Below are 123173 nucleotides of genomic sequence, written 5' to 3'. Positions count from 1 at the left end.
AGCCACTCTTTATAGACCTCATAGATCTCACGAAGGCCTTCGACCTGGTCAGCAGGGATGGCCTCGTCAAGATTCTCCCCAAGATCGGATGTCCACCCAGGCTCCTCAGCATCATCAGATCCTTCCACAAGGACATGAAGGGCACTATTGTCTTCGATGGCTCCACATCAGACCCCTTTGACATCTGAAGCGGCGTGAAGCAGGACTGTGTTCTTGCACCAACCTTGTTTGGGATTTTCTTCGCTGTTCTGCTGAAGCATGTCTTTGGAACTGCAACAAAAGGCATCTATCTCCGGACCAGATCAGACGGAAAGCTCTTCAACCTTTCCAGACTGAGAGCAAAGTCCAAAGTCCAGCTGAAATGTCTTTGCGACTTCCTCTTTGCCAACGATGCAGCTGTCACTACCCACTCTGCCAAAGATCTCCAGCAGCTCATGGATTGTTTTAGCAAGGCCTGCCAAGATTTTGAACTGAGAATCAGCCTGAAAAAAACACAGGTCATGGTTCAGGATGTGGACTCACCTCCCTGCATTACAATCTCTGCACATGAACTGGAGGTTGTCCATGACTTTGTGTACCTTGGCTCAACGATCTCCGACACTCTTTCTCTCGATACCGAGCTAAACAAGCGCATCGGTAAAGCAGCTACCACGTTTTCCAGACTCACAAAGAGAGTCTGGTCCAACAAGAAGCTGACGGAACATACCTAGATCCAGGTCTACAGAGTACACTTCTGAGGACACTCTTGCGTCCTGAGTACACTTCTGTACTGCAGCGAGTCATGGACTCTTTGCTCACAACAGGAGAGGAAACTGAACGCTTTCCACATGCACTGCCTCCGACGCATTCTTGGCATCACCTGGCAGGACAAAGTTCCAAACAACACAGTCCTGGAACATGCTGGAATCCCTAGCATGTATGCACTGCTGAAACAGAGACGCCTGCGTTGGCTTGGTCATGTTGTGAGAATGGATGATGGCCGGATCCCAAAGGATCTCCTCTATGGAGAACTCGTGCAAGGAAAGTGCCCTACAGGTAGACCACAGCTGCAATATAAGGACATCTGCAAGAGGAATCTGAAGGCCTTAGGAGTGGACCGCAACAAGTGGGAAATCCTGGCCTCTGAGCGGCCCGCTTGGAGGCAGGCTGTGCAGCATGGCCTTTCCCAGTTTGAAGAGACACTTGGCCAACAGTCTGAGGCAAAGAAGGAAGGCCCATAGCCAGGGAGACAGACCAGGGACAGACTGCACTTGCTCCCGGTGTGGAAGGGATTGTCACTCCCGAATTGGCCTTTTCAGCCACACTAGACGATGTTCCAGAACCACCTTTCAGAGCGCGATACCAGAGTCTTTCGAGACTGAAGGTTGCCAACGATGTAGCTGAGTTAGGGTGCAGTCCTAACCCCTTATGTCAGTACTTTCCAGCACTGGCATAGTGGTGCCAATGGGACATGTGCTGCATCCTGCAGTTGGGTGTCATTCACAGAGGCCTCCTCAAAGTAAGGGAATGTTTGTTCCCTTCCCTCAGAGCTGCATTGCCCTTATGTCAGTGCTGGAAAGTCCTGGAAAGCACTGACATAAGGGGTTAGGATTGCACCCTTAGTGAATGCTGATTGAAAACAACTTCAGATATTTGCTCCCAGTTGATTGCATCTTTGATATAGGATATAGTGGAAATGGAAAAGGTGCAAAAGAGAGCAACTAAGATGATTACTGGGCTGGGGCACTTTCTTTATGAGGAAAGGCTATGGCGTTTGGGCCTCTTCAGCCTAGAAAAGAGACGCCTGAGGGGGACATGATTGAGATGTACAAAATTATGCATGGGAAGGATAAAGTAGATAGAGAGACGCTCTTTACACTCACACATAACACCAGAACCAGGGGACATCCACTAAAATTGAGTGTTGGGAGAGTTAGGACAGACAAAAGAAAATATTTCTTTACTTAGCGTGTGGTTGGTCTGTGGAACTCCTTGCCGCAAGATGTGGTGATGGCATCTGGCCTGGATGCCTTTAAAAGGGGATTGGACAAGTTTCTGGAGGAAAAATCCATTATGGGTTACAAGCCATGATGTGTATGTGCAACCTCCAGATTTTAGAAATGGGCTATGTCAGAATGCCAGACGCAAGGGAGGGCACCAGGATGTAGGTCTCTTGTTATCTGGTGTGCTCCCTGGGGCATTTGGTGGGCCGCTGTGAGATACAGGAAGCTGGACTAGATGGGCCTATGGCCTGATCCAGTGGGGCTGTTCTTATGATGTTACAGCCTTTTCTAAACCTTTGGATATTTGTGAGGGACCAGCAATAAATAAGCAGAGAGAGGAGTGAGTAAAGCAACAGGTGAGCTACTACACATATTTGCCTTTGATCTCCTACTACCATGACTGCTGAGTGTTTGTGAGAGGTGTAAATGGAAAGAGGAAGAATTAAATGATATTAAGTATGTTTTGGACATCACATGGGACATTTCTTGCTATGTGCAAATGTCACATTCTATTCAACATGATGCCTGGATGCATTTTGGGAGATAACAAAGAAGTAGAATAGCATCATCTTGCCCGGGGGGATGGGATGGGGGGAACATACATACAACAACATTCCTTATTATCAACATTTGGAAATAAAGGACAAGAGCAGAAATTCCAGAAGAGAAACTTTGAACCATGTATATGTGTGCATAAGTGTGTGAGCACATGCTGACATTAGCGTGTGAGCTGCAGTTTAAAGTTTCCTTAAGGCTGAGAAAACCCCTGCAGATATTTTAGGAAGTTTGAAAGGCTGACCCGGGGATTGCAAAATTCTTTCCATGAAACTTGCCAAATTAACTCTTTGCAGATTGATATCAGGAAGCAGTAATGACCTTATAGGGGTGCTTCTTGCTTAAAACTGCCAGCAATGCTCAAAGAACAAGTAAAAACTAACAAGGACTTAAGACACCATAAAACAAAGCAAGTTGGAAACCAAAGATAGAAAGAGAAACTTGGAGATGTTATTGCATAGTAGATATAATCTGACATCCACCCACTCTCAGGGTCCAGTATATGCAGCAGAAAACTCCGTGGGAGCATCAAGCTTTCCTTTCTGCCAGCAGCAAATGATGCCCTTGTTTTACTCTTTTAATAATATTCACACAGTATATAATTTTCCTTGTCAAGCTTAACAAATCAGAGCAGAACTGCTGCTATCACTATCATTTCAGATGATCCTATTTCTTTAAGTAGCCACTCATTTCACATGCACTCATTTCCTTGCCTTGGGTCCTTTATTGCTGGCAACACAAATTGACAGGGCAGTCAGAAAGTTCATTTTCTGCTTGGTTTTAAAGTACTGCCTGTGCACCTCTCACATGTACTGTATATTACCATGGCTATTACGCAGTATTTCTCTTCCTAACTTTCCCAGGCATTTCTGAACCATGTGTAGATAAGCAAATGTTCTTCCTATAAATGTTTCAGACTCCAATTAAGCCTTATCTTCCTTATGCACATTACCAAACATAGCATTATTTAAATTAAGCAGATATAAACAGAAGGGGAGAATCTAACAGCCCAGTTCTACCCCTAATGGCTCTGCCGGGTACAGTGGTGCCAAAATGGCTACCGCTGCATCCAGTGGCACTGCCAAGGTCTCCTTTTGTCCCCTTCCCCTGGGGAAAGCCCCAAACCCCACAATGGGGCTTCTTCCCCACTCTGCCTTCCCCCTGCCCTTATTACCCAGTGCTAGTAATAAGGAATGTTCCACCCACTCCCCACCTTCCCCCCCCCCCCTGAAAATACTCACAGGCCCTCCACACAGTGCCGGCCCAGTGCTCTCCAAGTGCTGTGCACACGCCTTATGGCATGTTTGTGACACCCAGCACTGGGACTGAGGTTATATAGGATTGGGCCCTAAAATAGCTCCAGAGCTATATGCTTGTGTGTTTAATAGATCTCTGAGGTCACCTCTAAAAATACCTATGAACACCTTGGGTTATATCCTGCATGACTTAGTCATGATTAATGAAACTTAGGAACCCACACATGTTACCAAAAAGGGCTGTTATGTTTTAAGGGGAATTATTACAGTGCCCTCATTGGAAACTGTAAGATCGCAGGCTAGATAACAAAACAGCGTAATGCAAAGAAATTCCTTTTTAGCTTGAAAAGAGACTGGGAGAAAGATAACTTTCAATAGGATTATATTTTTATTGCAAAGCACACAGGTAAACATAATGCACATGGAAAATTGATAAGTATAAGTTTCTAGTGCTTGTGTCTAGTGTACCTAGCTTATGGTGGTTGCATGTGAGCAGTAATTGGTGCATCCGAGGAGATCAGGAAATGGGAAATTTGTAGGGGAGGATTTTAGGGGTCCCTGATCTGCCAACCCAGTTGGTGACTAAAGATGGGTAGAGAAGGGGAGAAAAAAAGGGGGGGAAGAAGGGAAAAGGTTCCAGACACAAGATATAGTTACCTGTCCTGAGGAGAAGATGGATGGGGGGGGGGAGTCCTGGAAGGAGGACCTCTGCCTTGGAGAGACAGTCAGAGAGAGCTAGCATGTGCCAGCCTTCTCTTAAAAGGGTTTTTGCTGACCCGAATGACCGGGATGTGGCCTAGAGCTGTCCTGGATGTGCATGCTCACTACACACAGTGGGACACGTGGAGCATGCAAGAAAAACAGGATGTTAGGTATCAGCCATGACTGCCTCCTGGGGAGGGGGGGTAGCTTGCTTTCTGTCGCCCCTGCGGGGAATTTGGGAGACATGATGTCTATTATCAGCAGAATTCAAATGGGTCAAATGGCTGGCTTCCCTGGCTAGGGAAACTTGCACAATAAGCAGTGATTTAGTTAAACAATACAACAATAGAAGACATTTAAAGTGATTGAGTTAAACAATAAAGACTCTTCCAGTGTTGTTAACGTATAATCACAGGGAAGTGGAGGTTGTGCAGCCATGATCTTGTGGCTTGACCTGATTGTGAGAAGTTTAAATGTGTTGAGGTTTTGCCTGCATGATATTTTAGTCCATAATACACAACCAGATATAAAAATCACAAAAGAAAAAAGGCAAAAGGGGATTTTCATGTAACACACATTCCAACAGTATATTTCTGCATTTTGAGGCAATAGGATGGAGACATCTAGAGATAATGCACACATTTTCAACACCAGATAGATAGTTCTAGAAAGAAACTCCATTTGATGAAATCCCTATTATGTAAAATGGAGCAGCAAGCATTATGCCATTTTAGAGGCTGGAGTGAAGGATGTCTATGGTAGCAATGCAGAAGATTTCCCTCAAAGCAATAGTGTGTGGTGTCAGCAGTGGCTCCTTGTGTTGACAGATCTGGGAGGTATGGAGTACCAGAGCTTTGAATTGCAGTAGGTGTGGTTCACACCCATTACCAGAGCTTTGAATTGCAATGGGTGTGGTTCATAGCAGCAACCAGTAGAGGTAATGAACACCTTGGACATAAAAGTGGTGTCTGAAAGACAGCAAAGGTGTAAGGTTGGAGACTGACTGGCCCAGGAGCTGCTGAGAGGCAAGATGTTTCTGCTGTGACTGGAGCAGGGAGGACCTCTGCAGTTTGAACAGGCAAGCTACTCTGGTGGTGGGGTTCAGTGGTGCTTTCTGCAGAACTAGGGCTATATGGGGGAAGTGAAGGGAGGCCAATTAGTCTAAAGTGGGCATAGGACAATGTCCATGCTAGCCTTACTGGTACTGGGAGGCAGGCACCCCTAGCATGAGAACTCTCCTGGCTCCCCAATGATGTGATGGTGTTTTAGAGCTTGCCTAGGTGTTACATACACTATAGGAATGGATATCTGCTGGGGCATGCATGCACATACACTAAGCATGTCTAGTGCAATTCACTGCATGAGTCAGCGCCAACAGATAGCAAATTTCTCTGCTCCAAATGGTGAATGCCATTGATATGGATTACAGGTGTCCAAAGTTTTTGGTAGGAAGGCCACATCAACTCTCTGACACTGTGTTGGGGGCCAGGGGAAAAAAAGAATTAATTTACATTTAAAATTTGAATAAATTTACATAAGTGTACATAAATGAATATATTAAAGATGAACTTATATGAATGAAGGTCTTGCAATAGCTCAAGGCCTATAAAAGGCCTTGCACAAAGCAAGGCTGGCCTTTCCTTTGCTGCCACTGCTGCATCATATACATGGAATAGCAAGCAGTGGAGGGAGCCCTCATCCCACAGCTCATGCAAGAGGTCAAACAGTCACCCTCACGCTGAGAGCAGTTGCGTCAGGCCAGTGTGGGCTCCAACAAATCTCTGGAGGGCCAGAGGCCCATTAGAGACTGGGGGTTCCCTGAGGGCCACAAGTGACCCCTGAGCCGGGGTTTGGGCACCCCTGATGTGTATGATGGGTAAGGAAATTCATGATAAGGCCCATTTTGTACATTGTGCTGTGTTTTCATCACAAAGGTCCCCTGAGCCAATCAGGGCTAGGCTCTTTGTGATGTCAGAGGTTTTTTTCAAGGAGAGTCTAGGTCTGGTCCAGAAACTGCCAAAACAGCTCTTGGTTTTTGGTTGCAAGGCAGCATCATGTTTGTGCTCATAATTGTTGCAGGACTGGAGCAGCTCCTGTTTTTGTTTCTCTTCACCGTCTGGGGTTTCAGGTTGGTTTACCACTCTTGGGTCAGAGAAAAGCCTCAGTGTGGAAGGAAGATGAATCCTGGTCTGACGTGGGGTTCTCCCTGAAGGGTCTGTCAATATCTAACCTCAGGAGGAGGAACTGAACATGTTCACTAGTGTTCTCTTCTGAAGGTAAGAACTAGCTTTTGGGCCTAAACCTGAAGATCTCAAAAGACTCCTCACTGTTCACTCATGTCAGTGAATGGAGAAGGGCCTGCAGGTGGAGCATCTAGCAGTCAATGACTAATACCTCTCTCCCTGCTTCACCCTTTTAACTGGGAGTGAAGAGGGAAAAGGTAGCTCACACTGCCACCACCCAACCTTAGAGAGCCTACATGGAAGGAAGCCTCCTTGAGATAACCTCCCCCAAATGAAAAATAGACCCCATATCTGGGGAATCCCCTAAGAATCAAGCAGCAGCGGAATGTGTGTGGCAGTCTGTAACTGGAAAATAACATATGAATTCAAAAGAAACGAAGACAAGATATCTACCTCCCCACACAGCCTCAATGCTTTATTCTTTTTTGATTTGTGCAACAGGCTCATGGCCCCACAACCAGGCACACAACAAAGAAAGAACTATAAACTGGGAAACAGTTAGTCTGATACCTCACAGGAAGGGGAAGGTCCTCTGGTTTCTTCACTTTCTCACATCAGTTCACATGATCCTTCATCTCATCTTTGCAGCATTATTGATCTCCTCCATCATAAACTACAGCAACAAGTTCTGCAAGAGCTACTGCAGGAAGAAGAAGTAGCCTGCAAGAAAGAAGGAAGTGGCAGCCACTGCCCCTTTTGTTGCACTCGCAGAGAGCCACTACCCCATAGCATCAACCTTAGACCCACAGCTGCCCTTGTAGATGTGAGGGATATGACATCATAGAAGCTATGCTTGCCGTATGCTGGTCTCTTCTGTGGCTACATCGGCCCTGACATCATTTCCTGTATCTGGAGGGATAAGCTCTATTTCACACAGCATGGCACATAGATTGTGGGTTCTTTGGGAGTGTGTATGCACCTGGAAGAAGCCTCTCTGCAATATTCAGCTCTCCTTCATTTCTGCTCATCAGTGAGTTGAAGTTCTAATGCCTGGTATATCTTTGTGTCCCCTAGGTGCCAATCTTGTTTGTCAAAAACATCGTTGGACTCACTCTGTTCTTTGAGCAGCACTTTGTCTTTGGCAGGCTGTCAGGAAAGCCCACCACCTGACGCCCTAATGAAAGATGCAGCTGGATGTTTGAGGTGCCTTCCCAGACCAGACCTTCTCAGAATAAAGAAGCCACTGCAGCAGGCATCCAAGGAGAATCCGGAAGTGACCACCACACAAGACAAGAAGGTGTTGGTGGCTTTGTGCCCCTGTTCCTTGAAGGGGAGCCTCCACAAGAGGGGTTGAGAAGCAGCCACAGAGAGTGCCCCAATTCTAGGGAGAACCCAGATGTGACTGCCAGTTGTGGACCTGACCCCCATGCTGCCCCAGGGCACAGGACCATAACTTGCCACCCCGCCACCCCCAAAGGAGACATACCCAGCCTCATAGGGATGTTCCTGAGCACTCTGAAAGCCTTCTGAGACTTCTGGAGTGCCATTAACAGTACTTCCAGTTTTCTGGAAAAAAAAGTAAGTACTGTTTAAGGGCACTCCAGAGGCCTCAAAAGGCTTTTGAGCACTTGGGAATGAAGCACAAGGCCTTGCCAGCCCACCCCCAACAGCTTTGGCAGAGGTGGCAGCGGCAGTGCTGCCCCCACAGGGTCCACAGATATGGTGTCTGGGGCTTTTGTCCCCCCTGACTCGCCCCCAGGATTGCCACTGGTGATTGCCTTGCACCACAAGCAATGCAAGGTCACTTCTGGGTTCTCACTGGAGGAGGAGGTGCTGGTGACTTTGTGCCCCCTGTCCCCTCTCCTATGGAAGCCCACCTTCAAGGGCAGTTTTCACAGGAGAAGCAACAGGGTACAAAACCACTGCAGTGAATGCCTCCTCCTCAGGGGAGAACGCAGAAGTGATGTCGTGTGAAACAATGTCAGTGCATTAGGCCTCTGAGGGAGACTAATTCAATGTTAACAAGAAGCGCTTCCTGTTAATGTTCAGTTAGGCTCCATCTAGCATGCAGGCTGGTTCAGTTACTCTTCATTTCAGCAACGATTTCACTTTGTTTGAGGAAGAAACAGTAGCGCTTCCACTGCTGGTACTAAGGTAATAGCATCCGTGCAGGGGATTCAGCCCCCCCCCCCATCCACGGATAATTGAATCCATGGAGTCCTAATCCATAGACACTGAGGCCAGTGTGTGTGTGTTTTTAAGCAATCAGTCACATCCAACTCTTGGCAACATCATAGGTGAGAGCTCTCCATGCTACCCTGTCAAACGCAACTTCATTCAATTGTTGGACACTCATCTTAGTATCTGTTTTGGTGGCATCAAGATAGCATATTCTTTGCCTGCCCCTTCTTGTTCCACTAACCATTCCTAATATCATTGACTTCTCTAGTGAAGTCACACACTTGACATGTTTTATGTATGTTGTAGTATTGATCTTAAAATTAAAAGAAAAAAATGTATTGCATTTTTTCCATGGGTTAAAAAACTAATCAGAATAAAACTGTGCCCCTCAAAGTTCAATACTGTGTCCTAGGCACTGCCTAATTGTCCTAATGATAGCACTAACCCTGGTCACAGCTGTGCACATCTTTCCTCAGTTGTGGCAGGCACAGCACATTTTCAGCTAGAGAGCCTCTGACAAGGGACAAGGAAACAAACAAGAGAAAAACACACTTTGCAATCCAGGACTTTCACCATAGTGGAAGCCATGCTAGTCTCTTTTCCTGCACTGCCAGTCAACCTACGGCAGACTTCCTGACTCTGTAGGAATCCCAGCTACTCTTGAAGCGAACAGTTTGGCAGCTTTCCTCTGAGGGCAGGAAACCAACTGGTGTGTCCGTATCATATGATTCCTCACTCCAACTTTCACAGGGGATTTCTTCCGCATGTGCTGCACCTCTGGTTTCCAATGGAAGCAGGGTTCCCTTAATAGGAAACACTATTTCATAGGATGTGCTTCCTAACCCTGGTTTCTTGCAAGGGTGTTTCCCAAGAATTAAGTGAAGTTGGGGTCTCACTACTGCAGCCCACTGACCACATCAATCACTGTACACAATCTGTCAGCCAGCACTGACTGCATACCTTTGCTTCCCTTATCAGGGCCTCCAAGAGGAATTTTATCAGGGAGTACAAAGCTGCTTTTGGACCCCTTCCCAAAGTGGGAGGGGATGAAACAGAGCAGGGGAAGGTGGTAACAAGGGTGGGTAGAACAGGGGTGGGGAGGGGGCAAACAAGGCAGGGGGAGGGTGGTGACAGCCAGAAAAGGGTTTGGAGCCCAGGTCTACTGGGTATCCCAATGCGGAGCCTGGGTCTATCTGCCGATGCAACATTGGTAGCTAGATATAGTAATACGGAAAACTAAACACACTCCTATGTCTCTCTAAAAGCTTTTAAATATAGAAAATCAGCATCATTGTTTTTAGGCTCAAACTAGAATGGAAAGTGTCCTGTTTGCACCAAAACACACTTCTGCACCAGTTGTAGCTGTGTCCCTGAGCTTCTGTAGACTCCTTCATGGCAGGTGGATCTACACACCAAAGAGGTACTGTAGCAGGTCAGTTTCATCCAGCTTTGACACTGTGTTAAGGAGTGTCATGTCTTTCTGTAGCAGCAGCACCAGCCACTGCACACTCAGCATCCAACATGGGCATCAAGTCCAGGTGAGATAGGACATTTCTGGGCTCTCTTCTTTGGCTCCTTGGTCCCCTTTTTGACCCTGGTTCTGGGTACAAATGACTCCCTTTACCGGCGCCCCTCATGGGCCCTGCCCTCAGACCTCTCATAATCCACTGCTAAGTCAATCCACTTCACCTCACCTCATGGTTGGACCTGCAGCACACTTACCCCAAAGGTTTATATCCTGCTATTCTTGCAACTTCAAGCCAAAGACAGCTAACAAGACAATGCAATTGTAAAGCATCAACTTTAAAGCAAGCACACTTGAACATATGGATACTAAAACAGCAGCATGAAATCAACAGAATTTGAAGAACGGAGCTTTAAAAGTCAAATGGGATAGTAATGATCTGGGTGGTGAGCGTGGTAATGTAACATTGCCCCATCCCGCTGGTTTTTTGGCTATAACTTTTGATAGAACGCAGATATTTCAAAGTGGTTCTCTTCATTGCATTCTGCTGTAAATTACACATTGAATGGTATATAACCAGATGGCATTATTCCGATAAATCATGATTTTGGCTATTTTGATCACTAGTGGTGACACACACACACACAGCCAAGTGTCACCTTACTAACACCTTATTGGTTCCATGCTGTGTCATAATAACATCTCATTTGCTCTTTGAACAATCAGTCTCATTGGTCTGTTTTGAATTAAGGAAATGTACTTTTTTGTTACCTAGGACACTTGCATTTTTGTTTACTGGTATTTTTAGTCATAACTTTTGATAGAATTGAGACTTTTTATTGCATTCTGCTGTAAATTACACATCAAATGGTATATAACATGATGGTATTTTTCCTACAAACCGCAATTTTAGCAATTTTGGTCACTAGTTGTGTCACACACACACACACACACACACACACACACACACCCCATGCGTGACACCCGGTGCAGCCCAAACACCCCGCACTCCCGTAGCAATGTCACTGGCTGCACGAGCAGGGAACCAATGACCCCCACAGCCCCTGCTGATGGGCCTGACTGGATCAGGACTGGCCCTAACAAGCTAGAAGCTGGGTTGAGTTACCCAAGCTGCATCAGGCATCACAGATAATAAGGCCTAAAACTATTAATGTGCTGAGGGAAACTACATTGTAGAAGAATAAAGGGGGGCGCCATATCTACAGACCCTGTATCTGCATATTCAGCTCTGCTCCCCTCACCTCCGGAGGGTCCCCTGAGCCCAGGAGAGGCTGTGGACATTCATCTGCAGCCTCTGCAGGACTCAAACTGAGCCCTAGAGCTAAAAAAAAAGTACTTCCGGTTTCTCCATGAAACTGGAAGTAATGTTTTTAATGCCTTATAAGGCACTGCAGGGCCTGAGGGGGCAGGCTTCACCCATACCTGCTGATTCATGTAGCCATGTGGGGTTCCAGAACGAAACCCCTTTGGATACCCGGGCATGCCTGTATGTACAAACAGTTCCAAAATCCTCAACTCAGTTTTTCAAAGCAAGTATCCCAGTGTCAGTTTTAGGATGCAAAGTAGTTATAAGCAAACAAGATTATAATAATTAAAAGGAAACTATTCTGAAAGCAAAATAAGGTATTTGTTTTTTTGTTTTTTTGTTTTTTGTAGCACAAAGTAAAGAGATGATCGTGTTTGGTTACAATTTTCATCTATCTTTCAGCATTGGCTCTGAATTTGTGCTCTCCTTCTGCTATTCGTCTGTTCAAAAATTCCAAGCATGTGCATGGAATAAAAGTAATTCCTTCCATCATGATTTATCCTTATCGTATGAATCAGACACGTTCATCATCAACTCAGCTACATCCCTGCTTCGGAAAATACTTAAAAAAGAAAAAAGAAAAAAAAAGATTGAGACTTAAAATGTGCTGGAGCCAAACACACTGAATCTCATTTACATGCCATGTATGATGTGTAATGAACAAAAAGTTTCAATCCTGAGAGATACAGAAATCAAGGAGAAACAAAAGCAATCAACATCTTTCATAAAGTACATCTAATCTCTCAGGAATGAATCTAATTTTCTTTTTTTTTTCTTAGCATTTACTGCTCCTCCCTAGTGAAAATCTAGATCCACATATTTATTCTTGCAAGAAATGATTGTCCCTATACAGAGCCCCACCTAAACTGCAACGTGTACACAAAGCTATTGCAGAGAGAGGATCCCCAGTTCACTTTGTGGTGGGGGGGAGGGTAAGGAGAGTTTTGTGTGCATCTGTCTCCATGCATGGAGGGCTTTCTTCCACTAAGGTGAATAGCAAAAGCACACTTGAACCCTTGCAGAAGCAAGGGAAGACTGGGTCAGGACCCAATGAACTGCACATAAGAAGAGTCCCACTGGATCAAACCAAAAGCCTATCTAGTCCTGCTTCCTGTATCTCACAGTGGCCCACCAAATGCTTCAAGGAGCACACAATGAGACACAACCTGCGTCCTGATACCCTCCTCTGCATCCGTCATTCTGAGGTAGCCTACTACTAAAATCAGGAGCTTGCAAGTACTTTTCATGACTTGTAACTTGTGATGAACATTTCCTCCAGAAATTTGTCCAATCCCCTCTTAAAGGCATCTAGGCAAGATGCCATCACCACTCCCTGTGGCAAGGAGTTCCACAGAACAGTTACATACTGGGTAAATAAATATTTTCTTTTGCCTGTCCTAACTCTCCCAACACTCAATTTTAGTGGATGTCCCCTGGTTCTGGTGTTATGTGAGAGGGAAAAGAGCATTTCTCTATCCACTCCATCCATCCTCTGCATAATTTTGTATGTTTCAATCACGTCCCCCCTCAAGCACCTCTTTTCTAGACTGAAGAGCCCCAAATTCTGTAGCCTTTCCTCATAGGAAAGGTGCCCCAGACCAGTAATCATTTTGGTTGCTCTCTTTTGCACCTTTTCCATTTCCACTATATCCTTTTTGAGATGTGGCAACCAGAACTGGACACAATTCTCCAGGTCTGGCTGTACCATCGATTTATACAACAGCATTATAATATTAGCCATCTTATTCTCAAAACCTTTTCTAATGATCCCAAGCATGGAATTAGCCTTCTTCACCTTCACCATACACTGGGTCAACACTTTCATTGAGCAGTCCACCTGCACCCCAAGATCTCTCTCCTGATCTGTCACAGACAGCTCAGAACCTAGTCTATATGTAAAGTTTTGATTCTTTGCCCCAATGTGCATAACTTTACATTTATTTACACTGAAATAAATAAATCTGCCATTTTGCTGCCTATTCTCTAGGTTTGGAGAGATCCTTTCAATAATTAATAATAATAACTAGGTATTTATATACCGCCTTTCTGGTCATCGGATTACTCCTCTGACTTTATTCAAGGCGGTTTACATAGGCAGGCATTTCTAAATCCCTCAAGGGGATTTTTACAATCATAGAGGTTCTCTCTTTCAAGAACCAACAATGGATCTTCCTGGTTTGGTCTCACTTCTGGCCTCCAGTTCTCCCATGCAGGCTGACAAGCAGCTCCATCTCTCACATGGAGGGCAGCCAAGACGCTTCTTGCTCACACCAAGAGCAGGTGGAATCACTCAGCTCGGCTTGTCAGCTGCTTCTGTGTCCTCGAACTGGTGACCTTCTGATGTTATCTTCAGGCTAACGGAGGCTCTACCCTCTAGACCAGACCACCTGCCCTTTTAGAGCTCTTCACAATCTCTTCTGGTCTTTTGGAGCTCTTCATAATCTTCTTCTGATCTTTGGAAAACTGTAATTATCTCAAGTATGTTATTTTTATATCCATAGATCAATCTACACATCATGATAACTATGAATTTTGGCCATGTGCTTAAAAAACAACAACAACAGAATTTGGACCACTGAGTAAGGAATGGGAATTTCTCCCAACATACTGCAATCCCAACAAAAATTGTATCCCCCAAAGTTATTATTAGTTCTGAGAGTGAAAGTTTCCATTGGTACCAATGTAAACTTGCCTCACAGCTGTGGGGGCAGATGTGGACAAGGTGATTAGAGCATGTGACATCTCTTTTAGCCCATTTGCAATGACTGCCAATATGCAATTCAAGATACCAGTTGTATCAGTTGTGGCCCAATTCTATTCAATAAAGTGTGATGAAATGTGCGATATTGCTGGCACAAATCCAAGCTCCCCCATAGTGGTTGCTGGGGCTTACATTGGGAAAGGGGACAGGTGTCCCCTTACCCTGAAAAGACCTTCAGCAGACAAAAATCCCCCATGGGATTGGGAGATAGGTTGGATTGCGTTGCCCAAGCACTAAACTGTCAGGGACCGGGTCATCTTAAGAACGGTATTTTCTCATATGAACCTGCCTGAGCCCTAAGATCAGCTTTGAAGGTTGTGTTCTCTGTCCTGCCATTGACATTCAATGCGCACATACCAGAGACATGGCCTTGTCAGTGATGGCAACTCATTTGTGGAATTCCCTCCTGAAAGAGATCTACTTGGTCCCCTCCTCAACTTGAAAATGAAGACATTCTCAAAGATAGTTCTGGGGAAGCCAAGAACATCTGCTGTTCTGTCCTCTATAATATATCAACCATATTGCCATTTACATTGATCAGATCAGTCACTCTAGTTCCTATGGTAGCTCCTTATTTTGCAGTGTTCCCTATTCATTACCAAAACCATATCAGAATTTGCAGCTGCTCAATCAGATGGTGGCAGAATTTAATTTATGTCTGTAGCTAATGTAGATGTTAGAAGGGTCGCAGAGCAGAGGGAAGTTGGGGATCTAGTCTTTAGGCAAATTGCTCAATGATCCCAGAGTCTGAAATGACAGTATTATGAAATTAGGTAATGGGTTTCAGAATATAATTATGCTTGTAAGGATGCTTTGCTTCCATCCAATACTCAATGTGTACATTCATAAATCAAGAAAATCACAGAGGTACCATAAGTCCCCAGTGCTCACTCCTCCAAAGGAAGCTGGAACCCAGGCAATGCTGTGCCCGTGGAACTTCTCACTGCTTGGAGAAGTGGGGCAAACATGTAATACTATGTATGACTATAAGAAGAGTCACCTTTGGATCAGACCAAAGGTCCATCAAGCCCATCAATATGCTTCCCACAGTGGCTTTCTCCTGCTGCTGTTCCCTTCTATTCCCAGCAAGTGGTCTTGAGAAGTACAGTTGGCACCTCTTTATCCACGAATTTGGCATCTGTGGATTAGCCCCACTGTGGATGCTGTACCCCTGGATTGCCCCCCTGCGGGCCTCCCAAATGCAACCACAACCTTGTTCTGGGAGGTTTTCTGAGCCTCAGAGAGGCTGAGAGCCACCGTGCACACCTTCTCCGAGGCTCAGAATGATGCCTGGAGAGGCAGTTTAACCAGTAGTTGTTGAAAAATGCACTGGGCATCATTTGAGCCTCAGAGAGGCTCACGACACATCATGACATGCGGCCTCTCCAAGGCTCAGAACAGCTCTGGAAGCAACCGGAGCAAGGCTTTGGTCATGTTTGGAGCTCAGGTGGGCTTCAAAAACCATAGATTTCATTATCTGTGGGTTTCCATATCCAGGGGGGGGGGGTCTGGGAACAGATCCCTTGCAGGTACAGAGGCACCTAAGAACATAAGAACATAAGAACAGCCCCACTGGATCAGGCCATAGGCCCATCTAGTCCAGCTTCCTGTATCTCACAGCGGCCCACCAAATGCCCCAGGGAGCACACCAGATAACAAGAGACCTCATCCTGGTGCCCTCCCCTACATCTGGCATTCTGACTTAACCCATTCCTATAATCAGGAGGTTGCGCATACACATCATGGCTTGTACCCCATAATGGATTTTTCCTCCAGAAACTCGTCCAATCCCCTTTTAAAGGCGTCTAGGCTAGACGCCAGCACCACATCCTGTGGCAAGGAGTTCCACAGACCAACCACACGCTGAGTAAAGAAATATTTTCTTTTGTCTGTCCTAACCCGCCCAACACTCAATTTTAGTGGATGTCCCCTGGTTCTGGTATTATGTGAGAGTGTAAAGAGCATCTCCCTATCCACTCTGTCCATCCCCTGCATAATTTTGTATGTCTCAATCATGTCCCCCCTCAAGCGTCTCTTTTCTAGGCTGAAGAGGCCCAAACGCCGTAGCCTTTCCTCATAAGGAAGGTGCCCCAGCCCCGTAATCATCTTAGTCGCTCTCTTTTGCACCTTTTCCATTTCCACTATGTCTTTTTTGAGATGCGGCGACCAGAACTGGACACAATACTCCAGGTGTGGCCTTACCATCGATTTGTACAACGGCATTATAATACTAACCGTTTTGTTCTCAATACCCTTCCTAATGATCCCAAGCATAGAATTGGCCTTCTTCACTGCCGCCGCACATTGGGTCGACACTTTCATCGACCTGTCCACCACCACCCCAAGATCTCTCTCCTGATCTGTCACAGACAGCTCAGAACCCATCAGCCTATATCTAAAGTTTTGATTTTTTGCCCCAATGTGCATGACTTTACACTTACTGACATTGAAGCGCATCTGCCATTTTGCTGCCCATTCTGCCAGTCTGGAGAGATCCTTCTGGAGCTCCTCACAATCACTTCTGGTCTTTACCACTCGGAAAAGTTTGGTGTCGTCTGCAAACTTAGCCACTTCACTGCTCAACCCTGTCTCCAGGTCATTTATGAAGAGGTTGAAAAGCACCGGTCCCAGGACAGATCCTTGGGGCACACCGCTTTTCACCTCTCTCCATTGTGAAAATTGCCCATTGACACCCACTCTCTGTTTCCTGGCCTCCAACCAGTTCCCAGTCCATGAGAGGACCTGCCCTCTAATTCCCTGACTGTGGAGTTTTTTCAGTAGCCTTTGGTGAGGGACCGTGTCAAACGCCTTCTGAAAGTCCAGATATATAATGTCCACGGGTTCTCCCGCATCCACATGCCTGTTGACCTTTTCAAAGAATTCTATAAGGTTCGTGAGGCAAGACTTACCCTTACAGAAGCCATGCTGACTCTCCCTCAGCAAGGCCTGTTCGTCTATGTGTTTTGAGATCCTATCTTTGATGAGGCATTCCACCATCTTACCCGGTATAGATGTTAGGCTGACCCGCCTATAGTTTCCCGGGTCCCCCCTCTTTCCCTTTTTAAAAATAGGCGTGACATTTGCTATCCTCCAATCTTCTGGCACCATGGCTGTTTTGAGGGACAAGTTGCATACCTTAGTCAAGAGATCTGCAACTTCATTCTTCAATTCCTTAATAACCCTTGGGTGTATGCCATCAGGGCCCGGTGACTTATTGATCTTTAATTTATCAATGAGGTCTGAAACATCTTCTCTTTTAACCTCTATCTGACTTAACTCCTCGGTCAGGAGGGGCCGTTCGGGCAGCGGTATCTGCCCGAGGTCTTCTGCCGTGAAGACAGATGCAAAGAACTCATTTAATTTCTCTGCCATCTCTAAGTCTCCTTTTATCTCCCCTTTCCCTCCCTCACCATCCAGAGGGCCAACCGCTTCTCTGGCGGGTTTCCTGCTTCTAACATATTTGAAGAAGCTTTTATTATTCCCCTTAATGTTGCTGGCCATGCGTTCCTCATAGTCTCGCTTGGCCTCCCCTATCTCCTTCTTACATTTCTTTTGCCACAGTTTATGTTCCTTTTTATTCTCTTCATTAGGGCAAGACTTCCATTTACGGAAGGAAGCTTCCTTGCCCTTCACAGCCTCTCTAACTTGGCTGGTTAGCCATGCGGGCACTCTCCTGGATTTAGTAGAACCCTTCTTTCTTTGCGGTATACAACTCTGCTGGGCCTCTATTACTGTTGTTTTAAGCAGCCTCCATGCACTCTGGAGAGATTGGACTCTTTTTACCCTCCCTTTCAACCTCCTTCTAACCAGCCTCCTCATTTGAGGGAAGTCTGCCCGTCGGAAGTCAAGGGTTTTTGTTAGAGATTTGCCTGGTATTCTTCCCCCAACATGCACGTCAAAACGGATCGCAGCATGATCACTGTTCCCCAATGGCTCAGTAACGTTTACATCCCTAACCAGGTCCTGCGTACCGCACAAAATTAAATCCAGAGTCACCTGTCCTCTGGTGGGCTCCGTGACTAGCTGATCTAAGCCACAGTCATTTAGCACGTCAAGAAATCCGGTTTCCTTATCGTGACCAGAACACAAATTGACCCAGTCAATATGAGGATAATTGAAGTCCCCCATGATTACAACCCTGTCCTTCCTTGTCACCTCCCTGATCTGTTTCCTCATTTCAAGGTCCCCATCAGATTTCTGGTCTGGAGGACAATAGCACACCCCCAGTATTACATCGCTGCTCAAGCCTGGTAATTTAACCCACAGAGATTCTACGGTGGAGTCGGACCCACCTTCAATCTCTACTTTGCTGGATTCTATCCCTTCCTTAACATAAAGGGCCACCCCACCTCCAACACGCCCCTGCCTGTCCCTCCTGTAGAGTTTATAGCCCGGGATTGCGGTATCCCACTGATTCTCCGCATTCCACCAGGTTTCCGTTATGCCCACTATGTCAATATTTTCCCTTGTCACCAGACATTCCAGTTCTCCCACCTTAGCTCGTAGACTTCGGGCATTCGCATAAAAGCATTTATACACGGAATGCCCCAGGATGGGCTGCTTATTTGCTCCTTTGTCCCCGCATCCTCTCATTGTGCCAAACCGTCTATCACATCCCATCTCCCTACCTTTCCCAATTTCTTCTCCTACCCTGCCTTTGTCTAGTTGTTCTCTAACCTCCCCATCCTCATCCCATAGGGATGAGGAGTCCCGAACCGGATGCCCCTCGGCTCCTGTCGGCCTTCCCCCAGGGATCAGTTTAAAAGCTGCTCTGCCACCTTTTTAATGTTATGCGCCAGCAGTCTGGTTCCATTCTGGTTCAAATGGAGCCCGTCCCTCTTGTACAGGCCCCGCTTGTCCCAAAACGTTCCCCAGTGCCTAACGAATCTAAACCCCTCCTCCCTACACCACCGTCTCATCCACGCATTGAGACCCCTGATCTCCGCCTGCCTAGCTGGCCCTGCGCGTGGAACAGGTAGCACTTCAGAGAACGCTACCTTTGAGGTCCTGGCTTTCAGCTTCCTGCCTAAAAGCCTAAATTTGGCCTCCAGGACCTCCCAGCTACACTTGCCCACGTCGTTGGTGCCGACATGCACCACAGCCGCTACCTCTCCCCCAGCACTGTCTACTAGCCTGTCTAGACGAGAAGTGATGTCCGCAACCTTCGCACCAGGCAGGCAAGTCACCATGCGGTCCTCACATCCGTCGCAAACCCCCCTCTCTATGTTTCTAATAATCGAATCCCCCACTACAAGAAGCCCCCGACCCCCCTCCCGCCGAGGAGTATCCCGAGTGCGCTCGGATACGGGCCCATCCCCTAGAGAAGGGATCCCCCCTAGGGGATTGTTTCCCTCCTCTCCAGGATGACGTCCTCCAGTCCCGAGACTTCCCACCCGGGCAGCCGAGGAGCTGCACGCCTGAGGTTGGAACGAAGCCTGATCGTCCCCAGAAGTCTCCCCACGGTCCTCCTCTGCCTGCCTGCGCTTCTCCAGGTCGGCCACCAAGGCTTCAAGGGAGCGGACGCGTTCCCTGAGAGCCTGGAGCTCCTTGCACCGAGGACACACGCATGACTTATGCCCCAGAGGCATATAATCATACATGTGGCACTCGATGCAGAACACTGGATAGCCCCCCCTCTGCTGCTGGCTGTCTGACTGCATAGCTTTTTTGTTGTTGTTGTTGTTGTTTTATTTAGGGGTCCTTTTATAAACCCTACACTGGATAGCAGCCCTTTTCTCTAGGGAAGAGGAAGGGCAGTGTATGGGGCCCTGGCCTCCTCGCCCTGCTGCTGAACTCGCCCAGATGCTAAACTCTTGTGCCTTACCTGGCACTTAGTTCCCAGAGGCACTGGGTTCCCAGAGGCCACACGCGTCTGCAGAGAGCCTCACGCGATGGCCTGCCTAGCTTTATACTCCTGGCTGGCTCCTCCCCCCTCCTTCCTTCCTTCCTGATTGAAAGGGGGCTGGCCTTCCCAGGTGAGTTTACAAAAGCTCAGGAAGGCAAATGGCTGCTGATGGGCGTGACCTACTCTGCAGGCTCCTGAATGGACTGCTTGGATTAGCCTACTGGGGCTCTTAATGGGTTGGGAATTGGCCCTTCCTAGGTCCTTTCCCTCCTAGTTCTGTTCTCTTAGGCTGGACTGTTTTTGTAACCTCAAGCTAGTTTTTATTTGGGTTTGTTTAATTATTTATTGCTCTCTAGATCCTGTGTCCCAATTTACTGACCTGTTTAGGTTATGTTCTAACTTAGATTAGGTTTAACCTGGGTTAAGTATAGGTTTAATTTAAACAAGTAGAAAAACCTGCTTTCCACTTTATCCTCCTCCCTTCCTTCGATTAAGTGCTACCTTAGGTGCAGCTAACTTTCAATTTTGATTTAAATGCCTGACCCTTGGGCACTTACTCACGAGTAGGACGCTGCTCTTACTCACGAGTAGGACTCTGCTCCTGCTCAGAGTAGCCCTATGTACCTCCCTTAGGTGCTAACTTTCAATTTTGATTTAAGGTTGCTTTAAAGGTAAGGTTAAGGTTAGAAGACAGGGAGTTAGAAAGACAAAGCGTTAGAATGAGTACACTTACCTCCTCCTCCTGCTCCTCCTCCTCTCCTTCTCCAAAACTCAGAGGCCTCCTTGCCTTCTCCTCGCCCAGATGCTAAACTCTTGTGCCTTACCTGGCACTTAGTTCCCAGAGGCACTTGGTTCCCAGAGGCCACACGCGTCTGCAGAGTGTGTGTATACCTCCTGTATACTGCCTCTGAACATTCTATACAAGAATTCAGGTCAGAAGGGTCCATCATCAAGTTGCACTCCAACCAGTTATATGCAGTATTTCTTGCTTGAAAAATCTGAGTTTCAATTCTCACCCAAGTGTTTTCACTGTGGCACAATAATTGGAATATTGTTATAGCTCAGGGCGACTGCTGGAAATCTTGTCATTATGCCTGCAAATGCTGAGCCATTTTCCTTCCATACTTAATAAGATTATACAGATAAATTCTGTAAATATGAAAAATGAACCTTTTGCAAGCGTGTTCAGTTTATTCCGTTTACTAATGTAAAAATCATATCACAAATTAAGGGGCCCAGATTTTTTTGGGGGGGAAACAAATATAATTTTTTAACTATCAGCAGGGTTCAATGATGACCACCCTGTTTGTTTCAAAATGCATGCAAACATTTAACATACACCAGTTAAAATGCAAAAAGAATAAAAGTCAGTTATGAGATTCAAACACCTTAGGCTTTAAGATATTTTATTCTCAAAAGGTAATTGGTGCAAAAAACACACAACCAACCAACATAAAATGAATAATTATATTGTGTGTATGCATACAGTAAGCACTTAAACTAGTAACAAAGCACAAAGCAAAGATGCTTAATCAGGTTTTATACAAATACCTATATCTAGGCAGGTTAATCAAAGAAATTAAGTTGTTACTTAAAAAGGAAAAAAAAATACATTCCACATAAACTGCATAGGACTTGTATTTTAGTACTTCTGATGTCAACAATCAAGTTTCTCTTCTGGGGTCAAAAGACTACTGGATAACAACTAGAATAAACACAAACTTATATAAAACTGGACGCAGAATCTTCATTTTCTTTTGGCTTTCTTGGCTACACCCATCCAAAAATGGCTTCATCCTAATGAAAATAGAAGATAAAACCCAAGCTTAATTATGAAACACTCCCCCCCCCCCAATAAATACATGTGTTGAGCAGTTACTTTCATTTCTAAATCATGCCAAAGGCTGAAGATTTTATTTCAACCATTAATTTACAGGTGTAAACATAAGGAAGCTCATCAGTTCTATAGGTATATGTCACCCTGGTGGCAAAATAAATCTTCATTCTTCTATAACTGCTTTTTCTTGGTGGAACTGGTGATTGCTTAACAATTATTATATTGCACGGTCATACCCTTTTAACAGCAGGTTGATGTACAGAAATTTAAGAGGTGAAACTTTTTCTGGCATTCACCTTAACTCCAGGAAAACCTCCTCCCAACCTGCATGGTGTAGCCTGCAAATATGTAACAAACTGCCCAATCCTATCCCTGGCACCAAAATGGCAACTGCTGCATCCAACAGCCCTGCCGGGTCCACCAGAGGTCTCTTCAGGGGAATCCCAGGCCCCCACAATGGGGCTTCTCAAGTCATTGCCAGCTGTTTTGCCAGTGCAGATGAGAGAACCTCAATGTTACATTTCGCAGCCCAACATGAAGGATAGGCTCTGCCCAACATGGAGGATAGGCTCTGATAGGAGCTGGGCTCTGCCAGTCCCACCCCTTCCCAGGCTGGTTACTTGTCTGCCCCACCCTTCCCCTGCTCCAAAGGCCCTTACTGCCACCCAGAGCTCTTACATTGCTCCAGGCAGCATCTGTCTGGCACTGGGCCTGGGCCAACTCTCCTTCCTCACAGGGTGTCACTGACATGCCTTACTGCACATTTGGAACACCCAGCACCAGTGTTGGAGCTCAGTGCTGGCCCCTGAGGCCCATAGAATTGGGCCCTAAATCTCTGCGCAGTGATACAGCAGTGACAGCACACCTTCCACTGTATCCTACAGGAGTTTTCTGGCTACTAGAAGTCTCCTTGGGGTAAGCCCAAGCAGTCAGTATGCATCAATTCAGACCTGCAGCAGCTCAGTTGCTGATGAAATTCCATGTTGATTCAGGAAGGTAGATCAGACCCAGAAAGGGGGTCAGGATTCAGCTGCTGCTGCTGAACCCACACCCTCCTGGGGCCAATCCACTCTCTTTCCCTGTCCCCAGCACCTCCCTGTTTTGCCCACCTACCCACCCTCCACCGCATTCGATCCCCAAGTTCCAGCAGACTCAGTGGAAATTATTTCTGATGTGCATAGGACAGATGTGTTAAAATATAATATGTGCAAGTATCAAGGAATACCAAAGCCCAGGAATAATCAGCCATGTCACCAGCCGGGTCACCTAGCTACCACACTAACTTCCTATAGTGCCACTGCTATAAGCAATATATAGCAAGAGGCCCTGATAAGGGTGTCTTACTGCTCTGATAATGATGTCTTACGGCTCAGAGGTGATGCATCTTCCTTCTGCCAGCACTGGCCTGGCACCTGACAGGCGCAGGCCCAGCACTGGCATGCCCTACTCCGAAGGTGCCATAAATGTGCTTTATGGCATGTTATAGCACCCAGCACCAGCACTGGGCTGGTTTAGAGTTGGGCCCTAAATTTTCTGGTTATTCAGAATTTTCAACCTATTCCAATACTATAGGGAGCCATGAGTTAGAAATTGTGGGTTTCTCATATCAATAGATAGACTGAAAAAATGACAACTTCTGTATACATTTGGTTTCCATAGCTAAAAGCTCTTATTACCTTGCATAGATAAGCTATGCTGAATAGAAAACCTAATAATTATTTTTAATCCCTAGCTTCATCTACAATAATGGAACTTTCAGTACCTCTTTTACAGAAGTATCTCCAACAGAATTGTATTCATCTTTTCTTTACTTAGTCCCTTTCATAAATGTTGCATCCTTTGCCCCTGGTACTTTAAACCTAGTAAGGAAGTACTAGCAACTGACACTGGGCAGTACTGCCTTGTTGAAAAATCCTCTTTCCAGTAATCCAACCAGGAGTAAGCATGAATCACTTCTTGGATCAAATGATGCATAGGATCAAGCATTAAGGCCCCAATTCTATCCCCTACCACCAGCACTGGTGCAGATGTGCCCCAAAAAGTCCCATGCTGCATCTGATGGGAGGGACAACCTGAGGGCAAACAGGAGCTGCATAAACTGTGGGGCCACCTATGGGTGGCACATGTGTAGGGAAAGTGGAGAGGGGTTTTAAAAAGATCCCTATAAGATTTAGTGGATAAGAGGAGATAAGACAAATAAAAAGGGCTTTCCACTTTCAGGCCACACCATAATGCCAGACAACAATTCTTTTCTTGAACCACTGTTTAAATGTGATTCTTTTCTAAAATGATTTGAACCCAAAATTAAATCCCAGACGTGGGATTCTACAGACCTTCCCACTAAAACTGAAAATATAGATGATGGGTAAGATAAAAATATTCTGGTAACCCCTGACGTACAGTCACTTCACTTATGTATTCCTCAACAAGAAGATTTGACAATTTTTTAATGCATTTTAAACATGTCCACAATAAACCTTACATTCTGAGCACCTCATAGTTCATGCTAGTACATTTAAAACCAAGAATGAAGTTCCAAACAGATTATTAAGAACTTGAAGTTTGGTTAGCTGGGTTTATACTGTAAGTGGATAGTAAAGAGAAATGCAAAATCTAAGTGACAGAAGGGAACAACAATGATTTAGTATGTTATTGGTATATATTCCATTCACTCATTGTTAGCAGTCCTCTATTGACATTAATGTGACCTAGGTAGACATACTGAAGGGGAGTACATGTCACTTTAAATTTAGCAGATAATACTTAGTGAACTGATAAATCCATTTCCTACAACTAATTAAACTGTAAAGCCAGAAATTCCAATTATGTTTGTAAGCACAATATTGCGTTACTTTGAATTGTGCTGCAGCTACAAAGCTCTAATGGAAACTGCATCAAGTAGGATGTCAGTTTTAATTCATTTTCATAAAATGAAACCGCTGCATCTAGACCGCAACTGGAGGACAAGCATTCTAAAATTGTATTACAGTAATGTAAGTCAGTCAGTATATAGTGGAGATTGCTTATTTATGTATTACACATGTACAGTAGGAATTCATCTCCTCTAATTTTACAGATGAAGAAGGTTTCCTGTTACATTTTGTATCAAACATTGTCTATTTTGTACAGATAGAACAATGGGCATGTCATCTCCTTTGTGCATCTCTTCTTCATATTGTGAAGCCAACCCAACATTTTCCATAACATGCACAGGATCAATTCATACACCCTGACTGTCAGTATTTGTCCTGGTAACCAGATACAAAGTAGAAAATGACCCCTTCAATAGCTGTGCAGAAAAGTAAATTTAAACAAGTGCAGTTTGTTATGCGGTGTAAAAAAACCAGCACCTGCTGACATTTTCCATTCTACCCAGTTATTCTAGGGTATATATTAAGAGGCATTAATAAGTTATTAAGCAGTATATAAATATTGATGATGATGATGATGATAATAATAGGGGCAAAATCCCAATCCTTTCTGCCACTCTCATTCCTTCCAGCATGTCCACCATAATGTCCTTTGTAGTATCAGGCTCAGGACTGTTGGCAGTGACACAAAACTGAGCACGAATCTTGCAAGAGACGTACTTACTACCTACCTTCACTTCACCAGAAAGTTGGCTGCAGGACATCAATCTCTTTCTAAAGTGCTCATTTTCTTCTACCATTTTAGAAATTACTTTTGACACACCATTCCAGACTGCAAACTAGAAAAGAAAGATATGTGAGATATCTTGACAGAATTCAATTGCCTTGTCCATGTTTGAGAATTTTCTAGAGTCCGGTTAACTGAGTTTAAAATATTATTGGGTATTTACTTTAAAGTCTAAGGTCATTTAGAATGATTTCTTCTTGCTTCTTAACCACACAGACATACACACATTTTCCTCTTGTGAACCTGTTCCTTCTGCAAGTGAGATCAGAGCTAGATACTGATTCCAACAGGATAGGAATATATCTTATATAGCAGTGTTTCTCAGACTGTGGGTTGGGACCCACTAGATGGGTCGCGAGCTTATTTCAGGTGGGTCCCCATTCATTTCAATATTTTATTTTTAATATATTAGGCTTGATGCTACCATGGTATGTGACTACATTTGGACAAATGTCACAGATCTATACTTTTAACAGGCCACTATGTATATTCTTTTAACAATGATGAGCTTACTCCTGGGTAACTGTGGGTAGGATTACAGCCCAGGATTGTTAAAAATTTTCCTGATTGATAACGTTACTTCCGGTCGTGACATCACTTCTAGTGGGTCTTGACAGATTCTCATTCTAAACCACACCTGCTCTGTGGAACTCCCTCCCCTTTGGTTTAAGAATTGATCCTTCCTTAGAAGCCTTCCAGCAAGGCCTAAAAACATTTTGGCTTCAACGAGTAGGATTTTAGTATGGTGGGTTTAATGCCTGATACCTGCTGGTTGTATGGCTGCTTTTATTGTTTATTGATAGTGTTTCTCAAACAGTGGGTTGGAATCCACTGGGTGGGTCACAAGCCAATTTCAGGTGGGTCCCCATTTATTTCAATGTGTATTTTATTTTTAATATATTAGACTTGATGCTACCATGACATGTGACTGCATTTGGGGAAATGTTACAGATCTGTACTTTTAACAGGCTGCTATGTATATTCTTTTAACCATGCTAGTCAATGGAGCTTACTCTTGGGAAAGTGTGGATAGGATTGCAACCTTTGAGACGTTTGGGAAATTTTTTAAAAACAGATCAGCAACTGCTTGGGAGGGTCAGGAGGGTTCTTCTTTATTTTTAAACTTATTGTAAACTTAATTAATTTAAATTAATTCAAATTAATTTACTTAATTTGATCTGATTTTGTTGTATGGGGAGTATTAAAAATTTTCCTAATTGATTATGTCACTTCCAGCCATGGCATCACTTCCACCTGGGTCCCAACAGATTGTCATTCTAAAAGTGGGTCCCAGTGCTAAAAAGTTTGAGAACCACTAGAATATCATATTTATGCACTCTGGTTCAGATATGTCGTGATTGCTGCTAGATATTCTTAATATGTGGATGTAAATGATATTAATGATCTGCAGCTCTTGCATAAAAGAAGCAAATGGAGTGCAAACAGAGAGATCATAAGTAGTAGTGTGTATAGCTCCTGTTCACCCAAATCAGCAGCAGATTGTTCAAAAATCAGTTATAGGGACACTTAGGGACAGGTCACACATCATGGCAGACACATTCAGTTTTTTATATATCTGTATCTTTGGCACAGAGCCTTGCCAGACCGCCAGCTTTCAGGCACACGCACATTTCTATCACAAGACTTGCATATCATAACACCTACAGTGGCCTTTAGTCCCAAAGCATAATATTCCCCGTAAGCTATTAGAAATGAAAACTGGCACTGCCATCAGATAGGAATCAAAAGCCCAGTTCAGATACCCTCAAAAACCGAATGTTAGCACTATCAAAATTGCTGCTCTGTAATAGACTTGATGGTATTATTTGAATTACCAACAGAGAAAGCAGCTGAAGCCGAATGATAATGAGAGAGTACAGCTTTGGAATGCTGTTGATTTTAAATTATAAGGCATAGTTCTTGTTCTTGCATTTTTTAAAATAGATTCCAAGTGATACCATATGACATGATGTTAAAATATTCCACAGAAGACAGTCATTCTTCTCGTTTTCAATTATACATCTGTGACATTTGGGTGTATCAAACTTGAGCTGCTTAACACATAATAAACCTAATAATGAGTTGTCAATTTAATAAGCATAATCTCGTTTACCCCAAAGCACTAGGTGAACTTTTCAGCAAAAACAAAAATGCATTTTATGATACCGAATAAAACACGTCTTCATGCAAATCTAGTCATTTTCTTTCCCTTATGATCTGTAATCAGATTCACTCAGTGTTGTTCAAATGTTTTGACCAGAAGTTTCCATTCTAAACTTATTTGATGTTCTGGAATCTGGGTCCTTCTTCCCATCAGGCCTCCACCAACCTGTGTATGTGAATGAATGGAGCCAGCTTGCTTAAGCAGGTAAGCATATGGACCACGAAGTGATTGTCATGCACAGTTCCAGCCATTCCTCTGCTGCATGTGAGAATTTGTAGGTCTGGATGGGCTTTAAATATCATTTTAGTACGAGTGTGTTGCCAAGTCATCCTCAGCACCCCCATTCTCTTACCTAGCAACAGGGCTTGCTTGGCTGCTCTATGCATTGACCGGAAGGAGAGAATTGAACAGTTCTATCCTCCCAACTTCTGCTCACACAATATCTCTAAGCATCTAAGAGCCACATGATAGATAATGCCTTTACCATAGAGAAATAATATCTGGGTAGGAAGCAAAAATGTGTACGCAAGCAATCTGTGAGTCAGGAAACTGCTTGATTCCCGGCCAAGTACTCATGGCAAATTATACCATGCTTTACTAGCGACAGTGTAGACCATTTCCTCTATGCAGAGATTATCTACATGTACAGTGCCGGTCCAAGATCTCCTTAGGCAACATGCCAAATGCTGCCCCCCTTTTGCCCAATGAAGTGCCAGTCTCTGCTCATCCCCTCCACTCTCCAATGTTCTAGCTCAGCACACTTGTCCCCTCCACATTTTCTGTTTCTCTCTGTCCTCCTCCTCCTTTTCCAATCCAGGGATTGAAAGGAGAAGGAGGAGAAATGAAAGGAAGTAGGTAGACAGAGATGGGCGCCCCCTTGTCACCAATCTGCTGCCTGAGACGACTGCTTCAGTTGGCCTCATGGATGGGCAAGCCCTGTACATTTAAATGTCATATGTGAGGTAGCCTCAGAAATGTCTTCAAATGAGCAGCTAACTGTTCAGCTATTAGGGGAAAACTTTCCACTACAGGTGATAGGAGGATGCCACCAAAACTAGCATCCCCATGTTGCCTTCTTTCCACTTCCATAAGTTGTAGGAACATTTTGCCTGTGCTGTGATATCATCATGCTATGTGTTTCCCTGCCTCCATCACTAGTACTCAACAATGTGCAGAGCAGATGAGAAAACGTACAGCATGGCAATGTCATGGCATGGGATAAGCATTCTGACACATTCCAGAAAAAAGAGGGTCCTGGGAGCTACATACTTGTACAAGCTACAAGCTACATACTTGTAGTGCGTAACACTGCCTTCAGTGCCTCCTAAACTGTGACTTTGCTCATCACGCACACACTTCTTTGCCTGAACTTACATTGGTACACAGAGGGATTCATGCAGCCACACATGAATATAGGCATTATTCTTCAGTTCCACATGACCACATTTCAAACATTTGCTACAATATGAAGATGATAAAAGATGTGGCCTTAATCTGAGCCAAAGCTATTCACCAGAAGTTGTTTGGAATGTCCAGACTTATCTCTGGAACATGAGAAATTGAGATGAAAATGCCTCTGATCATGTGCAGAGTGCTAACTATCCCCTACACCTCTGAAATTAGGGGAAGGAGCTTCTAGATCACTGAATAAAGCTTCCCAATAAGCTTGAACTGCAGCAACCCATCTTAAAAACTATTCTGTTCCTTACACTAAGCAGGATTTTAAATTCCCCATAGCTAGGAACGCCAACTACTTTCATGTCATATGATGATGCTTGAAAGCAACCCATAAAACAGACTACGCTTCACAGTTCTCACCATGCACTCTCATCATTATACCTGAGTAAGCCCACATTTAGTGACAGACAATTTTATAAAATGACAGAATGATTAATCAGCTCTGGAGCAGTTATCTAAACACCCTCATATTATTTTCCTAGTGCTGTTAGGCTGATGTTCTACCTTTTTCTTTTGTTGCAGGATCACATTACCAGCATTTTCCAAGGGAGAAGGAAATTCAAATATATCTGCTTGAGTCGCTTGGTAGCCACCTATTAAAACAATTAGATTGCATTTACTTTGTGTTCCTGCATAAGCTACTGATATCAAACCAGTGCCTGTGGCTGTGAGAGATCACAGAGTTATATTGATTAACTTCTTATTTTTTGCCTCCATTGCAATCATGGCAAAAGTTTAGAGCTGATCTCTCTCACAAATTACTTTAAAAGATCAATACTTCATATCACTTGAAAGCATGAAGGTCAGCCTCCCAGAAGGTACAGTCTCATATGGCTCATCTTCTTCTTGAGATAACAACTGGAACTAACGGGAAGATGGCAATCAGAATTCGGTGATTTTGTAGGATCCAATATCTTGCCTGCTGAAGGTGTGATAAAGCCTTTTGACTCTGCAGTATAAATCAAGGTATTTTTTTTAAATGGTTCTCGTGTATCTTTAGATGACTAAGGCCCAATGCTATCCAACTTTCCAGCACCAGTACAGTCACAAAGCAGCCCCGACGTAAGGGAACAAATGTTCCCTTACCTTGAGGAGGCTTCTGTGACTGCCTCCCCACCACAGGATGCAGTGCACACCCCATTGATACGGCTGCACAGGCATTGGAAAATTGGATAGGATTGGGCCCTTTCTTCTTGTTTTTCTTTAAAAACTTACGTTTCTTCTTTCTTTAATCCACACCTTGCATACAGTTGCATATCCCTTTTGGGACATTATAACTAAGGCAAACTCTTGGACATCAGTGCATTAAAAATTACTTTTGAATTAATATTGGATTATCATAACTAGTGATTTGTGTGGGGGAAAAATGTGCCCCATTTTAGACTACCCATTCATTTAACATATTAGAATTTAGTTTGGAAACTAACAGCTTATTAACTGTTAGCCGCCTTGGGTGCCCTTTGGGGAGAAAGGCGTAATATAAATCTAATAAATAATAATAATAATAAATAATAATGATTAACTGTTCATAAGATTAGCAATTCTCCAGCATTCATGAACTATCCAAACAATGCATTAAGTTCAGGAGAGAGAAAAAATATATTCACACACACACACACACACACACACACACACACACACACACACACACAGAGAGAGAGAGAGAGAGAGAGAGAGAGAGGATCTCACTTCACCCCATTATTTGAGGTACAAGATCAAAATATCTCCCTTTCTGAATTTAGTAATGCTTACGATAGAAGGTTTCTTTTTTTTATTGTGGTTTCTGGTCTTTGTAGACACATGTCAATGTGTTTTTGTAGAGTTCTCTAGGGAATAGAATTTTTTAAGCTGAGATTTGATAATTTCACGATTCCAAGAGGGAAAGCTTTGAAACTCTACCCTTTTTTGTTTTCCCAGATTCTTTTGTGCCAGAGAACTGACCGGACAGCAGGCCTGACAGGTAGAAACACAGTAGGTATAAGAATTGTTAATTAACAACCATCACCACCATAATAACAGCCTCTATGCAGCACACGTACCAATTGATTTCTGACTGCTACAGGCTGTGGGGTACACAGCTACATTCTTGCCTCTCCAGCCGTTATTTGATGAGGAGGGTGGCTCAGTCACAGCCTTGCTGCCTTTGTCACCCTTCTTGACCCTGGCCTCGCCTCCCTCTCTCAGTGACTGACTCCTGGGTCCTCTGTCTCCCTTAGCACTCGTCCTGGAAGTACGCAAGGGGCCTGGATTCCTCCCTCCCCTGGGAGAAGAATGCCTTGCTTCTCCTGAGCTCATTCTGTCAGCAGTGGGGGAGGCAGCCTTGTCCATCAGGCAGGTGTGGCCCTCAACCAGTACCACTTTCTCGTGGTGCTGGAGGTGGCCACGGCCTCCGTAGCGAATCACAGAGCCACTGCGGTGGCTACCAAAGCTATGCACATAAACCATCTGGGGCCTCTCTTGGCCCAAGCGATGATGGGAGCCTGAGCTGGGCTTCATGATCACAGTGGCCTAGCAAGCCCCACAGGTGGCCCTTCACTGGTCAGGCTGTGACTGAGGCATTCTTTCCCCTCAGGAACACAGCAGGGAAGGAGCTGGGCCGAGCCAAGGAACCAGAGGGGGGCGTTGTGGGTGAAGCCACAGCTTGAGAGGGAGCGGGGGAGGGGAGAGTGCTGGCTGCATGAAGAAAGGAGCACACTCTTGACACAATGCCTGTGTGTGAATGACTCATCCTGCAGCAACAGTGACTAAGCAACTCCTTTCCTGGGGGAGTTGAATTAAATTCAACTAAATTGAATTCTAAACTAAATTCAATTCTAAATTCGATAGATAGATAGATAGATAGATAGATAGATAGATAGATAGATAGATAGATAGATAGATAGATAGATAGATAGATTTCTTGAGAGAGAGAGAGAGAGAGAGAGAGAGAGAGAGAGAGAGAGAGAGAGAGAAGTCTTTTAGCAAGGAAGAGGCCCAGCACTAAACCTACTCAGCAAGAGTAGAAGCAGCTATATGAAGAGGGCCCCCCACCCCAATAAATCAAAGAACTTGTATCTGCAAAATATACCTGTGTTTTTTGAACATACTACAGAACATTGCAGTAGTCTAATCTAGATCTCACAAGAGCATGGGTCACTGGCCACTTCTGCGCTGCAGGTATGGTTGCAGCTGATAGATCAACTGAAGCTGAGCAAAGGCTCCTCTTGTCTGCAGACCTGCTCCTTCAAGAGGAAATGCAACCCCATTCAGAGCAGGGCAGCAGTCCAACACCCGCATTGTGAATTTGCAGACCAGCAGAATCTCTGTCTTATCAGGATTTAATTTCAGCTTGTTTGTCTACATTCAATTCCCAGCTGCCTCCAGTCAACAATCGAGGACCTCAGCTGAGGAAAGAAAGAATTGGGAGTCATCAACATATCATCCTAATATCAACATAATCTCTGGATAAACTCTCCCAGAAGCTTCAAATAGATGTTACAGCATGGAGTATAGGGTTGAACCTTGTGACACCTCACATCTTAAGGGCAGGACACCAAGGAGAACTCCCCCAGCACCACCTTCCAGGACCTGTCAGGAAGGAAGGACTGGAATCACTCCAAAATCGTGCCTCTAAGCCAGCTTCCTCCAAGACCCTCCAGTGCGCATTAAGAGTGCTCAGATTATGGAGGGGGGCAGCTTCCTGACCTTTTGTGAAGGCCCCTTAGCTACTCCCTCTAGAAGGCTATAATGGAATTATTTGGTTAGATTGAGTGTGATACGTGAAGGCCTTCTGACCTTTCATAAGTTCAGTACTGTTGATGTCTCCTAACAACAACATACAACATTACCTAGTAATAGTAGTATGTAGTGTGTTTATTCATTAAACACTTCACAAAATTACGATCATGTATTTGTTTTCTCAGTTGAAAGAGTTCTTTTTCATGTAATGTTTTCATGAAAGGATACGAATTGTTGTTCCAAGACAAACCAGCTGATGGCAGCCTTAGCTGTTCAAACAATACCAACAAACCGCCTCCCCCCCAACCCTCTGCGGTTTAAATAAAACATCACAATAAGAATCTGGGAAAGAAATCATGATAACAAACCCATCCCTAAGGTATTTTAGGATCATAATGTATTTTTATGTTGCAGGTAAAATGCTTTGCTGGCATGAGAGTAACTTGCCAAAAACAAAGCTGGATGCTTTGCAATAGGTATTTTCTTTCCTACAGACTAAGGAGAACCTACGGGAACCTCAAGATACTCATTAATAAAAATGAGATCATATAAAAGTACTAGTATCACTGCCAATGAACAAATGAAAATAAAATTACTTCCCAGCATTTTCAAACCAGTTCAGAATACAACCCCTTCCCTTCCAGGAAAGGCTGAGGAAAACACACACACACACACACACACACACACACACACACACACACTCTGGTGGGGCTAGATTGCTGTCCTGTAGGTAAAAAAATGGGTAATTAAGCTCAGGTGAAATAAGCTGCTCACATTCTCTCTATGTAGTACATGCCTATCCCCCTAGTGAGAGGAAGCCATCTTGAGCATCTGACTGCATTACTCGTGCATCAACTGGCCATTACATTGAACAACGGGAAAGGTGCCACAATGTGTCACAAGCAGCCTAAAGTTTGGTCCATGCAATGCTCCAAGGGTGACGAGATGTCATAACTGCAAAAGAGGACACGGCACCCCAAAATGTAGGACATCCAAGAAAAATGTAGGGCATGACAAAATTAAAGGTGAAAACACTCGTTTATTGATTACATGTGGTTAATTTGAACACTATATTACTTATTATTAAATTTAAAACTATATTACGTATAATTTATTACATATAACATTAATTACAAAAGGCTAAGTGCTGCCTGTATGGGCCCACGCACTGGGAAAAGGAGATTCAAGTTCTTTTCCAGGACATGAAGCTAAAAAAGAGGATGTGTCCTGGAAAAAATCTGGTCACCCTGAGCGCTCCCTCTGTTAGGTTCGTGTGCTACAGCTACCCAGCCAGGCATGCCTATTTGCAGTGATACAAGATGTTAAATGCCAGATGAAGTGCACATTGCTTGCCTTCTGTTTTGGTTGTGTGGGTAGAAACAGTGGCATAGCTAAGGGGGTGCAGGGGGTAGCAGCTGCAACAAGCTTTAGGGGGCACAAGCTGAGCTTGACACCAGTGGTCAAAATTGTGAAAATATTTGGTATGTACAAATAATACCATCATGTTAAATATCATTGGAAATGTAATTTAATGCAGAATGCAATGAAATAAACCCCATTGGACTATTTGTATTCTATCAAAAGGTATGGTCAATTAACCAGAAAACGAAAACACAACTGCCTTATGGAACAAAAAGTAGATTTTCTAAACTCAAAACAGACCTGTGAGACTGATTGTTCTGAGAGCCCATGAGATGTTGTTATGATACAGCATGGAACCATTAAGGTCTTAATATGAGTCAGCTCTCATTTCCATGTATCATAATACAGCTACTCCTGCTAACTGGTAACTTCACCCCAGCACAGTGTCTCTGACCAATAAGAAGCACACTTTTTATTTATTTACTTATTTAAATTTGATTTTGTTGTGGAGGGTGGGGGCTACAAAATCTTCTTTGATCCCAGGTAGCAGATAGATGCCTTAGCTATGCCACTGGCTGGAGGGAGGTGGCAGATCAAGTAGGTGGTGAACTGCTGGAGGGAGGAGGCAGGTTTCCCCCAATTTGCACTTTTTAAAAAACCCAGGTGTGACATCACTTCTGGTTGTGACATCACTTCTGGGGCATCATTTTGAGCTCTGCACCGGGCTACATGTTCATTAGCTACACCACTGCATAGAAAGCAGTTGGTATGGGTTCTAAACTTGGCTTTCCCCCTTCTTTTGTCCATGTCATGGGTAGAGGGGTTTTTTTCTGGTCAGTAAGATAGGCTTACAGCCTAAGTCTTACTCAACACAATGGACTCACTTCCGAGAAAAATAAATAACTGTTTTCAAACACCTCTATCCATAGGAGTTTCCGACCAGTCATGCAAAAGATGAAGGCTTTGCTGATTAGGGCACATCCTTTGGCTGAGCTTGAACCCCTCTTGCCTGTCTCCCATCATGTGTTTTTGGTGCAGTAAGCTACCAGCACCCTGCTTTGCCTGCTGTTGAGGTTCCCCTTGTGACCTGTCTCACAGCCCAATCAATCCTATTCATCCATTCCTGGGAGTAAGCCCCATTGATTCTAATGGGACTTACTTCTGTGTAGACATGCATAGGATTGTGCTGTCAGTCCCTCCTCTTGCAAAAAGGTTCATTTCAGATGGTGAATGCTTCCAAGGAAAGACTTGTGTGTTTGTTGCACATGGGCTGTGACACAATTTTTGCTGGTTTGTGAAACTGACAAGGCAGAGTAGGCTAAGTGTATCAAGGGTTAAACCAGCTGCTACTGGGGGAGCACTGCTGCCCAATCACCATTATAGCCACACCCCTTGGCATTTATAAATCAGGCAGCAGCCTAGGGCCTCCAAAAAGTTTGGTGACCACTGGACTAGGGCATACATGGATACTCACAAAGGGCTCTTTGGATCCCACTCCCAGATACTTGAGAGCATTTGGCAAAGAAGATACCCCAGCTTCTGCAACAGCACTTCTGATTCCTCCAAATTAGGGCCATCTGGAAATGACCATAGTAAGGCAGCAACATTAGATCTTCTATTTCCAGGAAAGTTCAATGCATCTTTCTAATGCATTAGAAATGCATTAGAAATGCAAAAGTTCAATGCAGTGGCAGTGTACCTCCTACAAGACAAGATAAATGGTGGGTTGTGAAGGCATGCTTACATTCCCAGCTTAAGCGTATCTGGTGCATTGACCAACTGTCCACCTCTTCTGGGAGTGTATTGTTCCTCAAGTTCATGTTGCTGAATCCTTTCATATGATCAGGCATATGGAGCACACAACCACATGAAGAAAAATGCATGTGATATTGGACGTACATCTGACAACCATTTCTATGATTGCAAAAGCTGGGGAAAAACACAGCCACTGTCAAAGAAATGACTTCCAGCTTCCAATGTACTTAGCAAAGTTCACATTAGCCATGTCCTATTTGATGTTGTACACCTGTATATGCTGAAGTGGAAGAGTGCAGCCATGTAAACTATCCCTTAGACCAGGGGTCTCCAAACCCCGGTTCCGGGGGCCAGATGCGGCCTGTGACAAGCCTCTATCTGGCCCGCAGCAAGCCTCTGATCCCCTCCAAGCCTCTGGTCTGCTCAACCGAATGTGAACAGAGCTGTGCTCCAGTTGCATCTGGAGGGTGTTCTGAGGGTCAGGGTAGCCGTGCACCTCCCCTCAGAATGCCTTCTGAAGGCCTGAAAACATCACTTCCTGGTTTTCCTGAAAAACCAGAAGTAATGTTTTTGGGCCATCTGGAGACCTTAGGCTTTCTGATTTTAAATTTTATTTTTAATTTTTTTTATTTTTCCAGCCCTCGATACCATGCCAAATATTTGGTGTGTCCCTCTGGCCAAAAAATGTAGAGACTTCTGCCTTAGATGACTATTTCTCTTCTTTGGATATGAGCTCATGACTGCAACACTGATGTCATATAAAACCCACCACTGATCACCAGGACACAAACAGTGGGAATCATGAAGTTTCATTGTAGATGAAGTGGCCAACAATTGTGCTGTGGGTATTCACATGATATACAAAGAACCTGAGGGTATCATCCATAGTTTCCCTTCCTCCAGAGCAAGGAAACTGTGGATTTTGCCCTGGGATCTAGGACCTAGAAGTGCTATTACATAAAGGAGCTACTAAAATAGCTATTTATATGAGACCTGAAACTGAATATTTAACTAAGCATTGAACGATGTACATATATAAGGCCAATATAAGGCCAATTAACAAGCATATACTGCGGTGCTCCTATGTTGTCATTTTCAAAAGCAAAACCCTTCAAATTTCTGGTACACTTCAGATATAAAGTTGGGTAAATGTTTCGAAGGGAAAGGTCCTACATTTTTGTGGGTTTTTGCTTTTGAAGGGTGCTGATCCCCAACAGGTAGTAGATTTTCAGAGTCATCCACTTGCTCATTATTAAGGAGCCCATCATCATTCCAGTATTGCCTTTCCATCTTTATAAAGGCTTATTTTTCAGGCATCACATATGCTGCCTAGAGAACAGTGCAGAGCCATGCAGGAAATGATACATTCATCACCGTCACTATGTTCTACCATTAACCATTTTTCTGGCCCCAAATATAATTTTCGTCTTTCATTTTGTTACGAAAGAAAAGTTTTCTTGCGAGTAATTAGAAAATCGTACTGGCACGTATATGCACAACTGAATCTCTGCTGGGTAGGTTTTACTGAAGAAGGGCAACTATATCATAATACACTCTCTTAGAGGCTCACATCCTGCTTTGTGAATCCTGACTATAGGAATTGGTACACATGCCTCTGGAAAATAGTAATGGAGTTCTACAGTAAGTCCACCAGAGGGAGTACAGTTCTGTTCATTTCTCTCTCTCTCTCTCTCTCTCTCTCACACACACACACACACACACAGGTAGAGAGAGAGAGAGAGAGAGGAGAGAGAGAGAGATGTTGGGTGGTTTTCTTTTTGAGTACTAGAAGCCAGAGAACCCATTTCATTCACTGATCGGTAAAAAATAGTCACTTTGGTGACCTGCCTTTAAAAACAGGCAAATGCTACCTTGATTGCACAAAGATGATCATCACATCATATTGCGGCAACATATGTTGAAAGGTATTTACCTAAGTCATTTGAATGGATTATTTAAAAAAAAATTAAACGTTACTCCCGAAAAGGCAGCTGTGTACAGAGCCTCATCCCAGGGGTTGTTTTTTCATACTGATGGACTGAATTGGCTTATTTTACTGAGAAGAAGAGATGTCAATGTTTTCTGCTCAGCGATCCCTTCTGAGGTCATTATTTGTCTCCCACTTCCTGTAGGCAGGCAATGGGCCTTTTGGACTGTTGTCTGAGCAGGCTTTCATAATGCTGAATAAAGAGCAGCTGAGGAATCGCCTCTTAGGCATTTGCTGGGCAATTGTTATTGAGCAATTTGTTTAGAGGCAATGAGAAAACACACCATTTCACTTATCTCTACTTCATTTCCACTCTTTGAAAGGAGGGGGAGAACGAGCATGCATTCTCAGGACTGAAATGGATGAGAGTCCGTCATCTCAAAATCAGAACGTGAGGTTCGTTTTCATAGATTCTACCCTTGTAAACGCAGAAATATTCAAAGAAAGATGTGCTATCAAATAGATATCACAGTATTCTAAGGTACAATGGCATCCATTCCCACGACTTTCCTTTATTGAGAATGAAAACAGTTCTAAACAGATTTCATTCAGTATTCATTCCGAAATTGTTGAAAGACAAGCTTTAACCTGCAAGGATGATAACTACTGTGAGAGAGTTCACACACAATATGGAAGGAACTGAGCCCCTGATGTTTCACAGGACAACAGAACCACATACCTTCCTTTTTTAAGGCAGTTCCCCTTTCCCCTCTGTCAAGACAAAATACCTATAACAAATGTAGCTTTAGTATGGAAGAAGAAACAACCAACCCACATCGGCATCCCAATATCTTTAATTGGATATTTCCAAACGGGGGATTATGAATTAACTGTGGGTCACCAGGCTTGCTAGTGGTACACGTCAGAGACAAAGCAAACAACACAAGCAGGAGTGGCGGATGCCAGTCTCTGCATCCTACCTGTCCCTGAAGATAAAAGTAGCAAGCTGACATGTTCCCTGTGACTTCAGCCCAATTCTCACCAGTCCCTTCACCTACTTTCCTACACTGCTGGGGGGATGGAACTGTAGTTTACAAAAGCATGCAGGAGAGGAGTGGGATATGTGGGAATATATTGCAACGTTCATAGAAAATCTATAGAAAAATGTCCATCAGAACTTCCCCCAAGTTTCAAGAACTACCATTAAGATACCTTAACTTTGACAGGAAAACATTAAGGCCTATGGTTTGAACTTTGCTATTAAGATGCCATTTTAATTATCTTGAGGAGCTAGCTAGGTCAAGGGTCATTCTTTGAAACATGTTAGAAGGTTGTTAATACATGGTTCCATGTCAACCTAGAGAGTGATATCACGTGCGGTGCCAGAGATTAGGAATTTTACATTTTTGTAAATGACCAGGAATGAAGTAGAGTGGACGCTTATTGAATTTAGAGATGAATTAAAGCTGGGGGGATAGCAAACACCTTGGAAGACCGAATCAGGATTCAAAACAATCTTGACAGGCTTTATCATTGGACTTATACCAACAATTTGGTGGTCAACTGAGACAAAGTCCTGCTCATGAGTACAAAATATCAAAAGCACAACAGCAGAGTGGGAGAAACTTGGCTTGGTAACAGCATGGGCAGCAAATACCTAGAGGTGTCTATGTCATAGATCAAGCGCCACATGCACACAGAAGTATGTTCCACGGAGTTCAATGGGGCTTACCCACAGGAAAGTGTAAATAGGATTTCAGCCTTAGTGGGCCATAAACTGAACATGAGTCAGCAGTGTGATGCTGGGGGGGGACACCACTACAGGGAGGTTGATTTAGGCTAGACATGAGTAGGAATTCTTGAGCTGTCTAGCCTGGAACAATCTGACTTGTGTATCTGTGGGGATCTTCATTGTTGAGGGTTTTCAAGCAGAGGCTGGACACTTGTCAGGGAAGCTGTAGCAGCTGCCTTCACTGTGCAAGGGGTTGGACTGGTCATGGTCCAAGGTCATGCCCAGCTCTAACATTATAATTCTATGTTAGGATACAGATCTGTTGACAGCATGAGTGGTATGTTTTTAAAATTGCTAGGAGCGCTATTGAGCTTTCACTTGCTATTAGGCCAGACCTGGACACATTTGATACTTGAAACTAGGGCACAAGCATGGCAGACAGAAGTGATCATGGTATACCCATGTTGATTTCCAGTACCTGAATTAATCCACAGCCTTGGGATCACACTCCCTTATTACTGAAGTCATATATGCTGAAGGGCCAAGAAAATTAAAGAGTTATAGCACCAAATAATCAGAACTCCAATGCTGTAAGCTGCCTTGAGGGTCTCTTTGGAGGCAGAAGGGCAGGATATGGATGCCTGGATAAATTTTCCATTAGAGAATGGAAACCCTACATGAACACTGAACACATGCTGCAAGAGAAAGGGAACAAATGAGAATTGGCTCATCCAACCTGTTCTCTACTGATCCTGTTATCTGCCCCTCATTTCATATGCTCCTCAGTATTTAGAGGTTGGCTTGCCACAACAGACCAGGAAGGAATGGGTGAGGAAAGTCAAAGTTGCTGTGCTCCCCATTACATTAGGATTTAAAAGGTATTGAGAGATAACAACCTTGCCTTCCACCATGTGAGATAAATTCATAGAAATGTGAGATATGACCAGTTTGGAGTGACCTAGATTTTATCCATTACATGTTGTAAAACTGTAACCCATTGGAAGATAAAAGCAGTATTGTGTAGCGAGTGATTTTGTGGTATTTAGAGAATGGTTGAGGACTTCTGCTGCCAATGATATTACAAGGTTCTCAATACCATGCCTCACTTTTCAGGATTGGCCCTCATCTTAAAAGTATTTACAGAAGAGACAAGGTTCGAAATGGCTCAGAAAAGAGTATATAAATAGGATACTGCATAAAGAATAGATACTAAGAACAAATGTCTGTTCCCTTAATGGGCAGAATAAGGGCCAGAGGACACATTATGTTTTAATGTGTACATTTAAGGGGACTCTGTGTCTAGCCCAAAGTATCAGGTGTGGGGGAAAAACACCGCGCGCGCGCGCGCGCACACACACACACGCACACACACACACACACACATGATCATATAGGCACACACCTCTGACCTAGTACTGGATGTGATTTCCTGTCAAATGTATACTCTGCAACAAGCCCATGTGTTGCTGTGTGATGTCTGAAATGGCTTTAACTTCAGCTATTTGTGGAAAGATTTTTATTGTGAGGAGCGAGAAGTAAAACTGTTCCTGTTTCAACAATTCATATTCTTTCAGCCTCAGATCTTCACTGACAATCTAGAACAGTGAAACTGGTGGGTCGCAACCCACCAGTTAGTGTAAAGGTTCCCCTGTCCCTTTAAGGGGCGGGGGGAGAGGTAGGGAAGTGATCCCCAGGATCACATCCGTTTGGGGGGTCGAGGGGGGTGCTTGTCACTTACTTTTAGAAGGCAGGGCTGCAGCAGGCTGTAGGAAGTGCGGGGAGCCCTGTGCAGCCCTGCACAGCGCTCCCAAGGCTTGGAACTTTCACTCAAAGTGGGTGCAAAGCGCCTCCTGCAAAACAGAAGTGCTTTGCACCCGCTTTCAGTGAAAATTCCAAGCCTTGGGGGGGGGGGGGCGTTGTGCAGGGCTGCACAGGGCTCCCTGCACCTCCTGCAGTCCTGCCTTCTAAAAGTAAGTGACAAGCACCCCTCCTCGCCCTCCCTTAGCAGCTGGATCCTGGGGATCGCATTGCTGCCCTAGCCCCTCCCCACAAAGACTTACTGAGGGAGTAAAGCTCCCTCAAAGTTTGAGTACCACTGATCTAGAATATTGAGGTACTGGGTAGTCAGAATCCTTCTTGTAAGTAGTATTTTCAGAATGCACTTTAGAAAAGCGGAACTACAGAAATTTAAAGCCTTGCCAGATCAACATTGTAATATGTAATACCATGGGCTTAAAGCTTCAGCTGTGAGCATTCCCTAAAAGCCTTTCAGTTTCTCCCTGGAGTAGCTTCCAAGTGTGCTCTGGGTAAAGAAGAAATCCGCAAGAACCCGTTTCTGCTCCACCCAGGCCTAAGCAAAGCTGGCCAAGCTTTTTCAAAATCATCTGCAAAGTAGTGCTGCTTGCCAATGCTTTGCATTCTTCCCCTTGGACACATTGTGACCCCAATAGTCTTAGTGCTCATACATTTCATTATTTGAGCATCATACTGGGCTTCCCTTTGTTCCTGATAATTAAGTAGCAGAAGAGCAATAAGTGGAAGCAGGTGACTGAACACTTGGATACTTGTTTTTGGCCTAGCTGACACACGGAAGGCTGTATGATTAAAAATAGATACTAGGATGCTGAGTTTGCTGAAGATTCATGCCAAAGTCACATGAGACTCCAGTCAGAGACAGCAGATCTCTCCAAGTACCAAATCCACTAAATATAAATAGGCAGCATTTGGCTCTTCCCCCAGGGTGACATTTGAGCAGACAGCTGAAGGCTTATCCTCACAGCATGCTATTCATGATAACCAATGTCTGAAAAAAGTCCTTTAGGGCTAGTCCTTACTGTTGGGCTTGAATCTCCTTATGAATGATGTACTCTTCCACCAAAAGTGACACCAGGGAATGGGTGGACACTTAAAACCATCCTAGGACAACTTGGTAAAAATACTAGAAGGGTTCTAATGTGCCTAAGGATAGCAGATTTGTGTGTGATCTGGTGTAAATAAAAAGCAACAACAGTCAAATTACATCTCACTAAAGAACCAAAGGTTGATGACCAACTATATTATGAAATTCAAGAGTTCTGAAGATACTATCAAGGCAGCTGTTATACAAGAATGCTGGGGAGTGCACTTTCATGTCAGGGTGTCCCTAACACTTTATTAAACCATTTTTATTTCTTGATTTTCATATATGGTGCTCAGGTTGGCAAGCAAATTCAGCTTTCTAGTTTAATTTCACAATAACCCTGTTAGATAAAGTTAGGCTGAGGGGTAATGACTTGCCAAAGATCTCCCAGTGAGCTTCATGGCTGAGTAAGGGTTTGAACCAGGAACTCACTAATTTTAATCCAGCATTCTGTCACTACACTGCATTGGCTTCCTAAATTACAAAACTCAAAGCAAACAAAGAAAATCGTTGGCTACTACCATCTTGTGCCATGGTAAATTTCCTATGAAACTTGGAAATGCAACATTGCCAAAGGCCTGGTATTAAGTATTTCTAAGGCAACTTGAGTGTACAAAATGTTTTACAATTTTTCTGCTGCTAAAGATAATATGGGACAGGTTGGAGGTGCAGCTATCCTTCAAGATCAGCCCCTGCTCTTTGTGATTTGAATCCAAGATTCCTACAGCCAGGCTCAACACTCTTTCCATTCAACCACAATGGTCTTTCATGAACAATGGGCTAGGCAGACTGTTGGCCCAGCTGAAGAAATGTAAGGGTTATATTCAGACCCTTAAGGGCTCAGAGTAACAGACTGAGTAGTCATTGAGTTAAAAGTTTTATTCATTCAACATCTCACATTACAAATATTTAAAAATTATATGCATACTGGTATAAATAGTCATTTGCAAACTATTTAATAACATTAATTTTCCACTAGCACTTCAACAAATGAACTCTCTTAAAAAAGAAACTTGTGTTATAACTTAGAGTAGAACATACAAAAATATGAACTCAAATTGTGAAAATGACTTTAATAAAAAATGAATTACCCTTATTTAAAATGCTATAATAAATACTACAACCTCCCCATACACAGTAAAAACTATATGGAAATTCAGCCAAGTAGTACAAGTAACTGACATACTTAAATAACTTTTCCTTCTGATAATATGAGCATTACATTGCGGGAAAACATATTAGGGATTAGTAAAAACTAGACACCCACTTGCTAAAAGTTTCACTTCCAAAAAATATAACAAAAGAATCTGATGAAAATTATAAAAACTAATTATACTTTAAATTTTAAAAATATAAAAAATAAAACAGTTGAATACAATATTGTCCCAATTCTTACAATGCTATCAATCACAGTAGCTTTAAAATAAGATAATAAAATAAAGCAAATGACCAAAACCTCTTTTATTCCTTTTTTTAAAAAATAATCTCAAATTTACATTAGTAGAAAGATTGATTTCTGATTCTTTTCTTTAGAAACACCAGCAAGAAAGAGGATTTACTAGAACAGTAGAAAATGACATTTTTAAATGTCTGCAATTAAAAACAAAGAATTACACTGCAAAGATCTTCCAGAAGTCTGAAATAAGTATTGCACATAACTTGAAGTTAACTTGCCACAATTCATCACATTCAAGTTTTAAATCACCTTTTAAAACAGAAGGCTTTAACTCTTCAAGAAACAAAAAGGGGTGAATTATCAAGTCTTTCCAACAGCATCCTTATAAAACACTAAAGTCATTCACTGCAAGTTTTAGATTTGCTTTCTGCAGAGGTCTGTGTATGGAGAAGTAGATACTATATACCAAAAAAGCACGGGGCAGTGGGGGTTCCTTTACATATAAAATAATCAGAAACACTTTATTTTACACTGCAAAAATAACCATGTAATTACTCTGTAACTACATTGTAAATACATGGCCAGTGCCATGCTCGTGAGGGAAAATGACATGCTTGTTTACATCCCTTGAACTAAAGTGATACCCTAAGATTTTTAAACTAATTACATGTTAGTTATGCTTGGAGTAACATGGCAACTCCACCTCCCACATAATCAGAAGGACATATTATAATAGCAGTATTCTTAGTACAGAGTAATATTGATAATCATTTATGCCCTGTAAATTGAAGTGTAACCAAATAATCTGTAAACACGCTTTTCACACAATCACCACAAGTGAATATTAGTAGAATAACATTTTTTTTAATATTAGTCATGCATACTAACATTACATGCCCACCACTGGGCAGGCTTGGGTTTATTTCCTTAAATATGATTTAAAAGAGCAGACACATTTCTGCAAACACCTAACATCAATTTGTTAAGATTAAAAATGGCTAAACATTCACCAAAAAACATCTGCATTTGTGTATTACTTTTAAAAACCTATTAAGAAGCGGTAGACAATTTGGGATGTTACTTTTAAACTTCTACTCTATGCTTATGCATTAAATTTCAAGGGTCTAAAGACAAACTCTCTCATTTGTCACTTTCATGCTTTTTAAAAATTTCTTTTTTAAGTCTCAACTTTACATATAAGTATTTCTTAAATTATATGTACACCAAGTACCTGGTGCTGGGCTAAAGATGTTTAAGCAACATGCTTTCTTTCTCTGCAAATTCTAAAATAGCATTGCCAGTGCACAACATCCATAATTCAAAATGTATGCAGAGCACTGAAATGTATAAAAAGCAGAATATAAGAAAATAAAATTTATTAAAATTATTTATATTAAAAAATGAAGTATATGAAGATCTCTCAGTAATAAAAGTACAAAAAGCTACTCTTTGCAATATGAAAAATTGAGGTATTGCATAAAGAGATATCCCGTCAGTGAAAAGTGTGCCTAAAAATGCTCACTGTTGGAAAAACAAGATATACAAAAGTAGTGCATAACAAATATACATTATGTGCATGACAAAATAAGTTAGCTACAAAAACACTGTACCGAAATTCAGCAGGTCATGTACAAAGGGGAAAAATTATTATTCAAAGCTACTTCTCAAACAGTGTTATCTCTTGTAATGGTAACCCATCTCACCTGTTCACTGGATAGGATCGGCACAATAAGACACCCCAAGCCACCTACAAGCATTTTAAAAAATTAAAAGGAATATTCCAACTATAATTATGTACGTCAGAGAAAAAGGTCCCTGACAGTCTACAAAAGAACACTCTCCATTTGCATTTACTGTTGTCAATATTTGCAGGGATTTCATTAAAAGCAGCTCCCTTTCTCTACTTGACGAATAGACAGCAAATGTCTCCATTTTGACCTTTGGAAAATAACAAGGTATGTTTTATGTACTGAAAATCAAAACAGCTTTTCAAAGATAATTGGGAGGGAGTGGACTTACAGAAGAGCTTGTGTGTCTCTGTGTGTGGTGTTTTCCTGTAGCTGTGCTAAGGCAAGTCTTTGGTTTAAGTGTCTGTGGTGGTACCATGCCAGTTCAGATTGCCAATGGACTGGTTTGTTTTGCACACTGCTACAAAAACACTTATTAAGAGCTGAACACATTCACTCCTATCAGTTTTCTCAGATTTACAGAGAATCAAGTGACTACTTCAAACTGACCAACACCACCCCTGCGCCTTAGCTTTAACATGTACTGTGTTCCCACTTATATGTTTAAAACACCATATGCTTTACTCAGCAAGTTGGTACTTTAAAGCCCTGTAATTCTCTATTTTCTGTGCGAAGTTCTAAAAAAGAATTCTTTGTTAACATTCCCTTACTCACTTGCTCTCTGCTGGAAGTCAGGCATATTCTTTACAGATACGCATACTTATTCATTCAGCCAACAGTGCACGCCTGGAAACAAACTTCACTTTGTCCCTCTTATGCTTTCTATGATACAGCTTCTGATTTTACACCCCAGAGTAAGCCCAATAAGCAGCCAAATTTTGATTTGTGTAAGTAGGTTACTAGTATTTGGGGGGGGGGCGGGGTCAAAATGATAAGCTTGAGGTATTTCTTTAGGTTCTTGTATTTCATGTCAAAATGGAGAGCAAAGGCTGGCCCCTGATTAACATTAGTAAATTAGGATATAGAGTTCTATATAACCATCAAAAATAAAATCTATACATTTGTTCTTCAGGAGAGGACATGCCAGTTCACTAGTTGTCATTACTTTAGCTTTGGTAGGATTTCTAGGGCTGTACTCTGATAATGACGTTTCTTTAAAAATAATAATAATAATAATAAGTGCACTCCCCACCCACCCACCCCCAGTAGTAAACAGACCCAGGATTTACATTCGGGAACTTTTAAAATGATTGCTTGGATGAAGAACACAGATCTAAACTCTGCCTACTCAATTAGTAAAAATTTGAATGTGGTGGGAAGTCGGAGGCACGGTGAGACACACATACTGTGCTAAAAATTTAGCTTCGGAACCTTTAAATAAAAACTTAAGTTAATGCGTTGCTTTAAACCTTGCTCATGCATTTTTGTTGCTTTAAACATGCTCTTTCCTGTTATTAGATTAACGGCTAACTGTTTCCATTGCTATAAAATCATAGGCGGCAAGAAAACAGGCTTCCCAGAAGTTTGGGCAGGGATGGGAAGAAGGGAAGGGCAGACAAAGTGTCAGAATAGATTCATAGTGTTCCTATCTCATGGTTACTTTAATAAAAGTATTTCTATTGATTTTATTATTAGCAATAATTTAATTAAAAAACAAAATACTCTATTGTTTCATTTCTCTTCTCTTAATATTGTTCTCTCTTCCTCCAAGAAAAGATAGCAGGAAAGCAGTGTCCTCTTGTTAACTAAAGGTCAGAGAACCTGGCTTCCGTGCATTATGTTATCCATATGCAAAGAAGTTTCCAATACAGTTTAATGACAGGATTCTACAAAATACCTATATGATCATAGGTCACTCTTTCGTTACGCTATTGTTAAATTACAGACTACAACAGGACATGCTATCTTGAGTAAGAGAGAAGAGGGAGGGAGGGCAAGGGAATCAGGATAACAGAAGAGTGCACTTATTTTGAGGCCTGCATATGAACACGCTGCAGCAATCACTTAATTCCAGCGGAATGAAATATGTCTCGGACGATCTCCTCCCTCCTTCACCAGGGGCTTGTGGAATTCCCTGCCAGCACGTGAATGGATAGCAGCCCAGCAATATTCACAGTAATACTGCAAACAGGTAACGTTAGCACAGAAAAATGGAGCAAACTTTCCACCACAACGGGCCCCCTGACATTCATCACACAGCTGATCATCCAAGACATATGGCTTAACTTCCACCTGTTGAAAGAAGGAGAAAAAAGGTTTAAAGTTTATATACTTGTGTATTTTCTTCATTAGGTACTACTGCAATCCAATTGTCAAGTAATATAGATACCTCAATTAATACTCCATTATGCTAAGAATATAAGGACATATCTGCTGGAACAGACTGAGGATCTGTTGAGTCCAGCATCCCAACAGCAGCCACTCAGATGGCCTTGGAAGTCTGCAAGCAGAATTGAAGGCAACAGTCCTCCTCTGTACCATATCAGTACATTTGTCCTGTGAGGGCAATTCCAACTTCAGGGTAGCAATTCAGATTTGGAAATTTTTTTGAGTGAAAATTTAAAATACAAAATATACACTTCTTCTAGTATTATAGCCCTGATCCGCTGCTGCCCCCACCACTTCAGCTGCGTTTACCATTTTAAAAAATTTAGCAGATCCAATCACAGAATATCTTCTTATAGTTCTTGTATCATTATGAATATTCATATACCACTTTTCAACAAACAAAGCAATTTACAGACAAAAATCAAACAATTAAATGATTCCCTGTCCTAAAAGGGTTCACAATCTAAAAAGATGCAGAAGAACATCAGTAAATAAACAGCCACTAGAAAAAAAAAACTGTGCTGGGGTGAAGGGGGACAATTATTCTGCCCTTGCTACATATAAGAGTAGCACCACTTGAAAAGTATCTTACATCAAGCAATTAATAAAAACAAGTAGTTACTGAACACACTCCATTCAGTCTTGCTGCCAGAACAGTATGGGTAAATTAACTTTCATTTTATATGCTAAATGGAGAGATTTATTTCAGAGGGTGCAATGGGATTTGAGAGAGAGACAGAGAGAGAGAGCCTTGAAAATTCTGGAGTGTGGGTATTCAGACAATTGAGAGGCATGTTCATACACTTTAAATTCCAAAGAAATACATATACACAAGATGACCCTGATCCACAAACTGGGTGATGAATCAGAGATGCTATAACACTGCCAGTTAGGGCCATATTGCACGGAATAATGGAGCAGTTCCTGACCCACAGATCTTTATGTACATGCTGCATGTACAATGGGCAAAGTTCTCCACATGCTCAACTAATATAAAGATCAGTTTCCACTGTTAGCTTCAACAATGCAGATCCCTATTTGATGGGGAATCCTACAGGTCCAGCCTATTTATACATGGATTTTTATACATGAATTTGACACAACACGAATGGCCCCTGCAAATGAAAAGGAATGTTCTGATCCCTGGAGAAGGGGAAAAATGCATCCCTTTAAAATCAGTCTAAAAAACTGAACAGTCCTTTAACAATAGCCTCCTTAATGAGGGAGAGAGAGAGAGGGCAGCTGGCTGACAATCCTTCTCTCTCCAGCAGACCCCTCCCTTTCCCTTGAGCAAAGAAAGGTGATCACTTTGCATTGGTGAAGGGAGGGGCTGAGTGAATCGCCTTTCTTTCTAAGCTCTTGGAGGAGGACTAATTGATGGATTTTCTTTTTAAAGACTCTTATCTTATATCACAAAGGTCAGCAAGGCTGTTTTTAAATCACCAGAGGAAAGAGACTTTGTTTTTTAAATTGGTTTGCTATAGTGTGTTTTTTTGCCATCCACATGAGTGCTTGGAATGAATAATGAGGCTCGACCTGTATATCCAATCTCTTTCTGCCTCCCTCAAAAAAAAACAAAAAAGGTTTGTCATCTTTGACAATGTTTTTAGTCTTGCACACATTATCAGAATCTCTATGAAAAACCATGCATACATCTTTGGGGTTTGAACAAATCAATCCAGCGAGAAGAATTGCCTGTGTGCATTTTTGTACACAGAGGATTCGATCTGGATGGCATATGGATCACCACTGCTGGAGACTGTGTGCAGGAGACTGTGTGCAGAAATGTTTAATATCTCTCCTTTCCCCTCCCCATTGGTCAGTGCCCAAGGTGGCTCACATGATTTTTCTACATAGTAGTAGAATACAAAGGTGAAAGGGGAAGGGGTATGTGCCTCTGGTTTCTCCACCTCTTCTTCACAGGGCAGTTGGTGTTTCCCTGTGAGGAGGAAGGGCATTACATTTCTTTATGGAATTTCAAGTATGTACTGTTAGCAACAGTAAACCTAACCCTGCATTGCCCACTCCTATGTATCATGACAGGGAATCTTGTCACACAATCAAGACTCTTCCTTTTTTATTTGCTTTTCCTTTTAAAAATACAAAGAAGGGAGACCATGACAATCTGATGTCTCGATTTGAAATTGGAAGCCTTAAGGACAAGTTGCCAAATTGTTAGGAAATCAGTGTGTAGAACTGGCCAGGAAGATCTCACATACTGGAAAATTTAGCTAAATCCTTATTTGACATATACAGATATAAAGTGGTGAGCAGGTCAGTGAATTAAAAGGAAACATGAAAATGTGTGGCAAAGATATTCTTGCTATTGTTGGCTTAACCTGGCAGAGAATGTTCAACAGCTTGTTTTAACATCAACACAAAATGATGGTTTAGGTAATAATGTACTGCATCATTGCTACGTAATCTACATTCACATAAAACAGAACTTGAGAAAGAACCTCACACAAGTCTGGCAGAAATGAATGGAAACAGTGCAGCAGCGGCATGCCTTCCACTGTGTTGAACTAGTTGACCATTCTACTCCCAACACATAGGCAGGGTGAAAGAGAGGCCAACAGTAAGCAAGTCATGCAGAGGTAACAGGATAACACTAGGAACACAGGCTTATGGGGTGCTACAGGAAACATCTCTGAAGGTAAAAGTTGATTCAGAAAGTGCCAGAAGGAATTAAAAGCCTGTTTTATAACTAGTTATTTCAATCTCAGACATTAGGAGATTTTTTTGAAAGCATATAACTTAGTAATATGGTGAAAAAATACTCTATTTGTACGAAAGCCTTTTCTCCTGTCACACATGAACACTTCTATAGAAGTAAGCCAGCAAAAGAACGCTGAGTAATAAACAGAATGTGCTCTAGCCCTTACCCGTTTATCTATCTCTCCATGCTGCAGCTGAACAAAGCGGGCACTGATAGCAGCTATGTAACTCTGTTGATTAGAAAATGCAACACGCCCAGCTCCTTTTGGGTACTTCAGCTCAGGATCTGTGTCAATTCCAGCATAGCAAACTCCTCCATAGAGTCGATCCATAATCATTGCAAGCTCCACTAAAACAAAGTAGTAAGAAACAATTTACCTAGATAATTTCCACACAGATCTCCTCCCTTTGTAGGCCCTGGACATACATGCTTATTTGTTCTCTTGTATCTGGAAATAACTGGAGTGTCAGCAAAAGTTAAATTTAGCAAGCACTGGCATATTTCTATAACAGAAATAAGGACACAATGTTCCTGCACAGCAGTAAGGCAGCTTGGGCAGAATCAACGAGCCATTTTCCTTATTCTCTGCATACCATACCTGCTCGCAAGGGTCTTGGAACTCCTCCTACAAAAATAGTTTTCCGTGGATCTAGGGGCTGTGAGCCATCCATTACAAAGTCACTATCACTAAGATTCCAAGGCCGGATCTGAACCTACAAGCAGAAAACAAGATTGTACCACTCACAAATCACATTGAAAGCAAGAAATATACAAAAACATAGCCATCTCCAGAAAATGAAGAAATTTTGCATTCCTATATGGTACTCATTGACTGACTTTTCGAATCTGCTTTCTTAGCAATCATTTTAACCCAAGCAACATCACAATCAGGTTTCCAATGATATAAGTCAAAGGCGTCCAAACTTTTTGGCAGGAGGGCCACATCAACTCTCTGACACTGTGTCGGGGGCTGGGGGGAAAAATTAATTTACATTTCCAAATTTGAATAAATTTACATAAGTTTACATAAATGAATATATTAGAGATGGAACCTATATGAATGAATGAAGGTTTTCAGTGTTTTCTCAAGTCAGAAATGCAGAAAGCAGTGTTACATGTTTTTAATCCAAGGGCATATTTTATAAATTATAATTAAAATTATAATTGCCTTAAAAGTGTACTAAGTGGGTGGTATAGTGTCAGCAAATGCAGCTACATGCATGCAGAAGTGTTAGAGATTTTTTTTTTGAAGATTTTGTAGACTTTAGTGGTTTTTTTTATGAAAGTGCAGAAAGCGGTGTTATGCATTTTTATTTCTTTATCAATGAAAAAACCCACATCTAGCTATTAGGGGAGGCAAAGGGCATGTATCATGGAACCAGCTAAGTCTGCACATCGGTCTAGGAGAGGTGCAGTACTTATGCCCCTTATCCTTTAATTGCAAGATCAATACCTTGTTGACCCTATCATGCCTCAGAGCTGATCATGGTTATGGTATATTTTTGCTGTCTAGTCTAGAGTGTTCAGCAAGAACTAGAAGTGCTGTAGTGGGGGATGCCTTCTGTTGCATTTTCAGTTCTTTGGATCAGGATTAGCAATTTCTGAATTGGAGCCAACACCAATCACAGAATCAGAAGGCTGAAAAGCACTTGATGACCATCTGGGCACTGTGTGCTCGATCAGAATACTTTAACAGTAAATACCTAAATCTTCCTCTTCCCCCTGCCCATGATCAACCTACGTTAGCTTGTGGTACACACTAATCAAGGTAACAGACAAATCAAACTAGATGACTGTCCAATTCTAGGAATAGTGTAATAGCATAGTCCTATGTAATGTCCACTCAGAAGTAAGTTCTATTATGTTCAATAAGACTTATTGCCAGGGAAGTGTGTACAGGATTGCAGCATAAATTTAGCAAATTGTTGATGAATGTTCTAAGCGGCCTCAAGTATTTATATAAGATGGCACAAAAACCTAATTTAGTTAATCCAATTTAGATGGCTTGAATGAGCAAAGCCACATACTACATGGGAAGACCAAGGACAAAACAAGTAACTAGACAATCTTACCAAGAAATGCCTTCTCCAGCACCAAATATGGCAATCTTTAGACATGGAGTCTTATGAAACAGTAGCTAAGATGGATATTCACTGTTCCCTTGTTTGTATCATATTTTCTAAAGATTCCTGTTCTCATGATTATATACTGCTACAATCTGTGCAAAAATCTAGGGTTTATTTTTGTGTTAGAGGAACCAGTCAATTTCCTATCTCAACAAGATATAAACTAATATATAAAATGTATTTATATTAAGCTATGATAATTGCTGTCCTTATAAATATGGCCTATTCTAAACCTATAATTACTCTTTGGTTTACTGTAGCACAGTCCTTTATAATACATAAAGCCTGCAGGGAAAGGTTATCAAACATCTAAATAAAAATGTTAACACAAAATAGGATTTATGGAGACTTCATATATACAGTACCATCTATGGCAGTGTTTCTCAAACTGTGGGTTGGGACCCACCAGGTGGGTCACAAGCCAATTTCAGATGGGTCCCCATTCATTTCAAAATTTTATTTTTAATAGACTTGATGCCACCATGGTAAGTGACTGCATCTGGGGAAATGTTACAGACCTGTACTTTTAACAAGTTACTGTGTATATTCTTTTAATAATGATAGTAAATGGGACTTATTCCTGGGTACGAACTGCAGCCTAGGATTGTTAAAAATTTTCCTGCTTGATGATGTCACTTCTGGTCATGACATCACTCCCAGTGGATCCTGACAGATTCTGATTCTAAAACGTGGGTCCCGGTGCTAAATATGTGAGAACCACTGATCTATGGCATTACATGTCTACATACAACTCAATAATATGCTCATCAACAGTAATCTGTTAAGGCCACACTGAGTTTCATTATGCACATACTTATTTATAACCTGAAAACAAATTTTGAAGTCTTCTTGACCAATTCCTTTTGATTTGGAGATCAACTAGTTCTCTAACCAAATATAGGAAGTCCTAAATTAGCATTGTTTCATTCAACAGTTTCATTTTAATATTGATGAGATGTACCTCCCAATTATGGGCAACCCAAACAAGTCAGGAAAGGAATAGGATTGGTGGAGTGGGGAAGGCAAGATGCCCTGCAGAGTCCCATATGAATGCAAACACCAGCAAAAAAATGAAACCAGTGACTGCGCAATGACGAAAGTTGGGTTACCAGAACACACCTGCCTGAACTTAATGAGATTCTCTAGCAGATGGGTGGGGCTTGTGGAGCCCTTGGGGGCTCACTGATGTGGTCTGGCTCACTACATATAGATGGAGGGGTGCACTGAGGTGGGAGGGTCAGTCCCACACGCACGCATAGGAGGCTGGCTAGACTTTTAGCAACAGCAGCTACCACTTCCTCCTCCTCATGGCTGGTTCCAGTGCTTACCTGCTGCAGCCCCATTGCCTTAAATGCTGTGTTTGCAGTGTCACTGGGAGCTGGAGAAGTGGCAGAGAGCAAGAATGAAAAGAAGGGGAAACAAGCCCATGCTTAGCTGCTGTGGCTTTCTCTGAGCCAGCCGCCTGCCTCACACACCAAAAGAAATGTAATGGGGAGCCATGGCCAATGGCCAGTATATCAATTAGCCTAGGATAAAATTGGTTTTATTATACATCATTTCCCTTAAAGTCATAGTTTCCAAGAACCTATTGAAGATGTTAAATGAGGACTTCCTATACAGCTCAGCTATCATGCCAAGGTTTTATTTATGCATTAAAATTAGCACTATCAGGAACGCACAGAACTGGTTCATGGTACCCAATGATGCCTAGTCAGTATCTGGTCCCCTCAAAGCACATACAGATGTGGGGCTCTGTGGGCCAATGACAGTGCTAATTTAAATGCACTCTCACATGAGAGTATCTCATGAGAGATACATGAGATACTCTCACATGAGAGTATCTAACAATGAGTTAGAGCACGGCGGTCTAACAGCAGCTGGGGGGCTGCACAACCCTGGCATGACCCCTGACTGCACAGACAGGGAAGTAACTGGCAGTGATTTTACCATGTCACTGCCAATTACTTCCATGTTCTGAGCTGTTGAAGTTACTCAGCAGGCTCAGTTGGAAGGAGGTGAAGGAGAAGCTAGAACGGTGTAGCAGGGAGACTATAAAGCCTCTGAAGTGGGAGGAGGTGGGGGGTTGTGGCAGGGCTATTGGGGGGCCACCAAAAAAGGCTGTGTGTCAGACCATGCTGGGTTAGAGTGAACCAGGCTATAGGGTTTCTGTAAAATAAAGACATACTTTCATAAACATCAGTAAAGCCCTGGTCAGTAATTAATTTTTAACAGGGGCACTATGTTGAATTCAGCAAGCTGAGGGGCCTGCAACTCTGGCTCTGCAGACTCACCCACTCCTACATGAACCCATGCACAGGCAAAGGCTTGTTTGCCCCTTCTCCTCTGTGCAAATAGTGACTGGCTTGGCCACTTATGCATCTTACAGCACAATCCTATGCAGGTTTACTTGGACATAAGTCCTATTCTGTTCTATAAGGCTCACTTTCTGGTAAGTGTATTTAAGACTACAGTCTAAGAGAACATGAAAATTTCACTTACTGGTTTATCTTTAATTGTGGGACTGGAAACACACAGGTAGAGTTTTCCATCCTCTTCAATACATGCATCAATCAAAGCCTGTACAGAGCTTTCATCTTGGAATAGTAAGAATGCATATCCTGGTTAAGGAAACAGACACAGATCTTGCAAAAATTTTGTAGGATTTTTTGTTTCCTATTTTGTTCATTAAAATTTGTGCACTTAGGCTCCGCATAACCACAACAGAGTAAGTCCTTGTCACACATTTGGGTGATATGAAGCCTCTTTGTAGAGACAGTAGGAAAAGCTCTGATCATAGCAAAGGCAGGTAAAGAGTAGACTAAAAGAGCCAATAATAAATAATAAATAATAAACTTTATGTATATCCCGCCCTTCTCCCTAAAGGGACCCAAGGCTCCCTGCATTTCTTACCCAGGCAAGCATCCTGAACTTTTTCTGATAATCAAGTTTAATCTGAAGGGAGCAACTTTACTGGTGAATTCCCTAACCCCAGAAAAAGTAATACCCCAGTACAGTAAAAGTCATGTTATTTGGCATTTGGTTAAGCTGGGAACCAAATTAACTGGAATCTTTGCCAGCTGCCTCAGTAGGTGGAGATGCCAGTTGTAAGAGTGCTGCTTATCAAAGCGCTGACTAAGTAAGTCTTCTAGCCCCCCACTCCCACTTACCTGATAGAACTCATTCTGTGCAGCTCTGCCCAAGTTTCTTCTTCAGAAGGACCCTCCAGGAATAGAGATATTCAGAAGTGGAATGTTTTTATTCCTAGAGGGTGTTTGTGAGGAAGGAAGAAGGGTGGGGTGGCACCACAGAAAGAGCCTGGTCAGGTAAATAAGGGAAAAGAGGAGGAAGAACCAACATGAGTCTCACACTGGTCATTCCATCTTTCCCTGTCCTCCATCAATTTGCACTTTCTCTCCTGGTCAGGTAAGTAAGGGAGAAAAGGGAGCCCTGTTGGGGGGAGGGAGGTTAAAAGTTATGTTAACTGGTATATTTTGGCAATTGGTGATCCACATAAGCCATGATTGTCAGATAACACAACTTTTACTATACACTGTGTAACATGTAAGCTTTCATTATTCATTGTGGAAGGTGTTAAGTAGAACAAGGAACAAAGAAGACACAGGATATAGAAAGTAAATAAGACACTGAAAAGACAGGGCATAAACTGAACAGTGGCTAAACAAATTGGTATCAATAGTCTATCCTGAAGGGCAGTATTTATTGGTGCCAGGCTGCACTAGGGCCGTACTTTACTTTGAGGGTGTTAGCTTGAGGGGGTAGCATGCACAAGTTATCCAAGGCTTCCCCCTCCCCTCATGCAGCTGGGAAGTCGAGGACAGAGAGGAAAATGGCTTTCTTCTCCCTCCTTTACCACATTACCTCTGCCATCACTGTGGGTGGGCAAGTAAGACAGGCTGGTAGGCAACCCAAATGTCCAAGAGGGACACAGGAGGAAGAACTACCTGTGCAAGACTTACATGGGAAGCTTCTCTTCTTCCTCTGGTCTGTCCACACACCCAGCCATTCAACTTACTCTTAAGGAACCAAGGTTTCTGGAGAGAAATACAACTGTCTAGGTGGTGAAGTAAGGACCAGCACAAGTTTCACAGTTCATTCTCTCATCAATTCACACTTGCTCTCCAGGGACCAGTGCTCTTGGAGATCAAGCAAGCAACCCAATAGGCAGAAGCAACAGACTGAGGTGCTTAGCTGAGCATGTGGCCCTACTGCTACAGTGCTGGGGTTTTCAATGGTCAATTGGGTGGGTCCTGGGGAGCGTATGGATCCTCACCTAATGCCTGACCTGGCCAACCTTTGATGCTGCTCATGCTGCAGTGGCTGATGTAAAATCATGGTCTTATGGTGAGAGAAGCAACAAAGAATACTTTCAAACAGAGAGGAAACAAACACTCAAAAATACTTTTAATTGGCAATACTACTAAGTTAGCACTCTCATGGTGTAACCCTGTGAGGTGTAGTGGATAGAGCATTGGACAAGGACAAGGTGGACATGAGTTCTAATCTCCTCTCAGCATGAAGCTCACTTCTGGCATGTCAACACCTGCCGGCCTAACCTAGCTAAAAGGGTGATCGTTAACTGCTCTGAGCTCTTTGAAGGAAAACAGCATTCAAAAATGTGGCAGACAATGGTTACCTTTAGGTGGAAAATAGGATTTGCTTTCAGCCTTATGAGGCCAATCCACAATCAAGGGGCCAAAGCGACGAAAGCTAGCTGTGATCTCATCTATAAGTCAGAAAAACAAGCAGAAAAAAAAAATGATCACAAAACTGTCCAAATGAACAGCAGTGTCAAGCATTTTGTAATACCTTGGTCTAGCTTACAAGTACGTTCTGCAACCCTCACAGATTGAGACAACTGATAATGTTTTGCTGTGGAAAGGAGAGACTTGACAAGTCAAAGCATATGTTTAATAATACAAAAGAAAACAGTTCAGATCAAAGCTGTGCCTTTCTGGTTACAAACAGGGATTTACAGCAGCAGCTCACTCAAAGGAATGAAATCACTGGATCCGAACAGCTACCACATCCTAGCTTCAGGCATTCTCCCACAGATAGCATGCAGAGTCTGAATCAGAGTGCTGAGCAGTCTGCTCTGCAAGCTGCCTTGCAAAAGGCTAAGAGAAAGGGAAAGGAATATCACATGGTCTAGTCATGCCTGCTTCACATGCTTATGCCACATCTGTGCACATTATCTGAGCTTGACCTCAGACTAACCAGAAGTGCTTGCAGAAACCAGTTATGTAACAGCTACAGAGAAGAGGATGCAGACAGCGTGTATCCAGCACCACATTAGTAGGAAGCAATTGCTGCAGCCATTTCAACACCTTCCTCCATTTCAAAATAAAGCTCAGGTGACTTGCACACTGAGTCATTTAGAAAAATCTATCTATTGTACAACTCTTTTTGAGGCAGAACAGAATTGCCTCCCAAGTCTAGTTTTAAAAACTCAAGACTTAAATTATTTCAAAAATAGGAAAATGTAGTGCTTAAACATCACACAATATCTAGTCAATTAAAAAAAAACACACTTTATCTACCTTCCTCCAATCATTTCTCATTTTACTTAAATCCCTCCTAAACAACCTCTAGATTTTCACACACTCTTATCAGCATGTTTTTCCTCTTTGAACTGATCACAACCTTTCCATATTCCTTCATTTGCATGCATCAGAGATGCTCAACTGGGAGAACAGTTTTACTTTTTGTACCAGAGAACAAAGAAATGGTATACGTGAGAGACCGGTAGGAGCCAATGCAGCATAAATAAACAATCCTGCTGACAGTCTAGATGGGAACAAAGTTTATGAAAAACTCATAGCTTATTCAGGTTCACTTAAAAGGTGCAATATCATTCCCACAACTACACTGCTGATCTCATAGCAGAGAGGAGTCATAAACACAGAAGTATCATCAGAGTTGCAGAGATTCTGCCATCACATTTGGCTTGCTATAAAAATTCCTTTTTCTTGCCCTTACATCAACTGAAGGACTGAAGTGAGTTTGCAACAACTTTTCTCCCGCTTGCAGCGGCACTGGCTATGCTATGTGCTCCATTCTATTAAAAAAATATGGAAGTGTGTAAAATAGTGTACATGCTTGCAATTTTTCAAATTTCCATGACTTCAAATATCATATTTTAGGGATTCCTAGGAAATCAAATTGCAACTTTAAAAAAAGGCTTATTCTACTTCTTCAATTAGTTCTTTGAGCAAACCAATCTGCCTAGCTAGCATAGTTTAAATAAAGGCATATCCTGTAATAACTACAGCTCTAAGCTTGCTCACACTGTCAGCAGCATTTATTATTAAACACAATTTCTAAGAATCATGTAGGAATAATTTACTGCTCCACTGAAATACATTATTGCAAAGAGTCTGTGCCTTAAGTACTGTCCCCTTAAACATCTGAAGTATTACATTCCTAAGGCAGGCACTAAACTTGTATCTATATTAAAAACTTTAGCATGACAATACCTAAAAATTAGATTTTCATCAAGAGTTTTATGGCATCAATCACAATAGTATACAAACTGACTGAGACAGTTTGTATGTATGGAGAAAAAAATCCTAACCTGTTAGTGTGCAGATCATAACTCCTTATCCTCTAGTTTATAACCCAGCAGTTCATGTATTTGACAGCTCATCGTTTAGATATTCCTTTCATAACCCAAAAAACCAGCACGCAGTCAGGACGTGAAAAACATACAATGCTCAGCATTTCATCCAAAATATGAGAAGTATAGGCTGCCTCCTCCCAAATGTCACAATTAAGTCTGGCATCTAGTTACTCTATATAGTCTTGGCTACGGTAATATTCAAGTTTACCTTCATCGATATCGGGTGGCAAGCCACCTACAAACACCTTGCGAGAGTATCGTTCCACTCGCTCGCCATTTTGGTGGGAGAAGCAGTGTGGTGATCCTAAGCCACTATGGAGAGTCTGATCGCCACGTCCATCATCCAGAAACCCATCTTCCATTGGGAACAGTGAGGACTGACCTACAACAAAGACGACAAAAATGCAAAACATACTAACAAATAGGAATTATTAAATAGGAATGATCATTCCATTAATATTAACCATGGCATCAGTAGTGTCACTGATTTTTGTACAATAAAAAAATAAAATGAACATCAACACCATGTTTTTCTTACTCCTATAGCCTCATAACTTTGTAAAGATTCAGATGCACAACATTACCTGATACCAACTAAATTACACAGCACATCAAAACTGTGCTTTTACATTATTATATGCTTACTAAAAAGCCTGTAGTCAACTGACATCTAATTCTGTTCCCAACCTTCACAGAGACTAATCCTTTTTGAAATACTGTATATACCTCAGAGAAACATTGCAGAAAATGATTAAGACTGATTCCCAGTGCCTTTCCCCAATGTCATATGAAGAGATGCTTGGACACTGAAATTTGCCAGATTTTATTCCAGGCCATATTACTTCATAGTTCAAATGAAATAATACAATCTAATTTACATTTAAATGTCACAAACTCTTAAAATCACAACCACATTCTAACAAAAACATTTACAAAGAAAGAGTGTCCTACCACAAACGTACCCCTCCCCCTCTATTAAAATAATTCAGGCCTAGTTCTCAGGTGGCAAACTTGTGCCTGGGCTGTAGCACTCCACACTACATGTGGAGGCTAACATGATGATATGTATTGATTAAAACAAATCCCTACTCATAAAAAATTAGCATGCTGGGGAGAAGAGTTCTAGCATAATTTCTCCCTACTAGTCCTCTACATGCAGGAAAGTTTTTGTAAGGGAAGCTTTCAATCCTGTTAGCCTACACCTGCAGTCTGAAGCAACATATTAACCCAAACCTCTGAGGCTTACCATCTCAGTGACAACTAGATCTTTGGTTTTTTAACTTAGCAGTAAATGTTATCATGACATTACACAGCAAGCACTTTTTTTGCTACAATTCTATAAATTCTATAAATTCTACATTTTTTGCTACAATTCTATAAATTCATATTCTCTGCTATGGTACTCACTGTGTAGATTAGTGGATATGTGGCTCTTTATTTTATACCCACTTAACTTACGTATGGACAAAACCGATCTCTTTAGCAATTAACTTCCTCTACCACTGCAAGATACACTAATAACTTATGTTTCTGGTCTGTTTTTCTAGTTCATATTAGTAATATTCACACTGAAGAAAAATGTGTTAAAATATCTTAATTTTTTTAAAGAATCATCACAATGCAATTTTGTTCAGAGTCGGTCAAGGCTATTGAAAAAATGTGGTTTTGAAGCGCTTTCCTTGTATTTTAATATGGAAAGCTGAACAAGCTACCAGTTGGTTACTGATGTAGGTACCAACATCTTGATTTTATTTACTACAGAATAACACTTCCAATACTGAACTTCCAGTATGTGTATATGCCATGAGCATTCAACATGGCCAGGGACAGAGATACTGCAGCTCCATTCTGCAAGTGGCAGCAAGTCTGGGGATCCATCCGCTGGAGTCATTGCCATTTAAAAAGCTATGGGACTAGGAAATGAAAGGAAGGAAAGGGTAAAGAAACAAAAGATCTCTCCCCTTACCCCATCAGTTCCTGGATCAAGCCACTGGGAAGCCGGCTTGGCTAAAGGCTGACCTGGGGCAGCCCCTTACTACATTTATCAGTCCTTGAACTAAGCTATTACTATCACAGTGAGGAGACACACCCCCAGTCCAACATTTACAATTTACCTGTTTGCCACAACTGACAAAAAACCCTAGGCACAATAATTCTCACCATATTTTCACTATTTGCATTCCAGAACACCCGCTATTTATAAATGAATAATTTGAAAACTGATGTGAGGAATTATCTTCCTTAATACTAAAAATATTTTTAACCTGAAAGTTTTGAGGTCCATTTTTCTGGATGGCAGAGTCCTTTTCTAGCACAAACTCACCTAACCACACCACACAACTACAGATAGATTTGTAACAACAATCCCCTCCACCCATCAGATAGCATAGAGGAAACATAGCAAAGCAACAATGTCAAATGTTACTGACTCAGCATGCATGCATAATTTCAGGATGCAGTCTCTCATTCCGCAGACTTTTTAAGCACCTAAATGACTTAGTTGCCAAGATCCATTTTCACAACTGAAAAACTTCAAATCATGATCTTGTTGGTGTCTCAGAGCAAGCTCTACTATGCTGAAGAACTCTTCAAAATACACAACAGTTGTGGGGCTCTAGGCACCCCAGGAGTGCCAGATGCAGGCAACTTGATCAGTATCTTAATCACAGCATAAAGACAGATCAGTTGTCTGCCTCCACAAGAAAACATTACGTAGGTAGGACTAAACTATCTATGCTCAAGCAACCAAATAGGTATGGAATAAATTCCATACTAGGAACTGCAGCAGATCATAACCAGAGTTACGTTTGAGAAAAGAACAAAACCAAGACATCAGGGTCCAAGTAATTTAGGTGCTTCTCTGGGTAACAAACCCTGCCCGCCACACACACACACACACACACACACACACACACACACACACACACACAGAGTCAAACCTATCTTTCTTTACCCACCCCAACTCCAATGACTTAATAGAATTACACTCGTTCTGCCTAGACAGTCCTATTTTGGGAGGCGCTACATTCAGTTATTAAAGGTTACCACAGCATGCAAATTGAGGAAGCCTGGCTTCAAACAACTGCTTCCAATCTTCCTTACAGAAGCAGTTTGTGCATTAGCTGTGCCATGAGACATTTTAAACATCAGAAAATTAAAGAGGAATGTTGTTACCTCGCCTTCTCCCATATGTCCTTGCTGCATGTCAAATGAGAAGAAAAACAACCTTTCAAACATTGTTAAAAATATATTGCTTCATCTCCTTCAAGCTACTCAGTGGTTCTGAAGCCTTAGCGCACTGCAGACCACACAAGAAACCTTCTACCCATACCCATATATTTTGCTATTGGGCGTTCAACAAGAGGCCTGATTTTGAAGACTCTATCTTTAACTGCTTTGAAATCACTAGTGTAACCTGTGGATCTATATTAGTTACGATTGTTTCCCTATGTTGGTAAGATACTGCATCCTCTGACTCCAATTATATCAGCCTAGGTGTTTCCTAAAATTAATGCAATTTTGTTTCAATGTTACTAATCTACCCAGTTAAAATTTTATACAAGGAAATCAGAGAAGACTTGAAGGGTACCATGAAGCCAATGATAGGAAGCTTGATGTCTAGGGACTGACAACCCCCAATTTAATCCAGCATCTAGCAAGTAGTTTTGCAAGCACACTGCTCTTAACTATTGAAGAGCACTGTAGACTAGGAATGATGCATTAAAACAGGTTGTTTTTTAGCTATATCTCTGAGTCCCCTCTAGTTTTCCAATCCCTCAGTTTTGATTGGCCATGGAGAATATATTGCTCCAATGCTGCTTATGCCCTTGAGAAATGGGCACCCAAAGATTATATCAATTAAGAAAAAGAAAGAAAGAATATATGGCTACATTGTGGCCTTGAATTAAAAAGCTTTCAAGCATCAGCATACACTTCATGCACAAAGCAACAGCCGACAATGGTTTTCTTTTACCTAAAAAAACCCACTAAGAAGATTTTTTTTTCTAATTTCCAAAACAACTGCTGGGATCCAAACACACTATTAGTGCCTTACATCACACTTTCTTCAACACTCATAATCCACCATTTAAGAATCACTGGCATTAACCCTTTGTGTTGTACACATTTAAAAAATACAACTTCTCAAATATTTTGCTTCTAAAACTTTATTTTCTTTAAAGTGGTTTGTTGCCCTAGTTCCCCACGTCTGCAGCCTGAACATATCCCCTGGTGCAGCTTCCCACATGCCACAAACAGCAGCATCTCTTCCCCAGCTTTTATATCACCTCTGTTAGTACACGCCCTTCATTCCCTTCAAACAAACTGAAGAATGCCACTCAGTCACAGAGTCAGGGGCAGCTCAGGCAGATCCAGTTGCATGCTCAGAGGGATAGAAGCTTGAGAAAACTGTTTGGCTGATAGGAGCATCTAAGTCTCAAGTTCTACATTTTAGAAACAAGGGTCTTGACAAACATTTCTTTTTAGCATCAAGCACTGCATTGTTTATAAATCCAGAAAGCCTAAGGTGCTTCTGTAATCCTGAATTAAAAACCTGGTTACACTACTCTGTCTTGTGAGTGCCTGACAGAGCCTCAAGTATTTTCAGAGAGTTCCCTGCCTAAAAAAGCTATAAAATTCTGCTTGTGGTCTATAACTGGCTAACAAAACCAAATACGACTTTCCTTGTTTGGTGCACTGACAAGCTAGTCAACATTGCTGCAATTCCTTCTGAGGCCCATGAGAGTGACATTAAACTAGCAGACTCACTGTTCTGTCATGATATGTCAAAAATCACTTGTAGTGACACAAGAAGTACGCAGATAATAGAAACAGCTTTTCTACTTCAAATCACCAAGCTGAATGAAACCCAGGTTTCTCAGAAACTAAACTCTGAAATTTTAAAAACTGTATTAAATATCTTCTGAACTGTTTATCTACTTCTTCAAACATGGTGACGAGATGTCATTAACATTCATGTAATCTAGTTCATGCTAAGAGATTGTTTCAAAGCATTCTAAGTAGTGTGTGTGTTTTTAAATGTTTCAAAAGTTTTAAGTGCTTCCAATTCAAATACAGAATGAGGTTTGAACTGCTAGCAGGGCTGGGCTCAAAAGTAATATTGTTCCACTAGTACAGTACCCTTCATAGTGTTCAAGAAAGATTCTGACAGACTGAAAGAATATCCACCATATTTACTGAATACTTTTTCAGTATATTTGTTATTTACCTGAGATAAGTACTGTATACAGTACTGTTTTAGAACTACCCCAGTTCATATTATATTAAAATATGCCTTATGTCAAAGTAGTGGCAAAAAAAAAAAAAAAATAGGCAAAGCTTGGTTCTAAATTCCTTAGAGAAAAAAGCCCCATCAGGACAGAGGCCAAGGGCATTTTAGCTCCAATTTGCACAGCTTCTTTTGTTAAGGTAACTAGCCTTCATTCCCAAGTTTCTCCATCCTAATTTATAACTACATGCAAAGCTCATAACTGGGAAAATAAAGTCTGAACTTCATCCTGAACCTCATTCATTATGCCAGAAAATTGCAACCAGTTACACTGAACGTTAAAAAAGAAAAAGCCACCGTTCAAATCTCCTCCACGAAAAGCATTTTATTATCTACACTAGAAAGCAAATCTAGCAAAAGAAGTATTTGGTTCAGCACAAATTGATGGGGTTTCGTCACACCTTTGGTGAAACCTCTGTGATAAGATTAACCCTTCTCAATTAAGTTTTATCAAGTTACAAGAAATTTCTATGGAATCAAATATAAAACTATTCTATGGAATACAACATTAACTCTAGAAATCCCAGAATTAGGGTTCTGTAATACACACATACACATTTTTGCTTATCTCCGTTACCTGCTTTGTACTTCACCTAAGTAACTTACAGCCCAATCCTATACTGATGCCATGGCACTCTGAGTGGTGTATGCCAGGGTGTATCTCCTTGGACACCAGCACAATAACTTCTGCTGGCAGACAAGTCTCAGACATTAGTACAATGATATGCCAGCATCCCTCAAACACTAGTATAATTCCTACAAACTGGAAGATTAAAATGGGGCGGAGACACGGGTGGGACAAGAAGTTGATGTATGCCATATCCTAAACCCACTTCACAAATGGACATGCACCCAATATTAGAAAAACAATAAGCTGATGGCAGAACTAGCATAGGAAGGGGAATATCCATAGGAAACAACAGAGAAGGAAAGAACACCAGAAAATCTGACCTTCTGTCACTCCCTCCGCTTTCCTCTGCAAGTTTCCATAGGACATTGGCTGCAAAGCATAGCCTATCACAGTACCTCAGCAGTACATAAGCCCCTGCCAGGAAGACCACAACTCAGATAACAGGACAAGCTGAATGGGGCTTCACCTGAATGGGACAGGTCAAACTTCAAGCACACAAAGAAAAACTCTGGTGAAGGGAACAACAGAGAAAGGGCACTATGCACACAAAGGAGGCAATTTGCACAACCTTTGTCTCTTATAACATATGTGGTCTCTCCACCACCATCCCAGGGATAGCTTGAGATCTGTGTGCCCTAGAGAAGAAAAGACTAAGTGCCAAGGCCAGAGGGGGCTTCTAGCATCTGGCATTCAGAGGTGGCCTATTTCTAAAACCAGGAGATTGCATATACCCATCATGGCTTGCCATCACCATATCCAGTGGCAAAGAGATCCACAGATCCACAGTAATTACACGCTGAGTAAAGAAATTTCCTTTTGTCTGTTCTAACTCTCCTGACACTCAATTTTAGTGGCTGACCCCTGGTTCTGGTGTTGTGTGAGAGGGCTCTAGTGTTTCCCCTTCCCACTTGTGCTGGACTCACTTAGGATACTGCAGTCATCCTGTTTATGCTGCACCATCATTGTTGCACCCTCAATATGTAAATAAATATCTTCACACAGAATCCAAATAAGTTTTCTTTCCATGTGTTAGTCCCATCAATAAGACAATCAGGACCACATATGTATATTTGTAGAGTTTGTTAATAAGTTCACCACACCAAAAGGAAAGAATCATTTACACATTAATGCATGCCAATATTTTAAATTGCCAATTGCTAAATATAAGAATTAGCTAAAGAATAATGGTTAGATGTACAAAAAGTAAGACGACCAGTTAAAAACTGCTCTGAATGCAAGTGTAAATTAAGGGGGAGACTTTCAAATAAAATTATCTTAAGTAGCATTAGCTATATAAAATGGATAGGTCCAGATATTAATTCTAATAGGTATGGAATAAAAAGGTGGGAGTTCAATAAATTATTTTTTTTTATGTCTCACTCATGTCCCCCCTCAGGCGTCTCTTTTCTAGGCTGAAGAGCCCAAACGCCGTAGCCTTTCCTCATAAGGAAGGTGCTCCAGCCCCGTAATCATCTTAGTTGCTCTCTTTTGCACCCTTGCACCACTTTTGTGCCACCATCGGAGAAGGCAAGCTGTCACACAGATGTACAATGGCCTCTGGAGGCCAAATTCAGTCTCTAGAGCACCAGCACCAGGTAAGGAGAACCGATTCCCTCTGCCCCAGGTTGCGCTGCTGTCAGACCCAACCCTGTGCTGGTTAAAGAACCCGGAAGCATCAGGCTGGAGTGCAGCTCAGGAGCGATTGGAAAGGCTCCCCCAAAGAATGGTAAGCGTTGTTCATGTGGGGGAGGGAAAAGGCAGGGCGCCAGATCCAGTCTGCAGGCCAGAGTCCAGAGAGCCCTGCTCTACAGTAATCAGATACTCCAGGGTAGTTCACAAGCATGAAACAGACAGTTCCATTCTTATTTATTGAGCAGACATATAATGTACTACCAAAGTTTTGTTAACTGTTAGGAGACTGGCAACCTGGAATCTCAAGTGATAACATGATAATACTACTACTAATACAACAAGTATTTATATATCACCTTTCTTGGTCGTCAGATTTCTCCTCAGACTTTAATTCAAGGTGGTTTACATGGGCAGGCTATTCTACACTCCCGTAGGGATTTTTACAATCACAGAAAGTTTCTGTCTTTCAAGAACCGCACATTTCAGATGGATCTTTTCTGGTCTGGTAACACTTCTGGCCTCCAGTTGCCTCCCATGGAGGCTGACAAGCAGCTCCTTCATCTCTCACTTGAAGGGCGGCCTAGACACTTCTTCGCTCATGCCAAAAAGCAGGTGGAATGGCTTGGCTTGTCAGCTGCTTCTTCAAGGTCTCACCATTCATGGAGCTGCTGGTGGCCTCGAACTGGCAACCTCTGGATGTTATCTTCAGGCTAATGGAGGCTCTAGCCTCTAGACCAGACCTCCAGCCCATTTAGCAGGAGTGATGATGATGAAGTCATTGCTAAATGTTCTGAGATAGTGCCACAACAATTACGATGTTGTGAGGCTGCTGGAGAACACCAGATTCCTTAGAGTGACCATTGATGCTGACCCCCTCCAAATTACATGGAGGATGAGCATGTGCACATGCATTTCCTCCAACCTGCTGTGCCTCCTTCTTCAGCATAAACAGCCCCCACATGCTACATAATTTATATCATGAACCCCCACATAATTATGCAGAAGAATAATGATAAACCACTTGGGAGGTGAGATGTGTGTGCACATGTTCCTCCCTGACATGATTTGGAGTGGGCTGGCAGATGCATGATCCAAGCTATTGCTTGGATTTGAGCTATTGCTAGCAATCACTGACATGTCTAATTCCCCTTTTTTAAAAAGTCATCTAACAGTGGCTACTAATACACATGGGCTGCCCAATCCTATCCAATTTTTCAGTGCCGGTTCAACCATGCCAATGGGGTGTGCGCCTCATCCTGTGGTGGGGAGGCAGTCACAGAGGCCTCCTCAAGGTAAGGGAACGTTTGTTCCCTTACCTCAGGGCTGCATTGTAGCTGCACCAGTGCTAGAACGTTGGATAGGATTGGGCCCTAACTCCCCACACAGAGCTGCAGTGGTATCAAGACAGCTTCCACTGTATCCCATGGTGGAGTTTTAGCATGCTTAGGCCTCCTTGATGTAAGGGAACATTTGGTCCATTGCCCCAGGGAAAGATTGCAACCTGAGCCCTACAGGGGTGGAAGGGCTAGTAAAATCGTCCACCCTTAGAACACTATGGATTCAGACGGATAATTGAGTATTCTGAGACATTTTCCTGCTGTCATGACTACAGATCCTGTCAAAGCCCTGGCTGATCTCTGAAATAGAGAAAAGGGCCAAGTGGTTGACATGATTGCTCCCAAGTGTCTTCTTCCACTTAGCGCAAGCCCCCTGACTGTCCAGGGAACTAGAGGCAATGAGGCAGTTGGGAAGATTAAATTCCAAAGCATTTACTGTCACCAATTAGTCTTACTTCTTCACCACCATTGTGTCAATGAGGAGCTATCTTGCAGCACTTTGACTAATAGTAAAAGATGCTGTAACATCTAAGCCCCCACAGTAGCAGTGAAAAACCATCAGTGGCCCACTGTAACTAGTCTGTGAGACATGTAAATACTGAGGCTTTCATGGCTGGCATCCATAGTGTTAAAACGTACACTGTCTAGGCCAGTAGTTTCCAAGCTATGGGTCTGCGGCCTACCAGCGGGGCCTGACCCAATTTTGGGTGGGTCACAAAACTGACAGACTACTAGACTATGACTTGACTAGACAATTAGATTACATGCATCAATCATAGAATCATAGCGTTCTATCAATCATAGAATCATAGGGAACTAAAAAGTCATAAAGTCAAACCCCCCGTAGCAGGGAATCCTTCTAGAGCAGGGGTGTCCAAACATTTTGGCAGGAGGGCCACATCTCTGTGTCAGGGGTCAGGAAAAAGTTAATTTAAATTTAAATTTTAAATTTACATAGATTTACATAAATGAGTGTATTAGAGATGGAACTTATTTGAATAAAGGTCTCTCAATAGCTCAAGGCCTATAAAAGGCCTTGTGCAAAGCAAGGTTGGCCTTTCCTTCACTACCGCTGCTGCTTCACAGACATGAAACAGCAAGTGATGAAGGGAGCCCTCCACCCACAGCTCATGCAAGAGCTCAAGACCGTCAGACTGAGAGCAGTCGCATCAGGACAGCATGGGCTCCAGTAAGTCTCCAGCAAGCCAGAGGTTCACTGGAGACTAGGAGCTCCCTGTGGGTCAAACCGGGGGAAACCGAGGGCTGCAAATGGCCCCCTGGGCTGGGGTTTGAGCACCCCTATTCTAGAGCACCTCCAGCAGATGCCTGAGAAGTCTCTGCTTGAAGATCTCCAGTGAGGGAGAATCCATCACCTTCCTCAGCAATCTGTTCCACTGCCAAACTGCTCTTACTGTCAGGAATTTTTTCCTGAAATCCAATCAGAATCTCTTCCCTTGCAGCGTGTACCCATTGGATCTATTTCTAGGATCAAGATTAAACAATCCACTATTTGGGGGCAGAACTATGGTTGAATAGCCTTTATACCCACTGAGGTTTCAGTGGTTGGTAAAACTTTTTTAGGTTGGTCCTAATGCGCAAATGTTTGGGGACCACTGGTAATGCCTACACTAATAGGCTGCTGTCAAATAAAACAGTTGATACCTAACATTTTCCCTGCTGCTGTAGCAGACATACACAAAGGATGAAGATACAACAAAACTATTCAGTGAAACTGGCAAGGTCAAGGAACCTATATATACTGATGAAAGAAGCTGTTTTCAATTAACTCTAAAAGGCACCAGCAGTCAGTCAACAATCACTGGCTTTTAAAAAAAAAAGTTCACTACTGATCTTAAAGTTCCATGTTTTTTATTCTACCTCAGTTCCCTGCTGGTCTTAAAGTCCTGGATACTTGTATTTTTGAGCACTGTTAGCCAAGAGCTGCTTACACAACATATCCTCTCTCCTATTCATTTTGTTCCAATGTTTATAAATCTCAGTGGCCTCTCTGTAGCTCCAAGTGTAATAATGACTAGTAGTAGATAATGCCTGTGTTTGCTTAAAATCCATTTTATGCCCAGCCCCAACTACATGCTTCACAATGGCTGACTTTTCAGCCTGTTATAACAAACAATGTTTCCCATGCTCTATTACAGGGGTGACCAAACCCCAAGCCCTGGGGCCACTTGCGGCCCTCAAGGACTCCTAATACAGCCCTCAGGGAGCCCCCAGTCTCCAATGGGCCTCTGGTACTCCAGAGATTTGTTGGAGCCCACACTGGCCTGAAGCAACTGCTTTCAATGTGAGGGCGACTGTTTGACCTCTCACATGAGCTGTGGGATAAGGGCTCCCTCCGCTGCTTGTTGTTTCATGTCTGTGATGCAGCAGTGGCGGCGAAGGAAAGGCTGGCCTTGCCTTGTGCCAGGCCTTGAGCTATTGCAAAAGCTTCATTCATTCATAGAAGTTCATCTTTAATATATTCATTTATGTAAACTTATGTAAATTTATTCAAATTTAAAATGTAAATTAATTCTTTTTCCCCAGCCCCCCACACAGTGTCAGAGAGATTATGTGGCCCTCCTGCCAAAAACTTTGGACACCCCTGCTCTATTATACTGGTGTTTATACTCTTCTTGGTGGCACCTATATATACCTGTCTGCAACTGCAAGGGAGCTTATATATTCCTGCCATGGAGAGATCTCTTACATCTTTGGCCAATTGCAGAGCTGTTGCATTTTCATCATAGGTTTATAAATTGGCCTGATATTTGCCTTCTCCAATGGTTTTATTCAACAATGGCCTATTAGCCTAAACAATATAAGTTTTAATGCCAGCTTGCAAAACACTTTGCTAATAGAGCCACTAGACACCAGTGAAGATGTTTTAAAACTGAAAGGTGTTCTCTACTGAATTTGCCTTTTTTCACAAGCACAGCATACTGAATTGACATTTTGATTGAGCCTCATACTGAAGTAAAAATGCCATATTCTGAGAGCTTGCTGCACCAGAATGGCACCGAGTTACAGCTCAACATGAGAAACAATGTGACTGAACCAGAGTGACACGCTTTAGCAGACAAAAAAGAGAGAGAGAGAGAGAGAGAAACTACAAGTACATGCTCTGGAATAAGTGTGAGAGTGGAGACATGAATCTGTTGTTCCCTGCTGGTCTCTGTTCTCACCTGCCTTTCACTGTGATTCAAATTTTTTAAAAGACAGTACCTATTTTTCAGGGTTTAAGATTTTAAAGGGTAAATTTGAGCATACAAAATTTTCACCTTACATGCAAACTCTGGAACCCAACCCCTACATAAGATACGACTGTACTGTGCTGTTTTTCCAGTTTACCCATTTTCTTGCCAACTTCTGATTTGTATATATTACACAAATGTGTCATAGACTAGGAAAACATACAGTATATGCTATGAAGAATCTACCACAACTTTACTGCTGTTAAATGCTATACCAAATTAAGCAAATACATTTCTGATCTTGAACCCATTCACACATTCATTTACTGCAGTGAATGTTGGCTGACAAATAATCCATTAGTAAATTGTCTTAAACTTTACAGGGTGTGAAGGGAAAGTATTTCTGACAGAAATAAAAATATGTGACATTTAGTGACATTTTCCTGACTGAACTGGAAAAATATATCTGTATCTATATATACACACAAATATACAATAGTATATCCTGACCCTAGCAGGAATGACTGCTTATGTGCTATGCTGCCTCATCACAGAAGACAATAGAATTTATATGGTCATTTATTGATGGTTCACAAAACAACATGAAAAACAGCAACCACAAATCATTTGGATGAACTACACTTTAAAATACTTCTGAGAATAGGGCCAATCTTATACTGCCATGGTACCATGCAGTACAGCAGCTCTGAAATGGCTGCCACTGTATCCTACGGGGACAAAGCAGCAGCCAGAGGACTCCTTGAGATAAGGGAACATTGGTTCCCTTAACTCATGTGGAACTCCAGCAGCCCCAGTGGGTCTACTCAGATCTGTGCCAACTACTTAGTGGCTCGGGGGGGGGGGAGTCAGGATTTGGCAGCAACCTCCGCTGCCAACCCCACCCCCGCCTGGGCCCGATCCAATCTTTGGTCTGCCCCCAGCCCTTTGGGGCACTGCCCCAAAAAGCCTTCCCAGCACCCAGCAGGGACATGCTCTGGTTAGCACTCTTCTTCGGCATCCTGCCGGTGCAGGGGCCCATTGCTGAATTGTGCTGACTTCTCTGTCAATGCCGTGTGTTCCCCAATAGCACCAAACTACCTTACAGTTGTTGCCAGGGCTGTGAGTGGGAAAATCGGTGCTGCTCCAGCACAGGATTGGACTGTTAATGTATTTTACCAAACAAAAACTTTAAAAAAAAAAAAAACACACACACACACACACAAAAATCAGGCACAGCTAACAACTTTTTGACAGCTATGTTTTTGTAATCATAGGGTAGCCATTGTGATTAGAGAACTGCACTCACTAAAGTAATAATGGCATTCAGAATGGCTATAAAAAGGTATTTTAGACAGAAAAATAGTCTTGTACACAAACAAGCTGAACTTTATGTCTGCTCAGACATTTTTTTAGCAAGAGTAAATATTAGGATGCAATGGATTTTCGCAATAGCCAATTCTCAATTTTATTTGATTATAATGTAATTTTTTAAAAAAACTACTTTCATGGTTTGTTATTCATGACTGAAGCAAGATATTTTAGCTGAAAAGCAGAGTTAAGCAAAGGAAAACACTTCCACAGAATATGTAAAATTTTCCTCTTTAGACTGACATTTGTAAGCTTTCCTGACCTACCCTGGACGGGGCAGAATAGAAACATAATAAAACTATATGTAAAGATGTAGCATGAAGAACATTTCAGGCAATTTGTTTTTGTGACTTTTGGTTTGTCTTTATATTTTTACCAAAAACTTCCCAAATTATAAGCCTTTAGGAAAGAGTGGGACAGAAACAGAATCAAATAAAATTAATGTGTTGCATAACAGAAATAGCAGAACTAGGACTCAAGAAAGATGTAAAATTCCTTTTATTAGGAAATACAGTCACGCACTGTTGGGGAAAAAACACCCATCATAAATGCAGTTATTAAATGTACAACAAGTGTGTCAATACCTCTAAGGACATTGTATGTCATAAATATCAGAATTTATACAACTCCTGCTGCAAAACAGCAATCAACTGTACATGATACCTTGGCTCTATGTAAATTACCAGCAAACTTATGTATTTGTATTTGGAGGTCAACAGGAAGCAAAATTAGCGCTTCTGGTTGACCTCCTTTAGTTTTTCCCAAATGTGCTGGCTGCCGGGAGGCTGCCTGTAAAGTGCTGTAAGCCTAGTCTTACAGTGCTCAGTTTAAGGAAGATTTTCTTCACCCAGTAGGGCTTTAAACTGGGTAAACGGGCACACAGAGGTGGCGGGAGGGTCCCTGTATCTGTGTGGTTTTTGGGTCTGTGGGGGGGCAGAAACGCATCCCCATGTATACCAGGGCACATCTATTTTTATTCAAATAGTTGGTAGAAGCTATCGATTTATCACTGTATGCCAGTGTTTTTCAAAGTAAATGCCTAGGAACTCTTTCAAGGACTCCATAAGCAAACCGTAAGTGGCCTCCATCTGGCCCTTTTCAGTTAATTAGTGTGTCCCTCCTGCCTCCCTTGTTTGTGACTCTCCTTTCTCATTCCTCTTCTGTTCTTGTTCTTCACCAGTATTCAGTGTTGGGCTTGATGCTATACCAGTCTGTGCCATGTACCAGCATTTTTCTGAGACTCTATGTATGCACTGGCAGGGCTCCCTGATTTTTTTTAGGAGCATAAAGGGTTCCAGAGACCAATAAGTTTGAGAACTATGGCTCTATGAGATAGAAACAAGAAGGAACTGTGTATTACTAGTAAATATTTGAGATTGCATTCCAGGTAATGCACTGGCTTCTTTCTGGTTAGTTTAAGAGTAGTTGGGTTGAAACTGTAGTGGGCCAGTTCCGACTGGAACCTGCTCAATGCATTTAAAGGCATGCTCAAGCATGCATACTTCAGTGCCTTCTCTTGGTTCCATATGAGTTTTCCTAATCATGTTGGGAACAGGAGGCATTTTATCTGAAATGCCTCTCTCAGCATGCTGTAGAGGAATGCTTCAGAAGATTTGCCTTCACTCCCATGTGTTATGTGGAACTGAGAGGGGCTAGAATGTGCATGCACAATGAACTAGCATATCTTTTAACCATTTTTGCCCAATCCACAGGTGTATACATTAGATCCTTGTTGCAAATATGGGCAGAAATGGCTTAAATGCATGGGACCAGTAAGTATAGTCTCAACTGGCCCAACCTTAATTTAAGCAATTTCTTGATGAGTCATTGAAGGATGGAAGGTTGTTTCGTTTTATTTCAAAATCTTTAAATACCAAGGAAAGAGTGCATGTGGCAACAGCCGAGATTTTAAAATCTTATCTTGCACAATGACTGCTTATATCAACTGCCAAAGTGTTTTTGCAAGTTTCTGTATGCTCTTTTCACATACTAAGTTACAGTACTTGAATACAAACAAGGATATTGATGCATACAATCTAGTCCGTAAAATATTAATAAAAGGATTAGTTGGTAGAACTGGTAGAAAGGATTAGTTACCAGCACTGGTTTTGACACTTAAGTCCTTGTGTCTTTTGGACAGTCTTCTTTAGTAACTGAATGAGAACAAAAGTAGGAAGTTGCATAGCAGAAAGAAAAGGCAGCACTCAGTTAACCCTCTCTCTCAGGCAACCCAGAAAGCAACACCAGCAAGCTGCCTAATTTGCTGTCCCACCTACCCTGCCTGGGCTAGTGAGAAGGCATTTATCCAGTGCTGCAGTATGTAGGCCAACCCACTTTGGTTTCTGGCCACTGTGGTAGGCAGTGGATGGACTCAAACCAGGGAAGCCCAACTCTCCCCCCAAGGGAAGGGATACAAGGGATTTCCAGCACACACCTGGATCTAGACAACATGGAATTTGGTTTACAGACCAGATGATTTTAGGTGGCAGGCCAGATCTGGCCCATGGGTTGCCTTCTCTAGAGCCTTCTAGAGAATTTCCACCAATGATTGTTTATGTCTGTTCACAGCAACAGGATATTAATCTGGTTCAAATTATATGGCTAGAGTGAATATTTTTCAAATACCAGATTATCTCCTGCTTTCTGTGGTCCGTCAACTATGTTCACAAATTCAAAGATATGTCACCTTAGAGATACAATGTATTCTTAGTGTCTCCTGTATTAAGTGTCTTTGATTTGAAAAAAGTAGCAGTTAAGAGATTGGAGGTTCTGTTGCAATAAGCTTTTTCCAATTATGCAATGCAATAATGCTAATCATACAAATTTAAAAAACTAGGGTTATCAATCCTTTCTACCTGTATCTCAAAGGGCTTAAAGCATCAAACCAAACTAACAACTTTATGAAGTACACTGTTCAGACAGTTTCACCACTGCAATCTTTCCTAAACCACCATATGATACTTACCTATGAGTGTATGAATAGGCAGTGTTGCCTGTGTTATGAGCTGTATGCTACAGAAAAGAGGCCCCAGTAGCTGCGGGGGTTCTGTTTTGGAACCCCCCCATAGATACCAGAAACCACAGATACGCCAGACACCCCTTCCGCATCCTCTTCTGAGCCCTGAAGAAGACGTGCAGGATTCAGGATCCACAGATACAATCCCCCCCCCCCATATGTTACATTAAGGGATATACATATAGTGCTGCTTTGGTCAGCCAGTGCACACGTCATGAACATTTACATACAGCAACCTTTACCTTTTCACAATAACTAGGTAGGGATAATGTCAAATTAGATAATTCCATTGTTCTGGAAGAAGCTGGTCATGGATATGAAAATAAGTGTGTGGGGGGTTGTTTTAGTTCACAGCACATCTTTTGAATGGGCAAAATGCTCCAAGTTCAACTCTTTGAACTTCCATTTAAAAGGATCTCAGATAACAGAGCTGAGACTGTGGACAAATACTGCCAGACAAGAGTATCCAATAATTCAAGATGTGATTCTTTTTTTGTGTGATAACGAAATAAGAACACATAACACCGCTTTCTGCGCTTCTCATTTTTCTTAAAAAAACCAAAATCTGTAAAAAATAAAAAACTGCTTTCTAACACCTCCACATATTGGTCACTGTAGGCTGGTTGGGTTGGAGTGGGGGGTGCATGGGTAATGACTCTGGCTTCCTCTGCTGACACTATACCACCTAGCTAGTAAACTTTTACAGCTATTATAATTTATAATTATTTTTTAAAATGCATCCTTGGAATAAGAACACAAAAATGTCTCATTTTTGTCAAAAAATGAAATCTGCAAAAAAAAAAAAATTAAACCAAAAAAAAAAAAAAATCACACCTCTACCAATAACACAGGCCTACAAAATTGAGGGTCAAACGTTTTCCCCAAACTTTATGGAGGTTTTATATGAATTTGAGGTGCTGGTTCCAAAAATAGCATCCGTTTTGCCCTATCACATCTAGTTTTGGAGATATAGTATAACCTCATTAGTGAATGGTTCCAGCAGCTTCCTCATGAGGAAGCTGCTGGAACCATTCACTAAAGAGGCTATGCTGTGTCTCCCAAACTAGACATGATGGGGCAAAATGGATGCTATTTTTGGAATCAGCACCCCTAATATACCCAGGAATTGGTGTAATGTTTAAGGAAGCAAAATGTGTGTTGGCCTGTGTAATAGATGCAGAGATTATCTGGCTCAGGAGAAGCCACCTTCATGTGTACATACAGCTCCCAAAGATAACATGTTCCTAAGAAAAGTATTTTTCCCACTGCCTTTGTGTCATCTTGCTCAGAGGACAAGAGAGGATTTCTTCCATTCTCAGTGGGGAAAGGACAACTGTATTACGGTATGTATTGGCTAAAATGGTATTTGAAATGTCAATTTCCACACTCAGCTAGAATTCAGCCTCAAAAGCCCGGTATGTTTGGGGAGCTGAAGAAAATGCATTTTGAAATACTTTCAAGCTGCTTTACAAAGTTACCAATTCAGAGAGATGGATAAGGCATAACCAAATGCATGATCCTCAATGTTTTATAAAGAGCATTTAGCAGGTGTTGGGTTCTTCCCGTGATCAACAATCTAAATCAGGGGTGCCCAAACCCCTACCCGGGGGCCACCTGCGGCCCTCAGAAGCTCCCAATCAGGCCCTTGGGAAGCCCCCAGTCTCCAATGAGCCTCTGGCCCTCCGGACACTTGCTGGAGTCCGTGCTGGACCAACGCAACTGCTCTCAGCATGAGGACAACTGTCTGACCTCTCATCTGAGCTGTAGGACGAGGGCTCCCTCCCCTACTTGCTGTTTCACGACTGTGATGCAGCAGTAGCAGCTAAGGAAAGGCTGGCCTTGCTTTGTGCAAGGCCTTTTATGGGCCCTGAGCTATTCCAAGTCCTTCATTCATACACCTATAAGTTCCATCTCTAATATATTCATTTATGTAAATTTATTCAAATTTTAAATTGTAAATTAATTCTCTCTTTCCTGGCCCCTGACACAGTGTCAAAGAGATGATGTGGCCCTCCTGCTAAAATGTTTGGACACACCTGATCTAAATGAATGGGGAAAAAATATTTTCTTCAGAAATGCTAGATAACTGTGAATTTAGTTCCTATAATATTCATTCTCAAGTCTTTTTGCTAATTTATGTCAGCATGTACAAACATGCCAGATTTAAATTACAGTGAATTTCTTTTAGAAAATACTAATACGTTCAAGTAAAGCTCTTTTTTTCCTGTGGAAAATATGATCACACAGCAGTTAGGATTATTAGGTTCTTTGATCCACTTGTTTTGAAAGTAGACATCCTCTCATTTTCAGAGCAACAAGAAAGCAGCAACATAATTGATTTTCTATGTTTATATTATATATACACATACATACACCAATGGTGGTTTGTTGGTATTGCCCTTGCATTTATATCTATGCAAGAGATACCAGCAAACTGCCACAGAAAAATATATTATCCTGGGGTAAATAAGGACAGTTGTCTTCCCTCTACTGAATGGAACAGCATCATCACTCCTTGGTTAAGGCTTTCCAATTTTAGAAAAATGGTTTAGAACAGCATTTTTCAAACTGTGGGTCCAGACCCACTAGGTGAGTCATGAGCCTAATTCAGATGGGTTGTATAACACCTAGCTCAGCCACCACTGAAAAAAGTTGAAAATTCAGGGTATGGAGCTGCTAGGCAGGGTGGGCTTTCAGTGGAAGAGAGGCATGGTATTTTGTCCTGAATAGGTAGGAAGATGGGACCTCTGTCTTTTCTGGATTCAGTCTCAACCTACTGACCTAACATAATCAGGTGGTAACCTACTGGTGGGTCCCAACCAACAATTAGGGAAACACTGGCATACAATATTTAAACTTCTGGGTTATTTTTGTTGACCGACAGCATGAAGTTGAATTCGTGCAAATCTGTCAGGTGCAAGATGTGGGTCAATTATATTACCGAAGCTCAATGGTGAGCATTCACAGATTCATTCTGAGTATGCCTGTATATCTGAATGTACAAGAATATATTTTAAATAAACCTGTACAGGATTACTTTAGTGTGTCACTTAGCTTGCTGGAACAAACTTAGTGGTGTTCACCATCTGTAAAACTAAATTTCAAATGGAATGTTCAAATCACAGCTTTGCAGATAATCTTCTTATATTCCACAACAGGAAAAACTTACTTATTGAATACCCTAAAGCCCAGTTAATTTTTTTCATCTTACTTAATGCCTGTTTAATTAAAAAAAAAATCAGATGACTTTGGCATTTAGAACTAAAATATATTTGATAGTTTTGCAATGTTCATACACTAAGAAAACCTAGGCCTGAGATTTAGATCAAAATTTTTTAAAATTGAGCACATATTCAGAATATTCTTTATTTTCCAAGTTTGATCTTACTTTGTAATACTCTAGCAACACTGAAAAACTCATCTTTAAGAAGGATTGTACCTATCTACAGGTGCAAACTTAACTGAACATAACCATGAACTCTTCCAGTAGGGTAAGTTACAACATGCTTTTCCTATATACAAATTAACTTACAGTAAGCTCATGTCAAAACGTAAAACCATAGCAACTTTCAAACATGTGCATCACAAAACACTACTGAAGACAGCTGCTGACATTTGCTCTGTACCAGCTAAAGGGGCACATTTTCACTAAGGTTCCAAGAAAAAAGGGCTCCTGACTCTTGCCTACATTAATTGTGGTATTTCCTGGAATTAGTAGTGCTAAGCCACAGGCAGGAGCTCAGCACTCAAAGCAAATGCTGCTACTTTACCAGCTGCGGCAGATCCAGGGAGAACCACCAACATCCAGTGAATGCTGCTGCCGCCGCCGCCTCTTGCGGTAGCGCTCCCAAAATGGCAACTGATGAAGGGCTGCATGCTCTGCTATCATAAACGGCTGCAGCCAACAACCCAATTTCAGATAGCATTGGGCTGCCCAGCATGCAAAGTGAAATTTTTTTTGTCCTTACTTTTTCCCTTCAAACAACAACACACTCATGCATGTGCGTGCATACCCACCTACCCATTTCACAACTTGCTTTTAAAACTGCTATTTCAAAAGGTGTACCATGGTCTGAGAGACAGGAATCCAAAGCTTTCTTGCAGTTTCATAAGAACATAAGAACATAAGAACATAAGAACAGCCCCACTGGATCAGGCCATAGGCCCATCTAGTCCAGCTTCCTGTATCTCACAGCGGCCCACCAAATGCCCCAGGGAGCACACCAGATAGCAAGAGACCTCATCCTGGTGCTCTCCCCTACATCTGGCATTCTGACTTAACCCATTCCTAAAATCAGGAGGTTGCGCATACACATCATGGCTTGTACCCCATAATGGATTTTTCCTCCAGAAACTCGTCCAATCCCCTTTTAAAGGCGTCTAGGCTAGACGCCAGCACCACATCCTGTGGCAAGGAGTTCCACAGACCGACCACGCGCTGAGTAAAGAAATATTTTCTTTTGTCTGTCCTAACCCGCCCAACACTCAATTTTAGTGGATGTCCCCTGGTTCTGGTATTATGTGAGAGTGTAAAGAGCATCTCCCTATCCACTCTGTCCATCCCCTGCATAATTTTGTATGTCTCAATCATGTCCCCCCTCAAGCGTCTCTTTTCTAGGCTGAAGAGGCCCAAACGCCGTAGCCTTTCCTCATAAGGAAGGTGCCCCAGCCCCGTAATCATCTTAGTCGCTCTCTTTTGCACCTTTTCCATTTCCACTATGTCTTTTTTGAGATGCGGCGACCAGAACTGGACACAATACTCCAGGTGTGGCCTTACCATAGATTTGTACAACGGCATTATAATACTAACCGTTTTGTTCTCAATACCCTTCCTAATGATCCCAAGCATAGAATTGGCCTTCTTCACTGCCGCCGCACATTGGGTCGACACTTTCATCGACCTGTCCACCACCACCCCAAGATCTCTCTCCTGATCTGTCACAGACAGCTCAGAACCCATCAGCCTATATCTAAAGTTTTGATTTTTTGCCCCAATGTGCAAAAAACTGCACATTGTTTCAACTGCAATCACAGGCATCAGTTCCACAATCATGCTGCTTCACTCTCTGGGAGCTCTTGTTAGTCAAGTTCCTTGCCTGGGTTACCTCCCTAATCCCGTTTTCCCTAACGGGCAAGGCATTCTGCATCATACACCTCCAACACATGTTCTGCTGTTGCCAAAGCCCATTTTCCTGCTCTCATTTCCAGGTTCACACTTAGCAGAAGCTTCCTACTACCCCTCTTTTTTCTTGCAATATACACTCTCCTTATACTTTTACACAGTATAACTGATGATTTTATGATTTTATATATGTCTAAAGGGATGTTGGTTTTAATTTTGTGTATTTTGCTGTGTTGTTTTGTGACTAGCTGGTCGGATGACCGTTAATAAAGTATCTGTATCTGTTACACAGTAGAGTTCCATTTCCTGTTTACTTCCCCAGAGAGGCCGCATTTCCCTAGAAAAGGTGAAGATGGCCAAATGGCATGGAATATTCAAGTCCTAAACACACTTTTAAGAACTGATAGCAATGGTGAAAGGCTCCAAACAAAAATATTAATACACACAGCTATTTTCTATCATCTGAAAATTAGCAAATCTGATCAGTGCTGCAATCCAATCACATTTTTCCAGGGCATCCTGATCTTCTAATCTAAATTTTTGTGTAGTTTGAGACTCTCAGTCCAATTTCATTCACTTAAGAATAATCTTCTAAGAATTTTACATTCCTAATGTAACAAATGCTCTGTTCAATCTCATTTCCTGATGGGCAGAAATATCAAGAGAAACAGCAGTACTAGAACACAGTATGAGAATACAAAATCAATCTGAAGTTAAAAATATTGCTTCCTATCAAGTACTGCTATCTTAAATTGAAAAGTATGCCACCGCCCTCAGCAGAGGTCACTTTCCTCCTCTGTGCATCAGATAAAATCCTCAAATGATAATTTTTTTTAGGTGCAAGCCATTGTTTCTTATTTGAAGGTAACCGTTATTTTTAAAAACCTTTAGAACAGCCACTTTGAATAAGACCATGTATGAAGTAACACATTAGTGAGGAGTTTACTATTTGCCCAAGATAGTAACCAAGTCATTTATTTATCATCAGAACTTTGCGCACTGGTATCTGTGCACACTGTTTTCCAAAAGCCAGACCAAAGGATGTGCAGCTGGTTAGCGCTTGGCTTTTCATTATGAAACCTACAAATGGCAGAATGGAACCCCAAACCTCAAGAGAAGTTCTCCAACCACAAAAACTTCAGAACCAGAAGGCTGTTCTGAGTGTTATTAGCAGTTCAGAATAACAGCAGCAACAAAACACTATGAAGTGTGTATGACAGGTGGGTGAGAATCCTACCATAGCTGTAACTAGAGGACAAGTTTAAATAAGTACCTTATTTAACTACCCAAGATCCCCAAGCATCATAAAAATCTTATTTCGGATTCATACTGTATTACAAAATTATATCAAGGTGCAAGTGTTGCAATACCTGCCAACAGTCACCCTAGTTCTTTCAGAAAGTGATATGATCTAGCATGCTGCATATAGCATTTGGTATCATCCATGTAGATCTACAAATCAGCACTTTATAATTCCAGAAAGACACGCTGGGAAGGCTGGAGACACCTTGGTACTCTAAACTACTCTCAAGTTTCCCTGCAGTACATTTTTTTTTCCTTTTTTGTGCCATCAGCTGCTTCCCTGAACAGCAGAAATAGACTATTCTTGATCCAACACATTTCCCTATCACCCACTTGCTGCTTCAAGAAAGCCACCAATGTTATTTAACCAACTATTATATTGGGGTATTTTCCTAGTATACTACAATTTGATTGTTCATTTGTAAGGGATAGCTTCTGTATTGGAAGAGAAAGAAGTTGTAAGGGTATTCTGAACTTGATGAGCTATTGGACTAAAGTATCAAGGCACTTAACTTGCCTTTCATCAGTTTAAGATGATGCACCTGGTGGGTCCTGATGCCTTCAATGTACAGCAGGCCCTTCTTATCCATTCCTGGAAACCCTGTGGATAGTGAAATCCGTGGATGTTGGAATTTGTGGATTTTGGGGCCCTTTAAACCTCTGAAGGCAACTGGAGCAGTTTTCTGGACACCTCTGGAGGCTTTCTGCAGAGGCTGCAGGCAGAAGTGTGCAGCCTCTGTGGGACTCTGAAGACCCTCCCAGAAGTAAAGGGAGCAGAGTTCCCCTCACCTCCAGAGGGTCCAGGCCTGCTGGTCCCCTGTGGGTTCAAAGACCTGTGGTGAGGAAATTCACAGCTACCAAAACCACAGATAACATGGGAGAACCTGTATATCCTCAAAAACCTAACTGGCTTCCATTAATTCTACCACTACTTACAGGGAAAACAGCTTGACAACACACCTTTAAGAATGAAGAAAACTGCAGTCAGGACCCCAGCTCCTGGGGTTTCAGCAAGCCTTTAGAGCAACATTCAACCTTTTCATCTCACATCACATTGACAAGGCACTAAAATTGTCAAGGCACACCATCCGTTTTTTGACCACTGACAAGGCACACTGTACTACCAGCAGCTCCTCCAATGGCCCTACTAACAAACGGCACCCAAAGTCACACTGCACACCTGTGGGCTATTTGTGGTTGAAATTGCTGCTTTTGAGCATCTGGTTGATTTGGTTGCATTTTGCTGAGTTGTTGATTGCTACCATCCACTAAATGCTGTGGAAGGATAAGTTTTATAATGGAACTTTGAGATAGATATGAGAAAGTACTTCACAAAATACTAAGTTACAGAATGTGCTGTGCAATGCAATGATAGTCATTTCACATGGCTTGAAAAAGATATTAGATAAATTCATAGAGGATATGGCTAATAGGAACTGGCTTCTTCAAAGGCAGTATACCACTGAATATCAATTGCTGGGGGAAACATTGGGGGAGCAGTACCGCTTCCATGCTTTACTTGTAGGTTTCCCTAGAGGCATCTAGTTGGCTACTATGAAAAATATGATGTTATACTAGATCAGGGGTCGGCAACCCGTGGCTCTGGAGCCGCATGCGGCTCTTTCAGCCATCTGCTGCGGCTCCTCCGGGTGAAAGTGGCAAAGGGGGTGACAGGAGGCACCTGTGTTGGGAGCGCAGGCTGCTTCCCTCCGCCCCCTGAGCTCACTGCCCTCCTCTCCCTTCACCCCCACCTGCCCTGCATTGGTTTCCCTTTTCAATTTTGCCCGCTCTGCAGGCTTAAGCTCCCTGTTTTTCCCTTCCCCAACTCTCCAGCAGGACGCCCTCCTCCTCAGCCATTGCTAGCCCTTGCAGCCCGCCTTTCCCTGAGCAGGTCCTCACTCAGTGCAAGGAGAGGCTTTTCCTCCACAGCAGAGGAGACATCCTGTGTGTCTACTCAGTAGTAAGCCCCATTACAGCGGATGAAGCTTACTCCCAGGAAAGGGTGCCTAGGATGGCAGCTTTGGAGCCTGCTCATATGCGTGTCTACTCAGTTGTAAGCCCCATTACAGCGGATGAAGCTTACTCCCAGGAAAGGGTGCCTGGGATGGCAGCCTTGGAGCGTGCTCCTATGCGTGTCTACTCAGTTGTAAGCCCCATTACATCGGATGAGATTTACTCCCAGGAAAGGGTGCCTGGGATTGCAGCTTTGGAGCCTGCTCAAGGCCAAGCACGGGTGAATGGGAGCCTGCGCCCGGCAGGTCTGTTCGTGAGCAAGCCCTGCTGTAGTCCCTGGGCTACTCCCAGGAAGGTGTGGAGGGCTGCAGCCTCAGCCCCCTCCTGTGCAGGTCTACTCACAAGTAAGCCCCACTGTAGTCAGTGGGGCTTCCTCCCAGGAAGGTGTGGAGGGCTGCAGCCTCAGCCCCCTCCTATGCAGGTCTACTCACAAGTAGTCAGTGAGGCTTCCTCCCAGGAAAGTGTGGAGAGGACTGCAACCTGAGAGCTCCAACCAACTTGTCTGCTCAGAGGTCCCATTGTAGTCAATGGGGCTTACTCCCAGGATAGTGTGGAGAGGGTTGCAGCCTGAGGGAGGGAGGACAGGCAGGCAGGGCAGAAGCTGGCCTGTGGCTGCCCCCCCACCTTCCCCCCCAGCTCTGGCTTCTTCTCTTCCCCACCTCCGGAGTCTGTGTCCTTTTTTCCTTCCAGCAGCGTGCCTCTGGAAGGTGGGGGGAGTTCTTTAGTATCCATGTAAGATAAGCAGATGTCATAACCACCATATGTATTGGAATCATGGAAGATCTGGTGAGGAGGTATATGTGGTGTCAGCAGCGGCCCCTTTAAGGGTAAGCCCTGGGCATCCAGCAGAGTGTGCTGCACAGCTGCAGCCACTTGAGGGCAATAGGGCCCTAAGGGATATAAGGAGCACCTGAGGCAGGAAGGGGGTGTGGGTTGTAGAAGGAGTGTAGGTTGGAGAGGAAACTGACTGACTTAGATACTCTGACTGACTCACTTTGGAATCTGACCTTGGACTGTAACTTGGCTTATTGACTTTGGACTCTGTCCTGGATACTCTGACTGACTTTGTGACTAATGGACTGCTGGAGACACTGGAGTTTGAAGTATGGCTGCTGTGCCCAAGACCTGCTGAGGACCAAGGGTCTGCTGTAGTGGTGGGAGGCTGTTGGCAGGAGAGAGGACCCCTGCAGGTTGAACAGGCAAGCTACCCTGGAGGTAGGGTCTAGCAGGACTGCAGGGCAGAACCAGGGTCATTTGTTGGGGGAAAGAAGGGGAGCTAATTTGTTTAAAGTGGGCATAATTCTCCAGGCAGAGAATGGCCTTGGAATCAGGCAAAACACCATAGAGGACCAGGTATCTGAAAACACAGGACAAGAATGCATGACAAAACTAACTAAAAGCTACAAGAGGGGGCTACATTATAAAATGGGACCTATAAGAGCATAAAGGTAAAAAAAACTACATATGCAGTTTTATCTTCATTTTAGATGTCAAAAGGGTTTTGTGGCTCCCAAGGTTTTTTTTTCTCCGGAAAATGGGTTCAAATGGCTCTTTGAGTGTTTAAGGTTGCCGACCCCTGTGCTAGATGAATCTTTGGTTTGATCCAGTAGGGCGGGTTTCCCCCCCCCTTCCCTTCATCTACCACTATGGTCCTCCATAAACTAGTTCCTTCTTGCACTACTTGCAGGCAACCAATTACCATCTCAGAGTCGATAGTCTTTCTACTCTTTTCTAGGAAGAAACAAAGCATTTGGTCTGGCTCATCAGTAGTATGACAACACTCAAATTGTCACTTCAAATAACTACAGTTAGAAGGAGGGAAAGAAGGTCTCCTTGTGCCAAATTCAGTCCATGAAAGTCAAGAATCTCATAAAGGAAACAGAATTAAGTCTCTAGACAAGTTCTGTGAATATAAATATCATCCTGAAAATGACAGCTACTCAGAACTGACTAAGTGGAGGATTCAGAAAAATGGTCAACAAAAACGAAGTGCTATAACTTTTGACAGTATTTTAACAAGACAATTGTTTGAGTATTATATCTTTTCTGTGTCTACTAAAAAAGAATTGCAATGTTTAAAAAATAAAATACACATACATTGACAATAGATGCTTGTTTATATGTTCAAGAGTACATGGGCAGCCCAATCCTGAGCTGCCCAGTATGTGGGGCTGCAGCGGCGCCAAAAATGGCTGCCTCTGCATCCAGCACACTCCAGGCAGCAGCCACCACCTTCTCCTCAAGAGAAGGGAACTTTCATCCCCTTCCCCCAGGTAAACCGAGTAGCCCCCGGAACACTCTGGAATGCCTCCAATCACCAAACATTTAACCAGTGCGCCAATAACATTTCATGAGATTTGAAATGTTTTGTAAGGTTATATTGTGACTGATATTTAAAAACTCATAAGCAACAAAGTATTCTGCCAATTCTCTCAGAAAAACAGGAATCTGAAAATTATTATATTAAAACTTAATTTTAAAAGTATTTATAATCCTCCTTACCCTATTGTCTTTACTGGTAAAACTGATTAAGGAAATACTTATCCTGCAACTGCAATTGTATTTATGTTTATAAGCAGATCACGTTACATCTTTCCAGGTTTTAACATTTTTTAATGATGCTTGAAGAAGTGTCATGAATAAACTCTTAAAAGCCTACAATGACTAAATAGCAATAGCACTATTCAAAAATAATGTATGTCTCACATGAAACAGTTAAAACGCTTAGTCCATGAATGGAGTCTGTGTGGTTAAGATCCTTGACGGCAATTCCATTTTAGATTAGATCTATTTGGAGGGCTATTAACCTAGATTGCTTGTTTATGAAAGGAAATTATGTCCGTTTTCTCCAGCTCTTATCAGGACGAAGCACCCAACATAATATTTCCCAGACCAAATGCATATGATTTATGGGGTCAGGTATCTACAAAATTATTCACCAGATTACTAAGGTGAGTGCCTCAGCCCTCTTGTAAGCAGAATGCTCAGAACCACACAAATCATCTCAAAGTTCTCATTTGTACTGTGGTTTGGAAAAGGCAGGAAACAAAAGTCACTTTCAAACAGCTGGGAGACTTCTAACCTTCTCCAAACCCAAGTGTAAATTGTGCCAATGTCCTGCCTCACTCCCAAGCAATCTGCAGGTGTCAGAAGACTAAAGAGAAGGGATAGGATTAGTGCCAACAGCAAATAATGGCAGGCTAGTAAGCCAAACCAATATTTATACTCTTGAATGTAGCTACCCTCTGGATATTCTGAGTCATCACATGCACTAGTTTAAACAGAAGAGTTAATTAATCCAAACTAAATTATAATTCCAATTTAAGCAAAAATCAGCATGCATCAGCTTACATGGTTTCCATTTTCTCCATGCATCAGCTACATGGTTTCCCATTAATTCCACCAGACTATTTTTCATTTGTTTTATACTTGTTTGAACTTGGCATGCTTTTTTTTAAAAGGATATTAAAATAATTCTAGTTCCACATACAAATCCTGTCCTCAAGTGTAAGTTTCAACCTTTTCCATAGGACTATGATTTGAACTTGCCTTCCAAACTAAGACTACAAACCATGGCTTGATTCTTGCAAGCAAAAGCACAGTTTGCCTGTTCAGATATAGCAGCAAACTATGGTTTGCCACAATCAGGAAGAGAGGGAATTACCGTGTACAAAGGGGAAAAAAAGGAGAAGACACATTAAACTAGAGGGTCATTCCAGCTCTCTCTCACATACACATCTCTTGAAGAATATCACATTACACTGAGCAGGGACAAACCCATCAAAAAGATTAATTATAACCCCTATTTCAATATAATGCCATCAGAGGAAAAAATGGAAGGAGTTATTTCTTCTAACTTCTTCATGTACTAATTCTACTGCATTTGTTTTATAACAGTGCCATGGAAATGGTAACCATGTGAGTCTGTGTTGGGCTCTTCTCTTTGAGGGAAAAAAAAGAAGAAAATGGGTTCAAATGGCTCTTTGAGTGTTTAAGGTTGCCGACCCCTGTGCTAGATGAATCTTTGGTTTGATCCAGTAGGGCGGGTTTCCCCCCCCCTTCCCTTCATCTACCACTATGGTCCTCCATAAACTGGTTCCTTCTTGCATTTAGGATTATCCAGGTGAAATCAGTATGTGGGTTTTGTGACAGTAATAGCCATTGCTTTTCAGTCCAGAAGTGGGTGAAAGCTAACCAGTCTATCAAGCATTTTGGGATTCTTTTAGACAAGAGCACTATTAAAGTGTAAGTTAATTCCATTACTTTCAGCAACCTCGACAACAGAAGAAATTTACTTTCAAGGAAGACCATAAATCTGTTCAAGTCACCCCAAGGTCTGTAACGAACTAGAGCAAAAGCCTTGGACAAAGTGAATAAATAAGTCAGGCACACAAAATCCCAAGTTATAAGTTAAGATTATTGCTTAAACACTGACCCAGAATAAGATAAACGAGTTGCATAACATGCTGCTTCTAGGAGGCTGAACATTAATATCTTGCTTAAGGTATGTTTTGATTGAAACCATTTTCAAACAGAAAGATGGTTATTTATATACCTTCAGCAATTCCTCCAGCTGCTAAATGTTGAGTTGACAAAAGAAACAGTACTGTTCATGCTTTCTGCCTGCAAACATTTGATCTATTTTCTACACTCAGGATAGGCAACACACACCTGCTGAGCGGTTTCTGTCAAAGTTTTTAAAAATGATACTGTTCATGTTACCAGATTTCAGCAATGAAATTGGGACTAAGGGGCCCTCATTATCCATTTTGGACAAGACTTCAACAGACATCATAAAGGTCCAGAATATAATGGAATCATAGAGTTGGAAGGGATCCACAAGGTCTTTTAGTCCAACCCCCTGCCTGTAGCAGGAAATCCTCATATAGTATCTCCAGAAGGTGCTTGTTGAGCCTCTGCTTCAAGATCTCCAGTGAGGTCAAATCCATCCTTGGATTCACCTTGGAGGGTGCATTACCTCCCTTGGTAATTGGTTCCACTGCCAAACCACCCTTACCAACAAGGATTTCTTCCCAATATCCATCTGGAATCTCCTCTCTTCCAGTCTGAACACATTTGATCTATTTCTACTCTCAGAGGCAGTTCAGAACAAATTTGTTCCTTCTTCCATATGACAGCCCTCCAGGTATTTCAAGAGAGTGCTATTGTATTCTCTTCTTCAGCCTAAACATACCAAGTTCCCTCAACCTTTTCTCATAGGGCTTGTTCTCCAGACCTGTGATCATCCTCATCGCTCTTCTCTGAACCCATTCCAGTTTGGTTGGGTTCACAGATCTCAGATCAATAGAGCCAGGCGAATGCCTACTGATTACTTCTAGTACTAGTGTAGTCACCAACATGAGCCAGGGTCTACACATTCGAAACTAGACCAAGGCCTAACAATGGGCTATCAGATCCTCAGTAGTCACCACCCCACTGCAGTTGACTAGGTAGTAGAGCATAGTATACAAGTCCCCATCTCTCCAGGCCTCAGCCTGCTCCAAGGCTTGGGCACAAATAGGAATGTCTTGGCCACTCCAGATAATAAGAAGTGTAGTTTCATGTGTAGAGGTGAGCACACACACACAGGCATGCACACCAGGGCCTTGGAGAAGGGTGCAGGCTGTGAAATGTAGTTCACATTATCTCAGAGCAAAGATAAGACTCAATACATAAAAGTACACTTCCCACAATGTCATGAGGCAATGGAAGCAATGTAATCCCAACTAAAATTTATCAGAATCCCAAGCTTCCATTCAACAATAGTTTCTGCATCTTACTGTACTTCATGTTGCACTGTACAAAGAAGCACTACAATGAGAAAGGACTACTTTGACTGGAACCTGTGCCATACCAGAAAAAAAAAAGTTGCCCAAGATATGTGAACTGCATATTTAGGAGATAAAAACAGCTGTCAACTTGCTAGGTGTATTTTGCATACCTTCAGATAAAGCTTACGTTTTAAATTTTATGCTTTAAAAGAATTACTACTTTGAAGGCACTTGAAGGCACAATCTATGTTTTCATATTCTCTGTATATTCTATTATACAGGTATCTCTGCACTTACATGGTCTTGACTTACACATTTTTCAAATTCAAAATGTATACCAAAAGTCTAATCTACATGTACAATTTTTGAAATAAACGTGATCAATGTACTCCAAAAACCTCTACAGTTGAGATGTTTGCCCGCTTTGCTTAGCACTACCAAAGCTGTGCTGAAATGCAATAAATTAGCTACTAAAGAAGAAAGAGCAACCCCATTTGATGTTGGCAGCTTCCTGTGGGGGGGGAGGTCTCCTCTAAAGCCAGAAGATTAAAAAAAAGATAAATAAAATGCATTCAGAGTTGCTGCCTACCATTTTAATCACTGCTTTCTCAGCCATCAACATCTGCAGGCTCCCTCTCCCACTCTCAGTAACTTTCCCCCTCAACTATCCCTCTACACCATCTCAAGGAAGCAGAAGCCACATAAAGTCCAATCCTATCCTTTACTCAAAGCAAATCCCACTCAGTTATGCGTTTTTAATATACACTCTGATTTTCGGGAACATAAACCCTGCATAAATCAAGAGGTGCCTGTACTGAAGAAAACATGCGTAAACATAATAATTGTTAGCCACCTATATGCATGGCAGTAAGCTGGGATATAAATCCAAAAATAAATATATCTTTTACTAAGAGCCTCCTCTTCAGTTAGAATAAAAAGGTGACCTACATTATGGACAAAACTATCATGTAGTAGGGGAAGCATTTTAGCTATTCTTAAATACTCAAACTTTATATTCTGTACAAGTATGTCAGCCTAATTATTTACTGAAGAAAAATAATAATCCAAGGTTACCTTTCAGTGAATCATTTTCAGCTCTCATTATGTCAATTAGTGAGTTCTCCAGTGAATGCATATCAAAAGTTCTTGTGCGATCCTGCAAGTAAACACAAACATCAGTTTAAATCAAGAATACTACAAAATGGTAAGTAAAAAGCTTCAACTGAGTTAGATTTCAAATAAAAACGAAATAACTGTATCTTTACAAAAAACCTATAGTAATGGTCAAAGTCCCAGATAATGGTTGGGAAACCTCTGTAGCTATAGCATTGACTGAAATAGGGTTTAGATTGATTACTCTCTTAGTTTAGCAATCTAGTTAGTAATCTAGTTAGTAATCTAGTTTAGTAATCTACTAAACCACTAAATCTTAGTTTAGTGGTTTAGTGAGGCCACTGGAAGCCACTTACAAGTATCTGACATATAGTTTGGTATTTTTTTTAACATACACTACTAATGAAACAATTTTAAGATGCTATTATTTAATATGCAACTAGACACTTATTGCAATGCTCTTTAGTTTGACAGTCATTAAGGCAAATTAAAACACACTGACACATAGCAGGTGACCTTACAAATATCGTGCATATTTTAGAGAGCTTTCTTGCATATAAATCCCATCATTTATTAGAATTATTTAAATTATAATATTAATAATCCTAATTCTATGATATATTGGAGGCTCTCTGACGGTAGTAACAAAGTTTTGAAATTCCTTCTAGGGAGGCCTGGTAGTCAATATTATTTGTCTTTATACGTCAAGTGAAAATATTTTTATTTCATTAGGCATTTTCATTCTTTTCCAAGAGCTACAATTTTATTGCAGCTAGATACAGTGTATATAGTTGTGTCGCTCGGGGGGTGCGGACTGCAGCAGTAATGCAACACTACTAGTGACCAAAATAGCTAAAATTGCATTGTGTAGGAATACCACCATCGTGTTATATACATTCAATATGGAATTTATAGCAGAATGCAATGAAAAAACTAGAGTGAAATATCTCCACTCTATCAAAAGTTATGGCCAAAAAACCAGAAAACAAAAATGCAACTGTCTTATGTAACAAAAGTTTAATTCAAAACAGACCAATGAGACCGATTTTGGAATTTTCGATTTTGAAGCATCAGTGAGATGTTATGATGCAGCATGGAACCAAAAAGGTGTTAGTAAGGCAACACCCTTGATGGGGTGACACCACTAGTGACCAAAATTGCTAAAATCATGGTTTGTAGGAATAATACCATCATGCATCATGTATGTATCAATTGATGCATAATTTCATGCAGAGTGCAGTGAAACTAACCACACTGAAATATGTGTTCTATCAAAAGGTATAGCCAAAAAAATCAGTGGGGTTGTGAAAACGGTACATCACAATGCCAACTGCCCGAGTCATTGACCCACCCACTGCATGGGAGGAGGTCCATCATGGGGGTGATGCACTGTCCTCCTGCACCAGGTGATGTTAATCTTAGTGATGCCAATGATTGTATACGCCAATTGTGTGAATTTTCTGTAGTGTATTTAATGACACTGTACCTGATACCAATTGAGCATTCCTACTCCAAAATGCTCCAAAATCCTAAATTTTTCTAATGCTGATGTGACACCATAAGTGAAATTCCACATTGACCTCATGTGACTGGTCATAGTCAAAGCTTTATTTCAAGTACAAAACTAAAAATTATTATATAAAATTACCTTCAGGCTATGTGTATAAAGTATATATGAAACAAATGAATTTTGTGTTTAGACTTTGGTCCCAACACCAAGATCTCATTATGTATATGCAAATATTCCAAAATCTAAAAAAATTCAAAGTCTGAAAAAATTCAAAATCCAAAACACTTCTGGTTCCAAACATTTTAGATAAGGGATATTCAACTGTATTTTAAAATATTAAAGCAAATTACCTAAGCATATTCAGGTTGGAAATTTTAAAGATATATGAACAAATGAAGAGACTCAAAAACCATCACTGTTTAGAAAGTTGGATCATAATGCTAGCATATCTACTTCAAGGCTTTGTTTGCCACAGTTAATCAGTCTGACCCTTTAAATCCGGATTAAAGACCACATAGAAGGGTAACCTCAAGCTTCAGTGCAAGCAGTTTTATAAAGAATTATACTTAAGCACAATTATAAATACAGTACAGAACTGCAGAATTAGCATATATTTCCATGCATTCAAATTTATATAAACCATATATAAATAGCATATAAATAGTAAACTATCCTATGCTAAGTGAGTAAGGTTCTCACCAAGCTAAGTTTCCAATACATTCTTTTCATCTTGCTGACTGATGTATCTTTCCCTGTTGACTCTATCAAACGGGTCACATTTGTACTTTTTCATAAAAGAATTCTTTTTAAATCTGAAGCTTTTAAAATATTATTCTGAAAAACCTTCAGGACAGTAACTACAGTGCTCTAACATCTAAACCAAAAGGGCTCATCCGTTTATTGGAAATAGCAACTATACCTTTAATATGGCACTGCAATACAGAATGTCAATTACCAGGTACTATACAGTTAATCAGTAGTTTCAAATGCTGCACAATAAAAAACTGCAAGTCTTGGAATTCTATTTACCGCAAATATTGGTATTCGAAATTGCCTAGTGTTCCAGATAACAAGATTACATTGCACTCTTTGAAATTTAATTCAGCATAGTTAGACCACATTGGAATTTCCATAAATATTTAACTGAGACAAGATTGTTCGCATTGTATACATTATCATTTTGTCATCTCAGCCCAACTGTAACACTTATTAATCATTTTTCCTTCATAATAGTCAAAGCGACCTTTTAGTATATACTTTTATGATTCACTGTTTCTTAAACAAATGCTCAAAGATCAGACTCAATATATCTTCCAAATTTACCTCTTCTCTGTATCTGTTAAAATATGTTTTATGTTTCATTAACCCAATACAGCTTTGATAAACAGGACTAAGTTGCTTCCCTAAATTATAATTGTACTTAGTTCCATCCATAGATTCGTTTAATGTTGTAACATCTACAGACATTTTGCTATTAATATTTTTCCAGAAGAGTGTGAGTCCAGGAAATCCAACAAATTTTATGGTCCTATTGCTTTGTTAGCCACCTTGGGCTCATTCTGAGGAAGGGCAGGATATAAATAGCACACACACATACATATAAATATGCAACCCCTGAAGCTGGCTTTTCCCATACACAGAATACAGTTCTATGCTAAAGTACGGGGTGCCCAAACCCCAGCCTGGGGGCCACTTGCAGCCCTCTGGGGCTCCCAATCCAGCCCTCGGGAAGCCCCCGGTCTCCAATGAGCCTCTGGCCCTCCCAAGACTTGCTGGAGCTCTTGCTGGCCTGATGCAACTGCTCTCAGAGTGACGACTGTTTGACCTTTCACCTGAGCTGTTGGACAAGGGCTCCCTCTACTACTTGCTGTTTCACATCTGTGATGCAGTAGTGACAGTGAAGGAAAGGCTTTTAAAGGCCCAGAGCTACTACAAGATCTTCATTCATCCATATAAGTTCCATCTCTAATTCATTTACGCAAATTTATTCAAAATTTTGAATGTAAATTATTTTTTTTTCCCCAACAGTGTCAGAGAGATGATGTGGCTCTCCTGCCAAAATGTCTGGACACCCTTGCTATAGTAGGTGGTTTTATATTTAATATCTTGTTCTTTTTAAAGCTGAGAGCAACATAAAATACATATGCCACTTTGCTCACCTATCTAAAAGCATAGGAAGCACATTTTTGCCCAAAAGGGAAGAGTATCATGAATTTACCCACGACGAGATTAACAACGAAGTATATTTTTAACTATACACACAAGCTTTGTTAGCAGTTCTCCCTATGCTTGATATCAACTTGTAAATTTCCAAGTTAAGTAGAGACATGCATGTTTACTAGTTGAGTAAATGTAGGAAATGCTTTTGGCAGACAAAAGCAAAACTCTTCTTTAAAAGACCAGGGTGCTGTGAGGGCCTATTACAGTTGCAATCTATAAACATACACACACCATCATACACACACTTGGTAGGCAATAAGTTTTCATAGCATTTTAAGAAAGGAGGTACTGTATCTGCTTACAAAATGTTGCCAAATGATAGAAACTGTTTTTACTATAACATTAATCCATTCATTTTGTTATTAATTGTATCCCAAATCAATCAACTGTCTCTGCAAGATCAGAGCACAGAAGTGATCCTGGGAAACAACCTAGCAGACTCACAGGCAAGTGTGAAATTAAAGTACTCCCTCACAACTATTCTTAGGATTACAGCATTAGACATTCATCAGAAACAATCTACCTGGTGGGCATCAGAAAGATTAGGCTCTTCTCTTCTTGCAAATGCCAACTTTTAAACATCTAGGTTCATCATTTTTTAACTCAATGTCTACAATATTCCTGAAACTGAATATTTGTTCTAAATGTTCCTTTAGCTGAAATCTAAATTGCTTCAGGTCACCTCTGCCCTTACGTTCATCTGTAATATAAAATCAAAGAACAGTTTCTTGCTGATCCCAAATTTAACAAGGGCAGGTGTCTGCTATATAGTTTTCTGTTATAATCTGACCTTTTCCATCCTGAAAAAGATGTCCTCAATGTGACTTGCATCACAATAAAATGCAATAAAAATAAACTTAATAAAAAACAACAAACTACTATGAGCACAATGTTAAAACAATATAACTAATAAAATGCATTAGAGTAGCTCACCCATAACTGACAAATTATATAACACCCATCTCCTGGAGACTCCCAAGCATTCCTCAGAAGAGATGCATAACTATATTCAGAATAATTTACAGTGACCAGAGTTAACTACGTGGGCAGAAGGAACAATGTTTTCATTGAGGAAGTGATGGTTTTGGCTTAACTACCTTGCTCAGCATTCTGTTTTCAACACCATAATTTCAGTTACCGTATTTTTCGCTCCATAAGACGCACTTTTTCCACCCCAAAAAGTGGTGGGGGGGGAAGTGTGTGCGTCTTATGGAGCGAATACTGCAAAATAAAAAACAAAAAAAATAAATAAAAACAAAAAAAAACACTCCACCCTGGCCCCGCCCCCGGGGCAGTCAGAGGCTGAGCTCGCTGGGGGGGCTCCTGCAGAGGCTGAGCTGGCTGGCGCATGTCTACTCAGAAGTAAGTCTCAGAATCAGTGGGGCTCACTCCCAGGAAAGCACGGGTGGGGTGGCAGTCTCGCTGCCCAATCCTGTGCATGCCTACTCTGAAGTAAGTCCCATTAGAGTCAGGGGGGCTTACTCCCAGGAAAGCCTCTCTCTCCCCCCCCCAAGCCTGCAGCATCACAGCCTCTCTTTCCCCCCACCCCAAGCCTGGAGCATCACATCCTCTCTCCCCCCAAACCTGGAGCATCACAGCCTCTCTCTCCCCCCCCCCAAAGCCTGGAGCATCACAACCTCTCCCCCCCCCCAAGCCTGGAGCATCACCTCTGCAACACAAACACTTTCCTCCCTCTCTCACACACACAAGCTGCCCCCTTCTCTTACACACACAGATGCTCTGCCCCCCCCACACTCACACAGCAGGGGAGGGGCGCTTTCACTCACCTCATCCAGCATCTGAATGTAAGCCCCCTCCCCCATTACAAAGAAAAAACTGTCTCCTTGGTCAGAATGCCAGTGTTTGCTTATTGCACAAGCCCCAGGTAAGGCTCGGTTCTCACCATAAATCCAGAGGTTTGTTGTGTCTTGAGAATTCAAGTTGTGGTTGGACTTTCCACTTGTTCATTTGTATTGGAATCACGGAAGAACTGGCGAGGAGGTAGATGTGGTGTCAGCACTGGCCCCTTTAAGGGTAAGGCCTGGGTATCCAGCAGAGTGTGCTGCACAGCTGCAGCCACTGGAAGGCAATAGGGTCCTCAGGGATATAAGGAGTACCTGAGGCAGAAAGGGTTGTGGGTTTTGAAGGAGTGCAGTTTGGAGGTAGGAGAGGAGACTGACTGGGTTTATTGAATTTGGAATCTGACTGTGGATTGTGACTGGACTTGGATACCCTGACGGATTTGACTAACCTACCTGGAACCTGACCTTGGACTGTAATTTGGCTTATTGGCTCTGGACTCTGATTTGGCAACTCTAATTGATGGGACTAATTTACTTGGCATCTATGGACTAGAACTGGACTCACTTTTGCTTGCTGCACTGGTGAGTTGCACAAGGGGGACTGATCAGCCTTAAGTGGGCACGAGGCCCAGTGGATTGGAATTTGGCAGAACATCATTGTAGCAGAAAGATAATGTGATCCCCTATTTGTGTGCACCTGCTTTTGTGAGCTTCAAAAATTCTGACTCTAGCGATGATGAGTTCTTGGGGTTTCCAGAAAACTAGAGTACTCAAACCTTTAAGTCTCTCCATTTGTTAATGACAGTGATAATGGTTCTTAATGCCACTGTTGACTGCTGTTCACTTTACATGGTTCAAATGTTATTCTGTTATAGTTTAATATTTTATTACACTATTTGGTTCAGAATATTTTTTTCCTGTTTTCCTCCTCTAAAAACTAGGTGCGTCTTATGGTCAGGTGCGTCTTATGGAGCGAAAAATAGGTAACTTTAAGGTATCTAGATAAAATTGGGCTCACCAGTAGACACAATTCTACATTACAACCCTGAATATCAGTTCAAATTCAGCCGTTTCTTCTTGTTGAATATTTAATAGCATGCATCTCACCTGCAGAAGTACATGGTGGTCCATTTTTACAAACACTGAATTAGATCCTAATCTTCAACTGATCCAAAAGCAACAGTAAGTTTTGATTGGTATAAGACAATTCAGTATTCATACCATTACCACCAGCTGCATCAGTTGCTCATATGTTTGAAGGCATGATTCAAGGTGCTGATATTACTTTTACAATCCTAAGGCTGCACTCCTACACACACTTACCTGGGAGTAAGTCTCATTTAACTCAGTGGGACTTACTACTGAGTAAACATGCATAGGATTGGGTTGTTAATGGCTCAGGACTGAAGTATCTGAAGGGAACAATTTCTCCACATGAATCTGCTCATCTAGAAGGATCTTTTAGGTCAGTGGTTCTCAACTTTTTAGAGGCCCTAGAGACTGCTGCCTGTCTTATAAAAGCCAAGGTATGGCTATAATAGTGATTGGGCAGCAGTGCTCCCCCACCCCAAGTAGCAGCTTGTTTAGCTCTTGAGGCACACAGCCTAATCTGCTCTGTTTCACAAACCACCAAATATGGGGTCATGATCCACTGGTGGGTCCCAAACCCACAGATTGAGAACTTCTGCTTTAGGGAGTCTCTCTTGTGGGTTCCAGAGGTTTGGGTGGCAGTGATGCCATCAGCAGGCTCTCTCAGTGGTGGCACTGCAGAATTTTGTACCCTATGAGGTGAAGCTAGTGCCTTCCTTGCCAAACTCCAAGAACCGCCTCAAGACATTTCTATTCCAACATGCATTTGCAGGCCTACTACAAGTGTTTCTTCACTCCATCTCATTTTGTAATTGTTTTCTTAACTTGTTTAAATTTGTTGTGTTCTGTTACTTTGAGTTTATCTGGTTGTTGTAAGTCGCCTTGAATTTTAAGAAAGGCAGAGTAGAAATCTTTTAAATAATGCTTAAATGCTGCTGTTTTCAAATTCTCTGGGAGTTTGAAAAGCGCAGTAATTTCTTGCAAGGGAGGGGAGGGAGGTAGCGGGGTGGGGGAAGGTAGCAATGCGATCCCCAGGATCGCACCACTCAGGGGGCTTCAGGGACTGGGATGCACTCACCAGTCCCTGCAGCAAAGTCCTGGGGCTGTGGGGAGGCCTGTGCAACCTGCTCTTCAAACCTGCCCTGGTTTGAAGTGAAAGTAGTGATCAAACTCCACTTCCACAAAACAGAAGTGGAGCGCGATCCCTCTAATTTCACTTCGAACCAGCTGGAGAGATCTGCAGACACTCACACAGGGCTCCCCGCACCCCAGGAAGGCTGCTGCAAGGACTGATGAGTACATCCCAGTCCCTGCAGCCCCATTAGCGATGCAATCCTGGGATTGTGTCACTGCCTTTCCCCTGCCCCCACCCCTTAAGGAGGCAGAGGCCAGGGCCCTCTGGCTGGGGCGTCGCAACACCCCAGTCTGAATACCACTGCTTAAATGCATGAACTTGAAATTCACTGGTTCCAGTCTTCAACCAGTCATGCTGAACTCACTGGTGGATTTTTTTTTCCTTTCAATCTCAGATCAGCAGAAGGGTTTTACAATACTGCCCTTCCTGGTAATGTTACTTTGAGCACATAAAATCTCATAATACCAAGTACTAAATTCTGGTCTTGAAGGCTGCATTTGTGTCCTCCCCGTATTCCAGGAAGAATGTCCAGGCATGTCTGCTACAGTTCTGTGATAGAAGCCACGCCTGCTTAACATCCCCATTACATGAGAGGCACAGCTCCCTGTGAGCCAGGATCTGATACAGAGAAGACTAGAGTTGAACAGTACAGCAGTGCCTTGTGTGAAAGTTGCATAAAGATGTGACAAGTAAGGAAATGAAGGGCACAGAATCTTGAATGTTAGATCATTCTTTCAACTCCCATTTTCTAGCAAGCATGATCCACCAGAAATTGCCTTCTGGAATCTCTTTGTGCCTTTAACTGGAGCATTCAAAGCCCTTGACAACCAAAATCCAATGCTTCCCAGCACAACATTAGATATTTAAATACTATATTACAGTGATATAGGCATATTCTATACCCACAAAGAAGCTGCTCTTCAAGAACCTTCAATCAGCTCTTTCAAATTTAAGAGTTCAAAGGTTAAGAATTCTTCACAAGAGTATGCTGTTGGTACATGCATATTATTTTTCTACATTTCCTCTAAACATTCTCAGGTTAAATCCCCCAATTGCTTGTTGAACTTGGGGAAGTACTAAAAACAGTTTGAAGATTCTGTAGTCACAATCTCAAATCTGGTAGGCACTATAAACTATATGCTTGGTCCTCAAAGATCAGCCTATACTAAAAAAAGGGGGGGGGGAGAATGCTAAGAATCCATTTTATGGCAAAACACAGAAAAAGGAAAAGCAGACAAAATAAGGCCCTGCTATTATAAGAGCCAACTTAAAATTAACAAACAACTATCCCTCCCTTTCCCTTTCCCCCCTCATGCTCTCATAGGAGATATAAAAATATTACATTGTATGAGACTTTTTGGGGTAAGTTTGCAATGATGTTAAATACTTTTATGGACATGCAAAAAGAATACGCATAAGACAATATTCCAGAATCACATACAAGCAAATATTTGGAAATGTTCAAGAGTAAACAGAGTTAAGTGTGTGTTGCTATGGGGTCTTAACAGAAATATGACAGGGCCCATTTGCACTTAAAAGTGAATTCATACCAAGAAAACAAGTAAATGAACACCAGTTCTCACAGGTCTGTAAAAGAATAGTCTAACCCTGTATTCAGTGGGCTCCAAATTCAGAAGTAAGGAACAGTGAGAAACGGAAAGCCTGTTAAACACAAGTGTCTACTAACATCTAAATCTATTAATCAAGGAGCCTACACAGCCTCCATCTTCTGACCCAATCATGGATTTAACATAGGTAAGGCATAGTCTCTCAGACACAGTTCGAATCAACATAAAAAAAAGATACCTAAAGGCTGCTGTGAGGATGACCAAGGAAGACTGCAAAGCATGGTCTCCCTTCGAAGTGCCATGTATAACTAAGCAGATTCAAGTGGGTGCTCATTTTACGCTTTATTTTAATAAGAATGCTGACTTCCTCCTCTCCAGGTATACGAAATAGTAATGATGCTCAGATTAATTGGTCAGCAGAAACTCATGCCTGTGATGTCATTGATAGCATTATTAGTATGGTTTTTATTTAGCATGATAGATGCTGATGGTCGGGTGCCATCTATTCTACTGGACCCGACAATATTTGCAAGTTTCTACTGTTGCCTCTCTAAACAAGGAAAAACAAGCACACATAACTAAATCCACAAACAAAAAAGAAATGCCAGTTTTGGTCTTGTCACATCTCAACAACATAAGCCAGCTACTAAACTGGCATTCACATTTAGAATGGCTCTGTAGTACATAACCTCGTAAGTACATAGCTCTGAATGTAGCTCATTCAGTACATAACCTACAGTAGATATTCTAAGCAATGGGGCTAAGTGAGTTTGACCAGTCCAAGAAGCTGCTACCAAGAGATAACGACTTCTTACTGGTCTCTTACCCAGTCTCAAACTCATATAGCGAGCAAAAAAATGCAGGTTGCCTGACGTGTTCTTCTACCTGACAGAAAGGTAACGGGATGAAACACTTCCCTATTTTACATAGGTTTTACGATTTCCCACTGTTCCTACTTTCTAGCTTTGGAGCCCAATGGTTCAATGTCGATCTATATTCTTTTCTCATTCCTTTTCTTTTGATCTCCTCATACCTAGAGTTTTGATTTTGTCATTTCCACCTATGGAAAGATTCAGCCTATTTTCCTGGTTTAGGATGGCTAAACAGTTATGGACACCATCCTTATAAAGACTTCTAAACATTCCCCATAGAATGAACTCATTTTTCCAGGTGGATCCTTTGTATTTAAACAACATCCTGAAATTAAGGCTTGAATGGTTTTCTCTAGAAAAAAATGCCTTCAGTTGTCAAAGCTTGTGGGGAACTCACTGCCAAATAGAAATATAATTAACTATATACCCCCTATTATTCTTACTAAGACCTACTACACATATTTAGCAAAGGATGAAGTCATGCATTCTAGAGCAGGTGAATCTTATTCTGCAAGTTCTGAACAGAATCCACATGTTTTCAGACATAGTAAACACGCATCCAGGAGTCACAGCCACATTGATGGCTGAGCGCTACTGCATGTATTCAGACACTTTAATACTTTCCAACTGTCACAGAAGAGCTGTGGGGTGGAAATCTGGGGACCTGGCTACATTTGCTCTAGAAACAAGTTTCAGTATGCACAGGAAACTTTGAATTCTTGTGTGAGCCTAAATATGACGACGCTAATTTTCTGCATGATTTTCTATATTTAAAAGATTTTAGAGAAAGGAGTAGTTTTCTGTATTTCTGTATCTAGTTGCCAATGCTACATGGGTGGGTAGATCAGGGTGCCAAAGACTTTTCCAGTTGTCCATCCCATCCTGTCCCTTCCACCCTGTTTTGCCCCTCCCTGCCCCCATTCTGCTCACCTGTCACTGCTCAGCTGTCCCTCCCCTCCCCCAATCTTTCACCCCTTCCCCCTTTGCAAGGGGGCCTAAAAAATTCCTCTCAGGGGCCCTGCAGTGATTATCACCTCCATTCTTTCCCTCTTGCTGGGGCTCCTGGTGAAGGCAGGGATTGCTGCCTCCTAGTGAAGCCTAAGTACCTGGAGAGAGACTGATTGCCTCTGTGTGCATTACAAAAGGTCAGCAAGGCAAAGGGACTTTTTAAAAAATTGATTTGCTTTAGTGCATTTTTTGCCATCCACATGAGTTCTGGGAACAGATCCCTCAAGTATAAAGAGACACAACATGTAATCAGAATGAGAATATTGCCCCTAATATTTAGAACAGAACATGTCTACCATGCACCTGTTAAGAGTCATTCAGGGTTAGGAACACATGATTTGGTCCAATTTCCAGTATGACCAATCAAACAGATCTCAATTAACTGGGAAAGACTTTAGAAAGCTGTTAATTAGAGCAGACAATACCAGGCTTACTGGGTCAAATATCTCATTAAGTCATTTCTGCCCAACACTGCATATACGCAACAGTCATCAAATGTGTATACCTGTGGGCTGGGCAGAAGTAGCTTATATGTTCAGTCTAAGATAGTATAATAGCAAGAGGGCTGTACCATGTGGAATGTCTGAATCTATTTTGGTTTTACTCCTTTTTATACGAATAAAATATATTGTGTGCCTTTGGACAAATCAGTGAATCTATTACTGGTGGAAACTGAAGCCAGTTTGAGTTCAAGGTTTCTGGAAATGGATACCTTGAACTCAAACTGGCTTCAATTTCCAGAAACCTTGAACTCAAACTGGCTTCAGTCTTAAAGGACTCTTTATACCAAGGTTACAGATACCTAAGTTACAAAAAACAAAGCATTCTGTCAATAATAAAGAGTGTGTGTATTTTTTCATGCATTTCCTTCACATAACAGTGGAATCCTCAAATACATACAAATGCCCTTCCTATTTGAAAGACTGGACACTTATTATTAATTACAATAAACCCCTCCCCCCCAAAAAAAAAACTAATGAGAGGTATGACTGTCCTGGTCATGTACATGAATGAATTTCAAGTGCATAGTTGATCTGTGGAATTCTTTGCCACAGGATGTTGTGATGGTTCCTTGGCCTTGATGCTCTTCAATGGGAATTGGACAGATTTATGGAGAAAAAGTCCATCACAGATTATAAGTCTGTTGACTGAATGCAACCTATCTAGAAGAGACCTATCTCTGAGTGTCAGATACATGGGAGTAGCAACAGGATACAGGTTATTTTGTTGTCTTGTGCGCTCCCAGAGGCATCTGGTGGGCCACTGTGAGACACAGGAAGTTGGGCTAGAAGGGCCCTTGCCCTAACCCAGTAAGACTTCTCGTATGTAATTAATAAAGCTGTTTTACTTTAAGTAATTGTGCCTATACAGTAATTTACCAATTACAGTAAAATAATTGTGTCTATAAGGGCATGGTCAACACTACAATTTCTTTAAAAAAAAATCTAAGTTTAGTGCTATTGGTTTAACTTACTGAAAATTTTGCTATAGCAAATGCTTTAAAAGATCCCGAATTTGGAAGTCTACAAAGGAATCATCAAGTAATTGTGCTAATAAGAATCTGCCCAATAAAGATGCTTTACTAAATAACTATATTCTCCCATTAAAAAACAGAAGCCTGTCAAATAAGGAAATAGCAGCTGTTCTTCAGAGACATACATGCCAGCATCATCGTGCTGCTTTGTGCATTTAGTTAAGATGCAAGACATTAGAAATTCATCAAACTCCATAGATTTCTAAACTAATTTTGTAAAAAGAAACAAAGGTAACCATATTACGGTAGCAATGAGCTGTTACTTGTTTAAAATATAGCAAGAGGTTCTGGGTGGTATATACTGCATTTTAAAAGAATTAAATTGTTGGCATTTTTCTTCCAGGCAGCTTAGAATCATTTTAAAACATGTACTATTGCTTATCAAGGTTTTCATAAGTGCAAGGGATTAGATATTTGAACTCCGAGTTGTCCAAATAATTTTGATTCCTATTTGCATATATTCTTGTTTCACCTGCAATTGTATCAATCCATAAAATAAGCTCATTGTTATAGTCAATGTAGTTACACTGAGAGGTAGCTGAAGCAATTCTGAATCATATTTTACAAGTTTAAAAAAATGTTCTGACAATTGAAGCAGTCACATCAGGCAGGGGGCTCCCATCCACCTCTACTAATTGTCCCCCTCCCTCTCCCTGGATCAGAAAATGAAGTGGAGGACAAAGTTAAAGTATGGAGTGATGGGCTAGAGGTAACTGAACTCTCTAACTAGGCAACTCTCTGGGAGTTTGAAAGCCGCAGTAAGTGCTTACAGGGGAGGGGAGGGAGGCGGCCGGGGCAGGGGGAAGGCAGCGATGCGATCCCCAGGATCACGTCACTCAAGGGAGCTGTAGGGACTGGGATGCACTCACCAGTTCCTGCAACAGCCACCCTGGGGTGGGGGGAGCCCTGCATGAGCATCTGCAGGGCTCCCCAGCTCATCAGAAGTGAAAGTGGAGCCATTTTGCTCCACTTCCGGTTTTGCTCCACTTTCTGCAAGTTGGGGAGCCCTGCAGATGCTCGCACATGGCTCCCCGCACCCCAGGAAGGCTGCTGCAGGGACTGGTGCATGCATCCCAGTCCCTGCAGCCCTGTTATCAATGCGATCCTGGGGATCGCATCGCTGCCTTCCCCCCTGCCCCCACCCCTTAAGGGGGCAGAGGCCAGGGCCCTCAGGCTGGGGCACTGAGAAGCCCTAATGTGAATACCACTGGGCTAGAGGTTTGGAGGAGGAGATGCTAACACATCACCAGATAAGGAGGTAGAATTTGGCATGCTGCCTCATGTGCCAGGAAGTCTTAGACCTACCCTATGCCTCCTTCTGACTTGTAGGCATGTGGAGTACACAGTGCAATAATCTGGAGTCCAGTATATTAGAAATTTTTTTTTTTAACTATGCCAGAGCATCAGTTGTTTTTGCCCCAATAAGTAGGTAGATTTCCTTCTTTAAGTTTCTCCCAGGTACTGGCAGATTGCTTGCACACTCTACCACCAACTAAGCCTAAGTACACATACATGAACTCATCACATATTCTTCCCCATTTATCCTGACACCACTCCCCTCCCCTTCCTCTGTTGCTTCCCTTATGTTTATTTTTAGATTGTGAGCTCTTCAGTCACAGACCGGTCTTCTCTTCTTTTGTATTGTGCCATGCACAGACTGTTACATGTTATTAATATATTAATAAGTAAAAGTACAATAATATTTGGAATGGAAAGTTCCATAATGTGTGACAGTACAATAAATAGCTAGACTGGCCCCTAAACACTGGAACTAGATTTCACAGGTGCAACTCAGCATTATATAAGCAGACAAATGTCAAAAATCATGACACTGTTGTATTGGCCTCCTGCACTACAGGGAGCTTCTGTGTTCAATCCAATGATTTGCACTGTTTTCCCCTACTCTTGCCTAGGCAAAGTATATTCACACTTGCACTAAAGATCAGGGTGTGTACTTTATCACCTGACCAGTTACTGTTAAGTTTCTACATTGTGTTTCCCAAGATGAGGCAATCTCACCTATAAGTTGCCAACATGAAAGCAAACATGGCAGAATCAAAAGCCTTGCTTGGGTGTGACAAACTTGCTTGTAGTCAAGGCCATGGCAAATCTTTTAAGGTGAGAATTCTTTGAAGATTACAGCATCAGTAGCATTTACAGATGATGCAAACAATTTGACTGAAGTATTATTTGCAGGACAGGCACATACAGTATTCACCCACGGTATTATGAACAGCATCATACTGTGCTCTCATATACATGAGTGCTTAAATACGGTTGAACAAGACTTGGAATTCTGAAATTGCCATCTCAGAATAATTATTTAAGGAACACTTACAGCTACAGCTAAAAATATTTCCCATTCATAAGCGCTTAGAAAACAAAAGAAACAGGTTATTTTTTTCAGATTTACTTGCTGTAGCAATCAAACATTTATTATTATCACATCCCTTTTTCTTTTCACTAGGCAATTTCTGGTAATATCAGCAAAGCGTAAGCACAGGGATTCTGATTGTTTTAAGTTGTTTTTAATGACTGGTCAGTCCATATTTTTGCTATTTTGGGTTGGAATGATTTGACTTCCTCATAATCCAGATGGGCAAACATATCATGTATGGGTTCTTCCCATATGCCCTGTCACTATTTCTACCACATATACACATGCAGCTGAATAATATACTGGCCATCAGTTCTATCCCTTCTCTGGTAAATCAGGTAAGCAATATCCCCTCCTATAAAAAAAAATAGCACTGTATATGTGTGGTCTATATGTATAAGCAGTAAACCTTCTTAGAGAAGAAAAAAACACATTTTAAAGGAACACTGTAAAACGTATTGGAGATGGGGGCCTAAGTTACCTCACGCTCAGTAGCATAGCTAATGAACGTGTAGCCTGGTGCAGAGCTCAAAATGATGCCCGGGAAGTGATGTCACAACCGGAAGTACATCATGCCCGGCCTTTTTAAAAAGTGAAAACTGGGGGGGGGGGGAACTTGCCTCTTCCCCCCAGCAGTTCACCACTCAATTGATCTGCCACCTCCCCCCAGTCAATGGCATAGCTAAGTCATCTATCTGCTACCTGGGATCAAAGAAGATTTTGTAGCCTCCCCCCATGACAAAATCAAATTTAATTAAGTAAATAAATAAAAAGTATGCCCCTTATTAGTTAGAGACACTGTGCTGGGGTGAAGAGGGACAGTTATCCTCTCCCTGCTAAATATAAGAGAAGCCCCACTTGAAAAGTGCCTCTTTACCAGTTAGCAGGAGTAGCTGTATTATGATAAATGGAAATGAGAGCTGACTCATATTAACACTTTATAGGTTCCATGCTGTATCAAAAACATTTCATTGACTCTCAGAATAATCAGTCTCATAGGCCCATTTTGAGTTAAGAAAATCCACTTTTTGTTCCATAAGGCAGTTGTAGTTTCATTTTCTGGTTAATTGGTCTTAACATTTGATAGAATACAGATATTCCAATGTAGTTTGTTTCATTGCATTCTGCACTAAATTACCTTCCCAATGATATATAACATGATGGTATTATTTGTACATACCAATTTTTTCACAATTTTGGCCACTAAAGTCAAGTTCAGCTTGTCGCCTCCCTAAAGCGTGTTGTCCAGTACGACTGCTACCCCCTGCACCTCCTTAGCTATGTCACTGCTCATGCTGTCAGGGCCAACACCCAACAGGTATCTTTCACAAACAGATCTTACTCATTCAGGCTCTACCACACCAAGACCTTACAGAAGGGAAGGGGTTGGAATACCTTAGTGTGCAAAAATCTGCATGTTTATTTAGTGCAAGCAAACCATCTCAGTCATTCTTCCAACACTCTCTTGGTGCATCCTGTGTTCCACTTTTTCCTCTACAATTCCCAGTCTAAGGGTCATAATATTTTAAAGAGTTTCCTAAATGCATGACAGATCAGTCTAAATGAAAATATCACCAAAACAGTTATTACCAATTTCAAAACTGCAACTCCTGCTGAACAAATCTGAGTTTATACGAACCCAATCAAAAGTTCAACATTGATAGGTTGGAGTTGAAGTCATATGTTTAAGTTTGATTTTAGAAACACCTGTGTACACCGCCCTGAGCTCTTTGGAGGAAGGGCAGTATAAAAATGTGATAAATAAATGTGGAGACAATTTTAAAAATCACTATAAAGCCAATAAAACCCTATTTCAACAATATACAGGGTGAACCAAAAGTAAGTGGACAGTAGGTGGAATAAGGTTTGTGTTAGGGTTATACTACAACAATGGTGTTCATTATAACTATGGAGTTTGTGTTATATTAAATTATATTTAACTGTATTAATATAACTGTATTTGTAATCTCAAAATAAATGTTATCATTTACTCTCCACCTACTTTTGGTTCACCCTGTATAAAAAGTCATTAAGCCATCCCCATAGCTCTGTGCTAACCATTTGAACACATTTTTCTTTAAATTCTAGGAAATACCATAATTGTTAAAACTTTCTAACGAAGATTATCTTAAAATGCTATAATCAGGGAAGTGTTCAAGGACACAAAGGTTATAACCAAATATCAACATTTTTAAACAACTTCCACAAACCTTAATTTAAACTGATATTTTATTATCACAGAAACAGCTATAGCAGGAGAAAAACACCACAGGTAAGATTTTCTTGATTGAATAAAAAGCGGTACAGTGTTCCGTTTCTACAATAATTCATATAACATGAAAACTCTGCAAACTTGAGGGTACTGCATCAATAAAGAACAATAGCTACAACTAAGCCCATTATACTCTCAGGCCCCAAAACAGATGCAGTGGGAGAGAGACAATAAATGAGATTTAAAAAAAAAACCACACACACACACCCAAGTTTCCATATTTTTCCTCAGTCAAATACTGCCATTGTTACAAAACAGAAATATTTTTAAGAGTACTTTTCTTCATTGCAGATACAGAGACCACAGATAAGGAGAAATGCCTGTATTAATAGTGGCCCCCACACACCACCAACCCCACACACCCATTAGCATTATTAAAAACTTACCGATAGTTTCACTTTTAACTGGTCACTAAAAGCATTCAAGCTTATAGCACAACATGAGCAGGTTGTCAGTATTCTGAATGTTTGACAAAACAAAATTGAACAGTAACAGGAACCAGGAAGTTAACTTCTTCTTGTTGCCATTTGTTTCATCAAGCATTCAGGCTGCCAGCAGTCTGCTCATGTTGCACAACAAGCATGAATGCTTACAGCAACCTGTTAAAGCAAGAAACACTTCACCAGCAATGGGCGCATGGGGCGGCCCCAGATCAGCAGATAACTGAATCCATAGATAACACAACAAGCATGTAGAATGCATTCAGGTATTCACAGTGCTTTGCCTATTATCTCCTCATTGACATTTGTAAGTGATCGAGCAGAGACTACTGCAACAAAAGGCAAATAGTAAAATTATTTTTGCTTTTACAACAATGTACCACACAATGGAGAGGTCAACTTCCTCTTCGCCACTGTCCTATCTTATGGCCTGAAACTAGGCCTAGTAGTATGAATAGTAGATATTAGTAAAGACAGAATATTACTGATTTATTGGATTTGTAATCTGCCTTTCTCCCCAAAGGGCACCCAAGGCAGCTAACAGTCAATACACAAAATACATAGTACAAAAATACAGATAAAACCTATAAAAATAAGACAATATAAAAACAAAGCAGCCAGCAATAAAACACATAAATAAAAAACACTAAATAAATTTCTAAAAGCAGCCATTATAGGGTCTTGAAAGCTTTAATAAATAAAAATGCCTTCAGGTCTTGCTGCAAGGTTAATAAAGAAGAAGCTGTCCTCAGCTCAAAGGGGAGGGAATTCCATGACACAGACAGAGAAGGCCCTGTTTCTGGCAGCCATCCCCCGATCTTTCTTGATGGTGGCACAACAAACAGAACCCCTCTGATGACCTCAGAGAACAGGCTGGATTGAAGGGGAGAAGGGGGTCCTCAAGTAGCTGGTCCCAAGCCATTTAGGGATCTATGTGCAGTGCTGTGTCATCTGCACACATGGTTCTCCGAAGGACTACTGGACCTTTCAGCAAATCACAAGCCCAGTTCCCATTACATTATACAGCATTTCTGTATTGGGAGCTGCACTGCAAGTTGTATCAGCTCTGTATACAGGTCTCTTCTTTGGTATTCTATTACTAGTCTCTCAAACAGGAGGAGGACAGAAAGAACTACAGAGAATAAGGTAAGCTGAACTGTTTATTTCCAAAAAGAAACTTTAGCAGGCAGATTCACTGCCATTCCTACCTTTAAGCACACAGACAAAGGGATAGAAACGAAAGCCAGCCATTAGCATGTAGTTGATGCTTGCCCCTTGTCTGTTCACCCAAGCATATTGCTACAGGCTGCATACAAGCAGTAAATTGTGTTGCTCTTTTGCGGTATGTATTACAACCAAAGCCTGCAGATTTGCTTTAGCTGCCATAGTGCAAACATAGGTTAGCACTGATGCAGGTATAGCATATCTTAATCATCTGTCACTAGCTCTCTATCTTCAAAAACCATAAGTATAGGAAATTATTTTGCTAGCTTCTGCAATTCCAAGGGATCCTAAAGGTCCAACAAATGGTATACAATGGAGCTTATGAAGATCCCCCACCCCCAGCAACACAGCACAACTCATGTAACACCCCTGACAGAGAAAACAGGAGTGCAAGAGTGCCAAATAGATGATGCTAGGGTCAGACCTGGATCCTGTATCTGGGCATAGGTTTGGCTATGTAGCAACCTCCATTGTTTACTGCCTGCCCTATTGCCATAATCTCTCACAACTACCTTTAGGTTTGGAATTCTTATTTCTATTGCATAGAGCACAATCCTATGCATATCTACTCAACAGTCCCACTGCATACAGAAGGGCTTGCTCCCAGGAAAGTGGGTATAGCGGCGGTTGTCAAACTCTCTGAGTTCAAGAACTACTCTAAGTATTTGCAGGGGCGGGGAATGGCTGTGACACAATCCCTAGATCACACTGCCGCTGGGGACACAGGGGTTTTTTCAACCTTACCTGTGTCCCTGCTGGCCTACTTGGGGCGCAAGGAGCCCCATGGAGCTCTCTGCAAGGTTTCCCAAGGCTTGTAAAAAGTAAAAAGGGGATACAGGGAGATTCTGTAACCATTACATTTATAAACATTGTAAAGACCCCAATTACAGAAGAGCCAACTACTTTTATATTAGGAAACTACTCATGTATGGATACGTTAAAGTGGTAAGAGGTCAATCAGGAAAGAGTTAATCAGGAACACAAGTAATGTCTAGTTGAGCCATTCTGTTGATACAGCTGCCAAGACTGCAAAACCTATGCTACTAAACATGGACCCAAGAAGATTCTAGTAGTTCAAGTTCCAGAGAAGGAACTGAATTATCTCCAGGGTCCTCCATTTCTGTAAAACTTCACACACACAATTGCTGCACACGTTTTGCGTTGAATTACATGTGCAATACTCAAATACCTTGTATGCACTCGGCAACAATGAGAAATAATACAGTCAAGCCATTTTGTTTTAGATTTGTGAATACTTCACAAAGTATTCTGTGTGAAGAAAAAAGCTTTCTTAGACATCATACTGTAAATGGCAAATGCAGATTGTTTGGAAATGGGAGGGGGGAGTTCTAGATTGGCAATGCTGGGTTTCTCTTTAGCTGCCCTGCACTTTTCTTGGAACACAAGCAATAATGACAAATTAGGAAGCATTTCATTAAAGTGCTATTTCACTTGGCACAAAAAAATGAAACAGTATTTGGTTTTGACAGGGTCTGTGCAAACAGACACCAACATACTTCTTGAAATTATTTTTGACCACAAAAATCAGAGAGGCATGTGTCAAGATCAGGAACATAATTCAATGTGTAGAAATCAAGAAATCGTTTGCCAATTTTAAGCTTCCACATCCCAAGAGGAAAATATGCATCGCTAACATCTACCAATTGCAGGCCTTACAGTTTCATTGTGCTACAGTGTACCTCTGCTATGTTAGTATGATACAAAATGAATTTTAAAAAAGGAGTCAAGTCTTGCTGCAGTGAAGCTCAAAAAGACCGACTCTGCCCAGTTCCTCATGTTAATGGTTTCCATGTTTAAATATGGTACTCTACCCTTCGCATTGCTTCCAGTGTTAAAAATTATTTCAAGACTTCTGGCTATGCGGCATAAAGTAAAAAAATCTCACAAATGAAAGTGTTCTTAACCAGAGCTGCATAGGCCACACACATCAAATACTGTAATACCCGAAATGCCATTTCCCTGCGCAGTATAACTACATAATAAAATATATTTAGATATTTAAGATGATATTTCAAAACACAAGTATGAATTTCTTTTGATCAACCAGTTTTTCCATTCCAAATTACAACAAAAGTAGGTCACACCATATTTCTGCTTATACCACTGTTAGAAATAAAACACCGTTTTGCAATCTTTGCTTGTTTTTTTTTTACACCCCACCCATGAATCCTTGAGTTTTGAGATCCTGTCTATAAACAACTAAATCTACGAAGCTCAATGATAGCTAATGGACAAATACAAAAATGTTATTGTCCAGATTTTCACAGCAGTACTCAATTTGCAATTTTAAATGATGAGCAAAATTTCCAGCATCTTATTAGTAAAAAGTCTGTACATAATGTACATAATGACAGCATAAGGCCAACACCTGAAGTTTGTCCACATCTATTTTTAGTAATGACTTATAAATCTACCACCAAAATCTATTACTCTTCCTAGAGGAGACCAGTTCAGCATTTAAAAGAACTAAAATTTCAAGCTGACTTGAAAAATTGTACAAAAGTATTCAAATCAAATCAGAGAAATTTTGCAACCCATAGATGGCTTTAATAATTAATTTAGGATTAGAGGTTTATGACTAATTTTAGCATCCAATAAATGTCTACTTACAGGATAATTGCAATAATCACTACTGCAACTACTTTACTGATAAGGTGCATTAATCTGACAACAAACAAAAAAACTGATGTGCTTATAGGGCAACATTATTTAAAGAATATCGATGATTCACAGATGAGTAATCATAAACCTTGAAATGTCACAGGAATGTAGTACGAATATTTACAAAATTAATTATACAGATCTAATAATGGAAATAACACATAGAAAAAACACAGCCTTCGAATTTATGCAGCCTTTTAGTCAATTTATCTATATTATTTATATCTAGTAATAGTAGAATAATCTCACCTGAAAAGGAAAGATATTGTCAGCTCTGTTCAAACTGTCTTCCATCCAAGATTTTGGAGCAAAAGCGGAGCTGGGTCGTGCATACTTCTGCAACTGGATATGATTACTTGGAAAATTCTTCTTCAGGGGTGAGATGGAATTTAGGGGTGTTATTCCTCCATTCAGTCCCCTGCGGTGGTCTCGCCCTTGGGACCCTCCCCACCCACCATATCCACCACCGCCACCAGGACTCCATGAAGAAGATGGTGTAGGTGATGGGCTTTGGTAGCTACTCCATGGAGAAGGTGGTTTGTTAAGATTATTAGCAAGATGAGGCAGTTGATTAAAAGCAGCATTTCTATGTGTAAATGGAGGTGGATGAGGGCTTGCAGGAGACCTCCTCTGTTGTTGATGCTGATTGTGATGATGCTGAAAATGAGGGTGATGAGGGTGATGCTGTGAAAGGGGTCCAATTTGAGGGGAAAAGCTACCTCCAAAACCAGGACTGACATGATGTGGAAAATTCTGGAACAGCAGAGCACCATTATTAGCTGAAGCAGGAGGAACCCCTCCCTGGTGGAAGAAACTCGCATCTTCATTGATTATTGTTGAAGAAGAAGGAGCTATAGCTGCTGACCAGTTACTGAAACCAGTCAGAGAAGATGCAGTAGATGTCAAGGGCTGGCTCGAAGTACCTAGACCTGTTGCCTCTTGATAATCAAATCCTGTTAACACCGGAGATTCTATTCTTATTTTCTCTTTCCCATTGCCATTGTCAGAAGAGTTATCCCCCTGGTTTTCTTCAGATTTAGCTTTCTCCGATTCAGGCAGCATGCCTGCTTCCTGACTTTGACTAGGGGAAAGCTGCTGTTTTTCTAGGGAGTCCTGCTTTTCCTGTTGCTGAGTTTTAGATTTTTCTGACCCCAGAATCTCATCCTGAATGTTATGGGCAGCTGGAGCAGGAAAAAGCCAAGCTGACCCAGCACTACTGCCATTGGCAGCTGTGTTATTTATAAAAGCAGCAGGGCTGGGGGTTGCATTTTGATGGTGGTGTGGAGGCTGCAGATGTGGATGAAATCTGACTGGAAAAGCTGACTTATTCCCGGTGTTGTTTTGCACTAACACTCCAAACCCGTAATCCCCCATTTATTTAGAATTTGAATTCCGCCTGGAAAGAAAAAAAGACCCTTAAAAATGCTTTTCTTCTTCTACTGCAGCAAAAGAATAGAAAATATTTTATGACAGATCTTACAACCCTTTCTTTTCCACGTACACACACTTAAGAGCTCCAATTTCAGATATTATTCCTAGTTTCTTATAAGTATGATCACTTAAAATATTAGCATGGGTCAATCTGTGTTTGCTTCCTTCCCTTAACCAGAAGGAACAGAAAGTAAATCTTTGGTTAACAAAATAAGGTTTCCTTTTCCTAAAAGGAAATGCACAAGAATGAAGTGGGGATAAAGGAAAGCTCCTGGGAACAGAAGTAAGAGATTTTCTCTTTAAAAACTATTCCGTTTTTGTCTTATCAACAGCCTCAACCTGCCCGTGTATGCATTAATGGAAAAAAAGATACCATGACATCTGGTGCTCCCCACTCCTTCACAGCTCCAAAAAATATATTTAAATCTGGAATAATTTAATAAATTCTCTATAATCTAATCTAATATATATTGTGTTCTCTTCTAACAGACGTTGCTGCTGAAAAGGGACAGATTTTACCTCAGGACTTCGAGGGACTTGTACAGGGGGGCTCTGCCTGCCCCCTCCCCAAACCTGTGCTGCTACTGCCTTGTAGCACTCTAAGTGTAATATGCCCTTCTGACAAGTCCTTTCTATATAAAGAGGGGAGCGGTGAGGGTTTTTACACCCCCTTTTTAATCTCTAGACATCAGAATGCGGTGTGTGTTGTGTGTGTACGGATTGAGTTGTGCAGGAGGAGGAGGGTGGATTCTTGCTGCTGCTGCTGCTGCTACTGGCTGGGTGGGTTCCTGGTGGCTGCGCCGCTGCTGCTCCTCCAGGCTCGCCTCCTATTATGATCCGGTCTTTGCGTGTCCTTCAGACGAGCCCTGGCTGCCTGCGGAGGAAAAGGTTCACCTCAGAAAATCAGCAGTCAGGTGCCTGGGGAGGGAGGGGAGGGGGGGAACTGAGCCACTTCAGAGCCCGGCGTGCGGTGCGGGAAGGGGCTCGGCTGCGGGGCTGGGCTGCGCTGGGGGGCGAGCAGCGCCCCCCCGAGGGGAGAGGAGGAAGGACTTTACCTCAGGAGGGGAGCGGACTCCGGCGGGGAGGGGACGGCGCTGGCGGGGGGCCGAGCTCCGCTCTCCCCCATGGGAGCCGGTTCCTCAAGGGAGGAGGCTCGCTCGGCGGCGCGGCGGCAGGGAAGGGCGGCGGCGGCTCCCAGGGGCGCTGCTTCTCCTGCCGCGGCCGGTGCGCTGCGGCTGCGGCTGCTGCTCCTGCCGGCGTCGTTCTTCGCCCCTCATGTAAGAGCGTCGCTCAGCGGGCGGGCGGGCGGAGGGGGGTCGCTGCGCTGTGCTGCTCCGTCAGGCCGCCGGCTCGCCGCGTCGCTCGGCCCGGCCGCCTCAGTCGCCGCCGCCGCCGTTGTCTCCTCAGGACCGAGCCTCCGATCGAAATGACAACCAGCTGGAGGAGGCAGCGCGGCACTTCCGGTTCAGGGATGCCACGCCTCCCTCCCTCTCCCTGCCCTGGCGGCGGACACGCCCCCTCCGCCCTCAGTCGCTCTTCCTAACCAGATCAGGCACTGCAGTCCCTCGCGGGGAGGCGGCGGGCGGCGTCCGCCATCTTTGTTTTGGGCAGCTCTCTTCTCTGTAGAGTGGCCTGGAAGCCGCGGGCACTGCTGAAATGACGGCCCCCCCATCGGAGCGGCCATTTTTGAATAGGGAACAGGCGAGCTTCCGATTGGCTAGCAGAACGCAGGAGACTTCTCGCGAGATGCGATGGGAATTAAAGCGGCAGGGTCTATTTAAGCCTTCTGCCCCCCACCCCCCCAGAAACTCCAGAGGGGCTTTGAAGTGACGAGAACAAGTGGGGGTGTTCTCAAGCTCGCGAGACTGGCAAAACTCGCGTGAGATTTTAAAAGAGTCTTTTGATTTGCTTTCTGGTGCTTCCTACATCCAGCTTTATATGTTGTCAACTTAGGCTGCAATCCCCTCCACACTTACCTGGGAGTAAGCCCCATTGACCGGAATGGGACTTACTTCTGAGTAGACATGCATAGCCTTGGGCTCAGAGGCTGCCATCCTATCCACACTTTCCTGGGAGTAAGCCCCATTGACCAGAATGGGACTTCCTTCTGAGTAGACATGCATAGGCTTGGGCTCAGAGGCTGCCATCCTATCCACACTTTCCTGGGAGTAAGCCCCATTTACTAGAATGGGACTTCCTTCTGAGTAGACATGCATAGGCTTGGGCTCAGAGGCTGCCATCCTATCCACACTTTCCTGGGAGTAAGCCCCATTGACCAGAATGGGACTTAACTTCTGAGTTGACATGCATAATTCTTATTCCTTCCCCTCAACACTTCCCATACATGAGGCAAGCTGAGCAATTCAGGGCACAGTCTACTCTGGCTTTGTCTACTCAGAAGTAAATCTTATTTGAATAGATGGGGCTCCCTTTCAGGAAGTGTGAATAGGATTGCAGCATTAAATTGTACATATTTACAAGCCACCTACCTATGACCTTGAAGAGACCTTGATGAAGCTCTTGCTAGAACACTGATTCCCAACCAGTCCATGAGACTCAGAAGCAGTCTGCGAGATCTCCGAATAAAAAAATATCACCTTTGAGCACTTCAAGCATCTTGCCAAGCAAGCACTCCCCCACAGACCACCAGAGAGGGAGGAGAACAGACTTTCTGTAGCCTTCAATGAAGTGTTACCTGTGGCAGTGGGCAGTCCATTCTCCGCCATCTCTGGTAGTCCATGGGGGAGGGGGGGAACACCACTTGGGAGATCATGTTGGCAACCTTCAGTCTCGGAAGACTATGGTATCGCGCTCTGGATGGTGGTTCTGGCACAGTGTCTAGGGTGGCTGAAAAGGCCGATTCGGGAGTGACAATCCCTTCCACACTGGGAGCAAGTGTAGTGTGTCCCTGGTCTGTCTCCCTGGCTATGGGCCTTCCTTCTTTGCCTCTTTGCCTCAGACTGTTGGCCAAGTGTCTCTTCAAACTGGGAAAGGCCATGCTGCACAGCCTGCCTCCAAGCGGGCCGCTCAGAGGTCAGGGTTTCCCACCTGTTGAGGTCCACTCCTAAGGCCTTCAGATCCCTCTTGCAGATGTCCTTGTATCGCAGCTGTGGTCTACCTGTAGGGTGCTTTCCTTGCACAAGTTCTCCATAGAGGAGATCCTTTGGGATCCGGCCATCATCCATTCTCACAACATGACCAAGCCAATGCAGGCGTCTCTGTTTCAGCAGTGCATACATGCTAGGGATTCCAGCTCGTTCCAGGACTGTGTTGTTTGGAACTTTGTCCTGCCAGGTGATGCTGAGGATGCGTCGGAGTCAGCGCATGTGGAATGCGTTCAGTTTCCTCTCCTGTTGTGAGCGAAGAGTCCATGACTCGCTGCAGTACAGAAGTGTACTCAGGACGCAAGCTCCCAGATACTCGGGAGATACTTTCCCACATACCACCAGAGGGAGAGCAGAGAGCGGGCCACTTGCAGCCACAGCTGGCAACGAAAGCAGCAACCCAGAAATCTTCTCTATAAATAATAGATCTAATAAATATTCTTTCATTATTACAAATTTAATTGTATTTTTTGTGTACAGGGGGACAGTGTGGTCCATAATAATTCCAATTTTTGCCTCAGTAGTCTGTGAACTCCTAAAGGTTGGAAACCAGTACGCTTGAATATTATACTTTCCCTCCTTCAGTAACTAGAGAGAGTGCAGCAGAAGGGTCGAGGAAACACTCCGTCTTGATCCACAGCACTTTTACTTCTTCCATGAGAGGGGTTTTACAGTAAGGAGGGGCAATTTTAAGGTCTTCCACAACTCACACAAAGGTCAGATTCCTCCTATGTCTTTGAAGCCCCCCCCCCCAAAAAAATACTGTACCACCTTCTTTACTTTTTTATGTGAGTGTAAATGTGTTTTGTTTGTCTACTTTGCCATATGACTTGGTGATAATGGTACAGTATTTCCAGTTGAAATATTACAGCATGGCCCTGTCTCCTTGGCTTGCACCCATTCAGATCTGTTTCCACATGTGAAGGTGTATCAGTTTACATGCTGATGGCAGAAATCCCCATTGCTAACTTAACAATTACAAATTTGATTCCACTTTAGTTTGCTGTGTGATCAAGCTTCTCCAAACTTCAAATAGTATTTTCTGGGATGGTTTAAATGTTGGGACAAAATGGAATGGGCCATTAGTAAACAAAGCAGATGCAAAAACAAAACAAAAAAATGAGCAGAATATGTTAGGGATTCTAGAGACCAGTATTTTGGAAATGATATCCACTAAGTAGTGCTGAAATTATGTTAACTCATTTTAAAAAACTGCTTTTAAGGACTGGTCTTCAGGCTTCATACAAACCCAAGCTGACACACAACAACAGACTAGGTGAGACTGATAAAATGAGTCCCAAAGGACATTAAATTCCACATTCTGGAATAAACTGTTTTCAAGAAAAAGGAGCCAAATCACCATCTTCTGAACAAGGCACAGTAACCTAATCACACACCCCATTGGACTAATTGGACTAACTAACAGCCCAGTCCTCACCAACTTTTCAACTTTGGTGCAAGACAGTCCCTCCACCAGAGAAGGCAGTGCTCACCCTCTTGGGTCAGCTACATTGGTGCTGGAAAGTTGCTTTGGATTTGGTTGTAAGCCACAGAAAGTCCAGTGGTTCCCAAACTGTGGGTTGGTACCAACCTGTAGGTTGCAACCTGATTTTTGGTGGGTTGTGAAGCTGACAGCTGACAAGGAGAATGTATTGAACCCTATCAACAGCGAAACTGAGCCACACACAGGTGTTTATGTACAAGTGAGCAACCATGCCTCAGCTCTCATCAAAGGTCAGGCAGAAGGGAATGTAAGGCCACCATAATGGTCCCAATCCGATGAATGTGGACCTTAACAAATGCTCTAGAAGGTGGTCCTCACCACCATCAGGGGCATTACAAAATACATATCTATAAGTACGAATGTTGTGTTCAAGAGGCAAAGTAATGAGAGGGGGCTGAAAATGGATGAATTGGTCCTAGCATTTAACTCCCAAATTCAATCTAAAAGAAATTTTAAGAGGACCATGTGGCATTGGAACATCTTCTAGCGGAATTCAATAGCAGCAAGTTAAGTCCTGATGACAAACAGTTTCTAGGAGACTATGTTCCTTTAGATGACATTGTGTACTTTATAAAGCAGGGAAAGATGAAAATGGAAGATGCAGAGTGTAGATCACAAATCGAAGACCAAAGAAGGTCTGGTTGACTTAGTCTGCAATCCTAACCACACTTTCCTGAGAGTAAGTCCCATTGAACAAAATAGGAGTTACTTCTGAGTAGACCTGGTTAGGATTGTGCCCTTACTAGTACACCGAAGCAGCATATTTTTGCAAGCACAATCTGACTGTTTCTTCATTCAGAGGGTTTTGTGAAAAAGCGTATGTAGTAAAATTATTCTCAGCAGGACATGCTACCATATAATGGCAGCACAGATGACTGTAGGAAAAATTCAGCATCAGACAAAAGTGATGTATTCTTTGAAGAAACTCAAGATGAATGGACAGAAAGAAAAATCAGGAAGAAGCTAAAACAAAAAGATGAGCTCACCATATTGGTATCCTTCTGAAGCATGGTTGTGCTACAACCGATGTCCCACAACAGGGCAAAGGGACATGTGAAAATAAAACTGTTGACAAGCAAAGACAATTATCCTCCATTGCCTTTAATTTTGGACCAGAAGCCTCGCATTTTACATGCACTTGTCAAGCAAAGCCAATGCAAAACCCCAGCACTTTCCATAGGAAACCATAAAAGGCTACCCATTCATGAGAAACACAACCATACATAGAGTCTACACCAGTGATGATGGCTCTTTGGAGTAAGAACTGGCGAGCAGATGCTGTCATTGAGGGCTTCCTAGCCTTGAACCAAATTGGATGTTTCCAAGACAGATGTTGATGTGACTGGTCAGCCCATTCATCATGCATTCCCAGGAATTACACGGACACACAAGTATTCATAACTTTGGCATAAAGACACTTATGGTGAAGGTTATCTGGCTTATTCCCACTATTGTACGAAGTTCTCACTGGATATTGGTGATGGCTTTTCTTTTTTGAAGCAGACTGTTATTTTGTATATCAATTCCATTTGGCCTCTCTTCCAACTATATTATTTTAATTTATTAAGAATATTATGTACCACTTTTCAACACTGACATGCTGCAGACATTTATGGAGATGCAGGCAGCTTCTTCAGTGCATGCTCATTCATGCATCACTTAGCACACCAGTTCAGAAGGCCTCAGTTAACTGCAGGATTTCTGTGTGCTTGCTTGCTTGTATTGTGTAGTGAGTTGCCAGTCCCAGTACCATTCTACAGCAGTGAATTGCTACTGAATTACTAAGACAAAAAACATTTCTTTCATAGCAAAGTTGAATTCAGAAAGAACAGCAGACAACAAAAAAGAAATAAAGCAGAACATCATAACCAATTTCAAAACGCCAATTTCCAGATTTGCACCTAAAAACTGGACTTCCATATAGCAATTATTATTGTTCTCAGTAGAAGAATAATACATTTTGTCTTGGTCTTTGTGTCTAATAGGGAATTTGTGTAAGAAACAGGACACAATGGTTCGGTGCCAAAAAGTATGTTAGGACTTGTACCATTTAGGGTGCAATCCTAACCCACTTTCCAGCACCAGCATAAGGACAATGCAGCTCTGAGGTAAGGGAACAAACATACCCTTACTTTTAGGAGGCCTCTGTGAGTACCCCCCCCCCCAACTGCAGGATGCAGCACATGTCCCATTGGTACAGCTATTCCAGCGTTGGAAAGTTGGTTAGGATTTGGGCCTTAGCTTGCCTTGAGATAACACAAGCTCTTCGTGGTATAGTCCAAAGCCCAAAGTGTTGTGAATTGTACTGCACTGACTAATAAATAATCTAAGTCACAGACAAAACTCTTTTTCCCTATGCGGCCATTGATACTTTTTAACTTATATTGATATTGCATGCCTTTATGTAATGTCAGACAATATCAAAAGATGTATTTTCAATTAAACTAGGATGTGTTATCTGCTTATTTTCCACACCTACACAATGCAGAGTGACGTGTTCTGTTTGCAAGGTAGAAGAGTTCCAAAAATATTGTTTGTTGCTCCTATTTGAGTTCATTTTGTTACAATTGTATTCTTGTTTTCCTAATTGCCCAGTCACAGCCCCCACCATTGATGAAGATGCAGCCATGTTGGTGGAGCACATGCTGCATCCAGTGGTGGAAATGATGTGTGCCAATGATCTTCGTTTCAATTTCAGCACACCTTTTGCAGTGCACTAGAGCAGCGTTTCTCAAAGTGTGCTCCTAGGAGCCCTGGGGCTCCCCAAGACCCCTTCAGGGGCTCTATAAGCACACTGTAAGTAGCTGCCATCTGCTACCTAGCCGATCTGTCTCTCCCCCCAGGTTCCCCTGTTCATGGCTCTCCTTTCTCATTCCCCTCCTGTTCTGGTTTTCTGTCTGTATTTAGTTTTGGGCCTGGTGCTGCATCACTCTGCACATGATCCGGCATGCTGTGGCTCCCCGAGACTCCACGCAGGAGACTGAGAGAACCCCCAAGAGAAGGTTTGAGAACCGCTGCAATTGGTTCCAATTGCAAGAATAGGGCAATCAAAGATCAGCAAAGGTGATAAACTCTGAGCCCAATCCTATCCCCTGCTTCAGTATACAGCCATGCCAAAGCCATGCTGTATGCTGCATGCTATGGGGGGGGGGGGAGACTAGGAGGTTGGTAAAAATGTTTTCACTTACCTTTGTGTAAGCCTACAGGTCACCTATGGGTCTCCCCAGACATATGCCAGCCATTTTGGTGCTGTACATGTGAGGAGCAAAAGAGAGCAGGGAGTTTCAAAAAGAGGAAATAAGATCCAGCATACACGACTGCCATTGGATGCACCCCTCCTCGAACAGGCCCCCTGGCTCTTCCCCAACAGTACTTCCCCACTCATGAACTGCCACTGAACCAGCTTACCTGCTCTGGAACAGGTCATGAGCTACGGCAATGGGCTGATGCTACTTTGGGGCAGCAGCTTGAAAATGGCTGCTGGCAACACTCTCCACTCATGGATAGCCAATTTATGGCAGCAGGACATTGTCCCACTGTTGTAAATTGAGTGTTAGGACTTGGCCATTAGATGAGCTTTCTGGCATTTTCCGTTCACTGTTATTTGTATCATCCAGTGAAATCTTTTCTATAGTGGCTTCTTTTTAGGACTAGCAGAGAAATGACCAAGAGATTATACTCACTACATCTAATTGCATAAAAGAACATATACTTAAGGGGAATTACCACAGTCTTCAAAGATGAGCATTTAACAGTTTGCAAGGAAGCTGCCATCATGATAATTCTAACAGTAAGAAAGGCTTTGAGCACAAGTCTTTCCCTTTGCACTGCACAGTCAACTAGGAACATTTACAGCACAATCCTGTACATCAGTGGGTCTTTCTACTGGAAAGTGTGCATTGAATTGCAGTCTAATTAAGGATGCAATTCTGTGCACAGTTATTTGGAAATGACTGCCT

At 42.1% G+C, this 123173-nt stretch overlaps 1 protein-coding gene across 1 annotated transcript; it reads right to left on the bottom strand.

Annotated features, from left to right (window-relative positions):
- Positions 1-43662: 43662 nt before the first annotated feature.
- On the bottom strand, positions 43663-116039 carry CPEB4 (cytoplasmic polyadenylation element binding protein 4). The gene is made up of 9 exons (XM_066614437.1): positions 115662-116039; positions 113425-115480; positions 91404-91485; positions 59868-60041; positions 57677-57766; positions 55522-55640; positions 51495-51609; positions 51063-51244; positions 43663-48081 (listed from the first exon to the last, which is right to left on the bottom strand). Exons 2-9 carry the CDS (start codon positions 114547-114549, stop codon positions 47854-47856), a joined length of 2115 nt encoding a protein of 704 aa, XP_066470534.1. The 5' UTR covers positions 114550-115480; positions 115662-116039; the 3' UTR covers positions 43663-47853.
- Between the last annotated feature and the right edge of the window lie 7134 nt (positions 116040-123173).

Source organism: Tiliqua scincoides, chromosome 2, assembly GCF_035046505.1.
Source record: "Tiliqua scincoides isolate rTilSci1 chromosome 2, rTilSci1.hap2, whole genome shotgun sequence".
NCBI lineage: Eukaryota > Metazoa > Chordata > Lepidosauria > Squamata > Scincidae > Tiliqua > Tiliqua scincoides.
The sequence above is the reverse complement of the archived record's forward strand: the minus strand, read 5'-3'. Positions and strand labels throughout refer to the sequence as shown.

Bases quoted from the DNA above. Each gene is read 5' to 3' on its own strand.
- CPEB4 (XM_066614437.1), bottom strand. From the start codon at position 114,549: ATGGGGGATTACGGGTTTGGAGTGTTAGTGCAAAACAACACCGGGAAT. The intron at 55,641-57,676 runs GTAACCATTGTC...TTCCTTAACCAG, and splicing joins ATCCTATTTTCCACCTAAAG to GATATGCATTCTTACTATTC. The intron at 48,082-51,062 runs GTAAGGGCTAGA...TTCTTTCAACAG, and splicing joins ATGGAGAGATAGATAAACGG to GTGGAAGTTAAGCCATATGT.